The sequence below is a fragment of the Fundulus heteroclitus genome, chromosome 1, assembly GCF_011125445.2.
Source record: "Fundulus heteroclitus isolate FHET01 chromosome 1, MU-UCD_Fhet_4.1, whole genome shotgun sequence".
Lineage (NCBI taxonomy): Eukaryota > Metazoa > Chordata > Actinopteri > Cyprinodontiformes > Fundulidae > Fundulus > Fundulus heteroclitus.
In genome coordinates, this window is record NC_046361.1 from 15,564,580 (window position 1) to 15,703,808 (window position 139,229).

Genomic DNA, 139,229 nt, shown 5'->3' on the forward strand with positions numbered 1-139,229 from the left:
ACCCGGAGGTGACTCGGGAGCGAAGGACCGTGGAGCAGAGCTGCGGAGCTGAAGTCCTTGGAGCAGAGCTGCAGAGCTGAAGTCCTTGGAGCAGAGCTGCAGAGCTGAAGACCGTTGAGCAGAGCTGCAGAGCTGAAGACCGTTGAGGCAGAGCTGCAGAGCTGAAGACCGTTGAGCAGAGCCGCAGAGCTGAAGACCGTTGAGCAGAGCTGCAGAGCTGAAGACCGTTGAGGCAGAGCTGCCGAGCTGAAGACCGTTGAGCAGAGCTGCAGAGCTGAAGACCGTTGAGCAGAGCTGCAGAGCTGAAGACCGTTGAGGCAGAGCTGCAGAGCTGAAGACCGTTGAGGCAGAGCTGCAGAGCTGAAGACCGTTGAGCAGAGCTGCAGAGCTGAAGACCGTTGAGCAGAGCTGCAGAGCTGAAGACCGTTGAGGCAGAGCTGCAGATAGGCGCGGGCGCGGGAACTCTGGCAACCAGACGTGGAAAGATCTCTGGACAGAGGCGCAACAGAGGATGACACAGACTGAGACTGAACGGAAGTGAATACTACGGGCCGGCAACGAGAGCAGAGAGAGGTATGCTTAAATAGGGGTGGGACCAGGTGGAGGCAGTTGCGGGTTAATTGCAGCCTGACAGGTGGAACCCATCAGGCTGCGCATTAACGAGAGAGAGGGAGAGAGGCTCAGCATGCAGCCCTCACGCTGCATCCTGACACATTTCAAAATGTGTTCAAATACAGTAAAATCAAGCAGTGCACACTGAACAAAAATCCAACAAAACACAACTTATAACTTGTTTTCAAGCCTTCACTATATGAAAAACATACAATAGTTAAAAGAAAAAGTACAAGTTTTAAGACTGCTTCTGTACAATAACTGATTATGTAAAGAAATGTTGTTGTTTTTATCAGGAAAGTAAATTGTGACAGTTAAATAGCCTTTCCAAAACACTGACAGGAATCTGGCTGCACATGTTTCTGTTCTGGTCCGGGAATTAAGAGGCCAGGATCTTGGTGGCAAAGATGTCTCGTGGGGTTTTGGGAGATAATGCACAAGGAAGCTTTCAGGAGGCAAATACTTTTTTACAGCAAGTATTGGTTTGTAATTATTCAAAACCTCTAGATGCAGTCTAGACTTTTAGGGCAATAGTTTAATGACGGTAAGCTTGAGGTAGTTTGAAAAGGTCTAGATAAAGAAACACTGGTCATTTCCAGCCCTGGGTTTTAATTGGGGGTAAAACCTTTTTAAAGACGCAGGATGGAGCAGAGCCAGCAGACATCTTGAGATGCAAAAGTGTAATCGTGTGTTACTATTGAAATATTTCTATATCTGCCAAGGTGATGAGAGAGATTAATAATGTTCCTAATAGACAGAAAAAACACAATAAAGACATGCTGTAATACAGTTGGGTAACTGTAAATCCTTGGTAAAAATATTAAAATATTCAATCATTGTTGGGTACAAGTTACATTGTGATCTTTTCAGTCACTTCTGTCATTTCTGTTTCACAGCTGTTCAGAAAACAGAGGCCACATTGTGGTGACATACTGAAGATTAATAACAGGCACTATGTATTCTCTACTCTGTTTTCCTTAACAATCGTCCATTGAATCCAAACAGCTGAACCCCTACACGGATGCACCGCTAACCCTTTGGCTTCCCATTACAATTATTTCTAACCTGTAGGAGTTTTTCAGACCCCTCACCCCTACCCAATGTGCTTCTGAGACATGGTTGTGCATATGGGGAGGGCTTTTCTTATGGCACATGCATGGTATGTCTCTTGTTATGTTGCATGTGGGCTGAGTGGTGTTTCACTGTGACACCACATGCCAGACCTCTGCGGGCTATAATGAAACATCATAAATAACAGGCGTAACCCAGCCTTCTAAGCCTTACTTTTTCCTTCTCTGTATTTTAGTATCGGCGTTATACACGTTGCATTTGACTTGCTGAAACAGCATGACGTGGAACAAAAGTCTTGCAACCATTGTATAGTTATTTTAGTGGTAGGGAGGTTAGGATTGTGTATATTCATAGCATGCTGTAACGAGTCCCTGTGGACCTGCTAAAAACTCCGGTGTATCTTTCACAGCTGATGGCAACTGTAGCTGGGAAACTTTTGTCAGCAGCTTGAAACTGGGTCTCTGACTTATGCATTTATCAAATCATTGTTTAGGCAGTTGCCGATCATCCAGAAGTAATGTTAAAGCATCAACGTTGGAGAAACAGGAATTGATTAGGCAGAAGCAATTAGTATGATCGAGAATTTAAAAAAAAATTATGAATAAAAAAAGGGCACTCCATAACAAGAAAAAAAGTTCAAGTTTACATATAAGATTTCTTGCTGTGGTTAAAAAAAAGCCAATACTTTTATCTGCATAGTTGGCTGGTGGAAACAGGGATCACACGTGTTTAAATTTACCAATGCATGCATTCATACCTCAGTGACCCCTGAGAAGTTCACCGGGGGGGAGAAACCTAATCCGTTCGGTTACTGTAGCGTATACGATCATGTGTGTGGACATGAACACGGAAACACGACCCCCAAGCCTAAACATGTAAAAGCTAAGTGAGACATTTTGAGTCTTACCATGTGGAGCACGGATATCGTTCTCAACAGCGAATCAGAGCAACCTACTGCGTGCAGCATGTACACTGTATATAAACTTTTGATTTGTTCGCATTATCCCGAACAATATCCGAACAGAATGTCTAACGTCGCCGTGCCATGATGTTTTCACACGCAAGTGAGTGTTTCCGTATGGATATGATTTCTGCAGGTAAGTTCTGAATGTATGTGCACCCTGTTAGATTTAGTTCACAAGGCTACTGTTTGAAACATCCAATCAAAACAACAAAAATAACAGCCTACACAAATTTGTAAAGAGTTTTAATTTGTTTTTGTAGTTATAATATGAAGATTTTCTAACTGAGGTTCTGTTAAAAGATTATAAACAGTCATTATCTCACCTGCAGCCGATGATACAGTTGTCATCTTCATCTAGCATAATGCCAGATGAGTTGGTCCTGGACCTGTCATAAGCTTTGCATTGAACACAGAAGAACACAGGATATGACAGAAATAGGTGGTGCACTACCAGTGAGCTTCCCACAGGAAGCATAAAAACACGACAGGTAAAGCCGTTCCATTCAAAGTAAATGTCTATTATAAACATAAAGCAGCATAATAGCGTTTACTTCAACCACTAATATTTCTGCTTTGTACACACGTCAGGTTTTTTTTTATTCAGCAGAGTGGAATCGCTTCACCTGTTTGGTTCAAATTAAATTGTATTTATTTATTTGTTTCCTGTTTGGCAGTGTAGCAATGAGAATTGTTGTCTTAATGCCAAAAAGAGCCCAATAGATTTTACTTTCACAAGTGGAGCCTTACTGCTTTCGCCATAGTGCACCGCATGATTTATATATGCAAGAAGCTTTATTAGATTTATTATTTCATGTTAAATGGACACAAAAACTTGAAGGTAGAAGAGGAAACAAGGAGAAAAACTCATGAGACAAAATGCTCCCAGAGCAAAGGTGGCCAAGAGGGACCAATACAGGGAAAGCTGCCTCTCTCAACAGAGAGGAGCCCCAGGAACCCCCCCCCCCCCCCACACACCACCACCACCACCACCAACAGCCACAATGCCGAAGCCCCCTGGAGCAGCAGGGATGAGCCAGCTACGTCGGAGCGGATCCAGCCATGGGCCCAGAGATCCGAGGCCCAGGGTCCCTCCCTCCTTGTTTGCTTACTGCTGCGTCTTTCAATGAGCTTCATGAGGTTAGTCGCCTGAAATGGTTTTCCAACTATCTTGATAGAGTTCCCAGATGGTAAAAAATGAGATAGTAAGTCCAAACCTTTGACTTGTAGGGTATGTGCTTTGGTCAGATGAAACTAAAACTGAATTGTTTGGCTATAATGACCAGAACTACATTTTAAGGTAATGAAAGTGCTAAAGAGAGTTATTTATTCTAGGTGAAAAATGACCTACTTTTAAACCTTTTATCATAAAGTCGCATTCAAATTTTTGAACCATCCTTTTAAACTCAGATAGGAAGCTTTGGTAAAGTGATATAGCATGTGCCAGATGCTGGTTAGCATATCCTGTGGTGATGGGCTCCAGTTTGTACCAACGTCTCTCCACACAATGTGACATTCAGCATCAACATGAAGATGTAAGACAAGAGAAACAAAGACAGCAAGGTTGCTCCCAACATGGCCATGTTTCAGAAAGATCACTGAGCAAGACTAGCATGAAACAACAAGGGCCCTTTGACAGAATATATGTGCCACATCAGCAAAGACAAAGACTTGACTGTGTTCTGACAAGATGGTATGTCACTGACATAGAAATTAAATTTACTGCTATTGTCACAAGTGCCAGATGTGCAGACAAGAACATGCAAATGTGAACATGGGGGGAATACGAGTTTGCTGTGCGGCGGTGGGCGAAAACACACAGTACTGTACGGAAGCAGACACAAAAGTGGCACATTTGTTCTGCCAACACCTACAAGACAACAATCCCCTAAATCCCAATAAATGTTCACAGATTTGTGAACATCCAGAGACCACCCTGATAAAACATGTACAGTTAGCTTTTGCGTTCTGCATCCACAAACAAGCAAATTCAGGCGCCCAAGTGCATCATGCCTACAAACATCTACCACACTTAGACACACTGTCCGTGCCTGTCACCCAACCTTGTGCACTCATCCTCAAGTTCCCAATTCCTCCCCTTCCCACGTCCAGCCTTGGGCCCAGCTGTCCGTGGCACTCAAAGCTTCTTGGCTGACACTTTTATCATTATATTCCTAACTCCTGCATGTTTTCTACGTGCGCTGGTGAACATGGATTGAGCTCGAGTCAACCCACAACAGTTTTCCTGCCAATTCTGTGGGATGAACTTCAGCAGCACATTGGGAGCTACAGTTATTGGTAAACAGCAAATCAAAAATTCCTACTTATGAACAATGTGAAGTCTTAATGCATTGTCGGTACTTAAAGCAAACATTCGGTTTTATTTTTTGATAAGGAAACTGAATTGAGGGTGTGTCCTCAAGCTGCTCGTGATAAGATTATAGTTGTACACTGAATGACACACATTTGCTCCCAGCTCTGGTGCTGTTTATCTGTGTCGCACCCACATGTTCTCTTTGTATTTTAGTGGTGCTTTCTTCACACTCCCCAGCCTTTTCCCACAGTGGGAATCGGCCTGTACTGGTGGACTGACTGCCCTTTATTGCCACTAAAAGATCCCAGGCTCTCATGACATGGCTGAGCTCCATGACTGGGTTCAAATAGATAATTGTGGGATCCTAATAAAATAAAAAACATAATTGTTATGTGTCTGGATGAACAAGTTAACCAAACTATGAAACACATTCCAGGAATCAGCTGCTTTGGTTGTTGTCACTGCTCACTTAGGTTAGATTATTAAAAAGATTTGCCATTGATGTAGTTAAGCATGGTTTATATTTTGCCAGACTGGTAGTTTGAAATCTTTAATTAAAACTGGAATGTACCCATAAAGTAAGGACAGGTTTTTCAATCACCAAAACTTAAGATAATTATACCACATGTTCAGCTCTTACGCGGTTTGGGAATTCATTTTTCATTGTTTTTCACAACATGCAATCAGTTTTCATTGGTGGACAGCCAGATCCAAACTGTATGAAGACTGATAATGCACCTAGACTCTTACCCAACACGTTCTTGAGCGGGGTTCCTCAAGGCTCCTGAAACAAGTTTTACCATATGCATGCTGAAGACACACAACTCTTTGTGTTCATATCAACAATAAGTGGATGTTCCTCATCTCAAAGGAACTAACCGTGATCCTGCACAAATTTGAACAACGAGGAAGGAGAACAGTTTAGTCTGAACCGTAAGCCCCGCCCCCAACTGTTTTTCGTTTTTGTTTTGGTTTTTTTCAGAAACCCTCGACATGCATGATCCTAAACATGCACCTCAAGGTTGTGCACGATCCTCCATAAGAAAAAACAAGGCTTCATCGAGGGACATTTCTTTGTTTTCTTTGACATAAATAGCCAAATCTCGGTTAAATTGTATTTTCATGTGTGAATAGTCAACACTTACATGCAAAACAGGCTGTTCTGTTTACAAACCCTATCATGCACACGCTGGAGGAGCAGCTACTTAGCAAAGGGTCCCACCTCTTTGTGCCACTGGCAGAGAAATCGATTGTGCAATCAATTAGTCAATTGTTATTATCAAATCACATCTTTTAACTCATAATACATTGAGTCAAAAGCATTTTTCTTAACCAGACAAGAATACATTCAGTTATGGTTCCTTTAAAGCACAAAATACAGAATTCATTGATTTTGGCATCAAAAATGAAAGGCTAGGGAACAGTGGTAAACTCTAAGAACTGCAGAGAATGTTATGGTGAAGATATATGTTTTTAAGACATGCATAAAGTCTGTTGCTTAATCAGAATACTAATGTCTGTTTTTACCTGTCTAAGGGTGGCCAGATCACAACATGAAGGTGATCAGTCTTTGTCAGACCTCAGGCAGCAACGAGACAAAGTAGAAAAATATAGAATGATTTATTTACAATTAATTATTCATTTAAGCTTGTGACATAGAGAAAATGAGCTGAGTTTAACTTTAGGGTGAGCTTAAAAACAAACAAAATAAAGCTGTCTAATATTTTAATCCAACTGACCTAATTAATTAAAATAAAAAGACAACAACTTGCCTCCCTAACTAAAGTAAACAGGAGAAAACTGGGACCTAACTAAAACAGCAGCTCACCTACAGACTCATTGATGACACAAACACTGAAAAGTGATTTCAAGGGTGTGCAGGTGCACAGACAAATGTGTGGCCGGTTGGGATGAACAGAGGACGAACGATGGGCCAGCCACAGCAGAATGGAGAATCATCTCCATCCAGGTAACCAATCTGCTTCCAGCAATCTTCCGGATCCACCAATCACAGATATGCACCTGCACACTGAAATTAGCATTTAAAAACAGCAGCTAACGACACAAGTGATAACAGTTTGTAAAATATCCCTACCTTTAAGGGTTTCTGGTCAAAACTGGAAATGCTTTTATTTTTGATATATTAAATTACTGTAATGATTTCTGTCAGACTCTTGACGCCAAGAAATTGAATCATAATACAGCCCTTCCTGTTTATACCAAGATAGTGCTTCAAATATTGTTATTAAAGCTCTGAATGGTCTCTGACTGAGAGTCTGAGAGTTTTGTGTGGGATAAACCATAGACTCCTCAGTGACTGGTTCACTCAGTGTTTAGAACTAAACACAGGAAAGCATTACTTAGTTTCTATGCCGCTTATAACAAGAACAAACTTCCTGAAACCCAGAAATGTGCTGAAACTGTTGGCCATTTCAAGTCATGACTGAAAACATTGTTTGATGCAGTTTCCCTATAAAATAATAATTTATCAATTTATTTCACTCATAGGTTATTTGTTATTAACGTTTTAATGTTTCATTTTAATGATGATTTTTACGTTAACGTATAATTTACCCTTTCTGTTTTGATACCCTGTAAAACACCTTGAATTATTTAAATGGGCGCTGCAAAAATAAACTTGACTTATCTTATTGGACCATTGGGGTAGAATATAAAAGTTTCTTTAAATAAAAAATAAACTTAAGCTACTACAAAAGAGGTCATGTAGGCTCATCAAAATGTATAGGCTAATGCATAACCTTACTGTCATCCAGCATTAACAATGCCTTCTAGCACAACAGTGTTTGCAGCAAAATGTTGGTTCATTTTCTAGAAAGCCATGTTTGATCCTCCTAATGCAGCTTTATAGAGAGCACTGTGTCCTGCGGGCTGTGGGCCGGTCCCAAGTCAAATGCAGAGGGTTATGTCAGAAAGGGATTCCGGCATAAAACATTTGCCAAATTTACCATGCAAGTCATAACATAATCTCCATACCTGGTCAGTCGAGACCCAAATTAACGATAACTGTCCTATATGGCAGTGTAGCATTAAGGATTGTTGTCTTAATGCCAAAGAGAGCCTAACAGATTTTACTTTCAAAAGTGGAGCATTACTGCTTAACAACGACCGCCATTTGTGCTGCTGACCAACAAGGTAACAGTGAAAAATGAGCTACTGTTGGTCAGAAAAGATGAAAAGGAAGCACAGGAGGAAATGATGTAGGAGTTATCCTGTATGAGGAGTTGGTCAGGAATGTTCTTAAGATAAATAGAGTGTCAGATAGGGAAATTAGTCTGAAGCAAGAGATTGAAAGGTGTGACGTTCATCGTTGTTAGTGGTTATGTCTCACAGGTGGAGAGTGAGTTAGATGGGAAGGAGAAATACTGGAGTGAGTTAGATGAAGTGATGCAGAACATCCCCACAATTGAGAGAGTGGTTATTGGTGAAGACTTCAATGGACGTGTTGGAGCTGGGAACAGATGTGATGAAGTAATCGACAGGTTTGGTGTCCAGAACAGGAATGCAGGAGGAGTGTCCTGGTATAATTGTGCTGGTACCAGTTTTCAAGAACAATGGATATACACAGAGTTGCTCCAACTACAGAGCAATAAGCTAGATGAATTATACAATGACGTTATCGGAAGGAGTAGTGGAAGCTAGACTGAGGTCAAAAGTGAGCATTTGTAGGCAGTACTATGGTTTCATGCCTAGAAAATGCACAGATGCATTACTTGCTTTGAGCATGTTGGTGTAGCGGTACAGAGAAGGTCAGCGGGAGCTGCATTGTGTTTTTTGTAGATCTAGAGAAAGCATATGATAGTGTGTTGAGAGAGAAGCTGAGGTATTGCATGTGGAAGTCTGGAGTAGTAGAGAAGTATGTTAGAATGGTGAACAACACGTATGAGAGCAGTAAGAAAGTGGTGAGGTGTGCTGTAGGTGAGACAAAGGAGTCAAGGATCGGCTCTAAGCCCCTTCATGTTAGCTGTGGTGAAGGACAGGTTGATAAATCAGGTTAAACAGGAATCACCATGGACTATGATGTTTGCAGATGACATTGTGATCTGTGGCGAGAGGAAGGGACAGGTGGAGGAAAACCTAGAGAGATGGAGGTTTGGCCTGGAAAGCAGAGGAATTAAGGCTAGCAGTAGCAAGACACAATATACGTGTGTGAATGAGATGGACCCGAGTAGAGGCCTAGAGGAAGACCAAAGAGATTTATGGATGGAGTGAAAGAGGACATGAAGATAGTTGGTGTGAGAGAGGAAGATGTCGAAAATAGGGTTAGATGGAGACAGATGACTCGCTGTGGCGACCCATGAAAGGGAAAAGCTGAAAAAGAAGCTGAAGCACAAAAAGAAGCAGATGGTGGCGATGATGCTGTTGTTGGATCCTCCTCTCCTACGATTCTTCTCTTTTGCTTATTCCACAGAATTTCTGTGTGATTTAGATTTGGGGACAGGGATGCCCAAGAAATACGCTTCATTTTGTGTTTAGATAATTCTTGTTTTGATTTGTCTATATTAAGTTAATCAGTGCAGTGTTGTTTATTTCAGGAAAAAATATGAGGGAAATGATTTGTTATTGCAGGATTATTTTGTATGAATAAATATAACCCTTTTAAATGCTTGAATTGTCATTTTAAGCTTTGGCAGATTTTCTGAAATCCTATTTTGGTTTGTAACCGAATTTGCCACATGCCAGGTGATTATTATTTTAGTTGTCCTTCTATTGTTAAACAAGCTGTGCTTCATTTATACAGTTGGGATTAATTGCATCTCAATGGGCATCAACAGCATTTTTGTGATAAATGGAAAAGCCTACTTTGGTCTGAGTATAATTTAAGAGGACAGTCATCTGGTAAATCTTTCAACACTGGTTTAAGTGAAATACTGGCGATATCTCTATCCATCTGCTACAGGAGCTTGGGTGGGGTCTTCCTTCCTCTATGAGTATTTTTTAGTCACCTTCAGATGAGTGACAAAGGCAAAATAAACTCTGGAATGACTAATGTTACGGTGACACACAAGGAGGCTTCTTTTTACAGATAATTGTTCTAAGATAAACTTTGAACAATTGAGCGGTTACGACCATGTGGCTTGAATCTTTGCAAATTATTCCCTTTGTGCGTTATAATAGCTGCTTTAAGGCTTTTTTACTGATGACTCTTAAAGTTTTTACAGTTCTTTTTCATCACCAAAGCTTGTAATTTAAATCTTTATTTGAACAAGTTGTATGATGCATGTGTGGATGTAAAAACACATGATGGAAGCAAGGCCCACCCAGGAAGTGACTCCACCCAAGGACGCACAGAACCCACCCTCCCCTTGCTGAAATGAGGGAGAGAGCAAGCCGCGGCTCATGTAGCCTCTCCGTTTGCCCCCTCTCAAAAGACTCCATTGTTCCCAGCAGTCTGAGCCCATAGAGTGAGCTAAAGGGAATTATGAAGCTCGCCAGCGAGGCAGAAGCTGGCGCGGGGTGGGAGGTGTTGGGTCGGTGCCTAAAACCACACGGAGGTCCGGGGTAGCCAGACATAGAGCATCTCTGTGCAACTCGCAGTCCACTGCTGGAGGTTTGCCTTAACTTAACAGCAGCGCGGGGGGAAAAACTCCACAACACGACACACAAAAAGCACACCTAACTGTCCGAGGGACCAACCGACTCAACGAACCCAAACTGTACTGCTCTCCATATTTGGTGCTGCTCGCCTGCCAGTTTGAAAGGCGTTTTGTTTTCTCTACCCCTCTTTGATTTGAAGCACTGCTTGAACTGGCCAATCAGAGAGAGGGCAGATGGACAGAGCCCTGGGCGACTTGCTAAAATGTGTACACTTCGGCTGGAAATAGAAAAGAAGTGTCATGAGACTGTAACGGTCACAAGCATATAAGGGGGTGTAAAAGTGCTCATCAACAATGACCTGAGTTGTATCCATTTATATAGTCGCTTTATAATAAAATAGAGGGAGCTGAGCAATTTTGTGAAAGAGTTCATTTTTTATTGAAACGGTATGAACAAAATCACTGCAATTAAATAAAAGGTTTGCATGAGACACATGACAAAAAAAAAACAAAAGACATCATGGGAGAGCATAAGAAACGTATTACTGAAAACATTTGGAGTGTCTAAGGCCTAAATCATTAAACATAAGTCCTCTCACTCAGTGCACAAATCAAAACAAGTTTTAAAAAGCAGGCGGGGGTAAGAAAGGAGTATTTGTACACCCAGTTAGCACAGTTACAGTTGGAAAAAACAACAAAAATACCTGCTTAACTCTGAGCACTGAAACTAAGTGCAGTTTTGAAATGTAATCCTGTGTGCAATCTGTGGTAAATAACTGGACGGCTGTTCTGGTAACATAGAAACAGAAGAATCCCCTTACACGCTAATACCATTATTACGTCTAACAGCCCACGGCAGCACGAAGGCCCCACTTAGATATTCAAGGAGCGAGGGCCAGCTGAAAAAGTCCAGTCGAGTCACACTCCTAGCACACTTGGAAACCTTCAAATCCTCCGAGCTGGAGAGAGAATACCAGAAACAGTGGCACAAACCCTGCTGCTAAATTTCACAGATATGTATTAGGTTTTAATGTGTCAGTGTTAAAGTGGGCAGAATTTCACGTTACTCCTGCAAACGAGGGCTCCTGTTTCTGCTCCGCTCGCCCACAGGGAGCACGCCTCTGGTTGGAGCGATGTCTGCATGCTGTGCTCGATGCAACTGGCCGACATGCCGGGTATTCTGGCTGCACGAGAAACTGTTCTAAATGGTGGTCTACGATTGACTGCAGTGCTGTGAAAAAGTAGATGCCCCCCTTAAAAATGTCTTGTTTTTGCTTTCACATTCAACTGTTTCAAATTATTTAAAAAAAAGATGATGAATAAAACAAACTGAATAATTACAAAAAAGCTATTTTTTTAAAACGATAAGGAAAAAAACGTATCCAAACCAACCTGGCCCTACATATATAAAAACATCAACCGACTTTTTGAAGGCTGGGTTTAATTCGCTAGCCACACCCAGACCTGATTACAACCAGATCTGTAGAATTAGAAATTGTTCAAATAGAACTTGTCTGACAACATGAAGTAGGCTAAAAGAAAACATGGAACAGTGTTGAACTTTCTCAGGAGTGGCTGGCATACCAAAATTTGCCCATTAGCGCATCAATGACAAATCCAGGATAAAAAAAAAAAAAAAAGAGCACAGAATAAAATCTAAAGCACTGCAGGGTTCATTTGCCTCAGTGCTCATGATTTACCAATAATGGGCAACGATCCAGTTCCAAGGTAAAAACAACAACTGACTAAAAAAAGAAAACAAGGGCCCATTTGATGTCTCACAAAAAAACTTATTGATGAGCCCCAAGACTTTGAGGGAAAACCTTCTGTGGACTGACCAGACAAACATGGAACGCTCTTAGAAGGCATGTGTCCGGTTGTAAAGCTAGCATAGCAATACAGAAAAAAAATATATACTGGAATTAAAATCCGGTGGTGGCGGTATGATGGTCTGGGGTTGCTTAGCTACTTAGAGGGGACATATCATGCTTTTCAGTTCTTCCTTTACACATTGAAATCATTCAGTTGTGGTCTATATAAAGTGGAACTGCAATGCTTTGGTCTGAATTTCTTATTAATTTACCTTCACGTACCCCCCCACCCCCCATTTTTCCCCTGTTCTGATGTGTGTCTGAGAGCAACTCGTTTTGGTGCTGTCTCTTTAAATGTAAAGGAAGCACTTTACAATCAGCCCTCCTCCAGGTCACAGACCATTCAACCTCAGTCGTCCTTTTTCGTAGTATGTTGGGAGATGTTGTAACAAACAATCGAATATTTTAACCTTTCCATTTGTACTTCCAGCTTACATCAGATTTGACTAGAAAATCACACAGAGAAATAGAGATGGCGGATTTGTGAAGTTGATAAGCTGGAAGTCCAGGACCATGTTTAGCGGTTTCGCAGCAAATACTGTGACACAATTGTTAAAAAATAAAATAAAATAATGAAGAACAAAGAAAACTGAACAGCCTGACAAAAATATAACCCAAGCAGAATATAAAGATATCTATGCAGTACCTGGACAGGCTACATTTAACTTTTTTGCACTCCTAGAGACTCCAAGTACACAACAAAATGTAATTAAGAGCTGAGAAACTGGATTTGAATGATGTGTCCCCTTTAAGGTCCTGGATGACTTGCCGTGATGGATGGAAACATGGAGGAGAATGTATAAAACTCAAGGCAGGGTTATACAGCCAATAATTTAAAGCATATGAGCAAGTCCAGGCTTAAAAAAAAGGCTTAACAAAAACAAACAGAAAAAAAGGTTTAGGAGTGGTATAGTCAAAGTCCATGCTTTGACTATGCCAGATGTTTATGCTATTTAAAAACAACTTTGCAATATAGCTGAATTAAAACAATTCTGCAAAGAGTAGTGGGAGAAATTCTCAGCAGCCATGTAAAAGACCAATTACCATTTATTGCAACATTTAAGTACAAAAAAAAAAAACTCCAAGGAGGCATGTATTTTTTCATGGCACTGTACAACAATATGCTATGATTGCCTGTTCCTACTAGGTACTGAATATTAGGAAACGCTAGTCTATGCAACTGCAAGAAAATGAGAACGTTGTTTGCTCTATCTAGTAGTGCCACTGCATTTTATATATATATAAATATTTACATACATAGATCATGTGGATTTAAACAGAATCCCCCCCCCCCCCCAATCCTCCTTGTGTATTTGAGATATTTCTCCATTTGCATGCTCTCGACAGTAATTTTGGTTGCCTACTTCACTATGACAGAGAGACATGTCTTCCTTCTGATGTCAGATAATTGTTTCTTTACTCTTTTATCAAGAAAATTGCATTTAAGCACAACAAAAGAATTATATCAGTTTTGCTGTCCCCTTGTTTTTTTTTTCACATGTGGAACAATGAGGGAAGAGAAAGCTTTTGATATCAGCAGCTCCTTAATTTCGGGGCGGTAAGCAGGGGAAAAACGAAGATGTCGGCTTGTGCACCCCTTTTGTCTCACATACATTACAGTACACACTCTATACATTTACATCAACACACCCAACCCTCCCTGCACCCCTTGGTTTGTCATCATTTCAAGTCCAGCGTTAAGATTAGTCTAGTTCTGGCATTGTGCTCATTTCAATCATCAAAAACTCAATGTCACAGTTCAGTAGTTTAGGATTTCCAGAACTTTGCGCGCTCGTGCTGCTTGGTGGACTTTTTCCTCAAGGGCTGTGGGAGAGAAGAAGGAAAGAAACAGAATCAATAATTGGTTCTAAATAAAATATCACCGCGCTCAATTCACGGTAGATTGAATATTTATGCTTTCTGTTAACGTAAGGTTAATTCACTGGTGGTGGTCACTTATTTTCTTTAATTAGGGTGTTAGATATTACACGAATCTACAGGTTGTTGGAGTTGTTGAAAGCAGTTATTGGGAAAATAACAGTTAATTCACAGTCATTGTGGACGTCACGGACATATATAGATATGGACAATGGGACTGATAAAGGAAAGGGTCGGTTATTTCAGGGCAGCACATACACTTGGATAAACTTGAACTCCATGCTATCCCACAGTCTGGCAGATGTACCATTTATATGGCTTGTGTAAATTAAAAGTGCTAAAGTATAGTCTCTGTTTCGAGAGTCATTTCCTACAAAAGAAGTATTCAAGGTGTGATCGCTTCTCTGTGGTAAAAGGACCGGATAGGGCGCAGAGGCATCTAACCAGGGGTGGTAGCTTTTACAAATTGGTGTTTCTGCTTGGAGCATGTGGATATAAAAATGGATAGTAAAAATACATTGCCTGTACATTTAAATAACAGTTTAAATGTAAAAGAAAACAAGGGATAACATTTTTTTTATATCCCCCCCTTAAGTTTTTAGTATGACAGAAGGCAATGAAACAAAAATGGACTCTTAGTTGCTGAAAAAAAACAAACAAAGCTGGCTGATCCTAACTCTGCTCCACTCTCAGCAAACACAACCCCTCTGTTCTTAGGGATTAAATCAAGCTGTTATTATGAAACCTGCCAACCTGATGACCACTGCTCATGTGCGCTGACACCGAGTCAATAAACAGAGTAATTTGGAGGCAAGAGAGAGTCACTTGTCACCATGAATGCCTAATTTTTACACCTCGAAGCATGGGACCCGTGTGTCAGCTAAAGGGGCAGCTTTCACCATGGTGTCAGGGGTGTTTTCATGGGGAGACAAAATCTTTGTTACAGTGAGAGTTAAAAGGCGGGCAGAGAGTTCAAATCGTTAGCAGAGACAATCAAAAGGAGAACTTTACTGAGACAACAACGCTGTCTTTTTTTGCAGGTTTTCTGCTCTTGGTAGACCTATGACACATACACACACACACACAACAATTATTATGATCCGTAATCATCATGTCCTCATAGAGGAGGGTGTGTTCTGTGGGAACACTGTCATTTGGGAGATGTTGTGTTTATCTCTCTGAGAGAACACAGGTTTTTAAAATAGGTTCAACAACTTAGACCATGTATGGCTACAAAGCTGCACAGTGTTAGGAATCCAATGTCAACTTATGACCCCAGAACAACAAGCTCCATTACATCACTCTACATGATGTAATGGGAGTTTGTAATTAATGACTAAAGGCTTGCTGCCGTAACATTTTAGAGAAAGCAAGTGATGACTCTGAGCACAACGTTCAACGTCCATGGTAGCATTGGCAATTTAGTTTATGGTTTACACTGAACTGTAGTTTACAGAGCATTGGACACATTTTGTCAAGTTTAGACCACAACCATTAACCATACTGTAGATTTTATGTGAAAGTAGAAAAAGAGAACATTTTTTACTTAGAAAAACAAAAAAAAAGCGTGATTTGAACTTGTATCCAGCCTTCATTACTCTAAAAAAAAATGTTTAGATCAAAGCAAATTCCCGTTTTAAAATGGCAAACTCAAACCAAATACAATCTTGAAATTATAGCAAGACCCTTTATATAATTTAAGTCTACAGATTGTCTCCATTTAATATAACTAAGCTTGAAAAAAAGAAGCTAATTTCAGTCTCTAGATTTGCCAAGCTGAAAGAGACAGACTCCAAAAGACTTGCAGCTACTGGCTTAGTGGGGGTAGACACAAATGCATGCTACACCTATTCAAATATTTGTTTGCAAGAAATGGTGGAAAATCATTTCCTTGCACTCAATGTTGAGATTATAACAAGATCAACGGGTATGATTTAGCAAGGCACTATTTACATAAAGTCACAAAAAGGAGATATACTTACGAGTATTTGCCCATCTTCCTCAACATTGCAATCACCACAGCAGTGACAATAACCACTGCCACAATGGCACCAATCACAATCCCCACTATTTGTCCAGTGCTCAGACCCTCTGAAAGATAATGGTCATCTTTTTTTAGATCTATAAATCTTTTATTATTGTTCTTAAAATTGCAGACTTTTGCATGGGCTTTTCAATTACCTTCCATGTCATCTTCAATTTCCACTTTTTCACCTATGCTGCTGCTCTCGCTCGCATCAGTTGGGTCCCCGGACTGTGTAGGACCAGGCAGGACTTCAGTCCCTGCTGCAGTTGAGGGTCCATCGATCTCATCAAGACTTGTGGTTTTGAGAACAGCAGCTGCAGTAGTCACGGGAGGAGGTGAGGTCTTCTCATCAGAAGCTGTGGCGTCCACAGTGGAAGCAACCGCGGTGGTGATGTGGGCCTGTACTGCAATGGTTGAAGTGGCCAGATCTGGTGTTACAGTAGAGACATCTGCAGGGTCCTCAGGTACAGTTACTGGGCCAGCAGTACTGACCATGGCAACTTCAGGGAGACTTTTTGGGCTGGAGGGAGGAGGTCCAGTGATGATATGAACTGATGTAGCTGTCTCAGTAATTGGGGTCTCTATGTCTCCACTTGTTGGTTTCACTGTGGGGCCTGAGGAGAGCAATTAAAAGAGAGATCCCACATTAGTTGTATGTTCGTATTGTCTCTTTTATCTTGTATTAGACAAACTGGTAGAATAACGGTGGCCTCATGTGGGCTTGAGGATTAGTTGTCCATTTTGTTGCTGCTATGAGTATCGTTTGTAAAGCGCTCTGTGTTTTGTAAAATATGATATTTAAAGCTAGGCAACTGTGCACTTCCTTATGGTATCTGGGTATAAGAACCTCATGGCATCACAGAGAAACAGTCAATTATAAATCTAAATGATTGCAAGAACCCACCGAAGCTTAAAATTAGGCTGTTAAATCAAAATGATGCTCGACACAGAGGCTCTCCACTCTTTCTCGTAACTATTGTCCCATCGTCCGTGCGGAGTTACCAAAGCCTGTGTCCACGCCACACCCAACGACCTCATAAAATGTACATCCTCCCTCCATTCCTCCACCCCTCCATCCTGCCTTTAGATTTGCGTCTTTTCTCTATGTAGGGGAATGCCACATCCTCTGCCTCATTTCCTGTGGAAGGAGCCTCAGTGTCAGACAGGGCAGACAGGAAAGGCTTGTTAACCCTGAGTTGCAAGGCCAAGAATTGATCCAACATGTATGAGTACTTACATATGATGGTTTTGTTTTTTACCAAGTGTTGCATTAATTTGGTCAGTTACTAAAATGTGGAGATATAAGGATTACACTTTTTGAAATGACACGGAACAAAATTTTCAATCATGTCAAAAAAGATTTCTTGCCAAAACTACCAAATGTGCCATTTCATCCTCTCTTGAAAAATGAATGACATCTACAGCAAAAGCAGGCACCAAGAGGGCTTTCTTCGGCTCCCCCTAGTTCTACGTCCTTACAGCCACAACTGAAGGTTTAGCCTGGACAGCACTACTTGAAAATTAAGGAGCCAGCCTTAAGCGGGGCACCACAATTACAGCCTGCAATCGACTTTCCACTGACAAAAAGTTGGCTCAAAAATTCCTTCTTCTCTTCTGGAAAAGTAAAAGATGGTGAAATCGACTGATCCCTTAAAAGTTTCTTCTTGCTGAGCTGAAAACAAAAGTCTCCTAAAATTAGCCGGTGACATCAACGTCCCTCCATTTATACTTGACCATCTTCCTCTAAACACATGAAATAATACAGAATCCTTTCAAATGGCCCAAAATAACCCCGACTGGCCTTCGTCCGCTTCATTAGGAACAGGCGGCCGCAATATAACAAAACATTTGTTCCCACTGCCGCGTACCACGGAAGGGTGGGGGATTTGGAGGGGATGGGGGGGGGGATGCTTTACTCTGTTTGGGCAGTCTGTAAGTGATGATAAAATGGTCTGCGCTTCACAGAGTATGGCTACGCACCACGTGTAATCGCCCCCCTAAACTCTTCTAACAATTGTTTCATTATGTGCACAGTTCCCACAATTAGCTCGGAGTAGTATTTCCTTCCCACCAAAATAACCCATCTGGGTTAACGCAGCTGCAGTAGTGAGCAACTCTGTAGCAATCTACCCCCCCCCCCCACCCCCTTTAATCCACTACATCTCTCTCTATCCGTGACCATACCACTCCCTGAGGATAACTTTGTTGGGGCCAAAACCTTTGAAAGGACTGAATCATTGGACAGATGGTTGGAGATAGGAAGGTAGGGCGCAAGGAAATCACAGGGGTGGGAGGCATCTTCTTTGGGTTTTAAGTGATTCAAAACTGGGAAGCCAGGGAACATGATGTCATGGTGAATGCTGTGTGCTTTTTGGACATGTAGGGTATAATACTGAATGCCGATGCCCAATCCTGAGCAGGTCCAGGCTCAGATCCAGACCCAAAAGGCTTTGGATTTCTACCATCACATCTGAGTCAACCATTAGAAGGAAATGACTGTAGGTTGAAACATTGCTGTCCTGGCATTGTTGTCAATACTTGAGTGCCAGACTTTAGATATTTAATAAGTTGGGTGTGGCACAGGAGAAGGTGTCTACTTAATGTGAGGCTGTCAGTTCAATCCCAGCTTACACCCCATCTCATGTCTAAGTGATAAGAAATCAGAAAATTGGTTTGTACACATGAATGGCTAAAAGTGCCTTAATGAGATCAATTTGACCACACACACTGACTTGCTTCCAATTCAGCTCCAAGCATGCTTGAAATGGGATCCAACTGCCTGAAATGTTAGCAGATGCCCTTTTTTATAGCGTTTGAGAATGACTTGTCGATTGTTGTTGGCTCCAAGTGATTCAATATAGGGTTAAATATGGCCTTTGGTGATCTGTGATGTATGGCAAATAGGTTGTTTTGGAGTAGGACTGAGGGTCAGGTTGACTGAACCATCATAGCTAAGTCATGTGTAATGTGGTGTGCTTGATGACAGGACACAACTCCACCACTGTTTTTTCCTGTTCATTTTCTTTAACTGGACTACAGAATGGATTACAGTCGCAAGTACACACAAAAGCATGCACCCCCACAACTAAGAGGCTGCTATGATTCTGTTTATGACCATCTCCACAGCAAAGCATCTGTTTCCAGTTGGGTGAAATAGCTAGTTGGCTAACATCCGTCCATCCAGGTAACAAAGAGAAACTGGCTGTGTGCTGCAATCTGAAGATTTGTCAGCCTCATCAGCCTTGACCAGCAGCAGGCTGGGCCTAAGCTCAAAAATCTGATAAAAGAACACACCAGATGTAAGAGTTACTTGTTGCGCTAATGACGCTAAATGAAACAGACCCAAAGTTTTAGACATGGTCAGCATCAGAGAGGTGCTTAATAAAGAAATAAGGGGAAGCACAACATTTGTAGTTGGATAAAAAGAGGAAATTTCAACTGCAAAGGTGCTTAAAAGCTATTAATATTAAGTTTTAAAATCTGTTTCACAGTCATTGCTCTCATACGCATGATGGCACGTGCCACTGTCATTTAATGACAGCTCCTGGAATATAAGCTGATCATTACTGGTTTTCTTGAAATCCTTCTATATTATTTACTTGAGACGGCACAACTTATTCATTGAATTGCCTTCTCAGAGCTTGACGAAAGCCAGGGATCAGAAATCGACCGCATCCCTGTTTAATACCGTGGTGAATGTTTGATTTAAAACCAGCCTGAGCGTCGAGAGATGCGACAGATGTTGCTTCCCTTCCAACACCTGTGTTGATCAACGTCTGAAAAAAAAAAAAAGCTGCTTCATCACTATCCCCAGGATAAGTGAGACGAAATTCCAATCTATATCTTTCTATGTTTTTGATCAACTGGAAATTGCAATCAATTACAAGCATCAGCATCTAAACCCATAAATCTTATCACCGACCAAAATTTGTCAAACGAAAGTTATCATTTTGTGTGTAGACATGACAAAGGAGAACAAAAACCCTTAACCAGTCTGGTTTATGACTGTGGTTGAGGTGCATGCAGTGACGCAGATAGACAGAGAGGGCCAGAAAAAGGCCGAGTGAAGACAGAGAGCTGTGCCTTCTGCCTGACAAACATAAAATCCCATTACTTGTTGTGCAGCAGGCACGCAGCAACATACAGCGTGAGACGAGAACAAAGGGAGTAGCGCTAGCATCCTCTGAGACAATCACAATCAGCTGCCGGCAAGAGGGCCCCTGTTTACATACGTGTGTGTGTGTGTGTGTGTGTGTACGTGCTAAATCACAGCCCAGTTTGGGAGGGAAAGACGACGTGAGGGGAGTGCGGCTGTGTCCACCTTGAACGCCCGAGAATGTTTATCATGGCGCTGAAGGAGGGAACTGAGAGAGACACGCTGCCCATCTGGCAGCACTCCCCCACAAAAACCAGTAGGAAACATCCCTAAAGATAACGCTACCCAACACGGGGCGGAGGTTTTAAGCAAGGGGCCAAGGTGGAATACTCTGAGACAGACACTCTTATCAACTCGACACAAAACCAGTGTAATTTTTTCCTCCTTTTTCTCCAGATAAAGGGAGAACGTAGAGCAGGTCCCATCTGGACTTCATCACCAGGGGCAGAAACTGGCATCGGATCAAGTTGCTCGTTATTCTGATGCCCTGCAGGTTTGATCGCGGTACACCTACAAATCAGTTCCTTTCTTTCTCCTTCCAAATAATCAAAAATAAATAAAAAAAAATAGAAAATGCTTCTGAATACAGTTGTTCCCAGCAACCTTTTTGAAGTATTTGCTGATCTCTCTGACGTTAGCTTGCGCACGACGACGACGCGCGCGCCCGGTCGCTCGTTTCTTTGTCAACAGCTTCCCTTTTATGAGCATTTCCAAGGCCCGTGACGACGTTCTCACGGAGGTTTTGGATGCTCCTCCGCTCCTGCTATGCTCGTGGATTTCCTTTCACGTCTGAGAGAAGCCGCTGCAGACTGAGGACGTCAGCGCTAAAACAGCCTCTGTCTCCTATTCCTAAAACAGATGTTTCTGTCTGTGGAAAATTTCGAGAGCATGACTCTGCAGTTTGTCCCCGTTCCAAATGAGACCGAGCGAAAGTGAAAATATGTGCGTGGCTAATATTGACGTTTCCCTGTTGCCGGTGTGATTCTACCATTTGGAGTACGGGGAAACGTTTAACCCACTTTTAGGAGCTGGCATCAGACGGAGGACACTGACCTACAGTAGCCAGATATGATCAGGATGGTGATTAGCAGTGAAAACAGGGGCGGGGAACCGGTGGTAGAAAGCAAGACTCCTAAGGCTTCCTAGTTTCATTAGCAGATAAAATGGACTAGAAAGTGTCCACTTAAATGTTTACTGGAACAATCTCTCTTTTGAAATATAGAGATACTTTTGGAAAGTTACTCCCCTCTCCCCCCTCCCAGGGTTAAACTCATCAGGCTCAGAGAGTTGCAGAAAGGAGGGGGGGGGGCTGCTGTGCAAGGCAAGGGGTTGAGGCGTGAGAGGGGGATATTAAGTAGCTAAAGCTTGACACCCCACCAAAGATGGGTAAAGACCAAGGGGGCGGCGAGTCCAACGGTTTACCAACATACAGGGACGGGTGGGGCGCTGCTCCCTCTTCCTGCCACATGACCCTCTTAAATATAGTCTCCCACTAATAATACCGACATCAGCGCGGCGCGGCCCTACCCTACCCTACGGTTCCTTCAGGCGTCAGTGCCAGCTATTTCTCATGTGTTCTTTTCTTTCTTAAAGGCAAAGAAATGAACCCCCGGGAGATCAAGAGATGGATAACTCTCCTACCAGGAGAGACGGAGAGAGAATTGGATCGGGGCGAAATGCAAAGTTGCAAAAAACAAGTAAAACGAGAGGAAGCAGCGTTTTAGAGTTATATGTACGGTGTATGTTACAGTTTACAGCCTCCCCCAGCTTCCCTCTTCGCCCCCCCGTGAGAACGGCTTTGGGACGCCTCCAAAGGATATTCCCTTTCTTCTCTTTGGCTGCGCCAGGAGTTTACAGACACGAGGCAGCGGAGCTCCCGCTATTACATCACTTTTTTTTCCCCCCCTCTCACGCCAGAACATCAAACGCTTCCTGTTGTCTGGACTCAGCAGCAGGCGATAGATAATATGAAAACAGTTCAGGAGTATAACAAAGGCAGGAGAGGTGTTCGTTTAAAAAGAAAACTACATTTGTCATAAAAAATATGGCTTACAAAAAAGGAATACTGTTAAAATCAGCTTGAGACAAGAGTGATTATTTGGGGTTTTTGTGTCTGTTTTTTGCTTTCAAGAAAAAAAAAAAGAGATTTCAACATAAAAAAAACACATCAGATAAATAAATGAGTAAAAACCTATTATCCAAACCCATTTCCCTTCCATTTCAACCCACGATACGCATTATTATTAGATCGGCATAGGTTAAAGCAGACAAAGAGTGGTGTAATGCCGGGCACATAGAGGCAGAGGCACACAGAGGGGGGGGACAACGTGTGCTAACGGCAGGACTGTGATAAAGAGTACACTTACTTGCACGTGTGAAAGAGCAGAGAGGGCCGGCAAGGGCCAGCAGGAGCAGCAGATGAACTTTCATTGTGGCGGGAAGTTCTTCTACGCACTTTTCCCCTGCCAAAAAAAAAAACGTCGGAGACTCAAGTCAGAGAGACCTCGCACGCTCCAGGGATGCAAACCAGAAAGAGAGAGAGGAATAACGGACCACGACCTCTCTCACCAAAAAAAGGTGAAGAAGAAATGATTGAAAAAATTTTAAATAAATAAGATAAAACAAAAAGCTCAGGGAAAATAAAAAATGCTGGCCTGGGATTATGGCAGGTTTTAGGCAAAACCAGTAAAAAAATCTGTTGAGGTGAATAGGTTGAGGAGAGGATAGGAGAGGAGCTCTGGTCACTTTGAGGAAGTGTAAGAAGGGAGAGGGAGGGAATGGCACACAGCGTGAGTGAGAAAGGATGGTGAATAAGTGAGCGGGGAGGAGGGTGGGTGCTTGGGTCGGGGGGGCGGCGGTGGGGCGGGCGGGCGGTTTGGGGAGCAGGTTGTGCTGGGAGGAGGCTCCTCTGGGTAAGGACTGTAAGGTGGCTAATGTGGTGCAGCCCTGCTCTCTGCTCCTGGTGCGCGGCCAAGCCAGCGCAGCCTGCAGCAGTATCAGTACCTTCCACACAGGCGTGCGTGCAAACGTGAACACTTTAATCAGATGAATAGATTACACGCGTAGTTATCAAGACTGGACAGAAAAGGTCAAACCATGAATGCGTGGCTAAAAGCTGCAGAAGTTCTTTTTTTTAAAACAAGCAGAAATGAATGAGGTAACTATAGACAAACCTTCAGACAATAGGGGAGTTTCACCTGATGGATCCATGCTTAATACTTAGTGAAGTGGCTCAATAAAAAGAATAATAAAGTAAGCACATATGAAGCAGCTGCTTTGGTAGTTTAAAGCATCACTCGTCTGCTGTAAAATACATGGTACATTAGCAGCAGGAGTTTGAACTCTATGAAAGGGAGCTCTTAAAGCAGTCTCAACACTGTGCGACTTCTACACAAGCAAGCATGGGTGGTCGGCTGTGTTTATATGCAGTCGAAGGCAAACTGTTGCTTAGCACTTGGCTGACACCTATTGGAGAACAGGCAAGGTGAAAAGCACTTCCCTCAGACAAAAACAAAGAAAACTTGATGTTCATTAACTTTTGCTTCATCAGAAAAATAAGCGTCACAGCTGGAAGTGACTGAATTATACATCACGCCCTGTGGAACATTTTTTTTTACCCAGGGCATAAATGTTCCAAACAAATGGTCTTCAGGTGTTGTTGAATTCCTTTAGACTTCATGTTGTCAAGCGGCTTCGATTTAAGTGATTTCTGGACTTTACAGGTGAAGTTGAATGAAATTTTTTTTGTTAATGACACTCATGATTTAAAAAAATAATCCTCTTCCGCTTTTGGTATTTGTTCCAGTCTGGAATTAAAATTTGGGGATCTGAAACCGTAAACTGTGGCAAAGAAAGAAAAAGAAAAAATCTGTAAAGGTAAAATTGAGGGAATGATTTTTTTTTTTTATTGCATTGCACAAAAAATATCTATGTGTGTCTTTCTAAATTTTTTATACCCCTGAGCAATTTAGATTTTTTTTTTCACCCAAAAAGTTGGCTTCTGATAGGAAATGTGATATACGTGTCTTAAAAGATAAAAGACGATGTAAAAGGAGTATACATTTTCAAAGTTTTCCTTGTACTTTATTTTAAAAATGCTTCTCTGTAATAAATGGAAAAATGTTAGAGCGATCAAAATCCACTTCACTTTTTCTTAATGTTTTCACTGGTATTTTGGTGATTCATTTGTGATGATGAGCTGAAGACGTTTGAGGTCGAGAGGCCTCCTTGCAATCACCCTAATCGACTGCAGGCCACACAGTTAAGGCCTGATCTTTAGCTCCCTGCAAAGAACCTCAATCAGAGTGAAGTCAGGACTCCAACATGTTGATATTACAGTGTGAAGAAACATGTTGGTAAAACTAAAACATTAAATATATACACACATTTAGTACAATGATGTTATGGGAAAGCGTAATGGAATCTAGACTGACTTCAGAGGTGAGCATCTCTGAGCAGCTGTATGGTTAATGCCAGCAAAAAGTACTACAGATACAGTATTTGCTGTGAGGATGTTGATAGAGAAGTACGGAGAGGGTCCGAGGGACCTGCGTTGTGTTTTTGTAGATCTAGAGAAAGCATGTGACAGGGTGAGAGGAGCAGCTTTTCAATATTTCACTGTGCTGTAGGTGAGCCAGAGGACCTGAAGGTGGAAGTGGGTCTGCATCAAGGATCAGCTCTGAGCCCCTTCTTGTCAGCTGTGGTGATGGACAGGTTGACGGATGAGGTTAGACAGGAATCTCCATGGACAACGATGACATTGTGACAGTGCGAGTAAGGGAACAGGTGGAGGAACATCTAGAGAGATTGAGGTTTGCCCTGGAAAGGAGAGGAATGAAGGCCAGCCGCAGCAAGACAGGATGCATGTGTGCGAATGAGATGGACCCCAGCGGAGCCGTGAGGTTACAGGATGCAGAGATAAAGAAGGTGGAGGGTCAACAGTCCAGAGTAATGGGGAGTGTGGAAAAAAGGTGAAGTGTCCAAGCAGGATGGAATGGGGGGGGGGGGGGGGGGGGGGATAGTGTCTGGGTCTGTTTGTATTTAAAGCCATTTATGGCTTGGCCCCTTCTTATTTGTCTGAGATTTTAACTTTTCGTAATAGTGGCAGAGCTTCTGTTAGAGGTCCCTAGGTCAAGGCTTAAACAGTGGGGCGATGGTTCTTTTGCCGTTGCTGCTCCCAGACTGTGGAACAAACTACCCCCTGACATCCGCAGCACTACTGATCTCAGCCTTTTTAAAACAAAGCTTAAGACCCACTTTTTTAAATCAGCATTTAATTCTGACCTGGGTAATACGGTCTCTTAGGTGTTCCTCCTTTTGTCTGCTCCTTTCTATGTATTTTTTAAATGGCTTTTAACGTCCAGCAGCACTGCACCACTACAGCACCTTTTTATTGTATCTGTATGTTTTGTATGTCTTACATATTGTTTTATGGCACTTTGGGTACCTTTTGGCTATTGTAAAGGGCTATACAAATAAACTTGATTGATTGATTGATTGATTGATTGATTGATTGATTGATTGATTGATTTGTTGTGTGATAAAAGAGTATCAGTAGGGAAATGTGTCCAAGATGGTGGTGAGGCAGTGATGTTGTGTGGTTTAGAGGAGAAGACAGGAGGCAGAGCTGCAGATAGCGGAGATGAAGATGTTGAGGATTTCTTTGGGAGTGACGAGGATGGATGGGATCAGGATGAGTACATCAAAGGGGACAGCTCATTTTGGAGATAAAAACCAGAGAGGCCAGACTGAGATGGTTTAGGTCACAGGTGTCAAACTCAAGGCCCGCGGGCTGAATCCGGCCCGTCAAGGTAATTTATCTGGCCCTCAAGAGCCAAAAGAAAAGGCATATCATGTCATAAAGTAGAGGCATATATCCTTTTAAAGTGTATAAAGTGGCTAAAACTGTGCCTCCTGTAAGTGTAACTCACCCCAATATCAACTTTTTTTGCAGATAAACTGTATAAACTGGGCCTAAGGTTGCTACTTTCATGTTACTGTGCTTTTTTTATACTTCTATGTGAACTGGAATGAAATTATGAAATACAAAGTATCGTCTATACACGTGCAACCGGTCCTTTTAATGACTTCATGACGCCAAAGTGGCCCCATATAGAAATGAGTTTTACACCCCTGGTTTAGGTCATGTACAGAGGAGGGATAGTGAGGTCATCGGAGGATGCTGAGGCTGGAACCGCCAGGCAGGAGGCCTAGAGGAAGACCAAAGAGGAGATTTATGGATAGAGAGAAAGACAACAGGGAGGTAGTTGGCTTGAGAGAAGAAGATGCAGATGGTAGGGTTAGATGGAGACTAAGGACTTCCTGTAGCAACCCCTGAAAGAAAAAAACCAAAAGAAGAAAAAAAATAAATAAATAAATATAAGAGCTGAAGAAATGATGGCTGCAGAGTCGCAGGATTAGCGCAGTAAAAATGGCTTGTGACGTTTTAATAAACACTTAACATATTTTAACCATCATACACAGAATATTTTTGACACATTATGCCAATCCCAGTTTTTTTGTTGTTTGTAGATCACTTCTTTACGATATACTGAAATTATATACATGATGCAAATCCAGAAGGACAGGTAACAAAATACTGTCTCCGTTTGCAGCTTCCTTTTTTTTTTTTTTTTTTACCAGTCTGTGTTTTTCAAGGGCAGAGGATTAACACAGTTATTTACAGAGACAACAACATACAAACAGAGAAGTATACATATGCTGGTCACTGTAACACAGCACTGAATGGCAATAAGGAGCATTTCCTTTTCTTTTCTTTTTTTCTCTCCGTACGATGGTAGTTTTGCGACAACGTAATTAATAACCAAGCTCCTCTGAACCAAATAATACTTTAAGTTTCAATATTTCACTGAAATATTGCAGCAAAAAGGTTACTACAAAGACAATCTTTTGTTGTTGTTTTTTTACGCATTTTTTGTGTTTATAGCCTTATGAAGCTGTACACTAATGAAAATCAGAGACAATACGTAAACTGTACATAGAGAAAATTAACATCACAACGAACAAACAAGAACATTTTGTCTTTTCTTTTTTGTTCTGCAAAAAGGAAATTAAAAGCTCGTGTCTTTGTTTCGTTAAAACCAGATGCTCCCGAGCTAAGTGTTGTGCAAAACCTGCTGTTTGTTCTCCCTAATCGAGGCATCACAAATTATCACAAATCATCATTCAGCTTCCTCAGTTTGCTCACAAATGTTATGCACTTTCCCCCCAGAAATACAGATGCTTAACCTAGTAAGTGATTCATCTGAGAACCGGGCACAAATCTTAAGATAGTCCAAGTTTGGCCTGCAACTTGTTCCCCATCTTAATAATCTACTGCTATCTGAGCTGCTGCAGAGTTTATAACCCACTTTATAAGATCTGAAGTATAGAGAACTTGACCATTTTAATGGAAGCAACATGATGATACTTGCTGAAAGATGAAGGAGATCTGAACACACGGCACAGAGTCAGACCAAAGCAGGACCCACTGAGACCCACTGAGACCTGGTGTTAACACTTATCCTGGGTGATCAAGTCACTTCCAGATGGCCCTAAATAAGGGCAACTCCGGCTGCAGGGGCATTTACAGTTAACCACCGATCTGTGGGAATATGGCAAAAATGCATTTTTTTTTTGTTCACAGACTTAAGGTTTTGATGAGCTGATTGACTGAATCCACGTTCGTACACAAGACTGTTGGATGGTCATGGTCAGTGGATCACCAAGGCGATGAGTAGTTGATTTATTTATTTTTCTGTTGTGTTAATTTCGATTGCTTTGGAGACAACCATACTTTCTGTCATCTGCTGTCATAAAATGAGGTGTGACAACCATTGTGCAAGTATCTGAGCTTTCTATCCATGTATACTGCATTCTCCAAATGCATTAGTCACTAGTTAAGATGTGTAAAAAGGCTAAAAATATATCCGTATTGTAAAGCTGTAGTATAATCTCACATTGAAAAAGAAAAAAAAAAAAAAACACCTTTACTCAGTTGAAAAGAATTTATCATGTTGACTAGTAATTGTTTTTTCACAGACTCCTTTAAATGAATATGTATTAAAGAACAATATAAAAACAATTTCGATACAACAAATGCAGCTAATGCATTTTTTGTATCTTATGGCCATGGTCATAGCCTCTACGAACTTTATTAGAGGAGAATAGTTGACAATGACGCCCATTTCTCATACGCATTTGTTAAACCAGGAAAGAAGAGAGAACATGCTTTTTCCAGTTAGGTGGATATGTGTTGGTCTTAATTAAAATAAAAGTCATGTTAACAACTATTAGAGGGCATCAACATGCCCACCAGTTTCCTAGGAGGCCAGGAAAAAAGTCTGTGCTAACCTTCCTTCAGAAATCCAAATATGCAGGTTTTACCAAACACTACTGCTGGGACTGTACTGGAACCATTTGCTTTGGTTCAGATGAGATGCAGGTTAAGCAAAAAACAGACACTCCAAGAGGATTTGGTGTCAAACAAAGGAATAATATGTGGACGACCGTCTCATGCCCACTGTTGAGGGAGGCGGATGATTTGTGATGCTGTGGGCCTGTTTTTCATCCCAAGCCCCCAGGAGATCTTGTCACAGCGCATGACATCAAGAACTTTGTTAAATACCAGAACATAAAAAAAAAGGTAGCCTCTGTCAGAAAACCCAAAATGATTTAATACAAGGTCTATATTGAAGCAACTGGCCAAATCAATCCAGGAATGGGTCATCAAACAGGGAGTCAACCTTCTTCCCTGGCCTTCACAGACCCAAAACAGAGATCCTGTAGAAACTCTGTGGGGCAAGACGAAGACATCATAAGACCAGACCGAGGGCTCTGGGCGAGTTAGAGAGAGAGTTAAAAGAAGAATGGTCAAAAATCACTCTCTTTGTATGTTCAGACCTTATGAAATGTTTAAGGAAAAAAGAAAACTTGCTGTACTGCTTGCAAAAGGGGTCAAAAGTATGAGCCGCAGGGGTACCAATAAACCCTTAAGATTTTGTCCAAAAAAATAGAGTACTCCTTTTTTTTTCAAGTGTGAGATTATCTTCACAGGCAATACTAGTAAGAGTGGAGGAAGGCGTCACACCTCACCCATTTACACACGGCACGTTTAATTACAGTGACAATGTGCAACAAAAGGCTGAAAGCTCGTTATGTGCACAGCCATGATGAAGTTTCATTGGGTTTCCTGCTGACACTAAAAGGTGAAGTCCCAAATCTCTCACATTGCATCTGATAGATGACATAATTAATCTTGTCAAAATCTTTGTACGCTTACAGATCTCCGCTGAGGTTTTTCTGGAGTCCCAAAAGCCTTAGAATCTAATCAGTCCTCAAATGTCTTTAGATCGGTGAATGAGGTGTTGATTTCTGAGATCTTTTAGCTTCATGTTATCAGACAGGCTCTGTTTTAATTATCTCTTGATTCTATGGGTCTGGCAGTTATCTGGTCTAGGTGAAATATTTAACTTACATTTGCCAACAAATGCTGTTGATCACAATTACTTCATTATTTAACAAGAGGGGCAATTCTTTTTCTCACAGACGCCTATGTTGTTTTTCCACTCAGGTTAGCTTTGTTTGTTAAGTGTGATTTAACTATATATATATATATATATATATATATATATATATATATATATATATATATATATATATATATATATATATATATATATATATATATATATATATATATATAAAATCACAATACATTTTACTACCAAAAGTAAAAACTTAAAACCGAGGCCAAGTCAGCCAGGATACATGTTAATGCCAGGTCTGAGCAGGGGCTTTTTTATATTTTATTTATTTTGTTTAGAAATTACACAATTGTGGATTGTAGCATGAAAACTGAGCATTTCGATTGCATAAAACACATTTTTGAAACTGCGTTTGAAAAGACAGAGAAAGGATCCTGGAGGAAAGTTTTGTCGTGCAGCGATCCCTTTTCAAGGATAGTAAAACAAAAGCTTTCCTGTTTGAACCAGTAGATGGCGCTACGCTCCATCATATTTTCCTCTTCCTTCTTTTGCCAAGAACCACAGCAGCATAAACGGAGACCCGGTTAGGGGGCAAATAAATGTTTACACCAAGAAAAAGCTGAAATATCTTAACATGCTTGTTGTGTCTGCGAGAAATGTGATACTCATATGCACCGATCCGCTGCAGGTTTAGAGCTTTCTGTTCGTGTCTTTCAGCAGTGGGGAAACGCATCAGAGAAAGATAAAAAAAAAAAAAAAAAAAAAGAAACCTTACAGAGGATTTGACAACACTTTGGCGTCCTGTAACTCTTCAAACCTTGTGTTCACATATTGGCACGGCCCAAAAAAAATAAAATAAAAGTCTGTTCTGTATTTTTTTCTGATTGTCTTTGACCCATCAGACACTTGCTCTAGAAAAAAAAGGCCAACAAGATTTTAGAAAATTACTTTCCATTTTTTTCTCTCTCTCTCTCTCTCTCTCTCTTTTGGATTGTCGTCCGTTTCTTCTCTTCGGTGAACAGAGGAGGTTGTCCGCTACAAGACTCGCATCAGTATTGTTCCGCTCGGTCTCGTCTCTCTTACTTTGACTCACACTTCGGTTTAGACAATGGAGTCCCAGTCGAAGTCGTCCTGGATGTCGTCGGCGGCGAGCATGCGTCTCACCTGAAAGTGTCCCGGCGGCAGAGCGTGCTGCTGCTGCTGGCTCAGTTGCCTGTGATGACCTGTGTGTGAGGGGGATAAAAAAGGACCCAAATGTCAGTAACTCAGTACAACTTGTGCCAGTGGGGATTTGGTTTAAAGATGCCACATGAAGCTGGTTCCACAGTAGGGGCTTTTCCACAGTAGAAAAATGTATATATTTATAAAAAAGGTACAGGAAAATACTGTCAGCGTGGTCTTTAATCAATATTATTACAAAGATTAAAAATTATTACGCTATCTCTCACATGCTAATGTCCATTTACAAACCTTTAACTTCCTAGGGAGCGATTGGTGCATTCACATAATTGCTCGGTATTTTTTCTGTAAACTGACTGGCATCTGTCTTTCGGGGCTTGAACATTTGAATTTCATCAAATGCTATGTGCACACTTTTTAGCTTCTCCAGGAGTGCTGATTGGTACATTCAACTTGAACATTTGTATCTGAATATACTATTTCTATTAACAGCTGTAGAGTATTTCCCCTCCTTCTGATAAGTCTTTCTCTTCTGCTGTACAGCTTCACTTTAAATGTTACTTTCTTTTCATAGTAAGTTTTTGCATTTTTGAGGTTCTCCTCTAGGATTGCTCATTCTTTGTTTTTTTCCATGCATGTCTTTGATTTGTATCTCTGAGGTATATTTGCATTCTGGACCAAATATTTCACTATGATTACATGATGACATTAAAGACTCTTGATTATTTGATGTTTAACTCGATGCAAAGTGATAATACTTATATATTTTGTACATTTTCTGTGGCCTTTTTAGACCTAATTCTGACAAAAGGTAGCATTCTTAATAACACAACAATTAGGACAAAGAAAGTTTTAGCCGAAAGAGGGAGGCCTTCTCACATCAGAACCTATTAATCTATATTTATAAGTTTAGTGACTCTCGGTCAATTTGTCACTTTTGCCAATTAATACTTCCATTTCACATCCACCTGTTGCCATTTTGTCCTCTCCTTCTTGTTCATAACATAACCACTTTTTTCCGTGTACTTAACCTTTGTATGCCTGACTGAGCAGTTTTCATTTGTTTGTCTTATAGAACAGACAGGAAGATGGCTTTTTTTAACAAAAGCGTGACAGAAAGTGTTCATTTTACCTTCTTTACGTATGTTTCCAAAAAGCCACCACTTCACACTTTATTGCATTCTTACGCCTTTAACAAACGTTTCCCTCGGCCCGTTGGAAGAGTCACCTGTCATGCTGGGAGTCGTGTTGCTCATCGGAGGCATGTGAGGGTACCCTGGTGGGCCCATCAGAGAAGAAATGTTCTGTCTCGAGTCCATGTACATGTTCCCTGTGAGGGAACAGACAAAAGGGCAATGACTAACTGTCAGATTAGTGTACCAACTTTCACACTTTTGTCTTTGCAGAACACAAGCTGTTACCGCGCATTTCGCACACACAACTGCATTGCCATCTTATGCTGGATAAATACAAGACCAAAGAATGTTCCCTTCAGCTCCACATCCCTGCTAGAGTTACTTTGAGCACAGAGACGGGCGCTACACCTGATGCGCACGGTTAGGGGTTGAAATTAAATAGGAGATTCAAGTATTGTAATGATTAGAGGCAGATTTTTACTAAGGTTTGATGGTACAACTCTTTTTTATATCATCTTTCTGCTCATTTAAAAAAGACACATAAAACATGCTTTAGCTGGTGGAAACATTCACGTGCGTCAACCGAACATTAATATTCAAATGGAGGTCTTCCTTTAGGTTTTTTCTTTTTTTTTCTTCTCTTTCTTAGAGACTGGACTTTCAGATAGTATGTATGTACCATACCGCACCAAATTGATTTATAAAGCACTTTAAAAAAACAGCCACAGATGAAACAAGGTCTTAAACGTAGCCGTAAGCTACAAACATATATTAAAAAAAACAAGAATGCTTAAACATAGCAAAAGATTAAACCCGATAAAACCAAGGTCAGAACTTATGTCTCTCTGGCGTTAAAGGCCGAAGAATAAAAATAGCTTTGTGGAAACCTAAAGAAAATAGCGGATAAAACTTCTTTTGTCCTCTGCATATTCACTTTTCACGCATCTTTGGCGCACTCTGGTCAAGTTGCTGTCATAGCTGTACAAGATGTTTTGCACATGTATCTATATCTCTTTCTGATTCTCATCTTACTTTCATATTTCTACATTCTCCACAACTTTCTTCATATCCCCAAGCTCCTTTTTTTCCCCCCGTTATTTATCTGTGGTTTTGTGTGGACCAACCTGTTCCGATGTGTTGGTTGTGTTGGCCGTGCTGATTGTGGTGACTGGGCTTTGGGTGCATGGGGGGAGGGTGCTGTGTGGCTGATGGTGCTGCTGGGTGTTGGACCTGAGGTTGTGGGTGGGTTGCGCTCTGAGGGGGGATGACCCCGGTGGCTGCGAAGAACTGGTTGACTGAGGAGCAAAGGTCAGCCATCTGCGTGGCATCGAGGGTCCAGTTGTTGAGCTCAGCCTGCCTCATGCTCTCCTTCAGACCTGATGGACAGGACAGACGAGAACAGACTGTGATGACCTAAACACTGGAGTACCGCAGGGCTGGTGATCAGCCTAGTCCTATTCGCCCTACGCACACAAAGCATCTATCAATCCCTAGGAAACAGTAGTTAATGTTTGTTGGAGAACACAACTGTGGTGCGATTCATCAGTAAAAAAAAAAAATTTGCCAAGGCGAGGCAAATTTAATTTTGTAGCACATTTCAGTACAAAGACAATGCAAAGTGCTTTACATGATTAAAATATAGGAAAATAAAACAGAATAAAAGCAAGTTGGAATAAAATGTACAAACAAAATAAAACAAGGGAAAATAGAAACTCAAAGCAAATATTAAAAACAGTTAGACTACAAACTTAAATAAATGTTTCAGTAAAACACTTTAACTAGAACAGTCAAAGGCAATCCTAAACAAATATGTTTTTAATCTTGATTTAAAAGAACTCAGGCTATCAGAACATTTACAGTTTTCTGGAAGTTTGTTCCAGATAAGCGGAGCATAGGAACTAAATGCTGCTTCTCCGTGTTTGGTTCTGGTTCTAGGTATGTGGAGTAGACTGGAGCCAGAAGACCTTAGTGGTCTGGAGGGTTGATACACTGATAACAAGTCTGTGATGTATTTAGGTGCTGAGCCATTCAGGGATTTATAGACTAACAGAAGGATTTTAAAGTCTATTCTCTGAGATACAGGGAGCCAGTGGAAGGACTTTAGAACTGGGGTGATGTGCTCTACTTTCTTAGTCTTAGTGAGGATGCGGGCAGCAGCGTTCTGGATCAGCTGCAGCTGTCTGGATCAGCTGTTTTTAGGCAGACCTGTGAAAACACCGTTGCAGTAATCAAGTAGACTAAAAATAAACGCATGGATTAGTTTTTCCAGATCCTGCTGAGACATCAGTCCTTTAATCCTAGAAATGTTCTTCAGGTGATAGAAAGCCGACCTTGTAACTGTCTTTAGATGCTTTTGGAGGTTCAGGTCTGAGTCCATCACTACACCCAGATTTCCGGCCTAGTGGTTCCTAGCTGAAGCGACTGAAGCTGTGTGCCAACCTTTGATCTCTTCTCTATTAGTCAGAAAATAATTACTTCAGTTTTGGACCCCTTATAGGTCCAACATCTGCATAGGGGCTTTCAGACAATAATCTAGTCCCAAATGCTTAACAAAAGAGGGGATGTTGTTGTAGCCCCAACTCTTCATCATTTGGGCAGGAACCTACCTATCTGATATTAACTTCACTTAGATTTTAAACATCGCCAGACTAGTGATGAGAGCCCAGCTGAGGATTTTCTTCCTGAGAACACTGAAATGGGCTGCCTTATAGATAACAAAAAAACCTGCTCCAGGTGCTTAAAACTGGCCAGAGCGTTGTAGGGGCCCCACTTCCTACACTCGCTGCGTATGGGTAGACCACCTGCAGGAGAAGAAGTCTACCTCTGTGCCATCGGAGCACGCCCAGGCCTTATTACTAATGATAGGATTTCATCAACATCTTTTTAGCATCTCTTGATGATTAACCTGGATTTTGGTTATTTTTTGCTTTCTGCTTAGGTGTGAGTTTCCTCCTGAACAGAAGATCTCTGCTGGAGTGTCGCTGACTGATGCTGACCTGTTCCCTGTCGGCTCATCGGTGACTTGGTGGCGTTCTTAAGGAGCAGCAGAGCGATTACTCCTCGCCTGATGGTCAACTATTGTTGGTAACCCGGTCACCAGTTAGGTTTAGACTAATCCTGCTTTCTGGAAACTTACCTTTGTGCTCTCCTTGTGCTCTCAGGTTGCCGTTTACTCCATCTGTTCTGGATTCTCCCATCACTCCACTGAACCTGTCATTCCTGGATTCACCGAGCTCCATGGTCGCTCACCGCTCCCATTTTTTGCCAACTTACCTTGCCAGCTCCCACTCCAACGCTTCAGTCAGTACACCCTCTGGATCCTAGCTCATCCACAGACATCTCTGGATATCTCTGTATTTTTTCGCAGTACTCCTCCAGCGTGCTGTGACAGCCATCCTAACAGTAAGCCCCAAGCTGTCTCAGTCCTGCCTGAGAGAATCTTTATTTTCCTCCTGGTTTTCTCTAACGATTGTATCCCTCCTATGGATGCCTCAGAAGATCATTACCAGAAACTCCTGAAGTCACTGATTATTCCCGAACTTTTTTTTTTGTCCTTTGTATGATTCTGCATGTGGGTCAGAAAGCTACCGCAAACCATGACAATGACATCTTGATTTTTTTTTCCAGAAATCTGAAATAATACCAAATATATGTGAGACAAATGCATCAGGGGGCTCTTAGAAATCTGCCCTTTTGTCAAGGCAGAGAAGTTTGAGCTCAACAAGTTGATAACCTTCTTAGACTTTGTTTTTTTGGGATCTGGAGAGTCTAATCCAACATTGCCAGCTGGAGGAATCAGAACCAGGATGGGGTCCCGCAGCTTGTCTCTGCATACCTTCATCTGTCCACTGCCAGGTAATTCATTAGGCTTATTTATCTAACTTCTGATGTCCTCCAGGTTCTAGACTCCATTGTTACTTTTGGTGACCTTTACTCAAGAAAATTAATCTCGAGTTTGTCTCAGCATCTTCCATCCATGCCAGAAATAGAAGTTCTCACAGACCCCCCTCCTCCAGTCTCTCCCTGTTCCCAGTCGCCAATGGTCCCATTATGCCGTAGATTTTGTTACTGGTCACCTGGCTTCCACAGTCAAAACTGTTATCCTCACCATAATAAACAAACTTTTCTAAAGTTTGCCATCTTATAGCCCTTTCAAAATTGCCCCCAGCTGCCGACACTGCCAAGTTACTCCATCATGTTTTCAGACTTCATGACATTGCCACCGAGATCGTTTCCAATAGAGGTTCCCAGTTCAGAGTTCAAGTTTGGAAGGACGTCTGTTGGTGAAAAATCACAACTTTCTTCTGGTTTTCTCTCATAAATCAATGGCTAATGTGGGAGGTGGGGGGTTATGCTTTCATACCTCTAGGACTCCCTGATCACTGTCTGCTTCGTCTCATTCCAAATAACAGACAAACCCTCTAAGCCTGTAGTTAGGACTATTGGGAAATGGACCGATGAGTCAAAGCAGATGCTACCAGCGTGCTTTAACTGCACAGACTGGAGGGAGTCTGAAGCTTCATCCACTGACCAAAATACATTGACTGACACTTTTTGTCAGGACATGTTTGTGCAGAGCAAGACCAGAGCTGAGCAGTGAGAGACTGCCCAGCTACTTACCACATGCTCACCTGCCTGCCCACTCCCCCCCAGTCAAACTATGTGGGGGGTTTTTTCTTCACCTCCCAGGACTTCCTCGTTCATTGCCAAGAGCGAGATCTTCTTTCCCTCGCTTGATTCATTATCTGTATTTCAACTCAGAGAAGAACTCCTCATCTCTCCTCCCCAGTGTCAGAGACGGATCCTCACCGGGAGCCAAGAACACCTGAAATCTCTCAAATAGTTTCCAATGAAGCAGTTAAACCTTTATGCTGTGTCCGTAATTGTTGCCCGCGCTAGAGTCTTAAAACAAACATGACACTGAGCCACCCACCTCTCATCGAGCGACTGTTGACAAGTCCACATAAAACAGAACAAGAGCTAAACCTATAGCCTGTGATTTTTCTGTTTCAGAATATATACACGCACAAAAGGAAATGCAGTCTAATACTTTAACCCCCCCAGTCAAATTTAATCACCTTGTGGTGACTGCAGAACAGAGGCTCTGTCCCTGATCCTTGGAAGCACGCCGCTGACAGTGAAGGATTGCGTTACGGCAGTGTGAGGGAGGTCAAGCCTGGCAGAAACAGAGAGCAGGCGGCAGCCCGTGTGTCGCAGGGCCGGCCTTTTTCATCCGTCCTGCGTGGATGTTTGTTGGCTTTGTGCACTGACCGTGATAACAGGCTGTTACTGAGCTGGAACCTAATTGGATTATTCACATTATACAATTGAGAGGGGGCTGAGGGTGGGTGTGAGACAGCCTGTGAGTGCATGTCTGTGTGTGAGAGCTGTGGCAAAAACAAGTGGCAACCTCACCGATGCAGGATAATGACTTTTATTAAGCCAGTAGTATAAATACGCTGGTTATTATTACGCTGTGCCTGAAGGGTGAAGGTACATAAAAAGGTGGAAACATAATGGCCTAATCAAAGTAACTGAAAATGTTTTGAATAGCGAACATTTGTATAATTCTTTTTTGAAATCGCATTAACCTCAGATATGTCGGTGTGTTTGTGTGTTACCTTGAAATGGGGAGAGATCCACATCAGCCCAGTTATAGCTGGTTGCGATGCGGCAGCTCTCTTTCAGCCAGTCCAGGTTTGGGTACCAGTCGGATGACATGCCTTACACAAAGCCAGCAAAAAATATAAACCTTTAACCACATTTCACCATTGTTGGATGAAGCCTAATGTGCAGTGTTTTAAATGCTCCACCTCTGAGCGCAGAGCTTAGGAGAGGCACTGGAAGATGTTAATTTTCTGCTTCTGTTGTCGGCCTTTTCCATCACAAAATATTACTTCTATGCTCCAACTTGATTACAGTATTAATTAACCTGAACGACAGACTGCCACGCGTAAACATAGGTGATAGACTGTAAGGCAAGAATGGAAAATCTTTAAAAAAAAATGACGTTCTACTGAGATTGGTTGTTTTAATGCTTTCTTTTAAAAAGTAGGTTTTAAATTAAGGTTTCCAGTGATGCTGGCACACTCGAGGTCATGTTTAACTATCTGACTTCAAGTTAATGACTAATTCATCTGCTCAAGTTTTAAGCAAATTAAATACTTTTACATGCGAACCTTCAGTATATGCAAGCATATTTGTGCGTCTTGTTTCTGTTCAAGCTGGGGTAATGCACCTTTAATACAGTTGAGTAATTAAAGGTGCATTTCAGTAATAGCAAAACCAGCAGATAGAATTCCAACGCATACCCACATAGAAAAATACATACTCTGCAAAACCTGCAAAATCAGGTAACGATGTATGTATGTATGTATGTATGTATGTATGTATGTATGTATGTATGGATGGATGGATGGATGGATGGATGGATGGATGGATGGATGGATGGATGGATGGATGGATGGATGGATGGATGGATGGATGGATGGATGGTCAGCTGTACAACAGGACATGAACATGTCCAATCATTTAAAAGTGGACAAACAGTAGATAAAAGTAGAAAAGCAGGACGGTCTGTTTGTTATATGAAAATTATATTTTATAAGGTAAATTTTAATGTATCTGAAATTAGTCTGTCAGAGTCTCACTTATCTAGGTCAATTAAATCTTAAAATTGGAGCCAAAATAACCTCTATTTTAGATGAACTCATTCCTGTGGCATTAATAAAAAACTACCCCAGTCAATATTGTAAACAGCCACAAGGTGGGATGTGTTCACACAGAAAGACTTTAGCTAAAAAAAATATGAAAATGAGAATAGAAAAGGAGAATATTTTTACTACCATCATACTCCAACTAAATAGCAGTACGTTTCTGGTCCATGTATAGCAGACAGTGGATGCTTTCATTCATCCGTGGCTGGAGTAAAGGGAGAAACTAACCAGGATAAAATAATGTCTGAAAAGTCTTACTGCTGCCCAGAGAGCTCTGTTGCAGAGAGACAAAGAAGAAGAAGAGAAAAAAAAAACTAGACCGGAAAGATGAGTAAGAAAATCCTTGAAAAAAAAATACTGTTTGTGAAAGCCCAGCTACACAATATGAAATGCAGTACTACAGGGACCTCATAGTGGGGGAAAAAATATCATAAATGCAATAATTCTGTGCAGAGACAATTTTGTGTCTGGTGAATTGCTTTACAACAGTGTGGCTTTGGGAAGTAGATGATGTAGAATCACTTTGTTCAAACAGAGAGAGAAAGAAAACTATACTTTAGCTGTTTTTTTTTCAAAATAAGGTAAAAGTCCTACTCATGGAATGTCTTCTACAGCGTCTTGCAAAAGCATTAATACCACATACTATTTCACATTGATTTGAAACCAGAAAATTCAATGTATTTTATTGCCATTTTAAATGAAACTCTAAAAGATTTGTGTTATAGCTGCAGTCTTTGCGGCAATGTTTCTACCAGCTTTGAAAGTCTAGATACATTTTTGCCCATGGTTCTTTGCCGAATAGCTCAAGATCAGTCTAATTGGATGGAGCGTATCTGAAAAGATCCTTTTTTTCAAGGTCAGCTGAAAGACAAACCACTGCTCCAGTGGCTTTTGCAGCTTATCACAGGTTTTCCTACAAGATTACCGTGGGTTTGGCTCCATCCACCTTTCTGTCCAGCCTCAACAGCTTCCCCTGTCCCTGCTGAAGAAAAACCTTCCCACACCATGATGCTGCTGTCATCGTGTTTCACGATCACGGCTACATGATTTCTTTCAAAGTTTTGGAGCAATCTGACCAGAGCGCCGTCTTCACAACGTTTCCTCTGCAAGGCTGACGGCTGACTGCAAACAGGACTTCTTCCATTCAACAATAACTTTTTATTCAACAATGATTTTTTTTTTATGCTACTCCTCCATAAATGCCAGATTTATAGAGTGCACAATCCTCTTCTTTGTGCTCCTCCATGACCCTGGGCACAAATCAAGAACGACTGGCTACTTGGCCCCCATCTCTTCTAGATGTTTATCCACATAATTAAACAACATCCATAAGTTCATATGGTTTCAATATAATCCTAACTTACAGTAAAAGTATTCAGACATCTAAGGCCTTAACAAAACAGCTATATTCATACCGAGATGAAATTACAAAAAATGTGTACTTTTTCCCTAACTATGTTTACTTCTGTGAGAGTTAAGAATAATTCATTCTTCTTAACTTCTTCGTCCACTCTATGGCACGCTCAAGCGCAGAGTTGACGCAGTTTTCCGAATCTGTACCTGCCCACTAGAGTCTGCTAAGGGTCTCTGCAGACGTCAACGTCCAGCCCAGACTGTTGTGTCTGTGTTGGATGTGTGCGCCGACAGGGACAGTAATAACCCCAGTCACAAGGTGGCGCCAAACACGCAGCAGATGAAGAAAACAGCCGGTCAGATCACAGGAGGAAGAAAAACTACAAAGATGCTTGCTTTAAAAAAAAAAATAAAGATAAATGTTCTATTCTTTTCAACGTTTGAAAAATTCTGCTCACCTGCTGATGAGAAATTCTATTTATTTTTTATTTCACCTTCATTAAAGCAGATAAAAACCTCAGCGAGAGTAACGCCTCTTTCAAGCGGGGCCTGGCAGGACAGCAGCTCTACACTATAGCTACAATGTTTACTCTAACTTTTCAATTCATTTCTTCTTTTCTTGTGAGCGGACCTTGTTAAAACCACAACGTTACCATCCGCTAAGACGCTGTAGTGAAGACTGTGTGCATTTTTGAGTGGAACTCATATTTTAAAAAGTAAATTGTTCAGATACAAAAAGCATGGCTGAGGGCGCATGCTGTTCTATGAGTTACAGGCGGAGAGCGTACATGGACACGCAGAGGTAGGTTTTGCCTTTATAGACAGCGGAAAACAAATACCTGCAACAGACTTATTTTTTAAATTTAAAAAAAAAATGATCCTGTGACGAACTGGCACCCTGTTGAAACAACCCACAGCGTTAGGGTGGCTACATCAATCCTATCAGTCCTGCAATAACCCCAAATTCACAGGATCATAACTGAAGTTTCACACTTTTTTAATGACGTTGTATATTTAAAGCACTTCACCAAGATGTAGAATGTAGTTGAAAGGAAGTGGAGTTCTTTTTATATATATTTTTTATTTATAATGCCCTCCTGGGTTGTTCTTCATGTCTTATTTGATAAGGTCATGCAACTACCAGGTATGATTTCTTTTTCTGTTAAAAACAGCTGGTAAAGTTATCAGAAAGGAGTGATAAAATTATAAAGAAGAAGAATCTCAACCGATTTAAAAATACTCGGCAATAGTTTTATAAGAAAAATTAGTAAAAAAAGAAAAACTAACATTAATAGATTTGCCTTAAACGCTTCAGTATAATTAAAATCAGGGAATCTGACGTTTGGACCTCTTTAATGAGTGGCAGATGGTACCTTTCTCATTTAAACTATGAATATCTAAAACTTGCTGGTTTTTAAAACATTTGACTTTATTTTATTTTAGTTTAGTTTATAAAAAGCCCTAGAAGGCAAGCAGAATAAAAGTGAGTTACCTCCAATTCAGGCAGAGCAATTGATTTCTGAGACTTGCACATGCCTTAGCTTAGCTGCTGCTGTACTATCATGTACATTGCATGTTATCCCTTATTGTTCAGTAAATAGGCAAGTAATTCTACACTGTTTGAATGCAGTTTAACTTGAATATTTCATCTTTTTTACCCGAGTATGCCATATTATCAATAACTGTGCAATACTTACTCAGGTATGTATTTTTACTTTTTTATATTAGGCTTTCTAATAAGCTTCCTGATAGGCTCTGTTGCTTTATAACTAACTTTAGATTTGTTTAGCTTGTTTTCTTCATTACTAAAAAGTGTGTGTCACTCTGTGTCTTTGCCAGTGTCACGCCTGTATTTCCCCCACTATGGGACAGTAAAGGAATTTCTTATCTTAAATATTTTAGCTAAATAAATCAAATGCAAAATACAAGACATCCACTAATGTAGATGTCAAAACACACTCCCATTGTATTTAAGAGCGGAGAAACTGGACTGTTCTGTAGTAAATCGATCGGGATTCTTTCCGTTCTTGGAGCATAAATTAAAACTAAGCACATTGGCACATGTAATATCAATTTGAAAACTTGTTTAAGAACACTATAAAACAACTCATTGCTCTAGCTCTCAGACATTTCCTTGCGTTTTCCACCAAACAGCCCTAAAATATTGATTATTTTCACATTTATTATTTAAAAACTAATCATTTACAAGCACCAATGTTAAATTACATAAACAAGGGTGGGATGGATTAATGATCTTACATGAATGTGCTAAAGTCAGCACATATATCAGTGGCGCTATGCCACATTTGACTTAAGGACACTTCCTCATTACTCCGTTAGTGAATCCTTAAGGTATCATCCAGCTTCCTAGTTTACACTTGAGAGCTTCATTGCTTAGAGTCAACTGTGGCATATTTGAGAGGATTTTCTTTTTTTGTCATTTCCAGTCAAATCAGACAATTTCACTGTCAAATAGTGGAGTCTAATTGTTGCGTTTTCTCTCTTTCTGCTTTTCTGTCAAACAATTTATGTATTTATTTATCTGTTGTCACACTATGTCATCTTTCACAACTAGAAAACAATAACACGGACCTGGAGCCTGAACGGCATGGCTCTGGTGCGAGAGAGAGGGGTGCTGCTGGTGCTGGCCGTGCGGCCCGTGCACCTGGTGCCGGTGAGGGGACAGGTGAGGGTGGTGGGCGTGGTGCGACGTATGGCCGTGGTTGTGTTGGTGGTGGTGACCAACGCTGCCTCCTGCACTGGGAGAGTGTTGGTAAGAGCAGGCTGTCCGGGTCTGCTGGCTGGAGTCGTTTGGCATGCTCATCAGACCTGTTGAGATCAAGAGAAAAATTATTTATTGTCACGATTAAACTCCACCCTCGCCTTTCATCCAGCTAAAATCATGCATCAGACTGAAACATACAGTGCCCTGATTTCTAAAGAAGTTGCTATTTGTACTAGATTCCATTGTTGAGTATCAGATTAAACAGGGTTCATTACACATATGTGTTTGTAACGCAAAAAGATTAGAACGTTTTCAAGGCTGATTAATACTTTTTTGTGAGACTCTAATATATATATATATATATATATATATATATATATATATATATATATATATATATATATATATATATATATATAAACAGCCAAGGCTCTTTGAAGAAGGGAAAAAGTTTTTACTTCTTCTCAAGACAACAGTTTTCTTTTCAGACTTTAAATATAGACGGTATAGTACAGTGCAACCCATAACAGCATAATGAGGTCAGGCCAGTGGCTCTCTGGATGCTCCTGCTGATAATCTCCTGCCAGCATGCACAGCTTTCCACGTCATCTTATTGACTGATCTGGGTGCAGTTCTCGGCTGAGATTCCTACAAAAAGCAGCCACTGAAAAACTAAATTGGCTTGTTTATTGGTGCATTTTGAGAAGGCTTTTCAGTTGCCTTGGATGTCCTCATGTTACTTTTAGAACTATTATTTTCTCTATAATAATAATAATAATAATAATAATAATAATAATAATAATAATAATAATAATAATAACAATTTTTAGTCAAAGAAACCATTCAGAAATTCTAAATAAAAAATAAACAATCTATGTGAAGAAGAGGCTGACTCAGGACACTGGTCCGTGAACGTGGAGCTACTTTCATTTCTGTCAGATGTTTTTAAAACCTAGTACAGCTTCTACTTTTTTATCTGTAGTTTTCCAGCATATCACCCGGTTGCAGAAATAAGCTGCAAAGTGATGTAAACAAAAAGAAGAAAAATAAAAGATTGTAATTTAGAGCCCAACCAAGTCTACTTAAAATGATTCCATTTCTGTAAGTGAATTTTTATAGCTGCTTTAAACGGCTTCAACTTGCAAGTGCTTTTTTTTTTTTTTTTTTTTTTTTTTAAGAACAGTTTCTTTATTGTGTGTTGGTTCAAAGCTTTCTGCAATTCCATCACCAGATTCTGTTATTGTTACCTTGGAGAATTTGGGCCACACACTTGAAAAAGTATTCACACCAGGTGCGGTTTAGCACAAGCAGCTCTTTATTGTGAAAAGGAAAATAAAAGATGAATTGCTTAAACACAATTTTTTTTCACAAATATAAATCAGAAAAGTTTGTTATTCATTTGTAGTCAGCCCCTCTTTAGCCAGATACACATGAATAAAATATTGCTCAGTATATACTGTTGATTCAAACTCAATAAATCCAGCTGTTCTGTGATTGCCTGAACTGGTTTGTTAGAGGACATCAGTGAACATAAAGACTGTGGACATGGCAGTGTTGCCTATAATGAGAAATTGGGCAGGACAGCATTAATCAGAGAAACAGCCAGGAGACCCACAGTAACTCTGGAGAAGGTGCAGAGATCCACAAATCAGGTGGGAGTATGTCTCACCTGGATAATTAGTTATACACTATAAATCTGGTCTTTATGGAAGAGTGCCAAAAAAGTTCATTGTTCAAAGGAAGCTGGAAGAAGTACCATGTAACATGTTGAGGAAGGGTCTCTGCTCAGATGAGAACAAGATTAAAATGTCTGACCAAAATACAAATAGCCACGTGTGGAGGAAAACTAACCCCGCATATCACCATGAAAGCCTTGAAACATGGTGGTGGCAGCATCATGCTGCGGGGATAGTTTTCTTTAGTGGGGTCAGGAAAGGTGGACAGAGTTTGAAATCATAATTTACTGTATCTTCCTTCTACTTTACAAATGTTCGTTATCTTGCTTTTGTCTGTCCAATAAGATTCAACACAAAATACAGAAATGTTTACGCTTGTAATGCAACAAAAACGCGAAAAAGTTCAATGGGTTTAAATACGGAAAAGATCTGAAAGTAAAAGTTCAATTTTGATAAAAAAAAAATAGTGACTGTTTAAGAAGTTTGCAGGTTTGTTCAATTTATCAATAAAGTTGCTTTTTGAAGTCGTTTTTTTTTTTGTTTTTTTACTCAACAGTAAATAAGCCACATATGGTTTGTTGTACTTGTTGACACACTGAACTTCTAGAAGAAAGAAAAACAGAGTCTCTATGGTTCTGCTGACTTCCTGAACGCATTTCAGTTAATGCGTCTCCCAAACCATTTTGGCTCACCTTAGTTCTCAAATTCTGGACTGTAGCCATGCTTTGCCATCTACTCTTATGGTTGTTGTCTTATTTATGTGAATATGTGATCATGCCTGACCACAGACTGATAGGGACCCTTTCAGACGGGATCCGAGTTCATGAACCTCCATCAATTCAAAATTCCTGAAATTGTGCAGGGAAAACCAAGTAAGAGGAGAAAGGAAGGAAGATGGTGGTGATGGGGGTTGAGGGTTGTGGGGGGGGGGGGGTCTAACAGGGAGCCTTGTGACCTGAAAGCTTCAGGAAGCAATTAGTGCGATGCTTCACAAACTTTAGAACCAATCTAATTAGCTCCTATCAAAGCTGCAGAACTCCTTCCTCTGCTCTGCTAAAGATGTGTTTTCCTCCTGTTGAATTAATTGCCTTTACTCGTTTGACTGTGCGTGCCTTAAAATGCAGATATGCGGAACAACATATTGTTTGTTTATTTAAATACAACAGAGTAGGAGTAGCGAGCGGTGGAGGTTAATACCGAAACGCCCGGATGAAAGCAACGTTAAATTGTCTGAATTTCAATGTGAGTTTATGCGTGCCAGTTAATTATGTGCATGAGGGCTGACAGAGGTTTACAATTGTTTTTTTTCTGCTCTCTCTCTCTCAACACACACACACACACACACACACACACACGGTATTGTGTATAGTTGGACAGGCTGGCATCAACAACCCACAGAGAGGGTGACACCCACCTTGTTGTGAAAACGACTGCTCAAAGACACACTTGTATAGACTGCGGAAAGAAGCGCTCAGGTCCTCGAAATCTGAGAAACAGAGCTGCTTGTCCAGCGATTCGGGGACAGGTAAACCGTACTGGGGCTGTGGGGGAGGAGGGGGTGGAGGTGGAGGCTGGCCCGACTGCTGAAGGCTCAGGGACTGGGAGGAAGGCTCCGAGTGACTGCTCACCTGTGGAAAGATGAAAGAAGACGTCAACTTAGCGCTCTAAAAAAAAGGGAGGCGGGTACAAAAATATGGATATAATACGTTTTTAAAGACTGGCATAATTTTCTGAGTCGGATCAGATTTTGTGCTACTGAAGTGATGCAAAAAAAAAGACTGTTGTTGTGGGTGGAGGGAAAAAACACAGGCTCTTTCAGAAAAGAAATGCATTGTACTGTAAGGTTACTCTGGCTTTGACGGACTACAGACACAAAGCCTTGACGGTTCAGTAAAATGGAGCTTTAAGTGATTTTTTTCCCCCCCTGGAACCTTAAATTATAAGTGACCAAGTCCCTCGCAAGCAGGTAAATGGTAGTTGATAATAATAATAACGATAATAACCATGCTAACACACTGAACCAGTTTCCATTTTTCAATGGTACCATAGGATGACTTTTCTAATAACTTGCTGTAACAAAAAAGAAAATAAATAAATAAATAAATAAATAAATAAATAAATATATATATATACATATCATCCATCCATCCATCCATTTATGAATGAAGGGTCACAGGGGGGCTAGTGCCTATCTCCAACATGCATTGGATACCACTCCAATAATAATAATAATGATACCAACAACAACAATATTAATATATTTGTCACAATAGTAGTAATAATAATAAACGTATATTATAAAACATCATTGTGATGATTAAACATTTATCATTTACGTTTATTTAATCCTACCAATTACATTTGCATATCTACTTTTCGTATTTCCTTGATTTATTATTTGTAACTCAATAGTTAGCAACAGTAATGAACCGTTTTTCCACACATTACACGTCGGAGCTGTGTTCAGCATTGTTGCCTCACTATATGATCATTTTTCATGACACTGGTCACTTCAAATCTCCGTTAGGTGTGATTGTTTGCGGGTTCTGTCCTTCGTGTCTTAGTGTTGTCCTACGATGGACTGATGCCTCTTGTCCTATGAATGTTGAAACAGGCTGGTTATCCACCACTAGCTACCCATCGTTGGATTAGTATTACACACACCATGTTACGGCTGACTAAACTGCTCCTGTTTTAGGTCAGTTGAGATATTTAAAATTAAAGTTATTTCCGTCTGCTAGATGGAAGAATAATTAGACACATACCCAAGCAGATATCAAATGGCCAACCCCCTCCCCTTCATTCACAGAGGGCAACAAGTTGGAAATAAACTTTGTTTGATAGTATCCGCCCATTTCACTTATCGGACTGATACGATATGTTAAAAAGTGACCAGCACTTGCTGATACTGATGTTAATGCCCATATATCATGCATCCTTTGTTACCTCTCTGCACAGGGTTTCCAGCAAAACATGAGCATAATTTTAGATACTGAATTTCAATTTTAACTTTGCCTTTTATCCAAACATGCACAATAGATAGACCACAGCAAAGAAATTTACAGAATTCAGGATTTCTGCTGCTCGGGCAAACCAGAATATTTTCTTTTGATTAACTGCAATATATGTTTATTTCAAATAGCAATTTTGCTGTGAACTTCCTGAACAATCACTGAGGTGCACATGTATATGCCCGAAACTTAAATTGCATCACAATTTCTGTTGTTCACCAGATCATGTAGGTGAGGTTTCGTTGCCCTTTTTACTGGGAGAGATGCGGTGCAAAACCCAAATGTTAAACTAATTAAAATATCCAATTCTTTTCAAAATAATAAAAGGAAAAAAAAAATGACATCTGAATGTGCCTTGCAAATGTCCTTTTATAACTTGTTTTTAATTCTGCCGCTCAGGATGACAATCAAACCAAATTCAATTCCACTAAATGAAAACGCAAACCAATCATTCAGCTTGCTACATAAACACAAGAACTAAGCCCAGTGCTTCCAATTTTTCCTCCTCATTTTCTGACTGCAGCTCGTCTTCCTCCATCCTCAATCATCTCATCCCAGCTGTCATCCTCCTCACCATCCAGCCGGTGAACACAAGCAATTTGCTGTGATCAGTGTGCCTCTGCCAATATGAGCCAACTTTCCATGACGCCATCACCCACACGTCTACCTGCACTCTGGAAATGGAAGCATCTCGGCATACTCAGCTGGTGTGTGTGAGATCTCTGGCAATGATGCCACCGGTAATCACTGTCAGTCAGGAGGATGTCACCTGCACCAGGTAATGAGACAGAACTAACCCTGATCCTCCGCAGACTAGGTCTGAAAGGATGGAGGAGGAGGAGGAAGGTGAGGGGTGGTCGAGGTGATCAAGGAAAAAGGAAAACAAAAGATGGCCTGCAGAAATAGGAGGTTAACGAGATGAGATTGCGCTGACCTTTGCTAATGCAGGTGGGAGGTAGCGGGAGAAAAGTGATTGATGGTAAAAAGGTGAGCAGCTGTTGCTAAAAAGAAGCAATAAAGAGCAGTGGTGTTTCTTCTCGGCTGTAAACGTGGATCAAATGTTGTCGAACAGAAGATCCTTTAACTGCCGCTACTATATTTAACTGGACAGATGGAAAGAGTGGACCACCTCCCTCTGTTGCTGCAATATAGAGTAAAAGAACCAACTAAAAATTTAAATTCTGCATATCATAAATAAATTAAATATATTATTATAACAAAAACATAAGCTTTCATCATGCTCCTACAATATTCCCCTGAAAGTACTAACTTAAATTTAAACTATATAACTGAAGAGCTCAAGGAAGACCTGTTAAAAAGTGCAAGTTTAGGGCCAATATGTATTTTCTTTTCATCATTTCCTGACTTTTCATATCCTGAAGATCAACACGCATTATTCTGTCTCACTTTTGTTTTTTTTGGGGGGGGGGTTGTTTTGTTTTTTATTCTCTCTCACTTAATTGCCATGTTCTCTTGCCTTTCCCATTTTGAAGAGTGTCTAAAAGAAACGGGCCTCTGTGGAAAAGAAGGAAGTCACAAAATATTACTCAAAATTGCCAACAACTGCATAGGACCCTGAAGTTGTAAATCATGTGATGATTTGTGTTATGCACTGTGAGAACTGAACTTCATACTGGCATTCTGGGGGAAAAAATTATTGTATATATATATATATATATATATATATATATATATATATATATATATATATATATATATATATATATATATATATAACTAAAAAATATCCTTATGTGAGCATTTCTTTGTTTACGTCTGGAGAACAAAATTATGACATCCTAGAGAGTTAAAGATGGCAGTAAGCACTATACCTTAACATTTAAATAATGAATAATAACTATTTTTTTAGCACAAATTTAAATGCAAATATTTTAACCTTCATTTACAAAAAAGATGAAAAGCAATGTAAAAATCGACCATCCCCCGATTTACTGAAAATTGCCAGTTTTAACCTCAAACTCAAACCTCAGTGATATACGTCCTGTCGCACTTCCTCATTATGTTCTTATGGCTAAATAACATTTCAAATGTTGTATAATCCGTATAAATTGATTAACTGAAATTGGTGTACACAATTTCTAGAGCTTGGAAAAATCTGAAAAAAATAAACCCCAAACAAAACATTCCTGTTTTGTTTGGGGTTTATTTTTCCCTTCATAGCAGCACCGAGTAGCTTTTAGCCACTAGGGGGCGTTGTACCTATAACTTCTAGGTTTAGTGCCCGTGAAGGCCACTGGCAACAGTGCGCAGTCGTAAAATTAAAGTTTCCCTCTATGTTTTGGATTCTGATAGCAGACCCATCTGGATCAGAAGGTTGAGAAGTCAAGTCACTTATAAAGCCAAGGCCACATTCACCCCCTCTAGATTAAATCCTACATCAGAGAGCCAAAACTAAGTCTGATCAGGTGTCATATCTGTTTTGTTGTTACGGTACTCTGAGCTCAGACTGGCGTAACCATTCTGTTGCTGAATGAATCCGATCCTCTACAGTTACATGGGTGAGTTTTTGAGAAGGGCAGCCCACAGGACACATCGATATGTGCCAAGCGCAGTATATTGACCTAAAAAAAAATTTAATATACTGCATCTCAAATGAATATTATTAACTTCTTGGGTCAAAACTTACACGGTGCAGCTTTAAGTCGCCGTACATCAATGGTATATTTACACATATAGTAGTTTCTTTGTGGTATTCTGCAAGATATCCTATCCTCTCCATTTAAACATTATCTTGTAAGTTTTTAGCAGGCCAGCTTTGGTATCGATAGCTAAAGAGAGTAATGGTGTAGGCGAACCTGATCAGTAATGTAGTGTTATTAACCCACACAGAGGAAAAATAAACAATTTTAGTGCACTTTAAACCAATCTGACAGTTTTTAAGACTTGATTCAACTGGTATCTATCATAAGCCATTACCATAATATATCTGCTTTTTTTAAATTGATATACAATATATAAAAATAGCTTAAACGTCAAGTGAGCTTTATTGAAACACTTGATTTGTGGTAGTATGACCCCACACTGCTGTTCACAGTGTTGAATTAAAATAAATGTCAGATTGTTTTAGAAGGTTATAGAGCTTTTTGGTCAGAGACATCATCTATTGGATGTAAATAGACTGAAATGGTAAATGGACTGAATTTATAAAGCACCTTTCTGGTCATACTGAACAGTCAAAGCGCTTTACACTGGCACTACTTTCACCCAATCGCACCCACTAGCGCACACACATTCATACGCCGATATGCAGATCGGTAGGCAATTTGGGCTTAGGTGCTTTGCCCAGGGGCACTTCGACATGTGACAGGAGGAAGCAGGAACTTTTCAGACTCCAAGATGACTACTCCTCCCACTGAGCCATAGTTGCCCCCCCCAAGATGTCTGAAAGGTTTCGGTATTGAGAAGGAAAAAAAAGCCATAAAACACATCTTTCTTTGCTTGCAGAATGTCTGCTTCTTTTTCTGTTGCCCGTGTTTTCAAAATGGGTCAAATCTAGAGGGGTCAGGCACCATTTAAATGCATCAGAGACGACACAGGTAAACTTTTTTTTTTTAACCACCTGCTGTTTTACTTTTGCATGACAGGAGCGAGCCTCCTTCAAAGCATCCTGTTATTTCTCACAGATTCAAAATTTATTTTGTTGTGTTCAGCCCTGAGGGGTGCGGCGAGGCTGCACGAACACCACTGGTAGTCTGCTGCAAAACAAAAACTCAATTTACAGGGTAAATAATAAGTGCCTATGATGGCTGCATTCAACAAGACAATGCATTGCTGCTGAAAGGACGGAATGATACGTGTTCATTTTTCATTTTTTCAACTTAAATTAACTTAAATTACCTACTCACTCTTTAACTTAGCATGTCTAAATTATAAGGCCTCTAAAAACCTCTAAAAGCGGTTTATTTAAGCAATCACCACACTGCTAAAAGGGAACTAAAAGTAAGTAAAGTTTTCTTAAAATTAGTATATTTAGTATATGTTTTGAGCAGCTAAATAAGACTATTTGCCAATGGGATTAGTATTTTTACCCCTAAAATAAGATAATTAGATATCCAGCACGTGAAATAAGATGATGGAGATGAAATGTTCTTATTTTAAGTGCAGAACTCTTATTCCATTGGCAAATAGACTTATTTAGCTGCTCGAATCATGGAAAAATACACTAATTTCAAGAAAATTTTACCTACTTTTAGTTCCATTTTTGCAGTGGCTAAAAGCGAATGAAAATTAAAGACTGTCTTCGTATGTCCAGAAAATGGATTCGCCTTCAAACCTGAACGTTATACACAACGTGAGAGTTTCGGCACTGAGCCGCAGATCCAGTGCGCGCGTCGTTAGCCGGTTCCCACCTCCACAGCTGCTAAAGGTGCCGCAGACACCTTCAGCACCCACTGAATCACCCAGATGATGTCAGAATCGGGACATGGATCAGAACACATGGGAGAAGCTGGTTCAGAGCCGGTCGCTTAAAATTCACCAGAGGACAATGATGAAAAACTCGACGAGAGGTGAGAGGAAAGTGTTGGCCCAGCTAAGGCATCCTTTTAATAAGACACACTCTGCGACAGGCAGACGTCCCCCCCCCCTGCAACACCCCTAACACTCGCAGCCATAACAAAGACAGGCTCTTACTGGTGTGTAGCTGTGCACGTTGCTGCCGCTGCTGACAGCAGGGTTCACGCTGTTAAGGCTGACAGACGCCAAACTCTGCTCTGAAAGACTGTTGCTCAGGCTGCCACCCAGACTCCCAGGACTCTCACCGCCTTCTGCTTCAGGGTTGTACAGCGCTACCTACGCACACAAACACAACAGGGTTTGATCTTCTTCACTCCTTTCACTTTATTTAGGTTTGGCAATTTATCATCAGACGAGGGGGAAAGTAATAAACGTAACATGGTTTGTATTTACTTCCCCGCCCTTTCATTCTGACTACAATGAATAAAATACAGTGGAACAAATTTCAGAAGCTACCTAGTTGCAACATCTTGCACTGCAAAAACAGAACTAAAAATAAGTAAAATTTTCTTGAAATGAGAGTATTTGTCCTTGATTTGAGCAGGTAAATAAGATTATCTGCCAATGGAAAGAGTAAATTTACCCTTAAAATAAGATAATCAGATATAATGCACTTAAAATAAGTTTGATTGAGATGAGTTCTTCCAATTTTAAGTGCAAAAATCTCACTCCATTGGCAGATTGTCTGATTTACCTGCTCAAATCAAGGACAAATACATTAATTTCAAGAAAATGTTAATTAGTTGAGTCTGTTTTTGCAGTGTGTGAGGCACGGCTGAAAGATTTGATCTAAAAACAGAGAGTATGGCTCGACTTACCAACATGTGGCCCTCCAATTGAACCAGATTCATAAACACATCAATTTGTACTTTGTGCTCCAGGACCTATTCTCTCAGGAAAGCACGTTACCCACATCCAAAAACAAAATGGCCGCAATGTTTCAAGATGGCGACCATTTGTCGTGCTTTTTAATTGTGTTGGATCCAGATGTTGATATAAAAATGGGATTTTGAAGACCTATACATTAAAATGTACGTTTTTTTTCAGTATAAAAAAAAAATCTAATTCTGCATTTACAAAATTGTAATCATTGAAAACTGAGATGATATGGCAGGAATTACATGACAAAACACTCCCTTAGCAATGCTTTTTTTTTAAACAGATAACTGTCCAGTATAGAGACATGTACAGTGCAGTACTGTGCGTGTTGCATTTCAACAGAAGATGAGTTGCAAGATGTGGTACTACTGATCCGCAGTTGGCTGGTATATTAGACACATGATTACACTTTTCCCAGTCGTTATGATGATGTCAACTTCCTGTCTACATTTTGCAAAAAAAAAGAATATAGCATAGCAGAAAATTATTTAACTTTGATTTGCATTGTGCATTAGTCAATCATTTAGACCTCACATATGCATGCACACAACTGTGTTTACTTGAGGCTGAAGCAATAGCATTTGCATCGCCCTCTGCAGTCGGTCTTGTTGCCATATTTTGTCAACTGCTGACAACTCTGGGCGATTGATGATAAGTTTGCCCAAAAGACTTGCCAGACCTCACTATATTTGTGCCACTCCCAGTTGGCAGGGCTTTCAGCTCGCATTATGAACACCTAGCGAGGCAGATCCAGCCAATGTTCCTTAAGAATCTTTCACTTGATGGTACAAGCACCAAATTTGTGATAAAAATGGTACTGATTTTGAGTCATGCAATGATTTGGAATGTAATTGTCAAAAAGTTCCCTTTTTACCATTAGCATGTTTTTATTTATACATTTAAAAATGTCCCCCTATTTTACGAAACAAGCATCTTAAAAACTGGTGGCCATCTTGGATTTTCAGTTGGGTAACATGCTTTTCTTAAAAAATAGGCAATATACTTCATATGCACCGAATTCGGTGCTTATTCCATCAAGTGAAAGATTCTTACGGAATATTGACTTAATCTGCTGTACTAAAGCACTTAAAACTGACTCTAATGACATTAAAGGCATCTACAACTACAACGATTCCATTCAGCTTCATTCTGGTGTTGATATATTATGAAGGGCCTATTAAAAGTAGTCTTTCCTACAGCTTGTATGCATAATGTTTTGCTCATTTTATCCTCATCAGAAGATGCAGAAGATAGTGTTAGATGGAGACAGATGACCAGCTGAAGCCAAAAGAAGAAGATGGAGGTTTAATTTCTTCAGAGCCAGTCATGCCTAAAATGTCACATTTTAGAGCATTAATCAGATAAGCAGCTAAGAGGCCAATGAGTTTGGAGGAGCAGCAGAGATCCAAAGCTCAGGTGGGATAATCTTTTGCCATGACCATTTTTTAGTCATGCACTCCACAAATCAGTGGGAAAAAGAAAGACATGGTTAGAATAAAGTTATGAGACGTTCCATGTGATATCGACCACACGTCATCCAGATCATGGCAAATATTTGGAGTGAGGTGATCTGGTCAGAGGAGAACAAAAGTGAACAAAATTCTACGGCAGGCAAAACATGATAGAAAAAAAAAAACAGTGTACATAACTTTCATAAAAACATCCCTGCTATGAAACAAGGTTGCAGCAGCATCATGCTTGTGTAAATGCTTTCCTTCAGTGGAAAAAGGGAAGTCGATTAAGGCTTATGGGAATGTGGATGGAGCTAACTAAAGAGCATTTGGGGAAGGAAGATAACCTGTTAGAGGCCGCTAAAGACTTGAGACTGGGCCATTCGATAGTACACAGACCCTAGAAATACAGGCAGAGCTACAACATAGCGGTTAAATCACACCGTACCGTTGCATTGGGATGACCCAGTCAAAGGCCAGATCTAATCCCAACAGGGAACCTGAGGAAGACCGGATTAAGTTTGAGCTATTTAGCAAACAAAAGTGTGCAAAACTTGAAGCTGGCAGGGACATACCTCTAATACTTGCAGATGTATCCGACGCAAAAGGTCAGCCTACAAAGTATTGGCTCAGGGGCGATCCAGTGTAAAACACACATCGCTTTTCAGGTTTTGATTCTTAACAAAAATCTAAACCCCCCCCTCGCCTCATTTTCCTTCAGCCTCTCAATCGTCTTTGTGTTTGCTTTATCCCATAAAATCCCGAAGCAGCTCATTGAAGTTTGTGGCTGTGACATGTGACTGGAAGTGAAAAAGTTAATGGGGTGAGAAAACTTTTGCAAGGCATTGTGTCAAAGTAAACAAGGAATTTAAGAATTAGTCTCGTCCCTGCATTAACAGACCCAAACACGCCGCAGAGCCGTCGTTTTCATTTAAAAAAAAAAAAAAACCTGACCCAGAGAACAGCGTCTGTAGCGACAGGAGCTGCGCCGTGCGATGTCTCGTGTTGATACATCACAAAGCTTTTAAAAGCGGTGCCTCAGAATTATGTTGAATCATGTCTCCCTTGTTTTATTTGACTGTCAGGACTTGTGAGGCAGAGCGTCAGGATTACCTCCAGGCTACATTTAATTGTAAAGACAAATGTGAAAACATAGCCTTCGGGTGAGACAACAGTAAAAGCTCTCTGGGGCTCTACCCTGTGGAACATCTAATAGAAAGATAAACAACAACAGCAAAAAAAAAAGCATTTTCTGAGAAATCCTCTCCAGTTTTTTAGTGGGTGTGGAGAAATCTGCAGTGAAAGAAGACTTAATTCTCCTTTCTGTGACATTGTCACAGCAGGTAAAAAAAACACTGCAGTCTGGAGGATATCTAGGATCTGCATATGAGAGCAAGTTAATAACGGCCATACCAAATATCTAATTAAGAAAAACATTTTCTGTTTTTTTTTTCCTGCTTTTCTGACAGCTTACAGACAGGCGTTTTGAAAAGCAATGATTTCTTTTGAGTGTAACAGAAAATGAGTGAGAAAACGTGCAAGCAGGAAGGCTCTGACACACTGCTGCGCCTGCAGGACGCCACCTGTCTGGACGTGGGTGGATATAGTTGACGTTGGCATCTGCATCATTATCGTCAAGGTCTTCCTCGCCCTGCTCTGAATCATTGTTTCAGAATGTAAAAAAGTGTTAGGAGAGATGTGTTTGAGCGTTTCCTGGAGTAACACAGCGAGTGCAAGCTGACAGGTTTAACGTATATGTTGCAAAATAAATCTGTAAAACCGGTTTCTGTGTTGGCACAGTCCACCTGCTGCTTAAAACTGTTCAGAAACCGTTAGAATCGACGTGAAAAATGTCTGCTAATTGAGTGATTCTTGTTCGTTCGTTTGTTAAACGGCTGATAAACTGAGAACTGGTTTAGAGTGAATTGGAAAATAAGTATTGATATTTATTTTTAATACTACTACAATGTGAAATAACTCTCTCAAAGCAAGGCAGCATGTTTTGGGTGCTATTTTATTACTCTGAACAAAAATCGATATATTTACATACATCGCATAAAAAACAGGACCATTTTTTTGTGGGGGTTGGAGTGGGGGAAGCTGACACTCAGCTATATTAATCCATAAATCCTGATGAATCCAATCAATTACTTTGACTACAGACATGTCTTGAAGAAATCAAAAACTGGATGACTTTAAATTTTCTGCTTCTAAATTCTGACAAGACAGAAGTTGTAATCTTTGGACCAGAGTCCTCAAAAAATAAACTTCTTAATCAATCACTTAATCTGGATCGCATTAAAATGGCCTCTGTTAATAAAGTAAAACATCTTGGTGTTATTTTTGACCAGGACATGTAATTTAAATCCCATATTAAACAGGTTTCCAGGGTTTCGTTTTTTTCACCGCCAGAATATCGCCAATATAAGAAACATTCTGTCCAGGAGTGATGCTAAAAAACTAGTCCATGCATTTGTTACTTCAAGGCTGGACTGTTGTAATTCTTTACTATCAGGAAGTCCACAAAATGCAGTTCAAAATCTTGAGCTGATCCAAAATGCTGATGAAAATCAACAAGAGGGATCATATTTCTCCTGTTTTAGCTTCCCTTCATTTGCTTCCTGTTAAATAAAGAATATAATTTAAAATTCTCCTTCTAACGTATAAAGCCCTTAATAATCAAGCTCCATGATATATCAGAGCTCTGATTACCCCGTATGTTCCTAACAGAGCACTTCGCTCTCAGACTGCAGGTCTGCTGGTGGTTCCTAGAGTCTCTAAAAGTAGAATGGGAGGCAGATACTTTAGCTATCAGGCTCCTCTCCTGTGGAACCAACTCCCAGTTTTGGTCCGTGAGGCAGACACCCTGTCTACTTTTAAGACTAATCTTAAAACTTTCCTTTTTGACAAAGCTTATAGTTAGAGTGGCTTATGTTACCCTGAGCTATCTCTAAAGTTATGCTGTTATATGCTTAGGCTACTGGAGGACATCAGGGTCTATTTTTCTCACTCTGCCAAGTTCTACAATGTTTTTTTGATGTAGGTAATGTACTTTTCTGAGAGAATAGGTCCTGGAACACATGTGAGCTGTTTTTGTTGCTTGTCCCACCGTATAAAAGATTGTTTCAGCCATTACTAAATATTATATTTTCTTATTTACTACTAAACAGAATTTCAGCACAGGGCAATGCACAGTACCTGCCTTCTCTGAGAAAAGACATTCAGATAAGAAATATAGTACAATACTGTGTATTTTTATAACCTTGATTTTTTTTTTTCATAACAGTTCATAACCGGTTGTCTTGCAACAACAAAACCAATGTGTCTCTTAAAGTTGGGCCTATGTCCCACCTTGTTATTTCCTGCACTGATGGCCAGAGTTGGGGATGCGCCTCCTGACATGATGCAGTCCATTCTCAGGGACTCTGACTCCAGACTGTAAGGAGTTGATGCCTGCAAAAAAAAAAGGGAAAAAGAGCACAGAGACAGAAGATCAGATCAGATTTTACACGTCAAGTTGCTAATTGCACCAGTCACCGGTCACCTTTTTAAAGTATGCATGTAATTTCTAATTTCTTTTTTTTTATTATTGAGGAAAACAATACCTCAAGAACTTTCCAGACACCTCAAAATTAGCTAACAATTTAACTTAGTAAACATCTTCTCTTTCAGGATTAATGAAGTACTATGCAATTAAAAAACACATTTCTGCAGAACAGATTCTCCTAAAAACCCTGCACCAAACCTTTAGGGTACAACAGCCCAAAGTTTCTAATTATCTATGAATCTTCTAACACAACTAAGTCAGTTTATTTGTTGGACTTTGTCCTGCTGTAATTGCCTTCTGTCTGTGGCAAAACACAAGTCCTAGACATAAATATAAACCATAGCTCCAGCAAAAAAACTCAATACAGCAGTTTAAATCGGAGAATTGGTACACAACCAGTGAAACTGGTCAAATATGAAGAAAACTAAACAGTAAAGATGATGTTGCTTTTCCCTCCGTGGTGCCGATGTTTTTACAGCTCTTTACAACCAACAGGTAATACTCATATAGATGATCTTTAAGCCTGAGATCTCTTGGGAGATCTTGGGGGGTTGGAGGGATCAAGGTCTAGTGCAGAGGTTCCCAGACTTTTCAGCCTGCAACCCCACAGACCAGTGACCCCCTTCTGGCGGGTGGGATTTTTTCTCTCTCTCTTTTGAGAGGGAGATTATAACAATAAAGTAATAATATTTTGAAAATACACTTAAAATTATGGATAAAGTAGTATTTGTTTTAAGAACTCTTACAACAAATTGCAGCCTTCCTCCTGCGTTAAAATGAGGAATGTTGAGCTTCTTGTAAAGTTATACTTGGATACAGGTTTCACAAACAAAGATTTACAAAAATCTTTGTTTGTTTGTTTAGCACATCAGCATCAAATCATCTCGCGACCTCCAAGACCAGGGGCTCCACTTTGGGAACCCCTGGTCTAGCGTACCCTTAAATGGTGACTTGTTAAATGTGGTTTGTATTTTAGCACATTTTGCTGTTCTCCCACAACAAACTTAATAGGCGGAGCTGTCGAGTCTCACGCTACACAAGACATTCCTCACTCGGAGAAATACAAAAGGCCCTCATGGGCTGCGAGTAATCCGTTCACTGCACTGTCCGTTCGGAGAGCAGCCTAATCCCCGCCGTCTGTGGAGCTGCTTCAGCTGCTCTTCACAGCTCCTGATGCCGACACAGCACACGCTGGAACACCCCGACCCCCCCCTCCACTCCGCCTCCAACAGCTTTGCTCGGACCGACCCGACACTTCCTGCATATTTAAAAACGCCCTGAATAAAATCAGTGGGAGTAGATGTGTCGTTATTTTGATCAATTAAAAAATGTCGACTACCAGTTTTTATACAACTGGACCACTGACGTTCCTGTTTTGTAAAATGAGCAATGACAACATTTTTTCTATCAAGCAAACGGCCAAGACATATAAGCTCTATATCTCAATTATACTAAATTGGGGATTGCCAAAATCAGCCATTTATGCACCATTGTAACAAAAGATGACAATAAAGATTCTTGATTCTTGATATACGATATTTTAGCTCCCTGCATCTCTGTCCATCTTCCCTGTCTCTGCTGAAAGACCTCTACCCCACAGCCTAATTGTGCCACCATCATGGGTCTCATTTGCGATAGTGTGTGTAGTGCAAAGACGAAGTGAACATTCTGCCATACAGCATTTTGCATGTAGGCCAAATAGTTCAAATTCATTCTTGTCGGACCAGAACACCTTCTTCAACAAACATTAGGCAGAATGTAATTTGTCGAGAGCGAAACTACTGGATGTACCATCAACAGATTCTCCTACCTGAGCTCTGGATCTTTGCAGCTCCTCCAGTTACCAAGAGCCTCTTTGGTGCATCTGTGTCCGAGGCTGTCTTATAACCCAACACTGATTCAACAACCATATCTCTGACCTGTGTGCTTTTTTCCTTGGTCTTCAAGTTGCTGTTTATTCACTAAAGTTCTCTAAAAATTCTCTGAGCCCTTAATAAAGCAGCAGGATTTATACTGAGATTATATTAAACACAGGTGGACTCCAGCAATTAGGCAACATCTAGAGGTAGTTAGGTAGTTCTCCGGGTCAGGGAGGATATCCTGCCCCTAGCAGAGGAGCTTAAGTATCTCTGGGTTTTGTTCACGAATGAGGGAAAGATGGATCGGGAGATTGATAGACGAATCGGTACAGCGTCTGCTGTGAAGCGGACGCTGTACCGATCCGTTGTGGTGAAGAGAGAGCTGAGCCAAAAGGCGAAGCTCTCGATTTACCAGTCGATCTACGTTCCTACCCTCATCTATGGTCACGAGCTTTGGGTCGTGACCGAAAGAACGAGATCCCGGATACAAGCGGCTGAAATGAGTTTTCTCCGTAGTGTGTCTGGGCTCTCCCTTAGAGATAGGGTGAGGAGCTCAGTCATCCGGGGAGGACTCAGAGTAGAGCCGCTGCTCCTCCACGTCCAGAGGAGCCAGTTGAGGTGGCTCGGGCATCTGGTCAGGATGCCTCCTGGACGCCTCCCTGGTGAGGTGATCCGGGCACGTCCCACCGGGAGGAGGCCCAGGGGAAGACCCAGGACACGCTGGAGGGACTATGTCTCCCGGCTGGCCTGGGAACGCCTTGGGATTCCTCCTGAGGAGCTGGCCCAAGTGGACGGGGAGAGGGACGTCTGGGCCTCCCTACTGAAGCTGCTACCCCCGCGACACGACCCCGGATAAGCGGAAGAAGATGGATGGATGGATGGATGGATGGATGGATGGATGGATGGATGGATGGATGGATGGATGGATGGATGGATGGATGGATGGATGAATGGATGGATGGATGGATGGATGGATGGATGGAGGTAGTTACACTGGATTTTACTAAATGCTATCAAATCAAGGGGTGGCTAAAAACAAATGCATGGCCCACTTTGCAGAATTCATATGTAACAAATTTTAAAACCGTACGCTTTACTCCACGATTATGGAACACTTTAAGTTGGTTTATCAAATCAAACCTCAATTGCAGTCATTAGGGCATGACTACTATTGTGAGGCACTATACACCTGCATAAATGATGCATATAAGCAATACGCATTTAGTGCCAATTATAACCATTATTTGCTAATAAGTGAGCCAGAATAATTTCCTGTGGCAACAAATCCAGCCGAGTACAGCCCAAAACGTAGCACTTCCTGAATTCCTGGGAGCCTTTTCTGTTCATTTAGATTCACAGGAATTTCAAATCTGGCTCGTACTGATTGGGGATACCCAGAGGATTCTGGCAATGAGATGGAAAATTAAATGTGACAAAGGTTATGAAGAAATTTCTGTCTGCTTCAAGTTCATGATTCTTTTACGAGCCTCCCCTGATTCACCCCAACGCCCCGGGCTCCGAATTGCGCAAACAAGTCGGAGCGCGCTTCGTATAAATTGCCGGACACTTAGGCAGGCTGAGAAGTGGACACATCACTTGCACTTGGTAAGATGAATCAAACCATCCTCATGAATTATTCACCCATTTCAAACGTGTTCTGCAGCGTTTCATTTGCTGCTGTCCTCCCAAAGCAGGGGTTAGCTCCATGAGATACGATGAGCTACTCAAACATTGATCAGGAACAACACTGATGCCCGACAAAAAAAAAAAAATTTACTTGAAAATGTGGGTTTTTTTTTTCCCCCTCCTTGTTTGACTTCTTTTAAGGTTCAACACAGATTGGCTGACTTCCCAAACTACTTACAGTAAGAGGATTGGTTGGTAACAATGCAATCTTTAATTTATGATAAACTCCCAGACAAATGAGTTGCCGGTTCCCCCGATGGAAGCTCTCAGAAAAAAAAAAAAAAAAGAACGGCAACAAAGAGGAGACGAGGGGGAAAGAAAAAGGGCTTGTGGAAGAAAGCGGGAAGACAGAAAGAATAGGTAGATAATTGAGCGGTGACAGACAGGCAGACGGAGAGGTATACACAAAATGAAAGGGCCGTGATTATCCTCGCCGCAGCTACACGACTAACAGCACAATGAATTTATGAAACCGACGTGCGGCTTCCCTGCCAACTTCAACTTTACAACCGTGCGCCCCAGGTGCAGCTAAACACCCCCCCCCAATAAAAACACGAAGACATATTTAGTCCACCTTTTCTTTCCCTCCGAGACAGTAATACCGCCCTAAATCTCGGCGCTTAAAAACCTCCCATTCTCTCATTAGCCCATGTGACAGCCCGCAGTGTGTCTGCCAGCGGTGCAAGTGAGGCATAAGAAAAGGGGTCGAAGGGCCCATCCATGTAAGACAAGATGACAAGGCTCTGAATTAATTAATGTTGGTAATAAAAAAAAAAACTGTTGGTGAAGAAAATATGTCTAACGACAGCCCCAGGGCCTTCTCTGGTAATTAACTGGAACACAAGCCTGGAGTACTCCCTCCTCCAGCTCCCCTTTACATTTTTCCCCCCCTCCTCGCCCGGCCGACTTTTTCCTCAACATTCTGTCTACCTTGACGTCTGTTTCTCTTTGTTTCGGCATCCTTCCTTTCGCACTTCCCTCTGCCTCTTTTCAGGCGAGCCTTTCTCTCCATCCCCAGTCTTCCCTAAGTGAGCAACAGTGATTGTGCACTTTGCCGCTCCACGCCTGCCTGAGCTTTCCCCCCGCGAAGGGGGGAGGGGGAGGGGGAGGGGAGGGTAAGGCGGCAATATGGACAAGGAGGTAGAGAGGAGAGTGGCAGGAAAACGGGGAGATAATGATTATGTTGCAACAAACAGTGACAGAGATGCCGGATAATAGGTAGAGAGGCGACTGTGATGAACAACCGCAGGTTTCCTCAACGTCACAACACAAAGTCAGAAAAATCTCACTGTAATCAGACGAATAAAAACATAGAAGTACCTGCTTCTAGAGCTAGAGCTCCTGTGAACTAGATGTTTGGATGTAAATCATATGCAAGGGGAATAGTTGGAGGCTAAGAAATGGCTACACAGTGCGACGTCGAGCTTTCCGAACGTCAGCACCACTCAATACTCGCCAGATATCCACACTTATTGACAAAAAAAGCGGGTAATATGCAACATTTTGACTAAGAAAGTTACTTTTAAAAAAATTTCCAATACTGAATTTTGTGCTAAGTATGTTTACCCTGATATTTTAATTTATTCATAAGGTCTATTGCAGTATTACTTGGCAGGTATGGACGCCCAGCCAAGAAACACACCAAGAGTGTTCTGCCTTGTAGATGGCTGTCACAGGTATGGGTCAAATTGGCTTTTAAGTCTTCAATTGCTCAGCGTTGACGGTAATTTATTAATTATGTGTTAAACACAAAAGAAAACTTACGAAACCGCTATATGCTAATTCTTCTACTACTCCGTGGGCATTAATCATTTGAACTGGAAGGTTGCACTACGATGTGCATGTGATTAGAGAGACATCCCGTCTTTCTGCCGTGCTAAATGTTGAAACTGGAAGTTTTTTCGCAACGCTTTTTTTTTCAAATAAAATAAAATTAGTCATGAGTAGGCTGACAAAGTGCAGAAGAAATGGGAACTTCATGCACAGTTTGCTGCACACGGCTCCAAAACAACAGAGGATTGCGAAGGGGGGGGTTTGTACGAGACCTACAACTCATGGCGGAGATACCCCTACACTGCGTTTGTATTCAGATCTGCGTAGTTAATGACTGAACGCCGGCTGCATTCTGCCGAGCTGATGCAGGGTTGCATATATTTATAGCCTCCGCTGCTGTCAGTCAAAGCTTCAAAACCAATCTTCATTCCTGCGTCTGCATGCTCTCATCTTTCCTGTATCTTCCTCCTGCTTTCTCCTGTGAGATGCTGAAGAAGCCAACCCAGGAGCCTCTGGTGAACATCGGTGAGTATATATATGTGCACAGCATTGTTTAATTAGGACTGTGATTTGGCTCAGTTTCAATGAGCCAAACCCGAAGCCAGCAAGGTTTTTCCATAAGCAAATTGTATTTTTTTTTTTTTTTATATTTGCCATTGTCAAAGGGTCAATGTTAGCCAAACACTAACATCTCTGCTATTGTTGTTGCATGACATTTAAAAATTAATGAAACATAAATCTGTTGGAATATCTCTGCAGCATCTCAGCATTTTTTTTTTGTCGTTTTCTTGTCCTCATGTGCCCTCACCAAGTGTTTTAAATGGTGTCCCCGTAAATATTCCACACAGCAACAAAGTTATTTTTCTAATGTATTATTTCCCTAATTCTGATTTAAAGAATCACTGTCAATATTATTATTTATTTATTTTATTCTTATTCTTCTTATTATTATTATTAGTATAAGGATGTGTCTAAGACCAGACTCTAGTGTCAAAACCAGAATTTTTCAGAAGGTCGGTAAAATCTTACCCGTTCTCCTGAACGCGGCCTCTTCTTCGGCCTGCTGGGCACTGAGTCCTCTTTAGGGTTGGTGTCTATCGCCCAGTAGGAACCCTGAAAAAGTAACCACAGCAAAAGCAGGTCAGCCTTCAGGTCTCTGTGGTCTTCCAGAGACTCCAGAGAGGCTCTGTGAACACAGAAACATTCCCAAAATAATTTCATTACTTCTTTTGATATTCTCACTTAAAGCAGAAATTTTACGGAAATATGGAATATAGGCTGCTTCTTCCTGATAAGTACAGGACTTTTCACTGTTCCCTCTAAATTGTATTGGATGTCTTGTATAACATTCATAATTAGTTGCAGCAGAAGCTGCAGAAGACCTGTGCAGCTCCACAATTTGGTCTTCAATTTAAGAAAAAGTGTCATCTTGACATGCTTCATTCACAGCCTCCATGTTTTGGTCACCATCAACAGCTTGTCAGCGTAGGTAAGAGTAAATAAGCTGCTCTTTTTTTGCAACAATGAAGACTTAATCTCACTTGCCTAAAAAAAAAAATCATACCTTCAATGTAACTTTTTTTTATTTGGTTATTCTGATGTTTAAGCTCAATGGTGAATTAGGAATTTGGGAGACAATGATGAGTAGTCTGTACTTTTGTTTTAAGACTCTAAGAAGAAAACATTACGTAAATATTTGTTTTCTGTTCGTACAGAAATAAGCTACACCTATGCAAATAAGTTTTCTGAGATTAATGTACTGCCACCAATGTATATACCATAACTTGTTAATTTTTTTTATAAAAATACATAAACAAAAGCGACTTATTTTATCCCATAAGCCCTATACAATTTTAATTTATATAAAAACGTACAAAGTTAAGCTTGTTAAGCTCATTCAAGCGAGACAAAGAACGTTTCGACTATACTTAGACATTAAAAGATATCTTCTGTTTTTTAAACACATTTATAAGCTGTTCAGATGGAACACAAGGCTGTATTTGCTTTTTCTATTCAGCATCTTTTAACGAGTGAGGGCTGGGTTTACAGGTATTGTAATACTCTGTTTAAAACAGGTTATTATTATTATCTTAAAAGCAGAAGTTATGTGATAAATTTCCAATCACCAGTATTCTACCATTGACCCGCCGATGCTGATTAAAGCTGCATTAGACTTCTCTTTAATAACTATAGTATAGTAATTAATGAAAGCAGCATTTAAAATATGTTCTTCTATACTTCCTGAAGTGATCATTAATAAGTTATATAAGCATCAGAAAAAATGTTGTGCTGCATATGTGAGAGAGACGTCGCTGTGAAACAGGGTTTTATGAATATTTTATAACAGAAACATAAGTACAGTTTTATTCTAAAGCTTAGATTGGTTAGCGTTGCTAAAAACACCAGTGCCCATGCGTATTCCCAGAAGAATGTATATCCATACTGTATCACTGATATTTCTAAAAAGCTGCGATCATTTCGAAATCCAGACTGCCCCACAACACAACACAACACAACACAATACAAGGTAACATTAAAGTTGTCATAGAAATTGTATTTTCCCATTGAATATTTTCTGTAAGGGCCTCTTTTGAATTTCCCTTTTTTAAACACCTCATTGATAGTGAATTCCATTGATTCGGTTTTCTCTGTAACAACTTTCTCACTAGTTTTGCTTTCAGTACAACATGGTTAGGGCTTTCAGAGATACACAAAAAAACTGAAATATTGAAATTCACCCGTCAGGGCCAGTCGAGCTGAATTCTGGTAATTAGACAACACCTAAAGCTTATGATCTTTTAACATCTGTGCTATTTTTACCACAAGTGGAATTTTCCTACATTCATGCTATTTTCTTTAGGAGTGATGCTGAAAAAGTAGTCCACGCAGTTGTTACTTCAAGGCTGGACTATTGCAGTTTTATAGTATCAGGAAATTCTTAAAATGCAGTCAAAAGGCCTTCAGCTGATCCAAAATACTGCAGCCAAATTCTAATGAAAATTAATGACATAATATTTCTCCTCTTTTAGCTTTTCTTCATTGGATAAATGAAGAATATAATTAAAAATTATCATTATCAAATATAAAACTTAATAATCAAGCTCCATCGGAGATTTAATTACCCCGTATGTTCCTAACAGAGCACTTTGCTCTCAGACTGCAGGTCTGCTGGTGGTTCCTAGAGTCTCTAAAAGTAGAATGGGAGGCAGATCCTTTAGCTATCAGGCTCCTCTCCTGTGGAACCAACTCCCAGTTTTGGTCCGTGAGGCAGACACCCCGTCTACTTTTAAGACTAATCCTAAAACTTTCCTTTTTGACAAAGCTTATAGTTAGAGTGGCTCATGTTACCCTGAGTTATCTCTATAGTTATGCTGCTGTAGGGTTATAGAATGCTGGAGGACATGAAGATCTATTTCCCTAATTCTGCTACATTCTTTATAAACTATCTAATTTTGTATTATTTGCGGTTATTTCAACTTTTAATTTTATGCGTTTTTTTCTTTTCGTATTAGCTATATGAAACATAGCTGATCCCCCTCTGGAGGGGGGCGGTGGGGTTCATCACCTGAGGTGTTGCTGCCAAAAAGTTCATGTTTTCCTTCTATAGATGATGGCTTGGCCCGGTCTTTCAGCATTTAACCCTGTTTCTCTGTCTCAGACACACTGCAGCCATTGGCTGAGCTTTAACTGCAACTAACTCTGCGATATTTTTCATCCTATAGACTTGAAACTGGCTCAGATCTGTTTAGCTGTGTTTCTCTCCTAGAGGAAGCCACTAAATGAGCTAGTGCTGCCATTGACTTTTTACTTTTCTTTTTCTTTGGAAAGTACTCCTGATCAGTGCTTTTGTGTTGTTTTTGTGTCTGGGGGTTTGAGAAGACAAAGCAGAGTCAGTCGTGGCAGAAGACCGTTCACTGTTAAAAAGGGAGATTTCCTCTCCACTGTCACTACATGCATGCTCAGTATGAGGGATTGCTGTAAAGTCAATAACACAGTGCAAGCGATTGTCCACTGTTGCTACATGCTACATGCTCATTTAGGAGTAGCAAATGCTGCAAGACAATGACTCAATGCAATTTGCTTTAGATAAAAAAATCTTTGAATCAATCTGTCCGTATGATTCGAGTCAGAATTGACTTTTTAAATTGCTTTGAGATGATGTGTGATAATTGGCACTAAACTGAACAAAATCGAACTTTACTTGCTGACTTTTAGAATATGCAGTCAAGTCTGGCAGATTTAAAGATATTTCTAAGGCATCGATTAACCAAAAGCATCTGCCCTATCTCTGAGTAAAATCGATTCATTTTTTGTTGTTTTTTTTCTTACAGGCCCACTTTGGCAATGTTTGGACATAAAATCTGTTCAAACTCTTTTAGCACACAATGGTAAAACATTACTTTTAAGTTAACATTAAAACATTTATTTACATATGCTGTTCAAATGGCACCTAGCATTTATTTCTTATTGTAAGACATTAAATCAGACTTTACATTCCAGGTTTTTAGTAAGACTACCACATCTATTTTTCTATTTACTAAATAACAGAATAATGCAAGAGAGAATACTTGTATTACTTTCATTCACTTTGCAAACATATCCTTTTAATTTGACAGAATTTGCTTTTAAACCGAATTACTTCTTTCAAACGTACTCGGTATTCTACCACAAGCTCGGATCCCAGTCCAATTTTCTATAAGACAAAGTTCAGGACTTTGTTTTGACAAGTTGAAACATTAAGTCTGGAGTTCTTCAGTCACCTTGTATCTAATTTGGCAGTATGCTTAGCGTTATTTTCTATTTGGAAGCCCATTTGGGATCAAGCTTTAATTTCTGGCTGATATCTTGAGGTGCTGCTCTGTTGCCTTCACAAAATGTTCCTCCCCCATATCATCTTCTTAGAAACACACCAGTCCCTCTTGCATCAAAATAGCTTGAAAACATGTTGCTGCCACACCCATACTTCACACCTCAGCTGATGTTCTGAGGCTGGTACGCCTCAGAAAGTTTCCCCTTCTCCTTCAAATGTCATAATGGTTAAACACTTCAATTATAGTTTCAACAGACCTCGAGATGTGTCGGGATACGAAGGCTTTTGTGCATGACAGCATTTGCAAAATGCAATTTGTGTTTTTGTTTTTTTATGTTTCTTTGGAATTTATTACTTCTTCCGTGCTGAGTGACGTTTCAGTCAATGTCAGTACAGGACTGGTTTCACAGTGAATGGTGGTTTCTTTCCCTTTTTTCTGTGGTTGAGATGAACATTTCATACCAAAACACATTCATCTCCATGACCCAATATCCCTCTCCTTCCTGAACAGGATGATGGCTGGCCCTTTCTTTGGTGTTTATACTTATTAATATGATTGCTGGAAGATATTAACACAGCACCTTCAGCATCTGAAAATCGGGATATCTTGGCTGATTTATTTGAATTTTCCCAAGAAAAGCATGTGTTTGAGGTGTGAGTTAAAATACATCAACAGGTGTGCCTCAATTAACTCAGATCTTATAAGATAGCCTATCAGAAGCCTACAAAGCCATACTGTCACCATCGAAACTGCCTCTGATCTTTTGATCAGGTTGTTTAAAGCCATCTTAATTGTAGAGTGTAACTTCTGAATTTAAAGAAAGATAAAAACATTACCCAGAGAATCATCTCCCTAATTGTTTTGGCATTTTGCAAATATAAAATAATCATGGTTGTTCTAACCTAGTTGAAACAGGAAAAGTCTCGGTTTAATGTCGAACATTGAGAAATAACGTTATTTTTACTTATATACTGTGTATGTAAATATCAGGTTTAAACTGTAAACCGAGAGAGAAAGTTTTGGCCAGCTGCTTTTTTCCCAGAGCTCCTTAATTTCCTCCTGGTCTTAGTTTGTGCAACATGTTTCTTCTTCCCTCCCAAGGAGTGCTAACGCCGCAGGATGAATTTAAGATTTTCATCTAGGCCACACATAGACCCAGCTCTGCTCAAGCTCCCCCCACCTACCCCATATTTCTTCGCTCTTCTCCTCCCCTTGTCTCTCAGTCCCACATCACTGAGCTGTACACAGCCAATTAACGTTAGCACATGCATGGTTTAGCTTCTCCCCTCTCTCTGCGGCTTCAAGCAGACCATGTACATTCAGCTTCTCCACACGCTGATGACCCCCCCCTTTCCGCGTGCCGAGGTATCGACCGCTTCGATCCTGGTAGTAAATTAAGGTGCTGCTCAGGTCCAAGCCAGGCTAATCAGGAGGGTAGCCACTCTCTTTGTGTCTTTCCAGACTATAGGCTTCCACTCAAGCCGAAGGATTTCCTCTGAATTATTTAAAGCTTCTTCCCCCTAATTCATTTTTCAATGGCTCCAAAATCCCCACAGCCAGGAGAAGCTCCCTCCACCACCCCCCCCCCTCCTAATAAAATGTGCAGAGTTTTGAGAGTTCATTGAAAAGTTTTGGCTTCTTAGTCTTTTTTCTCTCCTCTGTAAAAGTTGTGGGTTGGTTCCTACATTAATCCTGTGATGGGTGGAAGTTTGAACATTTCAGCCTTTATTAAAAAATAATGTAAAGACAAGCTTCAGTGATCAACCTTAATTATATACTCTCCCCCATCTGAGCCTGAGCCCTCCGATTCGGCGCAAACAAGGACTTGACAAATTGTTGTTATCAAGCCAGCGCTGCAGAAGTGGCTGTGGTAAAAGTCTGCTTCATAACCACAACAGCAGGGAACAGCAGGAGCCCACAGCAGCAGGCGTGAAACATATCTAAAGCTTCTTGTGATTGTGTCCAAGAGAGAAACAGGAGAGACGATAACTCTAATAAAGCATAACAGATGCATGAAAGGCCTTGGATATGAAGGTGTGTACCTACATATACTTATTATTCATTACTCCCTGTGCCACATTATTACTTGGCAGAATCAATATTGGAGGAGAAGCAGAACACAGAAAACCGCATTAGGCATTCACCAAAGCTGGTTATGTAGTCGCAAACTGCTTTTAAGTGCAAAGGGATGTGTGTGTCTGCCGTTGCTCCCATCTAAAAAGCCGTCAGAAATTTGTACGTGGTTCCTGTGCTTCCCCAAGTCAAAATTCCTCGTTTTTATTCCAGACCAAATTTAGGGAGTTATCATTTCCCTGATAAAAGGGGAGTTGTGGTCTAGTGGTTGAGCAGTGCACTTGCATCCTGAAGGTTCTGGGTTCAACTCCCACAGATTGTCTCTCTGGGTCCCTGACCCTTAGCCCCACAATGCTCCCCAAGGGGATGGGTTAAATACAAAGAACTTTGGTGATTATTATTATTCTGTTCAAGTAGATTTTAACATATAAATGAAATAACTTGTTATGGATTCATTGTAGATATATCTAGAATACTCATGATTTAAAATAGGATGAAAAACACAGATTTGGATTGATGCATGGATGGATGGAACAGTTTTCTATTTAGAAAAGTTTCTAAATGTATAAACTTCTAAAACAAGAGAAATCCTTCCTTTTTTCATACTTATCCAAACCAAGGTAACATTTAAAATAACTGCCTCCCTACATATAAGCAAAAATGTTTAGGATGGGTAGTTAAAAAAGTGAATGGAGGCTTAGTATTTTGTATGGAGTGTTTGGGATTTTAACAAATGTTCAGAAGTAGGCCAAAGCTTTTACTTTTTGTTAGTATTGGATTTAAGTTATGTTTACAACTGGGTGCCTTAGTTTTGCACTTCTTCAACGGTATGCTGTTATTGTTTCCTGTCATAATCACAACAGAAATTCATTCTACCTGGCTGTTGTACAAAATAGTACACTCCTAAATAATTTTACTACAAAGTGTATCTTATTTTTTCTTTAGTGCTTGAAAAACATTATTTTTTATTGCTGTTACCATTTTATAGCCAGCGGCCTGGTAATGTGGAATGATGATGAAGTTCTAAAACGTCTAGTTTGTTTTATTGCTATTTTATTATAACCATTGAAGATAACAATATTAATCATATCTGCATAAATATATCACAGTTGATAGGTGTCTTGACTCACTTGTCCCATCACACAATGGTATAAAACGGTTATTGAATTTATATTGGATATTTGAACCTAGTAGTATTTAAAGTTCCAATAATAGCAAAGTCATCCAAATTCATTACTGTTTTTGATCACAAAAAGTAACTGAAAAGTTATTTTGCCTAGTAACTAGTTACTTTGATGAGTTAGTAACTCAGGTACTTTTTTTGGAGAAGTAACTATAATTATTATTTTAAGTGACAATTTTTTTAAGTAATCTATTTTTTTAAGTAAGTAACTTGCCAAGCAATGGTTGTCTTCTTGCAGGGGCCTATCGGCTTAGCTATTGCTTTCAATAACGTTGTGTTCTCTATAGATAGCAGCACAACAGTCAGGTTTGCTGAGTTTGTTGCAAGACCAAAGTGTAAGCAGGAGCTGGGAAGCTGCATGTTGTAATGTGAGTGATTTATTCAATAATGAGAACGAAAGCATACAAGCAGCAGGTGAAAACCAGAATGCAGGAAGACGACAGGAACAAGACCAGAACCGGGTTAGCATGGAGGAGGATCTAACAATGAGTGTGACTGAACAGGCAGACTACATAGGGGAGGAGGCAGAAGGAACGGCAATTAAGCTGAAGGGTAGAGAGGGCAATGCACTGGCAGGGGCATGAGGAGAAAAGAGTCTGACAGGGATACATGATGAATGCCCAGACATGAGAGGAAATTAAATGGTAAAAGGCTTATACTTCTATAGCGCTTTATCATGACTGACGACCCCAAAGCGATTTACACTACAGTCAGTCATTCACCCATTCACATACACACTCACACCCTGACGGTGGATAGCCTAACTAAGAAAAGGTAGGCAGACACCAGAAATAAAACAGAAACATGAATAAACTACTAACATCCTAAAGAACAGAAAGCTAACTAGTGATGGAAACAAGATAAACATTACTAAAAGGTGCAACACAAACAGACAGCAGGATCCCCAGGGAGCTACAAGAAGTAATCAAGTCCCTGGGGATCCTGACAACAAAGCAATTAACCACCCAGTGTAGCCACAGGTTTGCTCAGGAGGAGAGATTGCTGCAAAGTCAAGTGATGAAAAAATCAGCTCGCATCCTTACACAGAAAACTCTTTTCAACTGGTTTAGATAATATCAGTTTACTGTGATGTATTTGTATCATGATTAGTATCGAATTAGAATTAGATCACTCTATATGAATGCTCTTATCGTATATTTCTCTCTTTAACTAGATTTATGTGTCTTTTAAAGTGCTTTGAAATAAAATACATTATATTATATATATATATATATATATATATATATATATATATATATATATATATATATATATATATATATATATATATATATATATACTTATTCACAATTTTCTCCCAGACTGTGCAGAAACCCTGTTTGTTGCACAGGACTAAGAAAACGTATAAACATCTGCTAATTAGCTTTTTTTTATTATTATTGAAACGATTAACCAAATTCAGCCTGACCTATTTAGCCACCTCATACTGGTCTGAACATACTCACTTTCCCAGGATCATCTTTGGAGCGAGGCACTTTGAGAAAACACTTGTTCAATGACAAGTTGTGTCGGATAGAGTTCTGCAGGGAAAGAAGAGAAAAATTATGAAAAGGGTTGTTATACAGTACATAAACAGGTAATCTACCTCTTTAGTGCTGGTAACTTTGCACTTTTACAGTGTTGGTAGTTAAACATCTTAGTTTTTTCATGTACAAAATGTAAGTCCTCTGAAACAGGGTGTTTCCCACCATCAATGCGTCAATTCCTACCTACCTTGAAGTACATTTCACGGCCGCATTGACAACTTGTGATTTTAAATCTTTTTGTAAATCTATTCATAGTTTACTGTAACGAAATGTTGCTATGTGACTCCAATAAGAGTCCCATGGCAACATTAGAGTCCTACTCTGTGATTTTATATAAGAACAATCTTATTGCCCAATTAAATGAAGTTATACAGTATGTGAGAGTTTTAAGAAAGGTATAAAATACTGTGAGATTAAAATATGCTGGGAGTAAATGGCGATATGCATACACTACGTAGAGAAATGCACTATGGATAAAAAATTAGTGAAGGGGCAAAAAGACTCTGAAGTCCCTTCTTCCAGTGAGGAAGACAATATATGCAATGGACTTCTCTATTCTGTCCAGATTAACAGGAAAAAATCAAAGTAAGGCATTATTCTGCTAAAGTTGTTGATGACTCAACTGAAAGGTGATGTTCCTTCTCAAATTAGAGCCATCTAAAGTGTCTAAAATATCTAAAATGTCAAAGATGTTTACTTGAAGACGCTTGCTAGGTGTAAAATCCCGATCACAACATAATCTCTCATTAGTTTCCAACAGAAAAACATCTTGGCTCCTCTCAAAGTGGAGCAATATAGGCAGCAGCCATTATTCAATCAGGGAGTTATACTAACCCGATTTGAGTATTTTCATTACCAGATTTGATACCACAGAGTCCCATCAAATCTGTATTTGAAATAGTTTTGATTACTTTCAGCAAGTGATAAAAATAAGTAATAATAATAAAGACAAACAAATTTGCACCATTTTAATGTGTTTCTGCAGTCCGAATGAAAGCCATTTATTAGATTTTTATTCAGTTAAAAACTAAAATACAGCCTTTTTAACGCCTCCTCTTCCAGGCTCACTTAAATGTTTTCACCCTGGAATAAAGATAACATTTAAAGAAATCTAGCAAGATTGCAATAAAGGAAGCAACATTTTGGGACATTTAATTTTATTCAAAGTTGGTCAATTTAACACAAGACAACAACCCTGGGAGGTTGGCGTATTAGAACGCAATTCACTGTTGAATATTTAGACACTGTGAGGATTAAACATTTCTGATGGAACTGACTCAGACAGCACTCAAAGGTCAAAGGGGTGTTTTTTATGTTGCACATCTAGTTGCAATAAAAAAAATGCAAAGCTGATGATTATGCAATGTAATAGCAGGCCACTAAAACCACACCCACACGGCTAAAGCTCTTGACAAGATATGCAGCACTGAAAAAAAAAGGAATTAATCAGCTTATAAATAAAGCAGATGTCCTAATATTGAGAAACTACATATTCTAGGAGAGAGAGTTTTTCACTTTGTGCCGAATGACAAGTCACGCATAAATGAAATCCAAGCAGCTAGCTCTGCAAAGTGCAGACAGCTGTATTGATGAGAACTGATTTATATTTGTCTCTCGGACACATTTGAAACTTATGGTCGAAAGGGAAGCTGAATATACAAACCGCTACAGATAACTGACAAGCAAATACAATACCAGAGCCATGATTTGCAGTAATTGTGAGGAGGGACACTCATATGGTTCCCCAGTCTCGTGCGATCCTGAGTTTCAACACACACTCTTGGAATATGTGAGGAGCTGTGCTGAAAAAAAACCAAAAGCTTCCGATCTCGCTGGAATTACTGCAACTTCCGCTTATTAAAGTGTGGATGCATTGTTGCTGGCCGTAATGAGAGGAAGCTGATATTTCTGTCTGTAGGATCTCATGATGTGTGAATTGTTTTTGTGCGCGTTGCGTGCGTACGAGCGAGGAGCGATCGGAGAGGAGAAAGGCAGAAGACCAGAGAGGGGGCTAACAACAGTGTACGCTAACCTGACATGAACCTGTTCTCCCTTCAGGCTCCTGTTCTCCACTCATCTGCTGCTGCTAATTAATACCACTGGGGAGGAGGAGGGGAGAAGATAGACGGACGGGAGGAGGGTTCCCCCCCCCCTTCCTTCCTTCTCCCTTGATTTTAGCGCTCGACAAGAGTCGTTTCTCCTGCAAAAACCTTTTTTCTCTCTCGGTCCGCGGCATATTGTAGCAACCTTGCCCCCCTTTGCTTCGCCCCGTTCCTTCCCGAAGAAATGCTTCACCAGTTTCCGCTTTACTCGGCGGGTCGCCGGCTGTCCATCAAGGAGAGGCGTGGCGATCGGGTGATTGAAAAGGCAAACGGGAATGTCGCCGGCTCTTTCAAACTCTCGCTATCGAAAATATCTCACGGACGTTTGCCGCTTGATCGATCACAGCAAAAAAGGCCCTTCATTTCGCCAGCAAGCTTGACTTTGCTAACTTCAACCAACTTCTTTTTTTAAATTTATTTATTTACCGTTTTTTTTTTTGTTTTGTAACCCAAGCAGCTTTTGCACACCTGTGCACGTCTTGCAGCGTCTGCACAATCATGTGTATTTCAGACTTTGCACACTCTGGCATTTTCTGGCATGTGTGTCCTTGAGCTTCGGCGGTGCTTAAAAAAAAAAATCACCCAAGCCAACAACAAAAATCTCTTGGCGGCCTAAATTCAGTCCTTATAATGTTGCTAAGATTGGTGAAAATTATCCCCAGTGTGCGGAGTCCAAAGTGGGCCCCTAACGGTTCGACAGAGTTTAATGTGCTGTTTTTAGAGCAGTTTTCTGGGTTCAGCGGTGAGAGCGGGCCGTCTGCCAATCAGCAACCGGTTTACATGTGAAGGAGTCTCTGGGTAAAATACTCAGCTCCTTGTCCATTCATCGTTGTGTGGAACATAACGCAACCCAACATTACATATAGCAAAATCAGGTCATTAGGGGTTCCTCTGGATGGATTAAAGCGGTTAAACTATAATGAAAACAGCTTCTATTCAGCAGAGGAGGAAAAAGAAAAAAATACATATTTTACATTGTTTTCCGAATTTCTTTTCACTTAAATCTTTGCTTTTTAATCTTTAAATATGAAGCTCCTGTTTTTGTGTGGCTGGTTAATGAACTCACAGCAGTTGAAGGGATCCTTTCAATTATCTCAACTACGGTCTTAATTGATTAGGGGGACCTTTCAGACAACCTTATTGGTTCACTTAAACACCTATCAAAGCAAACAGAAGAAAAATGGATGACGTGTGGTGAATTGGCGCTATAGAAATAGAATTTTATTGAATTGAAAAAAGAAACTACCGAGCCCAAACAAAAATCCGAACAGCGAGTGAACACCTGGAAACAACGAGCTGGTACTGAGGACAGATATGGCACATTGATAATGTGACAGTGACTTTGTATGCATAAACATTTCTGATTTTTTTTTTTTTTTCTATCCTTGGAGGGTTACTAAGATTGACGTCTATATATTTTCACGAGAAAAGAAGTATGATTTTGCCACCGTTGGCTTTCCAAAAATGTTACAAATTTAATGGTTTTATTTATTTTCAGTAATAATTCGTGTTATTTTAATTGGGAACATGGCAAATGTACTTCCCTATAAACATTTCTCCTTCATGTATGCCCATAAAAGCTAATGTACCCGCTTCATTTGCTTTTAACTGCAAGGAACAAAACCATACCTTATCACAGACAGTTGCAAGGACATGAGGTGCTGTGCGTGTGTGTGTGTGTGTGTGTGTGTGTGTGTGTGTGTGTGTGTGTGTGTGTGTGTGTGTGTGTGTGTGTGTCTGTCTGTCTGTCTAATTATAAAAACATACATAAGAAGATTGTCCTTCTACCTGGAAAACATCAACCTGAGCCAGCTTGCTCGCACAGATTGTGCACGTAAAGTACGTCTATCTAGATATATACCAGATGAGTGAATGCCTTTTTTTTCCTTCATATTACAGAAACCATAATCTTTCAGCGAATGGGGATAGTCACCATCAATAAATGTACTGATTAGCAGTGCTGTGAAGTAAGATAATGAAATCTACCGCTGCATCCTCCTTCCACCCTCTCCTCACTCGGCTTGATTAATGAGCTCTCTGGGCCTCGCTAGGGCAACGCCATCGCTGCCCAGGAGCTGACGGACCACACATGCGTTGGCATTGTGTGTGAACATGTCTCAAGCGTCTTTATAAAACACTGGAAAAGATAATGTTTAAGATCACTTGGAGAGTCCTTCCACTCTACCATGAGCTAAACCACGTAAAGGCTTTCTCTCTGATGTTTCCACAACAGGAAGCTCCACCATAGACACATATTTGTTGGACTATTGCCTGCAGGTATAGAAAATTAAAGGTAAAAACAACTTTACCTTTAAGTGCTTGAAATTATTAATTCTCATCTAAAAAAAATGATAATGGGTTCGCTGAACAATAAAATTAAATTAACAATTACATGTAATAGCAATAGACACATATAACTTCTTGGTGTTTATGTCTTCCCCACAGAAATAATCATTGGTTGAAAATATTTAGTATATACTCCTTAAAATATAGTAAAAGGACAAATCCTGTATGTTACAACAACAAACCTCTGTGAAACCTACAGGGATTTTAATATATATTAAACAGCCTTGGCAGCAAATACAGCTCCCGGTACTTTGGAGTGTGTCCCCAATAGCTTCACACTGATAGAAGCAGAGATTTTTTACCCATTCTTATACGGGAAGCAGCTCAAGCACAGTGAGATTGGATGGAGAGCATCCGTAAACACTCATTTTCAATCCTTGGCACAAACTGCTAGATTCATGCAGGGACTTTGACCAAGCTCTGTTAACACATTGACATTCTTCGGGTTTAAACCACTTTAGGCCAGAACTGGCATGCTTGACTTAAAGTCATCCCCTTAAAACACAAAACACGCTCCCTCCTGACCTCTGTGTCTCCTTCAGAGTTATCATGGAGTTCTTCGTAGCTTCTCAGATTAATGCTCTCCTGTACAACGTGTTGGTTTAGGTGGGCAGTCACGTCTTTAAAAGGTGCTGTACTTTTACATTTTCACATGAACAGTCCTCAGTTAGATGTTCAAAGCTTTGGACAGTGTTTTATAAACTAACTAACCCCGCTTTAAATGTCCCCACAACATTGTCCCTGGACTCTATTTACTAATGACTTCTGAAGGCATTTGGAGCTAATAAATTTAATTTGGTGGTGTCCGAGTAAATGGGGGGGGTGAATATACGTTTCAGAATTTCCTTTCTAAAAACTTGCAAAGCAATCATCATTTTCCTTCTGCATCACTTCTATGTGCTAGTTATTGCTGACATCACATAAAATCTCAACAAATTAAAGTTAGCGGTTGTAACGTGAAAAAAACATAACAAAAAGTTGAAGGGGTTTGAATACTCCAGGCACTGCAGAACATCAAACTAATTTAACTTATAATTCTAAAACCTGAGGTTAAAAGAGTGAACCAGGATTAAGCACACACTGAAAACTTCCAGTTGGCTCCTTCCTACAGGAAATATCCACTAAATGTTTGGTCCTTAAGCACTGGTGTGCACATTGTGTTGTTAAATAATGAGTTTCGTGGGACTAAAATCCTGTAGACGCAGACAAAAAAAAATAAAAAAAATGCACCTGCATGTGTTCATTTTCTAATCTCCTGCTTTCATCTGCTGTTTTAGAAGTGGAAGATTTAGAGTTCTGTTGCAGGAAAATAAGGTCAAACTTCCATTTTTAAACATTTATTGCTTATGCCAGGCTCTGTGAGTGTATGTATAATTTGCACATTTATTATGCTTCTGCTTAATATGGACTACAACATCTTGAACTTGAAGAGGTTGGTTACATAAAGTGGGCTTGATAAGCATGAATGACTTCTTGACAAAATGCAATGTGATATGATGTGATGTGTGACGGTAAATAAGTTGGGGTTTATAAACACGCTTTTGGGTGGTGAAAGGAAAAAAAAAACGGACAGGGGATACAAGTGCAAGACTCGGTGTGCGTGTTCGACTGAGCCAGAGAAAGTGATAACTGATGAGGCTGATGGGAATGGATGAAAACATTAAGTGCACGTGTGTTAGCAGATATGTCACAGTGAAGGTCAAATCGGAGAATAGATTTCCCCTCTGAAGGCATATGAGAGAAGATGTGCGTGCTGTGGGTGACGGCACATCAAGGAAACCGGCTACAAGGAGAAGACTGACGTTACATAAGTTTTGGTGATTTGGGTCATCGTGTCTCAGTTAAACGCAAACCAGCAACATGAGAGAACATTTCCTCCAAAGTCAGTTCAACAAGGATGACATTAATGAATCGCAAACTACAAATGAAACTTGTAATAATAGGAAAAGAATATATATTTTCACATATCTAAATTGGCTGGCCATCACTAATTGGTAGAGTTTCCTTCCTGGTGTCACAGACCTTTACAATCTGAGGTGATTCGATCTCACCTGAATGCAAATAAGGTCTTCCTCATAACATTTGGGGGCTGTCAGGTAATTTAAAACAACCCAGCAGCTATTTTAGGTAATAATCCAAAGATGAAAGATTTTTGAGAAAAAAGTTTGAATAAAATCCCTGGTAGAATCCTCGTAAGAGAAAAATGTTTGTTGTTTCACTCAGTTGTGGAACAAAATATTCCTGATAGACATTATTAGTGGTGTATTGAATGTTCACTCCCTTTTATTAATGCAGTATGCGCTAGAAAAATGAGTGGAGCAGCTAATGACAAGCCATTGTGTACTGATGTTAATGGGTTAAAATCTTTAGTGTCGTTGCGCTGACACCAAGTCTTGTAAAGTCCCCCAAATTATTTATTCCCCTTCTCCCACCTCTTAAGATCACAGGGCACCTTATTAGATAGTTGAATTAACTAATTTTAACTGCACAACAGCACATCCCAGGTGAACCCCAACCACGTTAAAGCTTTAATTAAAGGTTCAGCTGACTGAATGTATTTTGAGCACAGAACAATATCAGTAAACCCTACTGATAACGGTGTTTACTGCACAGGGTCATGACTATGCATTCATTTGTGTGTAGCGCAATTACTCAGATCTGTTCAATGACGGTCGGTTTTAATTTCAGCCTGAATGGTTGTACTTGAGGCCTTCAAACTTGCACCCAAGTCACCCAGGAGACATGTTAAAACGCGGCCTGAACGCAGTTTTAACATGAACGCAGGTTTCACTCATGAAAATGAGTGAAACCTGTAGCAATTTACAGATGGGGGATGGGACAAAAATCTGGTTTGGTTGCAAAAAAAATGGTAAATGGCTTGTACTTGTATAGCGCTTTATCAAGTCTGACGACCCCAAAACGCTTCACGCTACAGACAGTCAGTCACGCACACATTCACACCCTGACGGTGGTGAGCTATGTTAGTAGCCACAGCTGCCCTGGGGCAGACTGACAGAAGCGAGGCTACCATACATCAGCACCAACGACCCTCTGACCACCGGCAGCAGGCAATGTGGGTAAAATGTATTGCTCAAGGGCACAACGACTAAGACAGTCGGAGCAGGTGATTGAACCGGCAACCCATCAGTTACAGATAGAGCTCCCAAACTCTTGCACCACCCTCCCCCCAAAGACATGAAGTATTAGAAAGTAAAGGTGGTGAAACATCAAGACCTGTCACGCCTTTGAAGCGTGTGCATCCTTTATGAGACCTGGCAACCTGCTACTCTTTTATTCAGCTTTACCCACTTGGTCTCTTCGGTATTTAGTTCTGGGGACTGACCTGCACATGGAAAATGTAGATCTTGTGTCTGGTGAACCATGGTTTTGATCCCTTATCCTTTTGAATAGCACGGTATGGACCCATTTTCAGTGTACTGGCAGAGTCTATAAAATCTCTTGGCATGTGATGCCAAGCACTCTCTGATTCCTTGGACCTTATCGAGAGACAATAGGCCCACAGTACCATTGATCATCCACTATACTAAATATTTGACATGAAAGGGCCTTGTTACTGGTTACCACGCTAGTTTCATGCCAAAGCCATCTGAACAGCTGCAGAAAAGCATAAGCATTGTCTCACTGACAGAAGGTTTTGGTAACAGATCCTGTAGAGTTTAGCGAGCTGTTTGTGTTAGGGCGATGTTAGGGCAGCAAAGGCTTTTTCTGGCTTCACATCATACAAAAACATTTTTTGCCATGTCACATTTAATGATTGGTTTGGAGAGATGGTGACTGAGATGCAACCCTTTGCTGAAGCTCTTAAGGTGAGTTTTGTAGGTTTTTTTCCCCCATTTTGCTGCCTGTGCTTATGTTACTGAAATAAAAAATTATATAAATGTACTTTAAGGCATTTTAATCATCTTTACCAGAGCTGATATGATAGATGTCTGTGTCTTTAATTTGATTTTAATGCTCTCACCACAAAAAAAAGAAAACAAAACAAAAAAATCCAATTACGAGAACATTTGCAGGTAAACTTTTTAACTGCTTGACAGCCAACATAGATTATTTTACAGAAAAATAAAATGTTCACGTTGTTGTTGTTTTTCCCCCCCACCATCTTGCAGATCTGTGACATTTACATTCTTCTAATCTCCAGTCCCAAGATGGACATTGATCTTTAGGTTGAATCATCTATCATCAGATTTGGTGTTTAGGGAAGGGATGTCTTCTCCCGTATAAGGAGGAAGAAAGATTAAAGCGACCACAACTTTACAAGATGACATTTAAAGGATGCGTGGGATCAAACATGTGGGTCCACTGTGGCGTTTTGAGATGGACTGTGAGATTTGGAGGCCGGGAAAAGCATAAACAGTTTCAGTGTGCCTTGGCAAGCTATAATAAAACAACCAGAGAGCTTTTTTTTTAACAAGGTAAGAAATGAGTCTTTTGTGCCTGTGTGCATTGCGTTGAACCCCCAGAAACATCTGCTGATGTGTGCGTTTGCAGGGAGACTGGAGTCAGAGGTGCAAAAGGTTTGCTGGCCTGGGTATTAACCTATGACCACAGGCACACACATCCAGCATTTTTCAGGAGGGTTCAGTGTCCTTCAGGCATTTGTTGTGGTATTAGGAAGGGAGCTCGTGTGCCTCCACACAAAAAAAAACCATGTAGAAAGGAAGAAGTGGCAGGAGGGGTTTCATAGAGGGAAGAGAAAGAAGACTTTATTACCTTTAAGCTGAGCCATGCAGTGCAAAGAAGAAGAGTAAGATGTGGTACGGTTTCAAGGCAGAGCAAAGGAAGCTGGGGAAAGGGAGTGCGCACTAAAAAGAAGGCTGGAGGAAGGGAGTTCAGGGTGTATGCACACACGGACAGGTGTCTTAGATGTGGGAACCTCCGGAGTTCAGAGCATCATTGAGATGCCGCCTTATTATATCCTGATGCTGACAGAGTGACAGACGCTCCACGAGCTTGCAGGGCTGAATACAAGGCAGTATTTTAAACCCCATCTTATACATATTCATTTCATTTGATAGACCCTTCCCCCATCACCTACTCTGCCTCATACACATTGTCTATGAGATACGTGTTTCCTAACAGTGTGTGGGTGCCCGAAAATGTGTATTTGTAGACTGAATTTCTGCGTTTTTGTTTGTATGCCTGTGCATGTTAGCTGGCACAATGTTGGTCAGAAGTTTAGATCTGTCATGCATTGCATCATGACCATTTAATGATGCATTTTAACCATTCCTTTTCTTCTGGGTAAACTCACAATGCGGCATACAGTACAGTTTTGTGTATATTTAGGCCCGAGCAGCAAAGCGCTGCGAAGGCCTATTGTTTCTGTAATGTTAATTATTATTTATTATATCTTTTATCTTTTATTTATTATATCTTTTATCAACGCTGAAGATGTGACTAAATGCAATGTAGAGTAACCAGTGCACAACTTGTATGAAAGTGTAAATTTGCTGTCCACTCAAATAATACTGTCTACTCAAAATAAAACAGAGCCTTTAATGTCTAAACCAAAGTGACACAATGACAACGCTGACAACTGTCAAGCAAGGTGGTGGTACCATTATGCTTGGGGTCTTTTTGTTTCCAATGTTAACCATCTTACTATCCAAACATTTTCTTACTTCTTTTCAAATTAAAAACAATCCTGTTGAAAATGGTACAAAACAGGATGTTTCAGGATGACAATGGTTCTAAAATCCATCACAACTGGCTCTGGAATTAAGAAATCCAACTAATGTTAGGCTTAATTGGCCTTGAGCTTAGTGCTGCAGAAAACAGTGAGATATTAATGGTACCAGAGAACCAAAACCAAAATAAAAGCCATTAATTCTGATAAGAATAGCGATCAAATATTGAGCCAAAGTTAATCCAGAACCCTGTTCATAGTTACAAAAGGTGTGCAGTTTATCTGCTGCTTGCAAAATGTCATTAATGCAAACAATTTTCAGCATATCTCCCCTGTTTGTTTGTCTTTTTTGGACAATTCATCCACTACAATGAGTTTATATGAGGTTGGAAGGCCTCCTAGCCGTCACTCTAATATTGAAACTATAATAATTATAATAAATTATCATCATCATCATCACACATTCTATTCACAGGCACATTTTTATAACAGTCAAGATCACTGCACAAAAATAAAAAAAGTAAAACCAGATAAAAAACATAAAATAAGGTATATGGAGCAACGCAATCTTGAACAGGTGGGTTTTGAGCCCAGATTTGAACAGGTGACGAGTGTAAATGTTACGGATGTCTGTTGGGAGAGAGTTCCAGAGTTTGAGCACAGAGCGGGAGAAAGCTCTGCTCCCCACGGTGCTGAGGCAACAAAGAGAACAGTGAGAGGGAGAGAGGAGGGGGACATGAGGAGGCAGGAGGAGGTGGTGACATGAAGACATATCAGATAGGTAAGTGGGGGCGAGGTTGTGGAAGACTTTGACAGGTCCATACTAACAAATGAATATGCTTTGGTGTAAATCGCTCCAGTGGAGCTCTGGCTGTGTGTCTAGAGTTATTGACCTGCTGAAAGGCAAACCTCTGCCCCAGCCTAAAGTGTTTTAGACTCCAACAGGCTTTCTTCCAGGATTGCTTTGTATTTAGCTGCATTCAAATTCCTACAAACTCCGACAAAGCTCCATAGCAAGATACATCCACCAATAGGCAGATGAAGTTTTTTGGTGTGTTCTGCAGTGTTAGTTTTTCTTCTACTAATTGCACGCAGGCCCAAAAGTTACATTTGACCATAGCACCTTCTTTGACACCTCCTATGGTTCTTCTGCACTCATCCATAAAAACGTCAGCTATGTCTCCACCTAAACAATGGTTGTGTCGTCATTCAACAAGTGGTCCTACCTGAGCTGTCGATCTTTCAAGCTTCTCCACAGTTAGCACAAGCCTCTTAGCTGTTTCTCTGTTTCAAGTTCTTCCTTGCATGGCCCTTTAGCTTCAGACATGTCTTTGTAGATTTAGATTTTTGAATGCTGTGTTGAACAGCATTCCTTAAGAAGTTAAAAACATGTTTTACAACCAAACTGTGATTTAAAATTCTCTTATGGCTGAGCAATTATTCCCATTTGATACAGAATTTGCCTTTGTTTTACGTTTTCTTGACATATTATGCTGCTATTTTGGATAGTCTTCTGACTGATGCTTATGGCCCTTTCACAGGACAAATCCAGTGTCAAATCTTGTCTTGTAAAAGACAGCAAAAGTGTAGATGGCCAAAAGAGGACAAGAGGCACTGAGGCATTGTCCCCCTGGTGTGGGCTATGGATTATTGCTCGGTCAGTACCTAACATCTCGTACAAGACCATGTGGTTTCTGTCACGCCTGAGCTCCAGAAATTCTAAAACGCAGACATTGTTTTCAAAACACATGGTCTGTAAGATTTGCAACTTGGTGGGTCATGTCAAATTTAAACCAAATTTAAACTTGTTTTTGTCATCAAGAGACTGGGCTTTACTGAATATTCTTTTTGACAATGTCCAAATGAATGTGCCGTATAGGATTTCTTAGTAGTGTTTGGTCAAAATAACTGTCTTGTTTATTTATTGTTATTCTTTTTCTTATCATCATGTATTAGTTCTAATTAATTAATCTCTTCTTTTGCTTTTTTATATATTTATCATTTTCAAAATTCTGTAGTTATTTAAAAATATTCTTAATATCAAAATTGACCAGAACAGTTTTGTAATTGTTTTCATAGTCAGGTGGAAATTTGTTCCTGACTATGTCTGCTGTGTTTCTTGGTCTTCACAATGCTTTTTGCTTTTTTCCTCAGAGGCATTCACCAAATAGCTAAATGTATATTTATATATAGATTAAATTACACACAGGGGCTTCTTTTGCCTAATTCTGCAGCTTGTGAAGGTAATCGAGTGTACTGGATTCTATTTAGGGGTATCAGACTAATAGACTCGACACACGGGGAGCGACAAACGAAAGCGACTAATGGCTTTCATCGCCAACGCAGTGAAGACCCAACACACGGGACGCGACAGCAACGTCAGTGTTTCAGATCACACTGTTGGATCGCTTCTTTCCCAGAAATGTGATTGGTTATGAAATCGGAGGGCTTTTAATATTTTCAAAGCAGTCCATGACCAACAAGGATGAAGAGTCAGTAGATTTTGCTGGAATTTACTGAAATCTTGAATTAACTGGGTTCATGTTATATTACGGACAAGAGAAAAGAATAATTTTAAAGTCTGATCCAGATAAATGGCTGTAGTGCCAAGTGACAGCGACACTACCTGCGTGTGCAGGTCTACGTGTACAACCATAAAATTTCACACGCAGGAATTTCGCCGGTCGCTGTGCTGAAGGAGGGCAAACGACTGTCGTCTCATTGTACAAGTACCATAGGAAATTAATGGAGAGGGAGCTACGCCGCTTCCCGTGTGTCGAGCCCATAAAGGGGGTTGCATACAATCATACTGCACACTTTTGAGATCTTTACTTGTAAAAACTTTAGAAAGTCAAAAATCATTTTTGACAATTACTAGCTAGGCAAAGACAAGGCAAGGCAAATTTATTTATATAGCACAATTCAGTACAAAGACAATGCAAAGTGCTTTACATGATTAAAATATAGCAAAATTAAAGCAAGTAGGAATAAAATGTAGGAACAAAGAAGAACATTAAAAACAGTAAAACAGTTTAACTAGAAAAGGCAATTTTAAACAGATGTGTTTTTAATCTCGATTTAAAGGAACTCAGGCTTTCAGCACTTTTACAGTTTTCTGGAAGTTTGTTCCAGATAAGTGGAGCATAGGAACTAAATGCTGCTTCTCCTTGTTTAGTTTTGGTTCTGGGTATGCAGAGAAGGCTGGAGCCAGAAGACCTTAGTGGTCTGGATGGTTGATACACTGATAACAAGTCTGTGATGTATTTAGGTGCTAAGCCATTCAGGGATTTATAGACTAACAGAAGGATTTTAAAGTCTATTCTCTGAGATACAGGGAGCCAGTGTAAGGACTTTAGAACTGGTGTGATGTGCTCTACTTTCTTAGTCTTAGTGAGGATGTGCACTGAAGCATTCTGGATCAGCTGCAGCTGTCTGATCCACTTTTTAGGCAGACCTGTGAAAACACCGTTGCAGTAATCAATTCTACTAAATATAAACGCATGGATTAGTTTTTCCAGATCCTTCTGAGACATTAGTCCTTTAATCCTAGCTAAATTGTTCTTGAGTAATACATAAAATCCCTGAAAGAAAACACAACGGAGTTCATGTTGTGTAAAACTCTGAAGAGCTATGAATACCTTTGCGAGACACTGAATTATCTGCATCAACATTAAGCAGACTGGGGCTGAGGGAGCGAACATGCATGTCTTTCATTTCAACCTTTTTAACGCAGTGATGAGGCCACACAGCACTGTTGTATCAGAGATCGCTCCCAACAAGCAAATCAACATGAAAAAAAAAATCGTCTGAAGGACAAAACTGTGGTAGAGGGATCTTAGAGGAGTGTAATAGACCGTAGTTCTATCCCACCTTAGCCCGAAAGAAAACTGAATCCAGAACCCTTAAGGAATGCCGCTATGTTTGTTAACAGAAGCTTTTACTTTATGAGTCAATTGTATGTTTTTTTTTCTCTTCTTATGATGCATGTAGAGTGAAAGATGGAGGTAAAAGAGACTTACTAAATAGAAAACATGAATAATAGATCCAATATGGGATTCACTGGGAGCAGCACTTATGAATAAAGGTATTTTTGCCAATTTGGGACTGGTCCCAGAAGGAAATTGGCTTTCACATCACATTCCTTCAAGCCACAAACCTTTATTGTGGAGTAAACACGATGACTAAATCGACAAATAAAGACCAGCTCCCCCAAAAGCATAAAAACACGACTTTGATGCTTGTGACCATGTGGAAGAGCTCTTGGCTGACATTCACAAGCAGAATAATGCAATTCATGCAATGAGATGCTTTAGTTGTACAGCATGCGTACCGTTTACAGCGGTTATACAATGAATCTAGGTCTTGGGAGAAGACAGTAAAACCGTCACAGGCTGTATTGTGTGTGACAACAAAATGCAGAATCAGATAAACCTGGTAAACTTATCCTGAACATCCTTCCTGTGTCATATTAGCAGGATTTCTAATTTTACAACTAATGTAGAAAGACAAATGCTCTCCGCGTTAATTCTGCCGAAGTGCTTCAGAAATAACGCAGATCAAACAAGGTCACGGTGGCACACTTCCTGTTGCTGTGTTGCCGTTGTGTCAGCCGTCGGACTGCAGCGAAGTGACAGCCTCTGTCAGCGGCTTTCCGGGAGGGAAGGTGTGTGAGCTGGGGGTGGGGGGGGAATAGGGTGGGAGAAACAGGACGCGCAGGAAGGAACGCTCAGGCTGCACTTTGTGTGCATCCAAAAAATAACATCCAGCGACAGTTTATTCCAGGTCTGATAGAATGGGTTGCAGTTTAAAGTAGACTGTTTTTAACTATGCAAGCTGGCACCGAATGCATTTCTTTACTATTTTCATTGAAATCTACAGCAATGCACAAAGTTTAAAACCAAAGGTTTCTTCTTACCACTTTGCTTTCAAGGAAGCAGACTTTTCTAGTCATCTCTGAAAAACTCAGACGTCATTGTGAACATTTTTGTGACTCGAGGGGGCTGTGAATTTTAAATCTGAAACCCCACAAAAACTGATCATGCATAAAAGTCAATAATTTTGGCTGATCTTTCACACGTCTTTGGCTACGTCCACACTGCAGTCTCAAGTGACCAAATTCCGATTTTTTTGCCCATATGCGACCTGTATCTGATCTTTTTATGACAGTCTGAACAACACAGATCTGATTTTTTCAAATGCGACCCAGGCCACTTGGATATGTGGTCCTGAATCCGATACGTATCTGATCTTTTCAAATGCGACCTGTTTCTGTACGGCCGGGTCGCATTAATCCGACCTGTACGTCACTGATACTCGACAAACGTCACTATTCTGCGTCCTGCTATGCAGAAGCGGGAAGAAAGACGACACCCATAGAGGACTACAAAGAGGAGAGCAGTCAACTGAGGGAAAGCTCCGGTTAGAAAATAAATTAATGACCGCAAAATGCGCGCCAGCATTATAATCCATGTTTACTTCCGCAAACACTGAGGACGCTTGTTACGTGTGACGTCATCGCGTTCTCCAGTGCGCATGCGGGACACTTAGGTTGAGCGCTTTCAGTTCACACAGGAGATCACATACAAGTCGCATATATTTGGAAATGTGAACGACACGCGAAAAAATCCGATTTCACAAAAAAATCGGAATTGAGCATTAAGACCTGCAGTGTGAACGTAGCCTAAGACACACAATTTTTATGTCAAAATTAACAAAGTTTTTTTTTTAGAAATATTTGATAAGTAACTGCAGAAGCAAGATTTCTATATTTCTGGTTAGTTTTCAGAAGAACAGATGTCCTTTATGCAAAAGAAAAAGCAAAATGAAAATAATCTGTGAGGTATTTAGAGCATCTTTGGAGAACAACATTAGGATCTATCTAAAGTATTAAAAAGAGCCGTCTTTCAGACCTGACACGAAATTATCAAAAGGCTGTTTAGAAGCGCTATATGCCTGAATGAATAGCATGCATAACAATAAGTCAAAGCCTCATAAACAAAAAGACCTTCCTCTAACAATGGCCATGTATGGGACTAAAAATGAGGGTCACCCCAAGATGTGGCCAGGTGACTGGATATCTCTGACCTGTGACTGGAAAATTAGAAATCAAACATCGAAATTTTTTATGGTGTGTGACTGCTCAAAACCCAGGTGGCACCAGGTAGCACCAGCTACAACAATCTTTAATGCGGAAGCTGTTACTGTGGGAAGAAGACTCATTGTTTACTGTTTTTAGCATCAGGGAGGAGGTTGTAAGAAGCTATTGAAAAGGAAACTACATTTTCTACTAAAGCTGCACAATGCATCACATTCACTGAGCTATATTATACACTGGAGTGCTAATCGCCCACTGTTTGAACGAGTCGCTTTGAAGTCACCAGCCGCCATATTGGTACTCCCTATTTTCACACAGTAACTAGGGAATATGTGCGCTACAGCATCGAATAACGAGGATTAAAACTTTTAAAATGTCAAATGCCATATACTTTTATTTTATGTTCTAAAACTATCAAGTATTGAGAAAGTCATGTGCTGAAATATTTTGCATTTATTTATTTATATATATATATATATATATATATATATATAACATTTATAAATATAAAAATAAAACATATATTTACATATATGTATACATATATATACATATACACATACTTATATATACATATATATATATTTAATATGAATAACATGTAAAATATTTCAGCACCTAATTTCCTAGTAGTTGATAGTGTCCACTGACTGTAGAATTACCTATGAAACGTTTTCACACAGCCAGAAAACTGCTTGTTGTTGCAACCAACAACCACCATTCTGTGAGAGTAGGGAGTAGCAAGATGGCGGCCAGTGACTTCAGTTGTTCAGCAAAATCAGCACTCCAGTGTATTATATAGCTCAGTGATCACATTGCAGTCAATGCCGAAATTTCAGTCTGTGTAATAGCGAAAAGATCGCTGGGATGCAGTGTTTGGAAGTGTACTATATTTCTAGTGTAAAGCTGTCACACTGCATATTTTTTGTCACATATATTTATTACAGTTTTGTTGTTTTATACTCAAAGTCAAATGGAAACACAACCAAAAAGAAGGGGGAAAAAAAGGACCATCTAATGATACTGCGGTCCGTGTTATTTCCTCAGACAACGGGGAAAGAAAAACGAGGTGGCATCTCGAATAGCAGCTATGGAGCAGCTCTGTATAATAGTCTGTATAATAGGACTAAATAGTCCACAAAAAGTTGCCAGATCTCGGTGAATTTATCAACCTTATCCTGAAGAGGATAACGAATCTTCTCCATATGCAAACATTTTTGGAATTTCAGTCAACCACATTTTGAACTGAGGAATTGTATCAGTTTGCCATAATGTCAAAAAATCTTTTTTATTATAATCACACATTAAACAGTTGTGTCGCTTAGAGGAGCTGAGGTGCAGGAGAGAGGCAGATATCCCCAGTGAAGCAACTTTGTGGCCTGGGATTAAACGGCACTTATACAAGCTTTCAAACCAATGAAAAATTTCCAACCAAAAATGATGCAACTTTGTGCGGGACCAAAATAAATGGGTTAGAGAGCCCTCTGCATATTTAAAACCTGGTGGAAGGAAAAATTTTTGGCAATTTAGTCTTGGAATAATATAATCTATGCAAGATTTTAAATTTAATTAATTGGTGCCTAGAATTTATAGAGCAGGACTGAATCTTACATAGGCTCTCTTCCCAGTCGTCAAGCCCAGCTCCTCCCCCTATGCCCTATTCAAAAATAAAGAATTACATACAACTGAAAAGAGCTTAGCAAACCCAGCAGCCATCCTTTTTTGATTAAGTAGAGCTCAAGAGAAGCTTGAAAAATGGCACATCGTCAGACATGGACTCAATTACAGGAGTTCCTGATCTATAGATATTGAAAAAGGTGTGTTGCATGTAGGGAGAACTTATTTTGTAATTGAGCGAAGGAGGCAAACTGTATGCAGATACACAAATCTATAAGAAAAACAATTCCTTTATGCTTGTGTCTAACAAATAGATGGGCAGAAAGCATGATGCCGAAATACCGGTGTGTGAATGTTACTATTTTATACCTTATTTTTCCTTATTAAATTTAATACCTTTATACAATTTGAAACAATAAGATTGTGCACCTTCACATTTGGGCGAGGCAGCGAAAAAAGAAGGGCAGGGGAAGAGCTGCTCTCTACCTCATCATTTTCAATGGCTACCAATGGAGGGAAATCGTACATCGAATCTGCTTTTAATACCGTCTGCCAATAAACTAACACTCTGCCGTTAGCTGCCCAATAAGACTGTTGAAAATTGGGCAAGTCCAACCCACCCGTCGATTTGGGCTTGCATAAATCAACTTTAGTTATTCTATGAGCGTTATAACCCCCGATAAAAGGGAGAATGAATTAATCTATTAATTAAAAACAAATTGCTTGGTCAGAAAAAAGGTACAAAAATTATGGAAGTGAGACCATTTTTGTATCAGTCATACAACGTCCTCATCCAACCACTCCCGGCCAGAACGTACTGCAATGGATGGTGCTCTGGGAACCCGATATTTTAGCCGCACATGGAGTTTGCTTTTAAAAAGTTTACTTTTTAAAAGAGAGAAGGTGACGAGGTAGGAGAACGGATGCAGGTGGGGGTTGCCGACAGAATCAGAACCGACCAGGAAAAGCAGGCAGGGGTAGACTGGTGTCTGTGATGCAGGATCCGCAGATCTGTTTCCAGTGAGAACACAAAGAATCCAGGAGATTCTTCATGTTTTCACCTTTGACAGGCGGTGCACACTAGCACTAGTTTAATCAGCTTGAGAGGACAGGGCATGAGGGGGCCAAGGGAATAAACAGACAAGACGATACAGAGGAACCATGCGTGCAGGCAGCGGGACAAGACGAGACGTTCTGGCCGGGAGCGGTTGGATGAGGCGGGTACATGCAGGCAGTCAGACAGGTGAGTCTGATTAGTGGTGGCAGCAGGTGGAAGCAGTAAAGGTGACTGGCTGGTAGGAGAGGAGCATGGTAGCTGGTCAGCGCGTTCTGATCGGGAGGCTGCTTCGAATCTCGACCACCGCCCAGTTGTCCTCTGGAGTCGGATCATCTGACTCAGCTTCAGAGTGTGGAACGTGCTTCGGAGGGTACATCTTACGTCATCACGTCATGTCGCTGTGCTGACAGAATCTGACGTTATATCCATCTCGATCGCTAAATGCTGTGATGAGCGACACTTCTGCCTGATGATTCAATGTGATTAAGTTTTGCTTCTCGCTGCAGCAGAAAGGGAAACTCATCTGTGACCTGCTTGTGTGTAAATTACTCCACGTACTTCAGCAATCTAAGTATTATCAAATTAACCACAATACATTTTCAAATTCTACTTTGTTCACATTTAAATTGGAAAGACGCGCTGCCGCTGGAAAAGAGGGGGGCGGCTCCTGCGATGATTTATTCTTATTTAATTTTTTCTCAATGCATTCTGGGCATTTTACACCCGGCCTAGACCGAGGAGGACCCCCAGGTGGATCCTTCATGAATTAGCCAATCGGAGGACTTCAGCCCCGGAGGGTGTGGGGATTTAAATCGATTCGAACACCACTTGGCGCGGCTTTGATGACGCGGACCAGTCCGCAGTGGTCGAGATTCGAAGCAGCCGCCCGATCAGAATGCACCGAGCGACTGAGCAGAGTGGAATGACTCGAGGGAAATGAGTCGAGAAAGTCCAAAAACAGAAAAGAAAAACCCAAAATCATGACAACTTTAGAAAAGCTTTCAGAAGCCAACAAGGATAAAAACGACTTTTTTAATCTGCCATTAGATAAGGACAGAAACCCTGACCTGTCTGAATTAGAACAGCTACGTGTAACAATAGCAGCTCGCCTTTCAAGGCCTCCTGGACAAATAGATAAAAATCAGAAATAACATTCTTAGTCAATAAGTACTTTGTTTCTTTTCTGTGTAATCAAAAGCAACAGTAACTGTGAATCTGTGCGCGTTAGTGACCATGATTGGGCGAATGCGGCTTTAATGTAAAGCGCTTTAAAGCGACGTCGGTATTACTATAAAAGGGCGACATAAATTCAGTCCATTTACCACACTCCTGCAGTGGGAATGTGTGAGACGCGTCCAAATGTTGAAAGACGACCCACGGAGCTGTATGTCAGTCTGCTCAGACACAGGCAAGTACTCGGTAAAAGTGATGTCAAGATGCCTGATTAACGTCTCACTCCCGCCTCTAATGTCCCTCTGTGATTAAAATGTCAATAAAGCCAATAGGAGATCAGCTTGTCGTCATCAATTTAACGGCAGCTCAAAGCAGCGGCACAAGTGTTCCTCTTTGCTCGAGGAACAGGCCGTTTATTTTTTTTTTTTTTCCTGCAGTAGCTCAGCTGTTTGAGAGAGTACAAATAAAATCTATCCTTATGTAAAGAAATGACCTAAAATAAACCCAGAGACCATTTTGTTCTTCTATAAGAAGCACCATAAATGTTTTAGTGGCACATTCTACCAGGGTCGGCCCGGTTTTGTTAAACCAGAAAAAACATCTTACCTCTGCTGAAATGTTTTATGAGATGTTCGCATGTCAGTTGGGGTCTAAAAAAAAAAAAAACAAAAAAAAAAAATGGGCAGACCCATGTCAGGCAGGACGTAGTGCCTATAACAAGCAAAATAAGCTCATTCTGCAGCATAATTGTTGCATTCCTGAGTGCTCGGGAAAAGCAGCCTTAAGCCTGTTATTAGCCATATGGAGAGTTCTGTGGGCCTGCCTGGTTGGAGAGCGAGCGCCGGTGCTGGGCGAGCGCCAAATGCTCGAGGAGATAGCGAAAGAAATTCCTCGCTTTTAATTAAGAATTTAATACCAACACTGGTTCTAGTGATTAGTACATAATTAAATGCTCTACCGTGGATTCTCACACAAGCATAATTAATAGCTGCATTGATATATGCGCCGTCTTCATGTACGTAATATACATACAGTTAAGCCCAAAGTTATTCTGACCCCTGGCAGAATTCAAGTTGTTTTATTAACCCAAAAAAGGGGTTCTCTGATTGGAAAAAGCTCTCATAATTGCTAGCTTATTTTTTTTTCATGTCTTCACTGGCATCTTAGAAAAAGCCTATTTTGTGATAAGCTCAAAGTCTCTGAGGTTGGAAAGCTTCTTTGCCATCACTAACTACATCCATCCATCCATCCATCCACTCAGTCGCGGAGAATCTTGACTTCATCTACTTTGATTAGGCTCCCGGTCTCAAATGCCTGAAAAACTCCCCCACGGCTTTATGTTCCCGCCTCCCGTATGACTGTTGGGATGTTGTTCTTGGCATTGAAGGCTTGTCCTTGTTTGTGCCAAAAGAAGGCTACATCATTGTGGCCTGACAATGTATTTTTCATTTCGTCTGACCACAAAAAAAGAGAAAACCTGAAGTCTCTTTCGTCGCTCAGATGAGATTTTCTAATGCCCAAGCCGGCTTTGGTGGACCTTATTCCGAGATGGATTTTCCTCCCTGGGCAGCCTCCATGGACTCCAGCAGCATGCAGCGTCGTTCTGCCTTGAAATGTTGCCACCGCTACATCCTTCTTCAGGTTGGATTCTTCTTCACCTGTTGCACCATCGAGCCTTGCCAGTGCAGTTGTCACATTTGATTTCTTACATGTCCTGGGAGATTCTCCATGGTCCCGGAAACATCATGCATTTTTCAATTACTCTTTGAACTGAGGCCACTGAAACTTGAAGAAATTTTATACATAACTTGGTAGACCTTTCCTGAGGCGCGAGCCGTCACAGTGTGCAGCCACACATGGCTCGTGGCAAGTTAAGCCATGACTTTCCACTAACCATCTGCAGAAAGCTGTTGAGTTAAATATCAGGGAACAGTTGTCGCCAATTCATCAGTCTGGTTAGGACGCTTTAGAACAGCATGGTAGATTTGCAACGGTGTAGAAACCTCCCACGATGTGCTTCAGGTTTGAATCACTTGAGACATGCTCTTTTACATCAAATGTAAGACAAATATAGAAGTTGTTTCTTCTTTTGCTGGCGTCTATGGCACACTGCAGTAGCACATCATATTTTGATACACATCTATATCCTCGTCAATCATCATGGTCATTCTAGAAGATGACTTTAAATTTAACTCTGCCAAGGGAATAAATAATTCTGGGCTTAAATGTATAAGCACATGTGTACAAAAAGGTGATAAAAATGTCTGAAATCCTGAAAGTCCCAATAAAGAGGACTTGTATTAAACACAGAACCCCAAAGGTGTATGTTAAAAGGGCAATTTAGTGGTCCTAATGCCCTTTATGAATACCGACTCAAAGGAACACTGTGGCATAGTTTCATATTCCTCCTTTATTTTCTAAAAAATAAATAAATAATTCAGAGGCATAGTTTTCCCACACCAAGTATGTCAACAATTATTAAAACATTACCGTAATAAAAGATTTAGCTACATTTACAACTGCGGTTAACATCTATGTTAATTTTGGTGTCTGGAAAACAAAAACAGCTTTATATACTTTCTTAAGACGCCACCTGAAGCCAACTCAAATTCACTAGAAACCTTGTCAAACAACCTGCAGACTATTTTTGACCATCAAAAAAATTAATAAAACATAACAGAGGCACAAAAAATTAACATTACATTCAATTTTACTCAGACCCCAACAATCTTGGGGCGACTGGTTTCCAACCACTTGTTCAACAGCTGAATCCAAGCTAGAAACTTCATTATGAACAGTAACCCCGACAAATTGGACCTAAAAGCTCCTTTTATTTCCAAAAGGCTACTGACACGCCTTCTACGTAGTGGTTTTGCACTAATTAGGTCGGGGATTGTTCATTGTTCCTAAAAATGCTAGTTTTAACTTGCCGATATCTACAGTCAGAGCAATATCTCATAAGTTAAAATAGTTACCTGGAGCAACAAGAAAAACCCCAGTTTGTGTTGTCACAGAGTTCACTGAAGAGGATAGCAAAAAACAAAATCCCCAAAGATAACTTAAGTAAATATTCTTTTGTATGGCCGTGCATATAAAAAACTACTAAATCTATCTAAACAAGAAATTAATTTAATTCATAGATTACACACACAAAACATATTGGCACCATATTTATTGAAGACATAAAACAAAGTATTTCAAAGGTCTTATACTTTGCTAAGGATAACAACAGATAAGAAACAGCGGCGAAGCTAAAGTCAGCTTTAAAACAACATGAGGGATGAGCTTTGAAGAGTCAAACGGTGGTTTTGTATGGACACAGCAACTTCGTTTTCCTATTGTCAAACCCCTCAAGTTTCATCTTTTGCCGTTTGAGCAGAACCATAAGTCAAAATAGAACAATGGAAACCCACAGAAGGAATGAAAACCAGCGGATCACGTCATCGGTCTCGGCAGAGGCTTTTACAACAGAAGCTCTGCAGGCCGAAGGAGAAATATCTACTGCAGGGACGGCGTAGAGTGGTCTGGGACAGACCAGTGGCTCCTTCATACACAGCGCTGCCGCCGCTCATTAAAAAGTAGACCACACATAAGTGGTCTTGGTTGTACTCATAGGACAATGTTAAGTTAAGCATTTTTCCTAGAATCATATTGAAATGTCGACATTCAGACATGAGTCTCGCTTTCAGCTGCACCGGCGGACGTGTCGCCAAGCAGAAACAGCCCCAGCGATCTGCGGCGAGACCCCCTGCAGAGCCGTGTGTGTTTATCACTGAATCTCAGATGTGCCACAGAGAAGGCTTTTCTTCCCATTTTTTCCATGTTGGGAACCTTTATTTTCATTAAATGCCTTTTTTCTGCTGGGAGAATTTTATCAGTTTTATCGTCTGTGTTCCAGCAAACCCAGAGACTCAGGAAAACAGCGTGTTGATTTCTGTATGTTTCCGGGGTTAAAGATTTACTTTCAAATCAAAATACTGCTTTTCTTTTTTCACACTGCAAAAATAGACCTAAAAATAAGATTTTTTTTCATGAAATTAAAGTATTTTTCCTTGATTTGAGAAGGTAAATAGGACTATTTGCCAATGGAATAAGATTTTTGCACTTAAAATAGGAACAATTCATCTCCATCACCTTATTTCAAGTGCAGGATTTCTAATTATCTTATTTTAAGGGTAAAAATACTCATTCCATTGGCAAAAATTCTTATTTACCTGCTCAAATCAAGGGCAAATACATTCATTTCAAGAAAATTTTACTTATTTTTAGTTCTCTTTTTGCAGTGCAATCTATGAGTACTGGATTTACCAACGTTTGCTGCCTCTAACTCACTGAGGTTTAGATTCTATATTTATGAGCTTGTGGCTTTTTTTTAAATTCGATTTTATTACATTAAAATTGGTGTTACTTTGTACAAGGGACCTCCCTTACAAGCAGTTTATCAGCTGATCAAAGCTTCAAGACCATTAGCCTTAAAAAGTCCAAATCCCTGCATAAGCACTCACACTGTCATGACCCCCTGATGACAAAGTCAAAAGGTTTTGTGTCTTTAATGAGTCAGGACTGTTGAGCTACAGAAGCAAGGCCTCTCACCGCGCTCCAGCTCTGCAGATGTTAGACGCAGTAAAAACTGTAATTTTTGAACTGTTAAAGGGTTCCAAAGGGGGTTGGAAAAAAATTAATAAATAAAAGAACAAAGCAAAAAAAAAAAAATGTCCCCTGTGCTGAGCCAGAATATCCAGCAGGGTGTCCGTGAAGACGCAGGCAGATCCTCGACCCAAATTAAGGCTCTTTCAAATGAAAGGTGAGGAGGAATTTTACGTCTGATGAGGAAAGAGTGTCCCAACGGTCTCCATCGTTACTGGAAGGGTGAGAGGATTTCTACCGGAGGTTGTTCTCTACACCGCACAGCGGTGGAGGCCCCAATCACGAGCTGGGGAGCTTTTTCTGTCAGCGCAACAATGGCGCTTCGGGTTGTGCGGGGAAGTCAAGCCACCGCTGGCTATGTGCGGGCGGCCCCACATCACCGAGTATTTCATAAGGACAACGCTGCAAGTGACAAAGCTTGTCTTACAAAAGACTTTTTCCCAGAAAATAACATTGCTACTTTTTTTTTGAGACTTCTCCATGTTCCCCTGAACTAAATCCGAGTTAAAAAAAACAAAAAACATATGGGATCGGATGGATAGAGATGTTTACAAAAATAGATGTGAGCTCCATGGCATTTGGTTTCTTAGTTTTTCTCAGGTGTTTCTTAGCTCTTGTTTTTTATTTATTTTTTTTGGGGGGGGGGGGGGGGGGGGTTGGTTCCTATTTGTTATTTTGCACATGTGTGCAGATCTGCAGCTGGAGGTAAAATAGGATTTGGTTACAAGTCAGAGAGAGCTTGGAATGATCAACTGAGTATGCGAAATGCACACTAATAACTTACAATTTCTAATTGGTGTCATCTGGACAAAAACAAGGTGTCCCATTCCTATGATATGCACACCAGACAGTCTGACTACACACAGTTAGCAAAAATAATAATAATTTTGCAGTTTGCATTCCGTAAAGTAAATAATTAATTTCAACTGAGTCTTTTAAAATGTAGAATATATATAATTTTAAAAAATACAAAGGGCTTCCAATCCATTTTCTGATTTCCTCTACTTTGTATGACTTTCAGAGTTTTATAAATATTACTTAAAACGAATAATTAGTTTCTCAACATATTAAAAACTATACTCCAAGGTGTAAATGTCACATATACCGTACTTAAAAAAGTGGGTCCGTTATTTGTGTTTCTGTTGCAATTATTTATAATAATCTATTTATATAATCTTAAATATAGATTATCTACTAATAAGAGAATAAAAAAGAGAGGCCAGGTTTTTAATTCTTAAAGAGGCAAAAATGACCAAGACCTAACTTGCAATGAAGTGATACAAAGGTTCCTGTCAGTGTTGTTTTGACGTTAGCCGTGTTTCCATCAACGTTTCTTTTATGCGCATCGCTTTAGAAAAGGTTGATGGAAACAGCAACGTTCTAAATAACTTCCTCAGTTTAGTTTTGCGCTTGCATGAGGTGGTTTTTGGTTTTTGCCAACTAGAGTTAATGCACAATACTGGAAATGGAAACACATTTAGCAAATATGTTCTGACGTAGCAAATATGAATTTCACATGACAGATCAGCTGTTTCCGCTGATCAGTCAGAAACACGGATAATTAGCCTTTTAGTTTTCTTGCGACATTTTAATAGCTCGTTCAAAAGTTGCATAACATTTGGATTGAAACATGGCCAATATAAAATCTAATTAAAGTAAGTTTGCCTTTCAGTTCAGTTTTGATGTCAAAAGGTGAGCATTTTCCTCCTGTATACTTTAAAATGTAAAGCAACAAGGGAAAGAGGTCCCATTTCTTCCTACTTTAAAGTTTGCACCTTGAAAACCAATGGTTTGGGGACCCTGTGCTTTCAGAGAGAAGGAGTCCTGGCATGCTTTTAACATTGTAAATAATAATAATAATAATAATAATACAAGGTCATATTGCCGAAGACATGCAAAGTTAGGCATTGTCTATGGCAGAACATAAATGGCAGGACTGAGCTTTGCATGCTCATGCCTGTGTCATATGCGCATCTGCACTCTTGGGTCCTATCAAGCTAAAATGATCAAAACAGGCGAAGGAAATGGTAAACAAACTCAGGAGGCACCAACCTATGATGAAAAATACACACACCTGATGCCGAGCATTGATTTTCGAGGCTCTCAGCTGTAGTGCTCACATGCATCAGGAAGAGTAGGGAGCCTGAATAAATTGCCTCCTGATGATTCATATCAGGTGATTGTCTGTGATACGCAGTGGTCGGCCAAAGGCCAAAGGCCTCCGTGGCATGGCTGCCCTTCACAGCATCACATTAGGCTCTGCTAATTTGCAGGCAATTAGCTTGGCTGCATGAGAGCCTGCCTGAAGCCTCGGGGTTTCAGAGAGACCGATTTAGTCTGCCCACACCGCACAAGTCTGGACTGCGTTTTGCAATGTGGTTCAGACAGGGTTTTCTGGGGGTCTTTTCCATAGTCAACGTTCCTGAGTTCCTGGTCCTTAAAGGTGCATAGCCACGTTATTTGACTTTTTTTTTATTTATGTCAGTAGATCACTCTGCCTGCATACAAAGTTTTTTTTAAAAATTATCACATCCTGCTGGCATATTAGTTGTTATTTTGTAGTTTTACACTTTGTTTTTGCTTAATTTGTTAATAAATCGAGGACGGTCGCGTTTCTCCTTCTCTCCAGCTACTTGTTCACCCGCCCAACCCCACCCCCCTCTCCTGCTTCTGCTTCATTTTTGTCTCTTTGTGCCATTTCATCATAGAAACCGAAAGCTCGGAAACCGAAGCTCAGGAAATTATGGATCTCGTCACCTGGTCTCTCAGTGCTATTGATCAAATTTTTGCAACTGGAAAGCAGAGAACGGGTTTGCGGGATACATCTTGGATCCGTGGGGGAAATGGTCCACGGTGTGCCTCATATTGTCTGTAGAGGATGTAGAAGATATATACATGCTTGGATTCATGACACTTGGATTTCTTCTTTTTGGATCTGGAGGATTTCTTAAGTATCAGCAACTTCAGAGACTGCTGGCGGCGAATATGGTCTTGATCAGGCTGCCGGCGGCTTACGACGCGATCACTAAGGGGGTGAATGAACAGAACAGTAAGCTGAATGAGATGACCAATATTGGATTTGTGGAGCCAGCAATGATGAAAAGACTCTTAAAGCTGACGGAAAAGTTGGTTCAGCTTGTTCTCATAAGAAATTGTGTATTTTAATGAGGCGTTCCCACTATCTAAAAACTCCCCTTGGATGTTATGGCGAGGTGGCCCAGAACCAACCCCCCCAGCAAACATCTGTGGATGTGTCAAGCTGGAGTGTGAGTGACAAATACTTTCCAACGCATCAAGGACACTTTTGTGCTGGACGGCGTTCATGGACACACAAAACTCCACACAACAAGCACACACTACTGACTCACATTTATCTGATGAACTTACATGCGACTGATCTCCAATGTTAACCTTTCTGCTTATGTGTCTCGTCATATTTGTGCTTCTCGTGCCAGAGGTTTTTGATATCTCAAACAGTATCCTGTTATTAGGATAAAGTGTGAAATATGTGTTTTCCCCTCTCCCTTCCTATTGTGGCCCCTATCTTTCCACAGAGTCAATGGCAGCGCCCTGTGGGCACTGTGTAAGGCGGTGTCCTTGGCAGCATGGCCTCAGTAAATCGCCTCCCCTTGAGATGTTTGTGATGTTTGTTATGTTACGGTGGTTGTACTGAAACAGTAATTTCCCTCTGGGATTATTAAAGTATATCTGATTCTGATTCTGATAAATAAAGTTTATTTTTAATAAAAGAGGAAGTACGACACTGAGCATGCTCAGCAAGGGATAAAACAAGGAGGCAGCTAACGGCTATTAGCATCTCCCAGCGAAACAATGAAGGATGATCCAAGATCCAGTGAGGGAAAAGACTGGACTGTTGCCGTGGAAAACAGTATGAATGTTGATGTTCACTGAGGCGGATGCTAAACCAGCCGTTTGCTCAGATGTGACTGCAGAGTCGATTAAAGTGAGAAAATTTTCTGATATGAGGCTGTTAAAGTTTTTGTGGATTGGTTTATTTAATTAATAACGGTTTGTCTTTGATCATGGCGAGCTGCCGCTTTATTGCGAGGCATTGCAGAGGTTCAGGCCCGGGCCGCCATTATTTACAAGTGATTTATTAATTAAGCAAATCGGCATTATGATAATTCTGCGATACTGTCGGTAGATGCCGCCACGTCTGGTTATATCTGTTAATCACGCCTGGTGCTGGATTCTTTCTAGCCACAAAAAGGAAAATCAAAATGGAATCAAGATGGAGGCTTAGTATATATAGCTTTATTTTATCATGATCAAATGGTTTTTGGTCCGTTTTTATAAGCATATAACGTGGCTATATACCTTTAAACAGTTGTTTTAAAAAAGAATAGTAAAAAGGGATCGGCAAGGTTAGGGAAGTCTTAAAAAACAAATATTTTCTGTTCTCTTTTTAGCATTCTAGGAAAATACACATTCCACACTATTCCATACTTTTCCTGTGTAGGACCCGTGTATAATATAGAAAACAGAGTTCCACATTTTAATAACTTTTTAACTTTCACATTATCACTTTTTCTATAGGGGCATTTCGCCTAATTATAATCAAATACAGATCTGTAAAGGCTTCGTTATTCAACTCTGTTGATTATCTTAAATATTTCTATCACAACATGATGCCTACAATGAAACATAATCTGTGGCCAGAATTTAGTCTGATTGAGAAGAGGTGTTGAACAAACTGGAATAATTTAAGATCTGTTTTTATATAACTATGTGAATAGCACCTGTATTGCGGAATTCAAGAACTCAATTCAGAGCCCAACTAAAGCATAATCTTGCAGGGAACTGGGTCCACATCACTGCCTCAATTTCCTGTCATTGTGTGCAACAACTCCAGGCGACACGGTGGAAAGGAAGTTACAGAAGAAGAGACATTGCACATCAGAAAGGACAGCAATTCCCATCAACTATGTAATCTACATTTTATTGACTCTTCCAACTTTTCTCAGTCACTTTTGCAGACTTAAATCCCTTCAGAGTTTTTACAGACATAATTATTTTTAACATGACACAGTTTTAATCAAGAAATATATTTTTGACCATTTCGATTTGGAGTTTATTTACTAAGGCACGTGTTATTTAAAAATTATTTTTAAATTAGCCTAGAACGTGTCAGCGGAAAGTTTATAAAACATTTACCAAAACATGATGCCAGCCTAAATCACTTGTCAATTACCTGTGAAAATCTTACCAGTATAGATGAACACTCAAAGATATGAATTAGTTTGTGACTAATTAATATCTACAAATCTAGACGGAGGAAGCAACTTGTCATTTAGTAAGTCGACCATTCAGAACGGCTGTGGCCTCAGATATAAATAAGTCAGGCTTTCCAAGATGGAAGCTTTGCGTTTCCCAGCAACTACTTTAAATACACAGCCCCAAATCATCAACAATACATTTGCCAATCAATACATTTCTTGCTTTATGACTTTATACTAGATGCAAATATTTGCATTTATAAAAAAAAAAAACTTTCATGTTTTTGTATTTCTACTTCATTATGTTAATTCAAGCTTTAACAGCGAGCACCACACTACAACTTTTTGTCTTCAGCATAAAAAATGTAATAAAATACTTAGAAGTTCCTGTGCTGTAAGGAAGTTATACGTTCAGTACTGTAAACATATAATTATGCAACAGCTCCTCTCTTCTTCGCCCGTCTTGCCATTTCTTAGGGTAACTTTAACGTTTAATAGTCAAACATAAACAAAGCTCCTTTACAGCTTTCTAAATGGAAATGGTGCAGCAGGTTGCCTTCCAATTAAAAGCTGGTTTCAAAGGAAAAGCAGCATATTTGCATGCAGAATCAACAGTTATTTCAGTTTTCAATTGACCTTTAACAGGCTGGTCAGGAACATGGAAAGGGCCGGGTCTGACCCAAGGCCTGTAAAACACGCAGGTCTCCTCCAAATGAACAGAGGCGCAGCGCAGAGGTGACCATGCAGATGGCTGAAGTAAACTCTTTTTTTTAAAATCAAACTTGAAAAACATTTCTACCAATCAACTGTAGATGAAAGAAAAAAAAATGTCTCCATAGAGCAGTCAGTTTCTGCGAGAAAAAAAAAATAAAATATTTACAAGAACAATGTGGTTATTCTCTGATGTTGAGAAGTCGTACATTTGTAAGAAAAAAATTATGTTTAATAAATCTAAGGTATTTAAACTAAGATATTCTCTGACATCATAGTTAGAAATTTGTATGAAAAAAAACTGACAGTTTACTGAGATTATAAAGTCTGACATTTGTGACAAAAATGCCAAAAGTCCTCTAAGATTCACATAATAAATGTATGAGCTGGATATTTTCCAAAGCGTAAGTGGCACATTTGGGCTGTTTTCCTGATATGCCAGAGGATATCCTAGCCTAAACATCGTAAATATATGCCTTTAATTATGGAAAAACTGTCCTTGTGGTATTATATCTAAGTTATTTGCGCTGAATGTTTGAAATTAATCTAGAAATGTATGGGTAGGGGAGAGTGGAGTGATTGGTGCCAGTGGGTAAATTGTGCCACCCCCTGTTTCTAGGTAACCATAAAGGAAATTGATCATGTGGCCTCACATATTGGAAGAGTCAATGATTTCACTCATTGCACGAGAGCACATTTAAGGTAAAAATATATAATATAATGTTGTTGTTTTTTGCCTTATGAAGTAAAATTTCAATAATCAAGGTTATTTTGATTGTGTGTATGAACAGTTATAGACTTGTTTTAAAACATTTCACATAATTGTTGCCGCCTCAAAGCTACACTATGACTCTATACAGCTAGCATAATTTTGGAGAGTGCATTTTTAGTGCATAGTAGGGTTGGGGTGATTTGTGCCAAAGAACTTGGGGGTAAGCTGTGCTAGAGGTATAACTCACCCCCACTTCTAAATATTTAAAATACTAATTTTTTTGTACTATGGGATATTCTTAGATTTAGACCAAAAATACAAATAGACCATCATGATCATTGCAATCATCAAGTGACAAGGTTGGTTCTTCTGCCTATTTGGGCTACGTATCACTCCGTCTCCCAGCATCCTACACAAATGGCAGAGCGGGGTGGAAGTGGAACGCTCTGCGACCTGGAGGAGGGCAGGTTGTGAAGTGCCTCATTTAGATTTTAAAAGATGGCACAGAAACGAGTTGCTCACAGACAAACCTCAGAACAAGGGTAAAAAGGGGGAATGTAGAGCTACAATAAGGTGAAATTCAGACCATAGCATTGCAGTTCCACTATATTTGGATCACAACTGAATAATTTAAATGGGAAAAGGAAGAATTTTAAAACATGTGCCCCCTTTAAGAAAACTGACCTTTGAGGAGCTCTTGTGGCACAACATGCTTGTAGAAAATTGGTTGTCGGTGTCGTAACATAACTTTAAATAAACCTTAAATTAGTAATTTTGGACTGAATCTGTCTAGCCTGTATATGGAATCACATTTTCTGGGATTAAAATATCCTTTACTTTAATATTCAATGGCACAATTTACCCCCAATGTATTCTTTCAAAAGGCACAACTTACCCCACACTGGGGGCAAGTTGTGTTATAAGACACCTTTTATTCTGAAAGCTATGTTTCTTAATTTCTATATTTCAGATCCAGAGTGATTGTTCCCAGGGATGCACCACATACTGAAATATATGTACATATTTAAGTTGGAGGCATTACTGTAATGGACTGGCTTTAAAGTCACTTTAAGTAAAAACTGGCACAACTCACCCCACTCTCCTCTATTTTTGGGGGAAATTTACTCATCCATGGCCACATTTTTTTTCTCCTATGATCAACAACAGCTCTCATAGAGCATTGTAAATCGTTAATCAACAGGTCAAAATGTAAAGAAAAAGGAAATAATCTCATGCTTGCTTAATATGACCACACATAAAGAATCAAGATGTTTATTGATAGTTTGTTTTTAGATCAAAATGATAAGAAAAACAAGGCAAATTCAGCATCAAGTCAAGACTTTAAGACTTGGAAAGCTGGAAATTGCCATCGGCCACTAAAAGTCTGATCTTTGCATCTCTACTTTACAGGTAAGCATAAGTATGATATAGTGAAAACGAGCATTCAGCCGAACCCCAAACACAGACGGATAATAAAAGCCAACAGTTTGAAATCCAGGGCAGAATTTCAACCTTTTGTTTTCCTTTAAAAAGCAATATCTGAAATCTGATGACCGTGGTGAGGACAGAAAAGGGTCCCACTGCTAATGGTAGATAAACTATTGTGAAAATACTTCATAAACACAGGATGAATAATATATAACACTGACAAACTGTATCCATTATAACTTACCATAAGATACTCTCTTTAGGAAAGTGATAAAATATTAAAGTAATAACATCAAACAACATTTTTAAAATTGTATAAAAAAAAGTCTATAAAAACTTCAAACTCAAGGTTTTAGTAGGGTGGTATTGTTACTTTTGAAATATTGTCAACAAGTGAACAGAAGGCATTAATTAAGTCAAGTTTTTGTTGTGTATCACATTTCAGCAGCAAGGCGGTTCAAAGTGCTTCATATCATGGAAACATAAAAACAAAACACATCGAAACAGTCTCTTGTTGTGAGACCACTAACAAACATTAAACTGTATCAGGTGAAAACATCAATAAACATCAAATATGTTGGCCAATGTTCCTGTTATTATGGGTCAAAAGCAACCCTAAACAGGTGGGTTTTCAGTCTTCATTTAAAAGGCTGATTTGCAGTCTACTGGAAGTTTGTTCCAGATTTGTGGAGTATAGGAACTAAAAGCTGCTTAAATGATAATTTAATTAGCATCCATCCATTTTCTAACACGTCTATCCCTTGTGGGGTCGCGAGGGGTTGCTGGTGCCTATCTCCAGCTGTCAATGGGCGAGAGGCGGGGTACACCCTGGACAGGTCGCCAGTCTGTCTAAGGGCAACACAGAGACAAACAACCATTCTCGCACACACTCACACTTAAGGAGAATTTAGAGAGACCAATTAACCCAACAGTCATGTTTTTGGACGGTGGGAGGAAGCCAGAGTACCCAGAGAGAACCCACGCATGCACAGGGAGAACATGCAAACTCAATGGGTGTAGCAGTCTAGCCAGACTTTATTTAGACGACACACTCAATGATGAGGACTGATGGACTATGGTGGGGTATTCCAACCCATTTATTAACAGACAGAAAAAGACACCATAGACACAGCGTAAGAGCTGTAGATAAATAAAACAAAATTACTCCAATTAACATATGACCATGTTTCATATTTAGATAACAAAACCATAAAGGATAAATGCCATTAGCTAGCATTAGCTTATTTAAACTTCTTTTAGATATACAAACTCTAATAAACTTAGTCAGTGTAAACATAAAACTACACAACAAAGCAAATTATACCTGTTCGCCTTCCAGCTAGATGCCATATAAAATGTGGATGGGAACCCGTAATGTCCTTTAACAAGCAGCAAAACCGTTAGGTACGGCCGTTGGAACGTAGCGCTTCTTTCCGTTTTACCGGAACCGGAAATAGAAAAAACATGCCTTCAAAATAAAAGCCCCGTGAACCTTTTTGCCGTAATTCACTATTAATGTAGAATTTATTACTTAAAAAAACGGAAGAATCAGGAACATTAGGCATAAAAACTGAGTGAAAGTATATCTAACAAATATCAGTTATAACAAATAGTATGGGTCATTTACAATGGGCAAGGGTAGGACTCGAACCCAGGACTTTCTTGCTGCATGGCAACAGTGCTGGCCACTGCGCCACTGTGCAGCCTAGGAGCATCAAAACAATAAAACAAAATCCAATTTCAAAAAATGCATTCTGTTTACAGATGTCCCGCCTCTACCAGCTGACAGTGCAGGACAAAGACAGAGACAGAGACAGTGGTTTCCCCACTGTGTGCTTGTTATGAGCTGTGGTCCTGTTGTGGGTGCGGGTTGCAGGGGGGGGTACCGCGTAGGACATGGGAAAGCACAAGAGCGAGGAGTAGGAGAGGCTGGTACAGATAACGTAGGGCAGATAAAGACGTTCCAGTGATACTAAATACCGCTGGAATGATGCACTCTGATGCAACGCTGTTTCCAGTCTAAGCCCTCTTCCCCTTTACTCCCATGGTTTTAGAAAAACACCGACCCAAAAATGCAGCGCAGGCTTCGTAACTCGGGATGGTTTAAGAAGATTCAACAAGGTCCACAAACAAATTGTTTATGCATGCGAGTGCTGCTTCATTTGAGATTTTTTTTTTTCCTAACAGATCCCTCCTCAGCTCGAGCCGAAGCTTCTCGTCAATACTTCGCAGATGAAAAGAGAATCTCTCCATATTCATACTTCTTGCCAGAGACGCACAAAAAAAAAAAAAAAAAAAAAAAAAATCACATGACCTTGAGAGGCTGATTGAGTAAAAAGATATCTGCATTCGATGTTAATGTCTTTGAAAATGAGACCGTGGGTAAATGGAGCACACGCAACGCGGCGGAGTTGATGCATGCGTGTTGTCCTGGTTTAAACTCCTGCCATTCCTGCACTCTCACATTATCATACAGAGCAGACGGAGTGCGTGTGCTGGGTAGCAAACCTCTCCGCTGCTCTCTAACAACACCCCTCCACCCCTCTTCCTCCTCCCATTTCATCTCCTGCCGAGCTCCCTGCATGTAATCTGCAGACTGCACACGTACGTTGCCTACCTGAGTGGGAGCGCTTCTGTGGGCCCCACCGGTCTGTGTGCGCGAGCGGCACGCGCGCACGTTCGCCGGTGAGCGAACGGAGACAGACGATCCGGACGTATCATGTATGCAAATTGTTTCCCGAAGGCACGAGAGTCTAGATTTCTGAAAACATCCATCTTGGACGGCGTACTTGACGCAGAAGTGTAATGTCACCCCACAATATCTGCGGAATCTGGCAGCGAGACCGATCTTTGAGTCTGGATCCCGCTGTGTACAGCTGACAGCAATCACCTTAACTGGAAGGAACTGAACTCGCGTAACTTTCCTTGTGACTGCTGGTGCAAAAACAAGCCCCACTGTGCAAGTTAGGTCATCCAGAAAGCATCGGCCTATGGATTACCTAAGCGAACTAATACAGTCAATATTATATACTTTCATCTATGCCAAAGGATTCATATGCCTTGAACTTGTTTACATTTGTTTAGGTCACAACAACCAACTTCAGGTGGTTTTCTGTGATAAATCAACACAGAATTTCATGCTCTTTTACCGTTTTTATTTTGTGGCACTGGTGGCCTTTACTTCACAGTAAACTTGACCCGGAAATGGGGCTGAGAGAGAGGGGGGAAGGCATGAGGCCAGGACCGCCGTGCCGATACATGGTTTTCTGCTATTCTTATAAATAAGGATGTGAAAAGTGAGGGGTGCGTTTGTTTTCTCTTCCCTTGAGTCACTTTTTGCCCAGTTATGTAAGATTGGAGAGCGTCTGTGAACGTCACCCTTCAAACTTTGCCAAAGAATGCCTGTTAAATCTGCGTCTGGACTTGGACCGGGTCATCCCAGCGCTCAAATCTTTGATCTGTGCCATTCCATAGCAGGTCTGGCTGCATGTTTAGGGTTGTCGTCCTGCCGGAAGCTGAGCCTCCGCTCCGTTTTTATCTCCATCCATCTCTTTAGCAACTCTTGATGAGCCTCCCTGTCCCTGCTGAAGAAAGGCCTCCCCTCAGCATGATGCTGCCCTCACAATGTTTCCCAGTGGGGAGGTCGTGTTCTGGACGACGTGTTAAGTTTTCTGCCACGCATCGTATTTAGTGTGCAGGCCCGAGAGTTCAATTTGCTCTTGCCCATGCTGGCTGTTTCACCCACATGGCAACTTATACCTTTCCTTCAACAACAGCTCTCTTCTTGTCCCTCTTCCATGAAGGCTAGATATGGGGTGTGTGTGTCTAGAAGTTGCGCCGTCAACAGATTCTCCCACCTGAGCAGCGCTTCTCGCATTAATGCTCTCCTTTCCCAACCTGTCAGTCTAGGCAGACAGCGATGTCTTTCTCGGTTTCCAGTAGTGCATTACCCTTCACATTCGTGGCTCTGTGAGATGTTCTAAAGTTTGCGATATGGTTTTATAACCATATCTTGCTTCTCCACAACTGTGTTCCTTGGCCTTCATGATGCTGAATCTTCACAGAACACCTTTGTTCACGCCGAGATTAAAACACAAAAAAGGCGGCCTGTTTAATAATTGGGTGATTTCTGAAGACAACTGGTTCCACAAGACAAGAGTAAAGGGGGTTGGATAGAAATGCATGGAAAACCTTGCAAATTTGATATAGTAAAACAAAATTCATTTTCCTTTCAAATAAAACCCCAATTGGTTCAACTGAAACGTGTTGTTGTGACGTCAAGATATGTGAAAAATATTTAAGGAGGTGTGAAGACTTTCGCAAGGCACTTTAAGTTTCTAAAAGACGAGTTCAAGCGCCAGTCAAAGAGTTGTTCTGCACGGATAAAACCCATCCTCTTAATTATTTATTAGTATCTATCCAAGTGAAAGCAGTCTAAAAAAAATATTTCAGAGCTGCTGCTATTCTGACTCATGCAACATATTGTACGTATTGTGCCCGGCTTAATTAAAAAGCGCCATAGCTCTACAAAGCAGTCATGGGCGAATGCCAGAGTGTGTGAAAAGAATATCTCAGTGCCACCTGCGTACTGCGTTAATGGTCCTAACAAAACGCAGCCACACACATACACAATCGATACATACCAGAGCATAATTATTGGATACAATACCATCCTGGCACTCCAATGCAACCATCAACCATCAGCATTCATGAGCAGCTGTAAGAAAAAAAAAAAAAAGTCCAAAATGGTCTTGGTAACCTTTATCACCTCTCTGGAGACCAAATCTAATTGATTGAATGTATGTGCAGGTGAAGGAGCTCTGCCAGCAGATGCCCGGCTTGTATCCTAGCCTTTTTGTCTCCATTTCTGGCATGCGCGCACGTGTGTGTGTGTGTGTGTGTGTGTGTGTGTGTGTGTGTGTGTGTGTGTGTGTGTGTGTGTGTGTGTGTGTGTGTGTGTGTTCAGGGAACGGTGCGTTCAAGATTACAGACAGGGAACAAACATGAGTTTGTGAAAGGAGAGCGGAGAAGAGACGAGAAGAGTGACTGACGGGGAGGGTGAGGTAAAGAAAGGGGAGGTGGTTTTTTGGTGGAGTGCAAGTGCTCGGCAGATGAAGATGGAGAGTGAAAGGAAGGAGAAATAATGAGAGAAGAGGAAAACCGTTCTCGCTCTCAGAGAGATGAATTGGTTCATAGTTTGCAGACAGCCTTTTCAGTGCATCAGTCGAAGGACTATACCCATCCCCTTCTTCACTAATAAGGCAGAGAATCCCCAAAACACCGCCGCGAGGATCCATTCATTTGTCTCCAATAACGCTGCCACCTTTCTGCTCATATTAGCCGGGATTCGCATCGCTACATTTGCATAAGGATTTAATAATGTCCTCTGAATGAGACAAAATGCACCTGCCAATCATACTCAGTTCACTAAAAGGTTTCTGTGCTCCTTAAGGCAACACCGGGATCAGTTGGTGCACCGCACTCCAAGCACCATTGGCTAAGAGCTTCATGGGATATGATGCAACCGGTAGCCAATATTAATTCCTCTTCTTGAGTCAGATGTACGTAAAACCACTTCAATAAATGTAAGCAAATCAAAAAAACAGGAATAGTAAAAAGTGGAATTCATTCAGCTAGATGAAATACAACATTTTATATTTATGGGATGCAAAATAGCAATGTTTGAACGAAATGTAAAAAAACATCCTAAGCAAAGAGCCTCAGTATACAATTTTTGGGTGGAAATGATATACCTCAGGAATACTGCGCAGTGCTGCCAGGTTTTCCTGCTGAGACCATCAAAGAGGTCTATAAGCTCACATACAGCAAAGTAACAGTGATCTTAGAGATGTTTGGCAACGGAATGAATACCACAAGCTGCAAGGAGCCAGGAGGAGTACTGCCTCCCATGGAGAAAGACACTGGAAGCCAAGATCAAAGCAATAATTAGACAGATCACACTTTTTTTTTGTGATGGTCCAATCACGAGGTGTAGAAAATCTTTTTTGGATAAAATACAAGAAATTGTTGATACTGAAACTTTAGGCACCATTAGAGTCAGTATAATAAACCAAATGTTCTCTATGCGTAATAACAGAAGAACAAGCACAAGGTGGAAAAAACACATACTGGAGAAGAATGTAAAAAGAGAAATCACATAATAGCTACGCGGTAGAGCTTTTTAAACTCTGTTTGCTTATGTATGGACTGGATATCTTGGGATTATAGGAAACACTCACACAGAAGCCCACCAAGCACATGCTCACCATGACTTTTTATGCTAGAAACCCCTAGAATTTAGTTTTTTATTTAGTTTTTCCCCTCTTTAGCTGAATTACTTTGTCCCGTTAATGGGAACAATATCAAAAAACTGTTTTGGGAGATCTTTCACCTAGCACAGTTTTTATCTTAATCAGATTACAAACTGTAAAGGCACTCTACACAAAGGCCCTGTTAAACCTCTAATATTGGGCATGTTGTGGAAATTGTTCAAATAATTAATTTGAACTGTTAACAACCCTTCTTAGCCCTTTCTCAAGGAACAAGAAGACCAAACCTATGTGAGGGTGGAGGACATCATTTTCTGTTCTACGTTTTTGACCCGATGGAATGCATCATCAGCGGTGCTTGAAGTGAGCCGGCATGGACCGCTACGCAATACCGGCACTTCTAAATGTTACACCTCAGCGTATCGGGACTTTTTTTTCTAGGGTGCAGCACGTACCGGTGCTTCTACCCGCATCCCCGCCCAATTCCGACCTCCCCACAGGCTACAGCTTGTAGCCCATTTGTTGATTTTTTAAAAATCGCCTCATGAGAAACCCATTGCCTTTGGCGCACACACTGCCCGTACATTCAAGCGGATGTAGGCGCATCGCATGAGAGAAGAAAAGCAGAGGTAAATGATCCCAGCTGTAAAGTTTACCTGGCTCCAAGAACTTAAAGTGGACCCCAACTGGAGCAGACATGAACGATACACGGAACCTGCTGCTGCATAGACGGCTCGGTAAGATCAGGGGTGGAGCTAGCCATTCTGGGGTCCTGAGCACAAATGTTGTGTGGTGCCTCCCCCAAACGGAAATGAAAGAAAAAATACAAAATCTTTTGTGCTTCTCTTATTTCCAAAGTAAGTTCTCAATATTAATGTTTTGGAAACTGTTGCAATAACAGGAGCAATTAAAACCCTGAAAAAAACATTATACTAATTTTGGATCAACAAAGGTGCGTATACTTCCACACAATATAACTCTGTTTTACATATCAAGAACGTAAATTAAAGCTGTAGTTGGTAATCCTGTTGAGAAACACTTTTTACTATGTAATATCGTCCTTCCACCCTGACAGTAGTAAATAGATTATGTATTCAGAAAAAGGAGGTTAAAAAAAGTTCTCTGTGAAAGCTGCAAACCTGTAAAACCAATCACTGCACCAAAAGGCATGGAGTTCGGTTCCTGCTATCATTCTCTTATCTATTGGTTGTTCCGCATGCCAATCATTCTGACGCGCTCAAGTAGCCCCTATGTGCACGCACATTCCCGGTCAGTTTCCGCTTGCTGGCTGCACATGCGCATTTCTAGTGTTTATGTACCCCCAAACAAAAAGATGAGTACCGGGACTTAAGCACTAATCATCAGGATGTCATTGGAGCTCAGAACAGGAGTGCTTGTGAGACCAGAGCGATCTTGTAGCAGCTACTAACTAAATTGAGGCTTTTGAGCAAGATCCCTTCAAGTGACTACAAAAAAAAGCATCAAACTCATTGCGGCATACGTGGATTTTAGAAAACTCAGCTTAACAACATCAAGAGGACATTACAAATTTCCATAAGAACGCGGAGCACAAATCTAGAGGCCAATTTATAGTTCAAAGCATCCCAATAATAAGTAATATTCTGATGACTCAGATGACTGGATTGAGAGAAGTTGCTGATCAGTTTGGAGTCACTGGAAATAGGGCTGGACGATATGGATTAAAAAATAAATCTCCGATTTTATCATACCAAATCCGATTAATCGATTTTTTCCTCCTTTTTGTTTCAAAAAAAGAAATTAAAGAAATGATTTTAAAACCTTGCTTTTTATGTCAAGTATTTCGTCAGGGAGTTGACCTGGATTCAAAGTGCAACTAAAGACAAGCTGTGAAACATGCAAAACAAGATGGTAGCCATGCCATTATAAACAATGAAAATATAACAAAACATTTGCTGCTAGTGTTATTACACATTGAGCTAAGAACAGGCTTCACTGCACTTGTGAACTTCAAACTAAGTTAAAAAGTAAATAAGTAAATGAAGTACCTCGTATCATGGTAAAAAAAAAGTTTCCACTTAACAATATTTTGACAATAATTTTGCCTAAACATATATTCAGCATCACATGCTGTTCTCTTCATGGAAACCCAATGAGTGTATTGGCAAAATAAAATCCAGATTTTCCAAAAATGAAATCTTAAAGAATTGTAAATTCAAATTAATCGATTAAATCGATTTATCGTCCAGCCCTAACTGGAAACAATTAACACAAAAGCTGTAGCATTAAAATAGAAAGAGATCCGAGGTGTCTAAAATATTCTAGCTTTAATTCCAGTTTGAAAAAATTCCTCCAGGTTTTATCATTTTTATTCTAATTTTTCAAAACTTACTCTTACTGCAGTTTAACAGCATATGCTACTCAAACAAAAGCTCCTAAACGTGGAGTTGCTTGCTCGTGTCTTCTCTTACCTTCCATCCACTGCCCGCCTCTCTGTAGTAAGGAAAATTGTCGCAGATCCACTGGTAGATCTCGCTGAGCGTCATCCGTTTCCGCGGGGAGCCGTTGATGGCAAAGGTGATGAGGCTGGCGTAGCTGTAGGGGGGTTTGCCGTCTCGGTGCTGTGCAGCTTCTTCCTGGTCCAGCGTAGTTCCCGGATCCAGATGCACCATCTTCTTCCCCGGTCCGTGCCCGTGATGGTGCATGTGGAGGTGGTGGTGATGCCCGAGGTGACCGTGGTGGTGTCCCACATCTGCCTTCTGGATGGCTGCCCTCATGCCGAGCTGAGGAAGCCAGTCCATGGAGGTTAGGCTGCTCTCCAGCTCAGAGGTCATGGCGCTCGATGCTCCAGGGGGGGGGGGGTCAAAAAAGTGAAGGAGAGGGGCTACGGCGACGTGGCGTACGGAGGGATCTTCTGCTGGCTCACTGAATGGGCTCCGTGCTGCAGCCTTGGCTCAAGCCTAGGGAAGAGCAGGAGGTTTATTTACTATGCCTATTCATCTTCCTTGGCTGGAGCAGAAAGCAGACTTGGCAGAGACGCGCGGATGTCAAGTTGCACATTATTTTCCGCATTCTGCCCAGCTTTGTGTAACAGAAAACAAAATACTTTGGCACTTCAATGGCTTCGCCTTTAGCGCTGGACATAAACATGTGAGCTATGGGTATTAAAAAACAGTTTATCATATTGTTTCCATTAATTATACATTAGGTAGCACAGTAGTTTGGGGGGGGGGGGGCTCGGGAATGAGTTAATTGTCTTACTCTTCCGATTTCCTTCCATCTTTCTTTTGGCCAAAGCATCTGGGGAAGTCAGCGCTGAGAAAGGTAACGTCCTCCCCTCGTGCATGTTCACAAAATCTTCACTTGGCCGCTGTGGCGGTGGCTGCTGCTGCTGCTGCTGCTGCGGCGGCTGCAATGCACAAACACAAAACCACGCAAGACAGTGAGCTTACGCCGCCAGACGGCCCTCATAAGATATTAATGTCGCACAACCGTTCAACTGACCTCGGCGTACGTCCAACCTGATTAAAAACTCCTCTTTCTTTTTTCCCTCTCTCTGTTGTGTCTGTCTGGATTGGTTTAAAGTCTCGCTCCCCTTCTAGGTGGAAATGGCAATTGGATCTGCACGGTGACTAAAAGCTGGGGAATTGTTTTCACAAGTGTCTGCCAAATGAGGGGGGGAACAGCTCAGGAGGAATTCCAACCCTCTGAGGAGCTGAATAGCTCTTCCCCTTTCCTCTCTGTCTAACCCACCACCCCACCCCTCATACACACACACACACACACACACACAGATTTATATTTTCTTACTTGACATGTCTCACTCTTCCGACAAGTCTGCGCCCACCTCTCTGTCCCACTCAGTCGCTCAGATCCCTGTCAGACAGGCGCAAGCCATAAAAACATACGCTCAATAGCCTCATGCCTCCTATTATTGTAGCTATTTTTAGCAGCAACACTCTAACCAAAAATATTTACCGGGTTAAACTTAGCAAAGAACCCTTATTAAGGGTTTTACAAATGATTTCGCCATGAGTCATAACCAAAGACTAAAATATTGTACACACACACACGACTGTTTTATACCTCAGTTTATCAGAGAACATTTGTACGGTTGTCATTATTGGACTGGAAATGTCAAGTAACTGGTACTTTGATATGACAAGCATGAATCTCTTTGATTGGTAATTATGGAAGATAAGCATCCTACACTGTAAACATCATTTTGGAGCATACCCCCATTTCATTCATTCAAACTTTATTCTAATATATTAGTTTGTGAATGTGTCATTTGATAATATTTAAATTTATCAACTTATTCACCATCTTTTTGGTAAAAAAAAAAAAAACTTATATTAACTTTCTGGTTAGATTTTAATGGATAGGCCAGATGGAAGAAGCTATTGAGGCCGAAAGGACCAAGTGTGCTTAACTGGTTGTGGAGTGCAGGAGCAGTGACTGGGAAGCCCACGCTGAACCCAATCGTTGTTGGCTGTCAGAGCTTTGTCTGCCACTCATTGCATCAAAACACTCCAACTCAAAGGCGTCAGAGGTCAGCAGTGGAGAAAAGCCATCTACGTAAACCTCCCAGGTATTGTTTGACTTCTGTTCGGTTCTTTCACCAGTTTAGTGTTGTTACGAATTAACCGTACTCTGTTGCGGCTCTCCCAGATTCCTTCCCAGTAAATGTGGTCTTCTATTGTAGACTTCTTTTAGTAAAAAAAAAGACAGAAAATATACTTTTCATTTTTCATCTCATTTCCCTCTCTCTCTCTCAACTCATTACCATCATGCCATTCACCTGGTTAATTACTCTCACCTGCCCTCCCCTCTGTTTCCTCCACTGTTTCCTCTGCCTCCTTGTTGAATCCTCCTTCATGCTACACCCCTGTTCTGGTCAGCTCTTTGCTTAGTTCCTGGTCCCTGTCTTCACCTGCCCTGTCTGTAAGCCTGTCGCCATTTATAAAAAAAATCATCTTTTCCCTTCATCTTGCTACGTCTTGTCTGCATATTGGTCCTTCAAAAACAAACAAGAAAATATATAAAGAAAAACCACACCATACATGACACAAGATGGCAATTGATCCAGAGGGTGGATCCATGGAGTAGTGGGCCACTTGAACACAAGTTAGGGTCTGCATCATCAAAGCAAGGGTGCCTGATGTTAAGGGACACGAAACACCCTACGAACCCGAGTTTATCACTGAAGATATATCAGAGTAGCAATAGAGATCCCTTTTCAATCATACCATCAGGAATTCCCAAGGGTAGCAATGACCCAAGAAAATGGACAAACGAACACAGTCTGTATATGCGGCAAGGTGTGTGGCATGGTATCCAGAGTCTCAAGATTCACCAGATCAAAATGGCCTGCTTAAAGGGTGGACAAGAGCAGGAGCAGTGGTCAACACTCCACGAAATTAAGCGCTGGTCACGGATCCTGGTCAGAGAGAGAGCTACAGCGAGGCCCAGAAACAACCCACAGTGTCCAGAACCTATGAGCAGGATAACTTCCCCCTGACAGTGAAGAGCCACATCAAAGTTGGTCAATGTGGGCTGCCACCAAAAAGAAAGTGTGGATACAGTTCAATGACGATTTAGACAAATTCTTGGAGGAAACTCGACACAATCTGATGTGTCACCTTAGATAGGAAACTTTTTGAACCATCTGTCTGGATGATTTGATTGAATTTGACTTTGTAAGTGTCTTGAGATGACACGTGTTGTGAATTGGCGGTATATAAAAAAAAAATCATTGAACTGAAACAACGGGTGATGCTGACCAGAAACTCCAGACCAGGTTTGGTGTAACAGACAAGCAGCTTGCAAGAATCCCAACTAGGCCAAACCGACAAGATCTTAAAAGACCTGAAATCCTTGAAGCATCAATTCAATGTAGCAAAGGAGGAGGACAGGTCTGCCCTGACAGACCTGAGGGAAAACCTAAGTGGGCGGCTCATCACTTATAGGTGGGCTGAGAAAGATTAAGGGCCCAAATGTGCAAGGCATTCATCTCCAATCCATTTAGATTCACCATGTGCTCTACAGAAGAGAAATAGCCAACCAACCACCATCTCTCAAGATTACTTTCAGAAACCCTGCAAAAGATTGGCCCACGTGAAGCTTGTGTGCAACCTCCAGAGCCAAGGGTCTGGTTTGACACCTCAGAGATAATCCTGAAGGAGGTCAAAGGAATAGTAATGGCTGCAAGGACAAGTTCTGCACCTGGCCCTAGTAGAATTTTTCTACAAGGTCTACAAGCAACCCGTGAGACTTCGGTATAACTTAAACGTGTCTGGGTTAGAGGAAAAGGACATAATCCCCAGCTGTATAATCTCAGTGCCACTCTTCCCCTTGGCATTGAACATGAGTGTCAAATCAGCTGAGGTGGAGAAATTCCCAAGGAAGACTAATCGGGTAAAACTATCCGGAAAATTAGTCTTGGTAATAATTTCAATAATTGCACAAATTGACAGTACTTAAAAAAAAAAACTCACTGATATCTAACCGAATGAAAAAAAAATTAACATTATTAAACCAGATGTATTGGTCAAATTCCAAATGTTTAATTGATCAGTGTGCATTCTGTGAGACAAATGCAAAATGAATGAAACCGTCTTTCCATGGAATTAACATCTAAATAATAAGAAAATAAAATGAAAAAACAACCATCCACACTTTCATCCCCGTCCAATGCACCCAACCTTCACGTGTCCTTCAACAACAAAGAGTCCAATGGCCCACGCATTCTCTATTCATGCAGTAAATGATAAAGGTGCAAGAGCTTCAAAAACCTTGTCTGCAAAGATAAAACACATTGGTTTCTCTTTCCACCTTCCCCCGTGGAGAGCCCTAATATACTAACAAGAGGAAGAAGAGGGGAAATACCCAGCATCTGAAAAGCCTCTTGCTTTAATTAAAAGGAAGGGGGGGAAACATGTGTAGCAGCAGAAATCATAAAGCTAGACAAGTCAGGCAGAGGGACTATTCTGGAAAAGGAACCAAGAGAAACTCAATGAGCTTTATTCTCCTTTAGGCCTTTCCACTATGCAAGAAGTACCTTTTTTTTCTTTTTTTGTGCAAACCCCATGAAGCTGTCTTAATTAGTGTGCCTTCTATTCTTTTTTTTCCTTAGGATCTAATGTTGTTGGGTAGGTGGGATTTGGGTGGTGACACACAAGACACCGTACAAGTGCTTATTTTCCTCTCATTAAGAAGAGGCTCAAACTGCAAATCAGCCTGCCACAAGCCCCGACCTGCTGAGCTGCTGCCGTTGCTGTTGTTGAGAAGTCGCGGAGCGTGGGATGGCGACACAGCTGCATTGTGATGCCTCACACTGCTAACCCTATCGAGGTGTTGAGATGATGAGTAACAGCATAGAGCAGCGAGAGAAGGAGAAGGGGATATGACTTGGCTAACAGGTACAGGCGCCCTGCTGGGTGGTCCCACAGTGACTAGGCTAACCTGAGCACTGTGCTTTTTATGTTTGATATTCGTCACCTCTTGTATCAGCATGGTATCAGTGGACCATGACCACTTCAGAGGAGACCCGCCGAGGTACAGAGCATCCGCATTTAACTTTGCACTCATGAAACACGAGTGCAAGGTTAAATGCAGTTCTCTAAAATCTCAACTTCCGGTCATTGCTCACAGACCACTTGAAAAACGATCCTGTGGCTAAAAGAAAACTAACCTTATATTAATATTATTTTTGCCAAAGTTCTGAATTTGTATTATGCAGACATGATGTTAGACTGAAAAGACCTTCGTTTAATCAGTGAATGTGAATGTCAGGAGATGGTTTGTAGTCCAGGACATTTCCATGTAGAAAGAGTGCAGCCTAGGCCATTCTTGCTTTTTTTAAAGGAATGTAGAGGTGTAACAACAGTATCCCACACCTAAGTTATCAGTTTTATTAAAGTCTGAATACATAAAAATACAATTTAGAAGAGATAATAGGTCAAATAGGGAAACTATTGAAGAACTTGTTCACAGAATGTGTTCATAGAATCAACTGATGAGAACCGTATTTTCCGGACTATAAGTCGCAGTTTTTTTCATAGTTTGGCCTGGGGTGGGACTTATACTCTGGAGCGACTTATGTGTGAAATTATTACACATCTTACTGGTATATAATTACACCTGTTATTTTTACACCAAACCGCAAGAGGGCGCTCTAGGCCTGTGTTGAATCAGACGTAAGCGACGTAGAAGCGGAAGTGCCGCATCTTCTACCTCCGGAGTTAACGGAGTTATTTGAAAGTGACACCGAGGATGAAGATTTCACTGGATTTTAGTTATTTGGAGTGACACGGGCGCTTTGGTTAACTTCTTCGCATGTTATTTATGCTATAGTTATCTGAATAGCTTTTAATATGTTATGTTAACATACCAGGCACGTTCTCAGTTGTGTCATGTAGCGTAAGCTAACCGTACAATTATTCAGCCTGTTGTTGCCTCCATTCTATTTTTATTTAAAATTGCCTTTAAAGATGACATGTCTGTTCTTGATGATCTTGATGTTGTATATTATCAAATCAATTTCCCCCAAAAATGCAACTTATACTCCAGTGCGACTTATATATGTTTTTTCCTTCTTTATTATGCATTTTATGGCTGGTGCGACTTGTACTCCGGAGCTACTTATAGTCCGGAAAATACGGTACTTAGGTCAATATAAGGTGAATATGTCCATAGGTGCTTTATTAACATCCATCTGTCTAGTGTCTGATTCGTCACCTGCCTAAAGCTTTCAGGACCACAGGGGGCCAAGTGTCTATCTCAAGCAGTCAACGGGTGGGAGGCAGGGTCCACCCAAGTACAGATTGCCAGTTCATCACAAAAGCAACATAGATCAGATGTGCAGAACAAAGAACCAGGTGTGTGCACACACAAACATCTGAGGAAAACTTTAAGCGGACAAATAACCTCACATTTATGTTTTTGGATTTCGGGAGGAAGATGTAGTACCTGGAGAAAACCACATGGACACCGCACATATTCCACAGGTTGTTAGCCAGCAACTGTTCCCGCCGTCCTTTACTGAGATGGGCATGCGTTATGCAACACCGTGGTCTAAAAAATCTTAATCTGAACAACCAGTTAGTCTAACACTTCACTCTTACCTTGAGTTAGAGAAAAATCTAAGGCAGATCTACGCCCTAAAAATGATCTCGACAACTTGCCCCTTCTTATCTCTCAACTGGACACAGCACATCATCTACAGCTCTCCACCCTGCATGTCTTCAGCGTTTCCCCTCCCATTATACAAGTACGGCGCCCATCCTGCTAGTTCTGTCTGCTGACAACAAAAATGCACCTTCCTGAGTGCATACCTGAAAACAGCTGTCTGCTCTATTCTTGTAAAACACATTTTTGTTGCTAGACAGACCACCTAAATGGATCATGTGAAACAGATTCCAAATGTAATAAAATACGCACTGAATAAAGTTACCCTGGAAATCATTTTTAGCTTGGGCAGATCTAGCTTTAAATTGATTTTCATTCAATCAAGAACAAGTCAGGTATCTTTTAAAGGATAATAATGTATAAGGATACATGATAGTTAGATAGAGACCAATAGGTAAAGATAAAAAGATGTAGAGAGAAACAAAAAGAGTGGAGCTGGTACACACAAAAAGACTTGCAGCTGTAATGACAGCAAAGGGTAGTTCTACACAGTATTGACTTAAGGGGTTTCTACACAAATAAGTGTCACAATTTAAGGATTTTATATTCAGAAAAACTGCAATTTTGCTACCAAATGTATATAAGCACTGGGAAATAATGTAAGCAATCAGGAAATCCCTAATTTTATATGCAAGGCAAACATCTTTAGCTGGGTAGGGCACTGAGATATTGAGTAGATGTTGAATTGGCAGCAATCATACTGCAGCATTTAAATGAGCAGTGTGAATAGTTTTATCAGTTAACATTAGTGCGAATTAGTAGAGGTCGACATCATGGTAAAAGGTGATGATTTAAGAGGGTTAGGATCAGTTAAATTCAAAAGACAGAAAAAGTAAACTTTTTCCAGACTGACTTGAAGGTTTTTTCGTGGAGGAAATTAGACGTATCATTATAAAAAAAAAAAAGAAAGAATACAGGCATTTAAAAGCAAGACATCTTTCTTTAGCCTCCTCTGAAAATAATGTCATAATATACCACTCTGTGTGCTGTGGATAGCGCTTTGATGACTGTCCCTTTAAAAAGAGCTGAGGATGTGTGTGTGATTGAATGTATTCACCCATTAGATTTTGTAGCTGTTATGCACTCACTCAGCTGTATGCATCACTAACAGCCAACAGTCTCCCGCTGCTAGCAGGCTTTTAGACCGAGAGAGGGGCTTTACAGTTCTGCATTTTAATAGCGAACTTTCAATGGATTGACGGGGGATGGGTGAGAAAGGGGAGCGAGGTGGCGAGGGAGGGGAGCTAAAGGAAAGGAGGCATCCAAATATTTTCAGGGGGAAAAAAAAATGAAGAAATGACAAAATACCCACCCGGAGCGCACAGAGCAGAGGGGGTTTCTGGAAAGGACTCCTTTTTGGCAAGAGCAGGGCTAATGTGTCAAAGAAACTCTGTAGGCATTCTGAGCGCTGACACGTCTAGAAGTGTGGGCCTTTCAAAGGGAAGGAGGAAAAGGTCCAAAAAGCCACATTGAACGTCTTAATTACTTTCTGCTTCGGCAAAACATAACCCTGAAAAGCTTCATTTATGAGATATCAAGGCAAATCAGCTGGCCCCGGCGTGTGGCTGTTCGCGCACCACTAAATGGAGCTAGGTTAAGCAATTATCGTTTGATACGCGAGACCTGGAGAGGCGTCGACGGTGAGGCGCTGCTTCACAGTCGGCAGCCTTCAACAGATTGGTCAAGCCGAGCCGTTTCTGTAAAGGGAATAAAAGGACGGATTAATAAAGGGGATCGGGTTTTATTGGCGGCTGGAAACTTTCATAAACTGACTGATGTCAACCAAGTTCATGCATTGACGTCTCCATTCAACGTCCTGATTCTTCCGGATGTAATTGAAAATCCTATTGAGATAAGGTTTAAAAAAAAATAAAAAACTCTGTATCTAAGGAATTCAATCAGTAACTGACTCTCCCCAGCAATGAAATAAAATATTTCCCAAGCTCACACAAAACCTAACGCCAAAAAAAAACGTCTGCCGAGGTAGGAGTTAGCGACCCACAAGTCTTACAGCAACCAAAATGGGGGAGGGGAGAGGGGGGATGGGGGGAAGCTATCAGAATTTGAGATTCTGACAACGGCGGAGTTAAAAAGGCATATTTTGTCATAAATAATACATAAGAGTGCAACATTCAGCAAACTCCCCCAGCGAAAGGTCCCAAGAGAGACAGAGATGGGATGCTGTTTGTGAACTCGCGCTTTGCACACACAAAAGGAGGCTACAGCACAGCGCCACCGCCGCGCCAGCTACATTGCCACGTCTCAGCCCTATTCAGCGAGGACTAGTCCTCTTTAAAAATTCATTAATTTACAGCAAAAATAGATTAAAGCACCCAACTGTACCTCCCTAAAAAAAAAAAAAAAAAAAAAAAAAGTTTGGCTGGTGAATAGCATTAATAATGGAAGCCAGCATCCTAAACCTCCAGGCCCAGGCTTGCAGGCACGGCTCGCTTTTCTTGCGCTTCAGAATACAGAGTCATTTACATTTTTTTTAGAAGTTTTTTTACGGCTTTTTGATGCTTGTTTGTAATTGCATTGTTTTACATGCAAATTGGCCAACAATTGTTAGTCATTAAAACATGAAGCAGTAAGGGTGCAACACTCCCTGCCTGTGCGGGACATCGAGTTCACAATGGGAGCTGTTGTCACCGGCAGCGCAGTGGCTGAGTTCAATCCAAATAGCAGCCCTTTAAAGGTGATCATCGCCCCCCCCCCCCCCATCTTATCGCTCACATTTTTCTTTTTGAAATCACGGCGACGCTTTTGCAAACTGAATCAAAGAGGATTTTGACAAGATAAAAGGATTTGCTGCATTAGAATTCAAATTATGTGTACTTTCCTGGGGACATGACAAAAAATCACAGTGACTGGGAGCACTCAGGGAACTTAAAGGTACTTGAAAAGAGAGAACGCCTGCTCTAATGTGTCATCAAATTCATCAGCTTACAGCCGGGTGACAGAGGGGTCCGTTACATCGCGGAATTAGCGCCTTTGCTAAAGTATTCATACCTCTAAAACTTTTACACCGTTTCGTGTCTACACCACTACTCTCAGTGTATTTTCTTAGGATTTTATGCTGAAGATCAACACCAGCAGGCTCGTAATTGGGAAGCGGACGAAAAAAGGATACATGGTTTTCAAGCACCTAAAAATCTGAAACGTGCGGCATGCATTTGCATCACGCTTGTTTCATTCTGATACCCCTAAATGAATTAACTTAAGAATTGATTTACCCTTAGAAAATACAACTTTTCTGGTTTGTGGACACTAATGGTGGTGGCAGAAAAACTAATGGTGATCTTGACCCTGATCACTCTATCATGGTGGTGAAGCATGGTGGGGGCAGCATCAGGCTGTGGGGATGCATCTCCTGAGCAAGGATAAGGAAGCTGGTCAGATGCTATGGGACGATCAATGGAGGTAATCCAGGACATTTTACCTTTAACCAGGACAAAAGGCAGAGTTCCACTAACCTCGGCCAGCCAGGGTATTTGCGACCCTGCTAAAGAGCAAGGCCAATGCGTGCTGGCTCGAGAGAAGTTTTGAGTGAATGCCCCTCTCTTCCGCGATTGGCCGTGGGGCCGAGAAAATTTTGGTTTCCTCCGAAGACAGGAAACCAAATAAGCACATTAATATTAAGGACCACTATGAACCGAGTGGGTCAAACTGAGATATAATTATGTTATTTTCAAACCACGAACCATGCCTGACGGGGTAAAACAAAAAAGAAAAAGGGGCGCTTCCAAAACACACAGCCAGCGCTACAACCGATCGAAATCTAAGGGTCAATCTGTTGCCACGTTTGAAAACGGATGCTCCCGCTCTCCTGTCCGACTGAGCTAGAGCTGTTTTGCAGAGAAGAATGGGCTAAAGCTTGTCTCTAGCTCAAAACATTCCTCACAACCTGCCAGCTTTAACTGCAGAGAAAGGTGTGGCCTTGTATTTGTATATTTTGTAACCGTGCCTTGTATTTGTATTTAGCTGAATACAAATACACACCTAACAGATTTTCATTAGCAAAAAAAAAAGAAAACCATAGATCTATGTCTTCCCACTTCACCAATTGTTGCCACTTCATGTTGGTCTATCATAAATCCACAAAGAAATTGACTTTCTGGCTGTAATGTGACAAAACTTGCCCGTGAATGGTACTGCAAGAGGTCGTTTGTTATTATTGCCCTGACATGAAGTTTTCAGCTGATTTCAATAGTTTAAAATTTCACTTAACTGACACTTACTTGATGCATTTAATGGTTTAATCACCTATAGCGATCGAATATTCAGAGGCGGATTAGAGGGTCTTCCAGCTGAAACTGCCCCTCATCCTCACGGCCTATAATAGCCGCGGCCCTGCTGTTTTCCAGCGGGGCATTTAACCCGCAGCCCCTCTAACTGGAGCGTCTGTCATGATGAGGCGCAGACAGCTTTTTGGCAACTTGGCTCTTACAACAACAGACTGTGGGAGTATGCGTTTGCTAAAAGCATATTGTTCCTCATTTGGAGATCCAATTCAGTTCAAGGCTAAGCAGCGACTATCACTCTATCACAGCATCGGTTTTAAAAAGTGTAAAGTTGGTGCAGCAGTTATGGCACGCCGAAGGTTTTCTGCACAGCACGTCAGAGATTACTTATGAGCCGTAAAAAAAAAAAAAAAAAAAAAAACCTTCTGAATGATACACGCTAATGCAGCTCACGCTGGGTTTTTCAATAAAGCAGGCTCAGTGTGAACACCCAGCAGCCACCAGGGCGCAGGGATTGTTTCATTTCTATATGTTCTCAAAATATTATTTTTCAAGCATTTCAGAAGGGTAAATATGTATTAAAGAGCCGAGTCTATGGCTTGTTAACGAATATAACCTGCTCTGTAAAACTCTGGTGTCTGGGTTCCTATACATTTTTCATTTCAACGTTTGTCTAAAGGTTTTTGTATTCTAGGCATTTTAGAGGAGCATATTTACCGTGTAAAAGCTTATACAACATACAGATGTATATTATAAAAGTCATGAAACAAGACAAGGCTGTAATTGGCTTCTGATCTGGGAGTGCGGTAGAGAGCTATTTCGCTGCTTTTGAGGTATCTGGACCAATCTATTTCAGCTCAGTTTCAAAATCTATAACGCTTTCAGCTGTCAAATTAAGATAATTGCTCACTAAATATCTCTTCCTTTGAGCACAGTTTATGAACTCCCGTATAAGTTTCTGTTTATTAAAAATAATGATTAAAAACACAGGGACGCACAGATCTGGCTTCCCTGGCCGATAAAGGTTTCCAGTCATCTTTGAGGTCTGACTTATGGATTCTGACTTTGACTTGTTAAAGTCAGAATCAGAATAGTTATATGTTATATGTTTATAGACTAAAATGGTGAGAGCTCCCAGTTTTGATGCATTTATTGAACCGAGCAAACTATATATTTCAGTATTTGACCAACCAAAAATAAAGCATAGTAGATCAAAGAAAGGTTAATCAATTCTTAACTCTATATGAATGATTTGTGCAAAAATATCAAAGTTTCAATGCTTTGACATTTTAACCAGACCCAGTTTAAGGATCACAGAGTTAGAGTTAGTTAAACACCCTGCTGTACAGTTCTTCTGAAGCCTACAACAGCAGCAAAGGGTCCTTATTTGAATATTAAACAAGTATGCAGTCACATTTTGCTTAATACATACTACAGTTGCTTAAAAACCAAAATATGGTTGATTCAAGAGGTAATCTAAAAGAGTGAAGTTGCAAATAGGAGATAAAGTGTGCCATTTAAAAATTAACCAGTGTCAAAACACCAGAACAACATGGAGCAATCAAAATCTGAATCAGCCAATTTTTCATTGGCTCTGATTGGTGAATGGTAGAAAACAACACTGAAAAACTGATTTTTTTCAACTTCATAAAATACAGAAAAACTACTGAACTCTCTCCCTTTTCTTTAATCTACTAAAGCATGCATTATAGCATCATGTGCTATCATGCATTGTTTTTTAGCTTAAGAAAAAAATAGATAAAAAGGTTAGACACATATTCTACGATACATAAATAGTGATAATTGTTTAGTTCTTGCATTTTACGGGTCTTAGTTATAGGCCTTAGAATAAAAATTGAAGACGTCAACAAATGGAAATCAGTAAAACTTGATTGTTGAGCTCTTATTTAAAAAAATAAATCAGATTTTTGTCTTCCACAAAGCGGTGTGTGAGTGTGGGAAGGGGAATAAAATAGTAAAACTTAAACATTTTTCCACTCATCTTACTTTTCCTGTGCTTATCCAGACCTGGAAAAGAATATCTTACTAGACTTTTTGAGATTGCTGAGGATTCCTGCAGTATTGCTAATTGTATTTAGTATTGTAACTCCACAGTGTGTTAAGTGTTAGCAGAAAGAATGGACACTAATGTGAAGCCACACAAAAATAACACAGGTCCTCCTTCAAATGCGAGGGGGAGAAAGAAAAAACAAATCTGACAAAAGAATTGGGGATTATAAAGTAGCTGGCACTGTATGGAGTTCATCTTTTCAGAGGAAACTACAAAGCTACAGCCTAGCCAAAAATAACCCCTCATTTAACTTTCAGAAAGTCATTACTTGACTCGCTTCTTTCTCCACTGCGTTTGCTGACATTGACAATAATTACAATGACCTTTCCGATGATAAAAGACAAATCACAAAAAAAAAGAAGAAGAAAAAAAAAACTGCAACGGCTCCTTCTCGCGTTTCATGAGATTCTGCGTAACGTTTTAATGAGGCATTTAGGAGGTCTATGAGTGATGTACTGAGAAGAGCCTACAATGGCAATCAGCAGTGAGTGTGGCAGCTGTTCAGCAATTAAAAAGCCAAATTGCCCTCAATCAACAGCATTTACAAGCACAAGTAAATCTCAGAGCAAATAATGATGAGAGAAATCTGTTCAGACAGCTCTCATCTTGATAGGAATCAGAGATGCATCCAAATCAGAAGCAAAAAAAATAAAAAAAATACTCTGCAAAGTAACATCTCATGCTGCCTGTTTATTTTTGGGGGAGCTGGACAGTACTGATTGGCTGTCTAAACAACAGAAAGGACAAGTTGAGACCTTAAGGCACTTTTTATCTCGGAGTTGTAGGCTCATAATAGAAAGGGAGTTTCCATCTTTGGTAATTAGCGTGTTATTAATAACACCAACGACTTGAAGAGATCACCACATCTCCCTCTGTAACAACTAATATATTGTATTACTCACCAAATTTCACCTGAATATAGTTGTGGTGGGGAGATTTTCGATTGCAAAGCAGAAACTACAAGCTGCAAAGCTGCTAAACTACTCAGATTATCTACTTTACATGACTGCTGTTATTTTTTTATGCGTAATCTTCTTCTTTGTGCTTTTATTATCCCTCTATTTAATGATTTTTCATACTAATATAGTAAAGATCCCAGAGAAACGCTGTTTCATCTCACTGAATGCTATTCTGTAGGCAAGGTCCACTTTTCTCTTTTTCACTTTTTTTTTTTAATCACAAACATTTTGTGCCATACTGATCCAATAGTTCAAAGAGACATGTACAACCGTGCTCTCCCCCTAACCCACCTGTTGCTGCTCACTGCTTGTCAGCTGGCTCAAAATAGAGCACAACGCTTTCACCGATACTCGCAGGAAGGACAAACTGAACGGTTTAGACATATTTCCAAACACAGACAAGATGATCGTGATGTGGAAATTGAAGACGCTCCCACCTTTCACTCTTATTAAGGTAACAGTATATTTAAAAGTACAGTTAAAAATCTACGGGGCGACACGTATGTTAAGGAGCCTGGACCTGAGCAGGTAGCCCAACTAATTAACCAGCTAATATCATCTAGTTGCGCTTGTGTTACACTATGAAGAGCACAACAACAAAAAGCTAGATTACTCTGGGGAAGGAGCACTTAAAAACTAAGTTCCAACAGCAAAATTAAAATACTCAATTACTGTTATAGATGCTGTACGCCTGTGATAATTTGTTGGGACTACTTTTGCAAAAAGAGGGAATATTTGACGCTTTTCATATTTAAATAAGAACAACTGCATCATATTATGCATTAAATATTCAATATTCAATCTTGTATTAAACTGAATATTGCAAAGCTGGTAATAATTGGACACCTGCAACCTACAGAGAGAAAAAAAAAATCTACTGCAAACTAATAAAACTGAGCTTTTTAAACTGCTGCTAAGCTGCTCTGTTGTTGCTGTCTTTAAAATGTATTTTAAAGACCTTTTATTTTTAATCAATGCTGCCATATTGGAAAAGAGGAGTTTCTTTGTTGATAAGGCTGTACGTTCTACTGTCCTGCACATCTGGACAAAGCTCTCAACGTATAAATGATGACAGTGCTAGTCACCAACATCAGATAGTTGGTTAACCTATGACAACGATGTACAAATCAGAAGCTTACCTAATATCTTTTCTATTTGATGATTCTTTTTTTCAGATATTCTGGATCCCTTTATGACACTGGTTTGCTTTTACATGACCTCAGATCATGCTGAACATGCAAAAGTTGATTATTTAAACAAAAACTTTTATTTTCATTCGTAGCTAAAAGGAACACAGAAGCCTTTAATGTAACATGATGCACATACGTATAAAGGGGGTTAGGATAAAATAAAAAATATATATATCCACACACACAGAACAGCTGCTAAACCAAATCTGCATATATGAAAGATGGATTGTTTATCCTTTGCTCATCATGCACACTTAAAAGACATCAAGCAAAGTTAAGACCCCTCTCTACCTCCGGGCTGACTTCAGCTGCCTTGCAGTTTCCTGGGGCCACATGACTGTGCAGCTCCGCCGTGTCTCTCCTCTCTGAGCTTGTCTCACTTTCTGATCTCACTCTGAAAAAGTCTCTACAGCTGGAGGTCCCCCCCACTGCATATCTTTACTCCAAGCTTTCCCCCCCGCGCTAGAAGAATTGTGCGTCATCGGGCACAACTTTTGTTTTTACCCCGCATCTCTTCCGACAAGCCTCACGCCAGTCAACGTTGTCATTAAGATGAGAGATCCTGGCGAAACTTGCAGAAGTTGGGACTTAACGACAGAAAACAAGTAAATAAAACAACAAGCTCCAGTAACCTGCGGGCATGCATGCATGCTGTCACGGGCAGCCAACTTGTCACGGCCTGCCTTTAAAAGTAAAACCATTATTCCTTCACGATATGTCATTACCAATCACATGCCTTTATGACTAACATCCCCCCTTACAAAAAAAAAATATAATAAAAAAATCCAGCGCAGACTATACTTACCGGGAGGCATAAAAGTGAACCGGCTCAGATCTCTTTATGTGTTGCTTTTTTCATATATATATATATATATATATATATATTCATGTTATATATTCCCGACGCCGCTGATTGTGCACTTGAAAAATCCCCCCCTTCTCGGAGACAAAAGCTCCAGCGGTATCTTGGCGCTGTCAGTCGGCTTTGCAAGGCTCGACCCTCCGGCTGGCGGAGTCAGACTGAACTGACCGGGCCGTCTGCGGTCACTCGACGCTCCTGACGGACTCACTGCGACCCGCTGTTAGCGTCTGAAGCTGAGGCAGCAGCGGCGGCGGTGGCGGCGGCGGCGGCGGCAGAAGACCCCGGCTCTCTGAGCGCTCCGTGCTCCGCTGATAAGCCACCGGAACTACTTCCAACGCCAGCCGGAGCACATTGAAGATGAATTCATGCACCACAACAGGGGGGGGGGGGAGAAAAAATGAATTCACATCCGTTTAACTAGTTCCCATCTGCAATATTAATGGGATTCTACAGGGAATGTAAAAGGAGTGGAAACTAAACGATTGTTTGCGCTGTATGTGTTTATAAAAGGCTCTGTGCCGATGATCAGTTTATTTCTACGTTTATTTATATTTGTGATAATCACGGACAGCAATTTCTGCGATTTTGTACCTTTAAACGGGGGGAAAAAATGAAGAAAATCCCCGGATATCAAACAGAGAAATGACTGTTGATACATAAACATATAATTAATCCAACTGATAACATATAGCCATCATGACATGGCATAAACAAGTTAGCGCTTAGTTAGACCTATATAATGGGGCATGGTGATAAATTAACGACGTGTTCCAGCCTGGCCCTCACTTCTAAATTGATAATTAAAAACAGGGAGGAGCCTGATGTGAAGTAACAGCGCGCCCAAGTGGCGAGGACATCAATTAAAGCGCAATCAAACTGAATTCCTCCAAATGTAGCACTTTTTTTTTTTTTTTTTTTGGACATTCATAGTTTCATTGTAATACTGTATAAAATCTACCATTCAAATGCATGCAGTCTAATCTTTTCTAAGTGTGCTGTGGGCTACCCAACTTTCTGTGACACGTCATGTGATTTCAACTTTCAATTCAGGTCGGTATTGATTTAACTGTTTGTTAAAAACCTAAAATGTTAATTATAAATATGAGGGGGGAGGGGTGGGGGGAGTTGAAAGACAATTTGATTGACTTCTATGTAAAAGAAAAAAATATTGTCTGAACTTTTAATCGAGTCTGCTAAAACACTTGGTTTCAGATGTCATTCAGATCCTTGGGGGTAATTGTTGAGTAAAAACAAAGTGGCTGAGTTAGAAATACGATAGACAGGTCGTGTGCTATTAGAGGAATGGCTCATCATCTTGACACTTGGAATATTTATTTATGTGTTTTAATTTGTATTACTGTTTAGGCAAGGCAAGTGTAATAATTTCACTAATACATGGGATACTTCAAAGTGCTTTACAGGAAAACAAAGAAACATATAGAAACAGTAAAGAATATTTTCCTATCATGTGTAAGTTGCAGTAAGCAATGATTTCTGGCAATGTTACTGAGGTTGCCGTCACCTCCCTTATGGATATAATTAATTTTGCTTCTTAAAGTTCAAGTCTGATTCCATGATGACTCCACGATTGCTTGTCTTCCATTTTTGGGAGCAAAAACGATGACGTCTTTCTTTTCAGCGTTCAGTTGAAAGAAATTCTCACCCATCCACTAATTGATAGTTAGGGCATAGTGACTCAGTGACTGTAGTGAGCTGTGGTCACGTAGTGATGCAGAAATGTAAGCATAGAAATAGCAGCAGATGTTGTAGAACTCCATTATTGGAGCTTGTGGGATCATGTAGATGTTGAATAAAAGAAAAGAAAAACTTGATACGGAAGTCTTGAGGTACCCCACATGGCATCTGTGTTTCCTTTGATTTATAATCAACCAGAAAATACAGGAACACCAGTGGACTCTGTGAATAGGAAACCTTTTATCCTGACTAGGTTTGTAAGATGGCGGTAAGCCGATTTGTTGCCAGACTTTATGTGTTTGTTCAATTTCAGCTCTGTTTCCTTGGTGACCAACCAACCTTTTTGTTTTCCTGCTGTCTTTGGCCCCATTGAGTGAAATTCTGAACTCTAACCGTGTGATATTAGGAGCAAAAACAAATTCTGACCCATCCAGTTATGGATTTTCTTAAACACACTGACTGTAGTGGACTGAGTTCAAAGGGTGATGCAAAAAATGAAAGGTGCATGTCATCAACATAGATTGTATTGTAGCAGATGTAATACTCTTTAATCTGTGTTTGTGGGGATAAAGTTGTTCTTAACCTTTGCAATGTAATACGGTTTGGGTTCATACTTTTCACTAAGCTTTTCATTATGATTATTATTTTTTTTTAATTCAGTTATTTCTGTTATATCAGTAAAGGGATCTCTTCTGTCCATTGCAAGGTTCATTTGACATCAACCTCTTATTTCCATTCTTAACCAACTGGTAAATCTTCGGATCGTCATTGCAGTGTAATATGGACTTAATTCTATTTTCCTACTTTTCCTAAAAAATGTTAATTAGTTTTACCCTAAAGTTGTGCCAACAGTTGGACTTAATCATATGACTTTTGAAGGTATGTGGTTGCACCAGAATGTTTTAGGGGCTCCAAACCAAATGGAGTGAATGCATATGTTCCACTGTTATATTGTTGTTGTTTTGTTTTCTCTTTAAATAGAACCAGATTGGTTAGGGTGCCTTTATTCTTGAATCTATAACAGCTTTTTACGATTGCTTAAGCACGGTTTTGAAAACAGGGCTCAGTGATTACCTCTCAGTGATTAGATTACTGTAAGTGAAAGTACACAGAGAAAGTGAAAATATGCAACATAGTAAATTCACCACACATGACAAAAAAAAAAAATCTGTGCTGGGGACTAGTGAAAATATGATTTATTTCTCTTCATATAACTAAAATTAATCAAAACAGGCGATCACAAGAAAACATACGGCAACACTGTAAGGCCAGAAAATAGACAAATAAAATACTGTACCAACTGTACAGGTATAAAGTACTGTAAAGTAAAAGAAGAAAACAAATCAGAATAACAGAAATCACAGTAAATACGACACATTTCTTCACCTAGCTGGATCTGGTCAAAGAATTTCATCAACATCGAAGGCAATATCCTCATTGGAAAGACAACATGGGAAGAATCGTCTTGATTGATAAATCCATCCTTGCACAGCTGACATTTGACAACTTTGGTCCTCTTCTTCTTTGAGGACGTTCTCCTCCTGTTTCAGGTCTTCCTCAACCTCTACCTCCTGCTCCTCCTCCGTGGCTCCTCCCTCTCACCCTCACTCTTCTTCCTCTGACTTCTTCCATTTAGGCTGAAAGCAGGTCAACTCACCTGCTGCATTTGTGTAGTGCTCAAACCTGATTGGTGTGCCTACGTAATCAACTGGCTCGTTGGTGTGGAGATTTATCAGTTAGTGCATCGGAATTGCAAGGAAGAGACATCATGATGTACTTATGTGTTCAATATACACAGTGTGTTTAGTCATGTTCTGCAAAAAGTGTGAGGCTGACTTTGTGTTTATAGTTTATACACTCCTTGAGTGTAAGATGCTGATAATTGTGTAATTATTTTTGTTTTTAGTGTTTATGCAATTGTTAAAACCTGTATAGAACGAGTATCTAAATATTATTGCCAATGTAAATATGCTGTGTGCTCTATCTATGTTATTATATACATTTCCAGGTAAATTACACAGTGGCTTTGGGTTGGAGCATTCTTTCTCCCACTTTGCATCATGCTTACGGTGTGTGTGTGTGTGTGTGTGTGTGTGTGTGTGTGTGTGTGTGTGTGTGTGTGTGTGTGTGTGTGTGTGTGTGTGTGTGTGTGTGTGTGTGTGTGTGTGTTCTGCAGAAGAATAAAAACTTTTTCATAAGGTAATGATGTGCCCATATTGTTTTTTTGTTTCCATATTTTGCACAAACAATGGCAGAGCTACAAATTATCCGTCACAATTAGTGTTCGATTCTTCAATAGCCACAGAGTTTGACAATAAGGTGATTTTTCCAACTCTGGAACAAACTTCACCAGAACCTCAGGCTGACCAGCTTACTTCTCCCACAACGGAAACCATTCATTGCAATGTTGTTCCTGGTTTTAGAATTTTATACTGCTTTTTTATTTTGAAAAAATTACTCAATATGATATGACAGTGGCGCAAGAGCTGGAAGTTTTTCCTCTAACTGGTGGATTGACGGTGTTCTGTTGGTGTGGCATACCCTGTCAGAATATCATACCGGTAGTTGATTGATCTCTGTCTGCCAGTGTGTGGACTATTTTATCAGAACAGCATACATTTGTGAAGCAGTATGCTGACGGTGCTTGTAAGAAAATACAATTTATGAAGGGATTTGCTGTTTTCACATATTTTGTTTCATCACAAATACAGTTTATTAAGGGGAATGCCGTTTTGACAGATTTTGATGTGTTTAAACTTGATCAGTTTGGGGGAAGTTGCTAAACTCTCATAACTCAATCCAACACCAGCGTGAACAATTTAACAGGAGATTAAACAATTTTACGGCTCCGCTTGCTTAAAAAGTTTTGAAAACTTCAATATAATACACATAAACCACTCATAGTCAGAGGTACGCAGGAATGATGAGTGGAATTTCACACGTGCAGCTTTCATTGCAGCACATGCCTTTCCGATGGGTATGGTGAACCCGTCAGAACACCGGTTCAAATCCCTGCTCTGACCGTCTCTGACCTGCCTCAGGGCAGCTGTGGCAACAATGTAGCTCACCACCCTCAGCGTGTGAATGTGTGAGTGAATGGGTGAATGTAGTGTAAAGTGCTTTGGGGTCCTCAGAACTTGATAAAGCACTATACAGGTGCAGGCCATTTACTCTTTACCATAATATATCATTTATTTAAAATTAACATCAGTTTTTAACCACATTGTTATATTTCATGTTTTTACTATGAGAAGTAGTACAAATATATATATATATATATATATATATATATATATATATATATATATATATATATATATATATATATATATATATATATACATATATATATATATATATTTATTTATTTGTTTGTTTTGAGTCCATCAGTATGTCTGATGGACTCAAGTATGTCTGATTCTGATTCTGATTCTGATCAGGATCCCACATCTTGACTTCACAATATTTAGCCAGTCTACCTTGCAAACATCATAACCTCTAAATCTACAACACTGCAGACATTTCTTGTCCATCTTGTAGCCCAGTCAAAAACTTTAAGTTCCCTTTAATGAAGTCTTTTGCTGGTCTAGATGCCCGTCGGGTAAAATATGATTAGAAGAACTCCTCGGTTTTCTAGGTAAATATTTTTTTCTAAAAGGTGCCAAATTCTCCCCCAGAGGTCGGCAACAACCCATCCGGTCCACACATGCAAAGAAACCAAACCGTGGCTCTCCATAAGTTACGTTTGTGTACTACAATGGAATGACACAGGGTAAAAGTATTGAACGTGCTTACCTTTGGCTTAATACTTCATCCAACGACCTTGGTTGGTGATGACAGCTTCAAGGCAAGGCAAGGCAAAGGCAAGGCAAATTTATTTATATAGCACAATTCAGTACAAAGACAATGCAAAGTGCTTTACATGATTAAAATATAGCAAAATAAAACAGAATAAAAGCAAGTAGGAATAAAATATAGATAGAAAATAGAACAAAAAAGTGGCGATTCAGTTAACTAGGACAGTTGAAGGCAATTTTAAACAAATGTGTTTTTAATCTTGATTTAAAAGAACTCAGGCTTTCCGCACTTTTACAGTTTTCTGGAAGTTTGTTCCAGATAATTGGAGCATAGGAACTAAATGCTGCTTCTCCATGTTTGGTTCTGGTTCTAGGTATGCAGAGTAGGCTGGAGTCAGAAGACCTGAGTGGTCTGGAGGGTTGATACACTGATAACAAGTCTGTGATGTATTTAGGTGCTAAACTGTTCAGGGATTTATAAATTAACAGAAGGATTTTAAAGTCTATTCTCTGAGATACAGGGAGCCAGTGTAAGGACTTTAGAACTGGGGTTATGTGCTCTACTTTCTTAGTCTTAGTGAGGACGCAGGCAGCAGCGTTCTGGATCAGCTGCAGCTGTCTGATCCACTTTTTAGGCAGACCTGTGAAAACACCGTTGCAGTAATCAATTCTACTAAAAATAAACGCATGGATTAGTTTTTCTAGATCCTGCTGAGACATCAGTCCTTTAATCCTAGAAATGTTCTTCAGGTGATAGAAAGCCGACCTTGTAACTGTCTTTAGATGCTTTTGGAGGTTCAGGTCTGAGTCCATCACTACTCCCAGATTTCGGGCCTGATCAGTGGTTTTTAGCTGAAGCGACTGAAGCTGTGTGCTAACTTTTGATCTTTCCTCTATTGGTCCAAATATTATTACTTCAGTTTTGTTTTTATTCAATTGGAGAAAATTTTGGCACATCCACGTATTGATTTCTTCTAGGCATTTACTCAGTGCCTGAACTGGTTCATAGTCACCTGGTGACATGGTGATGTAGAGCTGTGTGTCGTCTGCATAGTTATGGTAGCTGATGTTGTTATTTTTTATTATCTGGGCTAGAGGGAGCATGTAGATATTGAAAAGGAGGGGACCCAGGATGGACCCTTGGGGAACCCCAAATGGGATTTTTGTCATCTCTGACATTCAAGACGTCTCCAGTAAGGAAAAACGAGTCTGATGCGTCACTCAGGGGCGATCGCCCAAACATGAGTAGGGAGCATAATCCAGATTTTAGTAAATTCTTCCAAACAGACAGTTTTCAAATCTTTTAAATTTGTGGGTCCCTTCTCTCAACTCTGAGCTTTCCTTCTTTTTATAACTTTTTCTGTTGTATTCAGGTCAGGTGATTGACTCAGACACTCAAGTCTTTAGACCATTTGAGCGTTCCCTTGGCTCTGTGTTTGGGATAATTGTTTTTGCGGATCTTGTTTCATCTTCATCATCCTAGCAGATGGCTGCGGCTTTTTTGTCTTGGCGCATTTGTCCATCCACCCTTTCCCGTGCATCCAGTCTGCCAGTGCTGTATGCTGAAAAACAGCCCCACGCCATGATAAGATAAGAAAGAAAGTGATTCCTTTAACCTCCCACAATGGGGAAATTCGGGGGGGGCGACGTTGGCAAAGACACAGACGGTCACGCACAGTTTACAGTAAAGAATAAAACAAATTAATCTAATCTAAAGTTAGTTCTGAAGCAGCAGAGGATGAGCTTTATCAGAAATGCAGAAATCCTGGGGGCATCCGAGGACAGAGCTTGCCCTCCTAATGAGTTTATCCAGCCGCTTCCTCTCAGATACAGATAAGCTGCAGCTCCAACAGATCCATAGAAGATGGCTGATGCCTCCACAGAGACAAATAAGGTCTTCCTCCCTTGCACTCCAAAAGACCCCTGTCTCCCCAGCAGGTAGACTCTGCTCTGACTCTTTCTGTAAAGAGCATCACTGTTGTGGTCCCAGTCCAGTTTATGGTCCAGGTGAACACCCAGGTACTTATAAGAGTCCACAATCTCAACACCAGTTCCCTGGATGTTCACCTGTGTCAGTGAGGGAGGGGTTTGTTCCTGCGAAAGTCCACCACCAGCTCGTTTGTTTTTTCTTGCATTGAGCCTGAGATGGTTCGGCTGGTATCAGTCTACAAAGCTGTGGATGCACTGACTCGTCTTCATCTGTCATGAGACAGACTATAGCGGAGTCATCAGAGAATTTCTGAAGGTGGCAACCTGGTTGGTGGTCCACTCCTGACCGCTCCAGCTTGTCCTTCCGGAGTCACGGTTGGATAGTGTTGAAAGCGCTGCAGAAATCAAAGAACAGGATTCTCCAGGTGGGTCAGAAGTCGGTGCAGCAGGTAGATGATGCCAGGCTGGTCGGCAAACTGCAGTAGATCCAGCGAAGACCTCACCAGGGGGTGAAGATGGTTGAAGTTCCTACCTCTAAACTTTGTGGTTGGTACAATACTTTTGGGGTGATATGCGCTGCCTTTAGACTTTCAAACATGGCATTTTGTTCTCATCTCTCCCAGACTATATTCTGCCAGAATTTTTACAGATTTTTCAAAATGCAGTTCAGCAAACAAGTCATTGAGTGCTTTACTTTTGTTGTTGTTTTTTTGATTGTTTGTTTTCTACAGTAACAGTTGTACCTGCAATTCCAGGTCTTTCTGAAGCTTTCCACAGGCAGTGCTCTTGGACAGCTCTTCTGATAATTAATTTCCCTCCTCTGTCTGAATTCCCACTGGGAGCACCTGTCATGACCAGTTTATGGTATAATTATGTTCTTTCCACTTTCAGATTGTGGCTCCAACGGGGCTCACAGGAATCTTCGGGGATTTAGAAAGTCTCCTTTAACCAATGCTATCAGTACATTTTGCAACAGTGAGGTTGCAAAGGTCTTAAGAGGGCTCATTGGTTTTGGTCATCCTAAGATGACTTTTGTGTGGCACCTTTTTATAAGCCATCAGTCAGGACTGGACAGGCTGAAGATAATTTGCTCTGTGTTGCAGGGCAGCTTTCTGATTACCTGTAGATCTCAGCAGCTGTAATGACCTTTCATATCTTTTTGCACCTCCTTTTCTTCATATGTTTAATAAATTTTCTCTGTCAT

The 139,229-nt window shown here is 40.4% G+C and overlaps 2 protein-coding genes and 1 long non-coding RNA gene across 5 annotated transcripts; 1 reads left to right on the forward strand and 2 right to left on the reverse strand.

Moving 5' to 3' along the window:
- The first annotated feature begins 3,694 nt into the window (after positions 1 to 3,694).
- LOC118562935 lies at positions 3,695 to 22,922 on the forward strand. The gene is made up of 2 exons (XR_004930896.1): positions 3,695 to 3,784; positions 20,841 to 22,922. It is a non-coding gene; the product is annotated as an uncharacterized LOC118562935 (long non-coding RNA).
- On the reverse strand, positions 13,414 to 23,270 carry si:ch211-156j16.1 (uncharacterized protein LOC564557 homolog). 2 transcript variants are annotated; one of them, XM_012853741.3, is made up of 5 exons: positions 22,811 to 23,270; positions 16,444 to 16,902; positions 16,245 to 16,353; positions 15,274 to 15,322; positions 13,414 to 14,208 (listed from the first exon to the last, which is right to left on the reverse strand). In XM_012853741.3, exons 1-5 carry the CDS (start codon positions 22,872 to 22,874, stop codon positions 14,152 to 14,154), a joined length of 738 nt encoding a protein of 245 aa, XP_012709195.2. In that variant the 5' UTR covers positions 22,875 to 23,270; the 3' UTR covers positions 13,414 to 14,151. The 2 variants fall into 2 exon arrangements, with proteins under 2 accessions (XP_012709195.2, XP_012709201.2); XM_012853747.3 differs by lacking the exon at positions 15,274 to 15,322 and having other exon boundaries at positions 22,811 to 23,268.
- Positions 23,271 to 30,895: 7,625 nt separating this feature from the next.
- LOC105918478 (forkhead box protein J3) lies at positions 30,896 to 115,495 on the reverse strand. 2 transcript variants are annotated; one of them, XM_036136221.1, is made up of 12 exons: positions 115,354 to 115,495; positions 114,564 to 115,052; positions 72,990 to 73,064; positions 64,486 to 64,569; positions 57,943 to 58,044; positions 52,379 to 52,537; positions 46,129 to 46,342; positions 42,906 to 43,142; positions 37,866 to 37,967; positions 33,369 to 33,620; positions 32,337 to 32,438; positions 30,896 to 31,152 (listed from the first exon to the last, which is right to left on the reverse strand). In XM_036136221.1, the coding sequence occupies exons 2-12, from the start codon at positions 114,924 to 114,926 to the stop codon at positions 31,031 to 31,033; spliced, it is 1,812 nt and encodes a 603-aa protein (XP_035992114.1). In that variant the 5' UTR covers positions 114,927 to 115,052; positions 115,354 to 115,495; the 3' UTR covers positions 30,896 to 31,030. The 2 variants fall into 2 exon arrangements, with proteins under 2 accessions (XP_035992114.1, XP_035992117.1); XM_036136224.1 differs by lacking the exon at positions 52,379 to 52,537.
- Positions 115,496 to 139,229: the final 23,734 nt, after the last annotated feature.

Bases quoted from the DNA above. Each gene is read 5' to 3' on its own strand.
- si:ch211-156j16.1 (XM_012853741.3), bottom strand. From the start codon at position 22,874: ATGAAAGTTCATCTGCTGCTCCTGCTGGCCCTTGCCGGCCCTCTCTGC. The intron at 15,323-16,244 runs GTAAGTATATCT...TATGTGTCATAG, and splicing joins AGGAAGATGGGCAAATACTC to GTCTACCAAGAGCAGAAAAC. The intron at 14,209-15,273 runs GTAAAGTTCTCC...TCTCTCCCACAG, and splicing joins AAGACAGCGTTGTTGTCTCA to CCCTTGAGGAAAAAGTCCAC.
- LOC105918478 (XM_036136221.1), bottom strand. From the start codon at position 114,926: ATGACCTCTGAGCTGGAGAGCAGCCTAACCTCCATGGACTGGCTTCCT. The intron at 43,143-46,128 runs GTGGGTGTCACC...TGATCTCAACAG, and splicing joins GCAGTCGTTTTCACAACAAG to GTCTGATGAGCATGCCAAAC. The intron at 31,153-32,336 runs GTGACTCTTCCA...CCTCACACACAG, and splicing joins CACGACTCCCAGCATGACAG to GTCATCACAGGCAACTGAGC.